Genomic DNA, 119,771 nt, shown 5'->3' with positions numbered 1-119,771 from the left:
TTTGATAAGGTCATTGCATTAATTTGTAAATATAAAATAGATTATGGCATTAAAATGTTATTTGATTTTGACTATAAATAATTATTTAATTACATAAATTCATGTAACTTGCCAAAATGATGGCATCCCAAAGTAATATAAGAAAACTAGGGGTGAAGACAGGGGCCTAGGTTTGTTTACATTTGACAGAAGGAAACTTGCAGTTGTACACATACTATGGAATCAAATTAAAACAATACTATTAAAAACAAATATTTCTACATAATGGTTTGTGCAATGTTTTTGTGACGAGTCCCTGTAAATGCACTAGTGAAGGGGAATGTACATGTACTGTATTCTTTGTTTCTGGACATATTAAAATCCTAATGACACTTGGAAACTTTTAATGGCATTTTTCAATGCTAATTACTCACCAACTATGGTTTTCCAAGGTGACTTTTGTGTGTTATTCTAGAAGTACTTAATGATATTAAATAAATAACTAAATTTTATCTCTTTATTTGCCTCTTCTTTTCTTACAGCTTATCTTGCATTTTCTGGCTACTGTGTATGATGATGCTATACAAAACAAGTGCTAACCTGCTGATACAATAAGTAACACGAAACAAATGAGATGTGACTGGCCATTTTGGTTCTCATGTAACACTCAGGTAATACTCATTTTACTTGTTGACAAAAGAGAAATTGACTGATATTTGAGATGAACTTGGAGAGATTCCTGTAGACCAGTCGCACTATTAATGCTATTGCAAACTTTTGGGTGATTTATTACAAAGCACAAGCTGGTGGTGATTATTTTACCAACTAAATGAAAGACAACAAAATTAAGATTTAAAGGTTGTGTGGAAGTGTGCACTGTCCAACACGATTTTGTCTATAACAATGTGCCCTTATAACCTATATCAATATCCTGCATACATTTATCTGAAAAATAACAATGTATATAACATATAATTATAATTATATTATCAAGCCTAGCTCTATGAGAAGACATCTGATGAAACTAGTTTTATATCATAAAAAGGCAAACTATTGATGCATCAGAACACTTCACCCGTTATTTGAAAAGGGTATAGGAGAAATAATTGCTGTCCTGTGTCTAAACTCTATATTTTTTTTTGAATGCCAGGCATGGATGGACAGTAAAAATTTTTACATAAAAGAATGTTTTACACTTACACTCCATAAACAGTAGAGCAACTGATAATTCTGGTAAAATATTACATGTTATATCTGTTAACTGGTACAGTAGTATGCTCAAACTTAAAACTCCCAGAATGTAGATCGAGTCTAAAAGTTCAACCTTGGGTACTATGGTGGCTGTGGAAAAGATTGGATACAGAGGTGAAGATACATAACTTACATTGTCAAGAATTGTGCATCTTACATAATGAATTCAATGGGTAAAATACTATATTAAGCAGGCACTGAGTAATTAGTACAGTAATTGGTGATATTTTGTATTCAAAAGTTCCATTGGGTTTAAGTGTCTAAAGTTGGCAATACAGTATGTATTCATGTAAAAAATGAAGGCAGACTTGGCAGGTTTATTAGGATGTAGTTGCAAACAACATTCCAAGATGTTCGACCATGTTAAACCTATATATTCAAGGCTGGAAAGCCTAAGAGACTGACGACACATTTGTTTATCTGGTTACAGTATGGTGTGAGGGCCTTAATATTTTAAGGTTTCTCACAAACTAATTATGTTTTTTGATAATACTGTATTCTATCTTAATATTTGTATTTTAATTACTGAGCAGCTCCTCAAAAAATTTGCAGTGAAACATATTTCAATAATACAACAATTACAGTAAAGGATATTCATTTCTATGATCTTTTTCCAACTAAGAAATGGAAGAATCTGGCATCCAAGATTAATATTATTTTTTTTTACTTCATATTGATTAAGGTTTAATCATTACCAATGTTAAAATTTTTCTTCACATACATTGAAAGTATTACCTGCACAATTAATTTTGTTTTATTTTGAAGAAATCTTCAACAAAGCCATGTAGCTGTTACCATTCTCAACCCATGAATACAAAATTGATATTAAAAGTGATTTTTCTTTTGTCTGTAGCCACTTGGGGGTGTACAACAGCAGCGAAGCATAAGCACTCAGAATTTGTACACACACAAAAAAACTATTTACCCATGCTGGGTCCAAAGTGTTTATAAATAGACACAATGTACAGCAGTTTCGGTTCATTTGTCAAGGGTTCACAAATAATGATTAGAATTGTTCGTCCAGTGAGTCATATTGCATGAATGAGAAAAGGGGCAGAAAGTTTTTTTTTTTTTTGTGTGTACATAATGCACTGGATACATTACCTGACAGCTTTCTTCACAAGTGTATACTATATACTTTATGTGGAAAATTTTTGTCTTATTAATAATACTTTACTTACAAGGCATTTCTGAAATCCAAGCTTAGATGTTGCACTACCAATGCCTCAGTACCATACTATCAAGTTTGATTTCTTAGTCTTATGAAATTATAACTTTGATTGCCAATACTGTATTGTGTTTATGAGAGGAAGAGATTCTCAATAAAGTCTAACAATTAATAATTTGTAGTTCTCTCCAGAAACTAAAACTGATACAATTTGTTGAATACCTTATATACAGTGATGTGTATATGGTACTGCACAAGTTACTTAATATTTTTCATTTCTAGTTTAGGAGAATCATTCATGCTACTTTTTTCTGATTTCCATATTAGTTTAATAAATGTTACTACAGTAAATTTTATAACTCAAGTTTTCATAGCATGGATGGTAAAACATTTGCCAGCTTAAGAATATTCACTTGGCTATCTACTGATATACATACTGCTTCAGTAGCAGCCAGAAAAAATACTTCAAGATTCACAATCAAAACAACAATCGACTGTTTTGCATAAATAAACAACCTATTCAGCTGATGTAAAGTATATCTTGGCTATGATGTCTTACTCCTCCAGGTTGCCCCCCATCACTCCCCCCCCCAACCCAATGACAGGCCATGACAAAAGAGCCTCCATGCTAACCTATCACAACAAATCCATTTTTGTCCTCTCTTTTCCCCATGTAATCTCCTTTGTTCTTTTGTCAACCCTTTCAAATTATCGACTGCTGGACAACTCTCACCCGCTAGCTAGCCAATGACTCAAATCTCATCTGCTTGCTGGCAGGTTTGAAATATTTGGTTTAATAAAAAAATGAGTTATTTATGAACATTGTTGGATGTGTGCTACAAACTAACCCTATGCCTCAGTTGCAAAGTTCAAGTAAACAGACCATAGGAACTGTTGGGAAATGAGCGATGCAACTTGTGCTGTAGGCCAGTAAGAGGGTTTATGTCCTGCTCCCCAATTTCCTCCCATGGTGTAGGTAGCCTCCCACTACCCAAAATATCTGCTACACACTATTTACCCTACTTTCCTTCATCCTTCTCTCATGATCATACCATCTTGTAGAATCTCTCTTTCCCTATTCTACCACTTTTTAAAATTACAATCTCTGACTCTTCAAACCCTTGTATTTATTTCCCCTTTCCATTTTTTAGGTATTTATATATACCGTACTAAAAAAAATATTTGTCTTTAAGATCAAAGGAAATTAAGGTAATCTTTGTTGTTAGCTTAAAAGATAATTTACCAAGTTGAAGACAAGTTAAATTTAGATGACCAGTCTTAGTAAATGAGTGTCCAGCTGCATGTTCTAAACATAAGTCATAAGGCAATTTTATACAGGTGTTTACATCCCAGACATGATCTAGCAATAAAATCATGACATATATCCCCTCCCATCATCTATTACGTAATCTATAAGTGCTCTCATGAGTAGTAAAAAATTCAATAGTCGACATTAAATTCTTCAAACTTGCTTAAGCTCCCCATTTATATCTGAAAGGAGGCAGTATGAAGGGCAATATTACTTGTTTTTTCTGTTTACTGAATATACTGTACCTGTAGCTTGTAAGAATACATAATTGGTAAAGTCGTTATGCCTTTAGTTAACACCATGAATATAGCCATTACTTTTACTCATTATCTTTTAGAATTATTTTGAAAGATTTTACTCAATTCGTCAGATATATAGTGAAGTAAAAAACAATTGTGTGAATAATTCCCTTGATTGACTAGAATGATGTACCGTATATCTATAATGAGATGCTTTATCTACATATATTATCCAATAACCTATAGCCCACATTCAAAGCTGCAGTGATGAATGCAAAGCCTAAACCAAATACTCCAATTACTAACCTTTTTCACAAGGTCAAGTACTCAAGACACCTTAACAGTAATGCTCAATTGTTATTAAAAGAAAATAATATGTGCTGGTTTTGTAAACATACTAATGGAACAGTTAAGTTTTGCTTTCATTTATACTAATTGTGACCTACACAAGAGTGGCTGACCCCAGCAAGTGAAGTGATCCATATAGGCAATGGAAGATTAAGGAAAGATAGATCGATAAAAGCCCCTCGAATATGAACAACAAGAAACAATTTGTTCTTGCATAAACCCTGTCTGGCATGTGGTCTGGTCGTTCTATAAAGTCAAGAGGATAAATGTAGTATCTCCATATTACATTACTATCTTGGTGAAGTTCATAAAAGAATGAATGAGACTTTATTAAACTGGTTGCTTAGAATACTATTATCATTCAAGCATTAATACAGAATGAGATCTATTATTTCCCTCATTTAATTGACATTTTATAGCCTTTGCCAAAGGCAACATAAATTCACATCATTTGGATCTTAATATTTCCTTAATCAACCTGAAGCAAAATCAATTTTCATTTAAAAAAAACAAGAGGTTTGTGGTCTTGAAACTTTACTCCTAATGATAAAATATTGTGAAGGCTGAGAAAGATTTTGAGGCCACAAATAATATGCCACTGAACCACCATTGGGGAGGGGGAGGACAAAAGGTGTTAAGTCATAACAGTAACCCTACTCTTTCCATGCGAAGTGATTTATATGGGGGACTGAGGCCAGCCAACTCACTACCTATCTATTGATATTCTTGACGAGTTGTTTATTAAACTTTGTGCAGACAACAGTTATCATCCTCAAAAGCTAATGACCAGATGTGCTTTCCCATACCAAGTTTAATAATTAGTATTGTATTTTAAATAATATTACCGTAAGTACCAATCACAAGTTGAATTTGAATCTATATTAGTATGAATGTTGTAAGTTCCGCAAATTAGCTTTCAAGAATGTACATGTAAATGATACTGGTTCATCAAATTTATAAGAATCTTGTACTGTACTGTAAATTAACTGAGTCATCCTGGTGCATGGCTACTTAAATGCACACAGGATTATCATACTATGTTGGGTCACCAGTAAAAAGCAGTGAAAGTTATTACATCTCCTTAAAAGTTAAATTTATATGCCTAAACAACCTTGGTGTTGTCTATCTGCAAAAATTCTTCTAAGCGGGGAAAGGGTTACTTGTTATGGGAACAAAAATCAAAGTGAAAAGCTGTGTCTACCACACACAACACCCTACCTGGCCTTGGGCTCAAACTTATAAAAGACTGTTCGGTATGTGCAGTGTTACCTCAATTAAAAATATCAAAACATTCTTGGGCCTTTAAAAAACAAAAAAAATTCTTTGAGTCCTTTCTGCCAGCAGAAAATATCTAAAGGTTTGAATATTATGTTTCACACTGAGTATGTTCATAAATAATGTAAATGCCACAGAGAATATTAAATGCTTCAAGGAATACACTGAGTTCAGATCAAACACAACTTAGCAACTTACATGATGTTTTAAAGTGATATGACTTCAGTACAGGACAAGTCAGGCATTAATTAATTATGAGCAAAATCCTTCCCAGTGAGTCGTATTATTAAATTTACTACAATATATTAGGAAATCTTAAGCTGGATTCAGGCTTTGAAGTCATTTAAGTAAATGCTTTAATACCAAATTAAAACTTTTCAGTAAACCATTTTATCAGAAAAAAGTGGTCAATTAAGAAAAACTGAGATGACAGAGTTAAGAAATTTTTGTAACAGAATGAATCCTATAATGAGAAAAAATACCCAAAGCATTACTGCCTGAAGAAATCTGATATTCTAACAAATATCTATCATTATACTGACACTATAATGATAACCTATGGTACCCGAGATGACAAAATATCTGACAATCTCATTAGGTATCATAATTTAGGTACAGGTGGACCCCAATGCTGAAACTGTATTATGATCAATACACTATTTCTATGCATGTTCAAGTATTGCTTTTACCCTGTAGTTAAATCAGGTTTTAGCTGCATGCAGCAATTGATGAATAATTAGAATTTACTGAAAATAAATAATAATTTGATGTCCTGTTTCAGGATATGGGTCATTACAAGTATAAATATTACACTGGAATGCTCAAAGCTAAAAACATCATACAGCAGTTTAAATCCCTCAGGATAATTGAGTGAACAAAGTACAGTAACTGTAAAGACTTTGTTGAAATTTCAAGAGTATATTTCCATTGTCATTTGTAACACAAAATAATAAATAAATAAACAAAAGGCCTGATCATAGCAGTCATGAACAGGCTATTTTATCATTTATCTGAGAAAAAAGTTTATGAACATGCAACACGGGAGGTGAGCTTGGAGAGTTAACTTCAAAGATAAAAAGTTTACTTATACCTGTATACCAAAGGATGAAAAATAAAAAAAATAAATGGTCTAACTACATTAGGAATGTTGTCTTGTTGCACGCTCAATGATTAAAGTTCATTCCCAGTTTAATTCTCTGAAGTACCCTGTACTACAATAATATAACATTGTTATTTCTTATACATCAAAGGAGTTGCAGCATTATCAGATTTCCATGTTAATAGAGATTGAGCACCAAGTTGGTGATATGTGACTTGTGGATTTCTATGTAAAGTTGACTGGCAGAGCATACAGTTCCTTTACAGTGCATTGAATTTTTCACAGCTTAAGGCAAAAAGTAACTACAATCAACCAAAAATTTAAACAAATTTGAAAGATCCCTTATCTTTTGAACATTTTATCTATGAGTTTGTGAACTGAAGAGTTTAATGCTCACTGTTAAGAAAGTGACTAAAGTCCACACTGTTTCCCAGCGAGGCATTTTTTCAGCTTGGTTGACCTAACATCACACTCTGGTCTTTACATTCTCCTCCTCCTCCTTTTTTCATTATTGTTGGTAGTATATAATGATGCCTTGTAATACAGGGGTATTTTGTTCCTTGTCTCCTCTTAATTTGTTGTGACATCTCTTCACATTATAATATTTACCAGGATATATTTACAGTATCATCTTTGGCATAAGTGGTACGTGTCAACAACAGACCAGCCGGTGATAATGTTGCCACTGATAGCGACAGCAAATATCTAACAGGCTGACAGTAGAGAAGACAATTCTTAATTAATTTAAACTTATTAAATATCAAGTACCTGTAATCCATTAAACACTAATGACATAAATGAACTCTTGTTACTTAAAGTTCAGCAAATTCGTGCGAGTTCTACAGCCTGAAATCCACTTGCCAGTGTTGTGTATCATCATCACACACACACACACACACACATCACCAACATGGCCTTAAACTTATTTGATGACATTAACTGCATACCCTCTAGACATTCAAGTTGCAGGTTCTAATAATGATTTTTTTAACTTGGTATTAGACTCATAACAAATTCCAAAGTTTGTTAATATTCCTAGAAATTACAGCAGTTTTGCACATCCAGGAAGATTCACATTTCAAAAAAGCTGTCTCCAAAGAATAGTTGAAGCACAAGATAATATAACAAAACGAGTGCTGTTTTGTGCCTGATAATGTATACAGTTATACTACTAATATTTAATTGTGTGCCTTAAATAATAAGTAAAATATTCAGAGTGCATTTTGTTCAGCTTAAAGCATGCATCACAAAGTACATGTGACCACTGCTACCGTGAATTCTTGACTTAGTATTGAAAGCATGATAGATCCAGGAATACTCCCTAGAGTTACTTTAGTGAGGTACCTATACTGCAGCAGCAATACATCCAGAAAGCTGATTGTTTGGGCAGCCATGTTACCTTTAAACAGTACAGTACATAAACAGAATCTTGATATAATCTCATTAAGCCACCTGGATAAATTGCTATGCTATGTACATTTTTTGTTGATCTAAGGAATGATTCTTTAAGGACTAGTGACTATAGGTTTGTGGGTTCTTAATACTAAACAGCCTTGGACTAACATAGTTATGACAAGAATATGAAACCCCTTTTTTTTATATGAAAAGTAACGATACAGTAAGCCACCAACAGTACAAGTGTTTAATAAAAAACTTCACTTCTAAAAAGGTGCAAGTTTTCCTGATATTCTTAACAAAACAGTGGTATATAAGAAGTCAAATTTGGTAGACTGCCAACTAACAGTAGATGTATTTTTCAAAGCAAATGGCCACGTACCAAAGCTTTCACTGTACAGGTATTACCTAAAAATCCCAATTGACATAAATTTTTATATGCACACAACAAATTTATTTGTTATACAGTATATGTTTCAGGTATTGATTATTATTGTATAACAAAGAGGAAACTATACTGTACAAATACCAGAATCTAGTGTTAGGAATACTCACTGTTTCATTGAGGACATCACCTTGTCTAAAATTTTGGAGCTTGCTGTACTGTCATGATAACCACGTGTAACAAATCCAAGAAGGTGTTGGCATGAGGGCTTTATGGCAGATGAGTGCAGGTTGACTGACATTTTGATACAAGATCACACAATCTCTACAGAATACTTTGGGCGTCAGTCAGTTGACAAGTAGTGTTCCCCGACAACCAAACCAAATCGAGCACGGCTCCCTGGTGGAGATGGTACACAGCATAAACCACCACCACATGCATGATGTGGTGGGAGTTGGCCAGCAGGTCCAGGCGTCCTGGCACCCATTTCTCTGGTACACGTAGAGCTCCTACAAACCCACCCAACACTGCCAACATATCCTGAAGATAAATTTAATAATTTAGTAACCAGTAAGGGCAAAACAGTGCAACAGAGATATGAAAGCAACAAAGCCAATGAAATAGTTTAGTTTAATCACTATAAATAAATAGCACAGTGCAATATTTTAACCTTGATATTGTAAAGGCATTCTAAATTCATTAAACTATCTATGAATTTATCTTTTGTGTACAGTATATACATATTAATGTGTTTGTGCATTATTCCAGATCTGTGTATGGTACTTGGATGCAGTTGTGTGTAGGTGTACAATATATCAATACATGCTCATGTGTTACTACTTATTAGCACAGTATATTTCTGCATGGATGTGTACAGTTAACCAACATCAGGGACCATATTAATATTGTATTCAAAACCAAACACTAGATGCCATGTTAGTACACACCAAACTTAACATCAGGCCTCACTCTAAACTGACCTTACCTGGGGGTCACATGAGACTGTCAAGAGAACTACTATAACACTATGTTGCCTCTCACTGATTACATTCAACCCAATGGAAAATATGTTCAAAGTGCAACACAAATATACATAAAAAATCACACTAATCCAATATCCTTTCATTTCTTCATTAATCCAGTTGAGTATCTTGGAATCATATTCATCCATTATCCTAAGATGGGCTTTAATATAGTACAGTATCCTAATACAGTATATGTAACATCAATTATCTTAGTACAATGCCTCAATTCTCCTGTACAGTATTGTAATACCTCATTTGTCAATATCCAAGTGCAGTTCCTCATTAATTAGTATTCTATCACCTAAATTATCCATTATTTTAGTACATTATCTAATTCATTTGAGTGTATGATTTAATTCTAGTACTGTACATCATTTATCCAGTATTCTTACACCCATTTATTCATTATTCTACAGGGGCAAATTCAGGAATATCAAAAGGGGGGGGGGGTGTCCAGTCCAAGTTTTGGTAGGGGGAACGTGGCAAGCACAGTGAGCCCATGCAGCTGGAGGGTTTTGGGGGAGCTGTAAGCCCCTCCCCCCCCCAGATTTTTTTTTTTTGAAACCTGACCAACATCATGGGAATTTTGAGGCCATTTTGAAGCCATGTGCACTTGGTATACAAAAATGCCTGAGTATAATACTACAATAAAGAAAAAGCATTGACATTTCCTGATGAAAAGGGGGATCCGGACCTCCAAGACCTCCCCTGGATCTGCCCCTTTTCTAGCACTGTACATAATACCTCAATTACCCAATATTGTAAGTCTTATTCTCTATTTTATCATCTACCTTCCCCATGTTCACATTATCTGTATACTCCACTGTGACATACTGTCAAGGAGGTTCAAGTGGTGCCAAAATAATCATTCTGGCTTCTCACTGTGTACTGTATGTGCAGAAGATAATTGCCATGTGTGGCACTTTAGTGTCATATGTAAATAACCCTATGTAATAATGTTCAAGTAACTGAAACTCATTACCTACCTGGGTATTGGCTTGTATATCTGCAGTTTCTCCTGTATGAACTTAATAATAGTCTCAAACTATGAGTGATAAAAATTAATGGTCAGCACTACCTACTTAGAGCGCTTCTTTACTCGGTGGTGGTGGGTGTAGCTTTAATTACTCAGAACTGTACATATCTAGATTCTCAAGGTGCGGATGTAATGTTTTTCCTGCTAACTTTGAGTCACGAGAACATACCTAGTATTAGTGTGCTTTCATGAGTAAGATAAGTTCTCACATCTTCAGCTAGGAGAAAGAGTTATCATATGAATCCTTGAGAATCCACGACTAGGACTGCATCTGTGTCCTTGCATCTATACTTGGGCTGGAGTGCCTGGATAAATCAAGGATTATGCTCAACCAACTGCAGTGTTAAAACAAGAGGTACCTTGTAAATGGTGCTTTTCATAGCAGAAAAGCACACTGGTCTACCTGTGAGAATTAAAAAACAGCCAGAGATGCAATGCTAACTGCATGTAGTGCTGTAAGTGGTCAAGTGTAAATAACATGAGAATCGGTACCCTGTAGAGGAAGGGAGAGAATCTGGCTTCATATTACCTGAAGGATGATGTGCCTGAAGGCTTCTGGGTGGCCACCGCCCCAGGGGGTGACCCTCAGGGTGGCAGAGGCAGCACGCATGAGGAAGGGCAGCGTGAAGCAGAATCGCCGTTCCCAGGGGTTGCGTGCATGGGAAGCCTAGAGAGGGACACAACCCGTCCGGTAACCCACAAAGCACTGCAATGTTTAACACCTGCCACGTCTTAATGACAACCTCTGCACGTGCTTCCCAGAAAAACTTTGGAGTAGATAATGGGATATGAAAACTAAACTTTTTGTGAAGATATCCATGAAAGTTATATCTATACAGAACAGTATATATTAATGGAAGAAAAATCTTTTAAACCTTGTGAACTACAGTATAACCTTCAAGCTATACAGTATATGTAAAGGACTTCACTTCAAGGAAATTGTTGAGAACCAGGCAAATTTAATCTCCCATATGATATGCCTGTTGAAGTGATTCTGTTTTACATGCATTCAGATCCCAGTTACTTGATATTCATCCCCACATGTGCAGTGAAGAGGTGGTCTTTAAGGCTTGGCATGTGTGAGTTCTAGCGTGACAGTGGTGTGGATGGTCAGCCAGGGTGAGGTAAGGGCCACCACAACACATCAGTAACACGCCAGCACTGACTACAAAAATAGGCAGTTACTGTACCAGGAAATAATTACTGTACAGTCTACTCAGGAAGAACACTTAGAAAGGTCAACAAGATAATGACTGAGAGGATTTCCAGGGTATAGAAGCATTTGTTATAATTTCTGCACCACTAGAGTATGACCTGCCAGGGATATTTATACCTGGGTTAAGTGATTATATGGCATTTGTGTAACTGGTCATCTTAAACAAGCTGATCTACTAAGATTACCTGACAACTAAAACTGCCAAATTTACTTCAATTACTTGTTTCTAGGCACAGGATGGTAAGAATACAAATTGAAGATATTACTGGAAGTACAGTACACAATGGAACAAAAGGGTTGTACTGCAATGAAAAACACAGGCAAAAGTTAAACGAAAAAGTCCATGGAGTTTTGGGGTCAATTAATAAAACACAGGATTATCGGTAAGTATCAAATGAAAAACTATTCAAATTAAATCAAAAGTAATTTTAAAGTAATATCTTTATATATTTTCAGGGGTAAATGATCTGAGTAAACATACTTGATATAAAAATATAAATTGGAAAGTAATAGTCACAGAGTTTATCTTGAAGAGGAAATTTATACAGTATATTGTATAAAAAAAATTATGGATTACAAATAAGGAAATAATATTATAGATGGTGAAGAATTGCCCAAAAATATCAACAAATGAGAAGACAATGAAAGAGAATAAGTGAAAATGCCAACAGAATTAAGTTTGGATGTCAATAGCCGGTAATTTGTAGCTATTGTACTCTAATTTACGGGCTCCAACGGCCAAGGCTATTTGCACCATTCCACCTCTCTGTTAATTTTTACAACTGTATATTAATGTAAATTATACCATACGTATTGAAGTACGCAGCGCAATAAGAGACACCTCCATGGTCAGTTTCACAATTATTAGCTTTAAGGCATCATCAACCACAACAACACCACATGACTTACACTAGAGACAAGTATGTATAGCTGTTAAGACAAATACAGTTCCTGTTTTAGCAGTTTCGGTCAAACCTGCGAGTGCCGATATGTTGGTAAATGTCAGGGTATTACAGTTAAATCAGGTAGGGTGTTTGGGACATGGCCATTTAGGACAAAATTGCAAAGCATCAGGGTCATTAGGCCAGCACGTTTGAATCCTAGGGAGGCAAGGTTAGGGCAAAGTAGTTAAAGACCACAGTTCTCGTGAGTCCCTGTAATTGGGGTCACAGTTTGAGGTCACTAGTCATTGTCGCCATTGTTCGGGTGCCATAAGATTTGGCACTTGCTCAAAAGACTTCACGTAGTTCTTGGCACTGTCGTTAAAGTGTCCTGGGGTAGTTATTATCACCTATCGTTAAGAGTTACAGCAGTTATTGTCTAGGTCATTACAGAGCTAGTTAAGGCCAACATTGTTTATAAAGGCCACAGTTCAGTAGTTTAACACAAAATCACTTCGTCAAATCAGTAAAGAATAGGGTTGTTAAAATCCATATAGCTCAAGCCAAGGTCATTAGAATCCCAGTAGTTAGGAGGAAAGTCATTAGAGCCTTCGTACAGTTCAGAGACCAGAAGAGTCCCAGTAGTTAAGTGCCAGTAATTAGAGCCCCAGTAGTTAAGAGTGCCAGTAATTAGAGCCCCAGTAGCTAAGAGTGCCAGTAATTAGAGCCCAGAAGTTAAGAGTGCCAGTAATTAGAGCCCCAGTAGTTAAGAGTGCCAGTAATTAGAGCCCCAGTAGTTAAGAGTGCCAGTAATTAGAGCCCCAGTAGTTAAGAGTGCCAGTAATTAGAGCCCCAGTAGTTAAGAGTGCCAGTAATTAGAGCCCCAATAAATAGGTCAGGTGAAGGTCATTTTGGCTCCAGTAGTTTCGGTAATATCACGGTCATCAAAGTAGCCATAGTTAGGGATAGGGTCTTTAGAAAACTAGAAATTACAGCCAGGGTGATTAGTGTCATTAATTAGGGACGAGGGTCATTTAAAATGCCAGGAAATAGAGGAGGTAGTTAGCGTACCCGAGTAGTTTGCACTAGGGTACTGTAGTTAAATTGCCAGTTTATAGTCAGGGTCTTTTAAGAATGACAGTAGTTAAAAAGCCAATACTGTAGTTAGAATCAGGGTTGTTAATGCCAGTAGTTAGATTCAAGGTTGTTAGAAAAGAGAGTAATTTGAACCAGGGTCGTTAGACAAGCCATTAGTTAGAATCAAGGTACAGTAGTTAGAAAAGCCATTAATTAGAACCAGGATCGTTAGAAAAGCCAGTACGGTAGTTATATTTGAGATAGATAAGCCAGTAGTTAGAATCAAGGTCGTTAGACAAGCCACTAATTAGAATCAAGGTTGTTAGAAAAGCCAGTAGTTAGAATCAAGGTTGTTAGAAAAGCCAGTAGTTAGAATCAAGGTCGTTAGCGCCAGTAGTTACCTCGGGCTGTCACGGGGGAAGAGGGGGTACAGGATCACGCCGCCGTACAGTCTACCTCGGGAGTCGTTCCTCCTTAAGACTCACACTGAGGTTCGGATCAATCTCCCGCTCCCCCCAGCTACCTATCTATGTCTGTACCTTCATGGCTTTCTACCCATCTATCTATCAACCTATCTATCTATCTACCTCGCTACTCCACTCCTATTCCCAGCTCTTTCGTCGCTGGGTTCAGAATATTTAAAACACAGTTGGAAATGAAAGTTTTAATCCATTTTTAAATTATTAACGGTTGAAAAAATGAAAATATTTTTAAATTTGACCACGGAATAAAACATTGAAAAAAAACCCATTGAATAACCAACGGGCGAATTTTTTTTTTAATGAATGGACAACCGATGAATGACTTAAACAATATCCCAGTCGACATCATACCTGCACGGCACCTATCATACACATACACTGTGTACTGTATAAGGTTACATGTACATATTATACAACAGGGGTTCTCAACCAGGGTGGAATTTCCCCCCTCAGGTTTTCAGGGGGGGGGGGGAACTGATACTAATATGGAAAAAATAAAGGATTTTCAGTATTATATGCATATTATTTGGAATGCACTTTTTGAGGCAGACAATCTTGGAAAGGAGGGGGAATGACATTCTGACATATGGTGAAAGGGGTGCATGGGGCAAACAAGGTTGAGAACCACTGTTATATAAGATGTACATACGGACACAGCCACAGTTCACCTCACCAGTGGCTATGACGTATGTTTACCGACTCCATCCACCGCTCCGCCCCAGACCTCTACACCAGTCCGCTTGACGTTTCCCCTTAAATGTCAACAAGAGAAATTATGTGAGGATATTTTAGCTTCCTTTTTTTTTGGTGCTGCACCTCATCTAAACTCCCGGCGTCATATACACTCACATCTGTAATTACGGCGATTATTTAACGTTAATACTTTTGAAAATTCTATTTAAGTAACAGCCTGATTATAAGAGTTTTATTACAGCACACACCCTGTACATGATAGGTGGTGGGGATAATTAACACCGACTGATGGTTCAAGACAACACCAAGGAACATTGAGGTCCTCGTCAACACCTCCGTTGATCCAGTGGCAGAGCATCGGGTTATTCGTGGTGACAACAGTTGTGTCCACCTCATCATCAACGCATATGGGTCACGGGATAACAATGGTTAGCTAACTTGATGTCATCTCACGCCGCGCACCACAACAAAGGTGTAATCCCAAGCTTATCTCCACACCTTTATGTATAAAAACGTTCAGGGTTTCCTACGATGGGGGAGGGGTGGGGTGGCTGTCCGGGCACACAAACACAAGCCCATACAGAGCACAAAGTGTTCATAATATCAAGTTTTATACCCAACAACATCTAAGAACTTCGGTGCTCGCTTTTGACAAAACTCCTTAACATCCTTGATATCTCGACCAATACAAGGATTAAATCACCATTACCATACATCTTTGCCTGTTACAGAGGTCAATTCGCATTTCCTTTTTCGTTTCCTGTACTTGCCTTTATGGGATAATATTTTACCTCTACTTAATAAACCAGTAATCATCTACTTCTCAGTGTTTGTGTTGGTTACATTACTGTACATGGGTGATACAGTCTACCGCTACCAGGGGGCAGAGCAGGGTTGTGGCTCGTCTCTCATGATGGCTGTTGTTCTCCACCAATAGTTTACTTATCTTCAACTCAGAGGAGGAGGGCGTCCCAAATCGACGTCCTTTTCCATCCACATAACTCCCCCAGGGATGGTCATCTTCCTGTGGCGTCTGTCTCGTGTCTCACAGTAGCTCAAGTCAAAACTGCCACACAGTATTCAAAACTCCAAAATTTTTACTCTAAAATTATCACCACTCAACACTCGTCTACAAACAGCACTACATGCCAAAGTCACCACAAGCAAACTAAACATACTCAAAGCAGATCAAAGCCTTTGGCATATACGGTATTATACGCCATGACCAACAAGCCAAAATGAAGCCTCAGCCAACCCAGGAAAGCCAAAAAAGACTCGTAATTATAAAAAAAAAAAAAAAAATCAGGCAATGAATGAGTCCAAGACATAACTCTTCCTAAAGCATTTGGAGGAAGGGAGAAACACAAGCTTTAAACACACACCGACCGTTCTTATCCGCCAGTGACGCGTGATGGCGGGAGTTAGCTAACGTCTTGGACTCACTCATTCACGCGTTGGCAAGGACTTGGGGTGTTAACTCTCCAAACAACATCATCGTTACGTTTTTTCTCAAGGTCAAAACTGGTTACCGTGTTCACAAATATCAAAGCTGAGGATGATCGGAGGCGAGAAAAATATTGGCGACGATTATTTTACTCTTGGCATCGCTCGTCGGAAGAAAACAACAACACTGAAATGATAAAACATAACCCAAAACACATCGATGAAGTCAAGTTATCACCGCTTCCTTCAGCTCACAGATGAAGGATAATATTTTGAAGTCAATCACTCAAGAGGGATCCTACGGCGTATCAAGAACCAATGGAACCCTGGAAGATAATTAGGAAATTAATTGGGTCCCTGGATATCCAATACACCAATGGGCGCCTGAGGACCATGGTAGGAACTCCAGGGATACGCTGAGGTATTTCAAGAGATTCAGGCGACGTGTTTCTAGTTTTGTGCTCACACTCACTCGCTTTACTACCAAATGAACTATAAAAAAAGGACAATATATAACGCTAAAACTCATTATTAGTTCCAATGTCTTATGCGATTGTGGATCTTCCGGGATTTTAGACGCCAGTGAAAATAAAGAGAGTTCAAGACATCCATGAAATATCTAGTGTCGTGGAAACCATTTTGATATCTGTATACATTATCAATCTTAAGGCTGGGGTGTGGCAATGATGATGATGATGAGGAGGAGGCGGAGGATGATGATGATGAGAATGAGGAGGCGGAGGATGATGATGATGAGAATGAGGAGGCGGAGGAGGAGGATGATGATGAGAATGAGGAGGCGGAGGAGGAGGATGAAGAGGATGAAGATGATGAGAATGAGGAGGCGGAGGAGGAGGATGAGGATGATGAGGGGAGGAAGATAATCTGTCTCTGTACCTCTGTGGTTAGTAGAAGGGAGGGAAGGGAATGAATGTAGGGTAAAAAAAAAGAGGGGAGAAGTTAATTCTTATCGTTTCTGGACAAGACAGAGAGAGAGAGAGAGAGAGAGAGAGAGAGAGAGAGAGAGAGAGAGAGAGAGAGAGAGAGAGAGAGAGAGGAGAGAGATAAGGTGGGAAAAACCTGACTCACTCTCACCATCCCCTGTGGCTGATGGTGGTGGTGAGGGACGAAGGAAGAGTCGGTTCCTTATCACTCCCTCTGGCTAGAGGTGGGGAGGGAGTGACAGGGGAGGAAGTGGGAGTTCTCATCGCCCTTGTGGTTTGGGGTGAGAAGGAAGTGGTGATAGTGAAGGGTTGGTGAGAAGAGGGAGTGGTGATAGTGAAGGGTTGGTGAGAAGTGGGAGTGGTGATAGTGATGGGTGGGGGAGAGGGAGTAGTGATAGTGATGGGTGGAGGAGAGGATGGAGTAGTGATAGTGATGGGTGGAGGAGAGGAGGGAGTAGTGATAGTGATGGGCGGAGGAGAGGAGGGAGTAGTGATAGTGATGGGTGGAGGGGACACAGGGCTACCAACAATGATGGGTGTTCATATTATCGCGTTGTCTTAAGCCAGTACTGACCCCTGAAAACAACGGCTGATGATAGTTTTGGGTCTTGCTCTCGCTGACTACACGTCCCTGTTCCCTTGTCAGCCTTGAGTACCCAGGGCACGCGACAACGAGAGACCCACGGACCTTAAATACTTGGATGACGCGGACATCCTGGTGTAGGCGGTCTCAGAGTGACAAGACTGGCTGTATTATACTAAGCGGCCGTCGCGACTTTGAAAAGTATATTATCCGGGTAAATAAGACGCTGACTGATGACAGGGGCACGAACGCGTGTCTTGCAGTATTCTGGGTAAAACCGCACTAATCCGTATCTTAACCTCGTAATAAGACGATGGTTCAACAGGGGGGATGTGAACGCTGGTCTCGCGAGTACAGTACTTAAGGCACAGAGTAACGCCAACAAGTCTACAGACAGACTGACAGAAAGCACCACCATGCACAGTACCAAGCAGAAGCGTCATGCAGGAGCCATGCAGAGGGGGAAGGGGGGTGAGGTGTGCGGTGACTTGCCTGCATGACATAGTGAATGACAGCTTGAGGGTCTCCGCCCCCTAGAGGCGTCGACCTGAGGTAGAGGACAAATAGTTGCATGACCACCGCCAAGGAGAAGCACAGTCGCCTAGCCATGGCACAGCGCGCCGAGAGTGCCTGCAACACCACACTGTTCACTACCACCACACTGTTCACTACCACCACCCTAACACCACACTGTTCACTACCACCACCCTAACACCACACAGTTCACTACCACCACCCTAACACCACACAGTTCACTACCACCACCCTAACACCACACTGTTCACTACCACCACCCTAACACCACACAGTTCAACTACCACCACCCTAACACCACACTGTTCACTACCACCACCCTAACACCACACTGTTCACTACCACCACCCTAACACCACACTGTTCACTACCACCCTAACACCACACTGTTCACTACCACCACAACACCACACAGTTCACTACCACCACCCCTAACACCACACTGTTCACTACCACCACCCCAACACCACACACTACCACCACCCCAACACCACACTGTTCACTACCACCAACTACACTGTTCACCACCCCTAACACCACACAGTTCACTACCACCAACTAACCACCACCACAGTCACTACCACCACCCTAACACCACACTGTTCACTACCACCACCCTAACACCACACTGTTCACTACCACCACCAACACCACACTGTTCACTACCACCACCCAACACCACACTGTTCACACCACCCCCAACACCACACAGTTCACTACCACCACCCCAACACCACACTGTTCACTACCACCCCTAACACCACACAGTTCACTACCACCACCCCAACACCACACTGTTCACTACCACCACCCTAACACACACACATTCACTACCACCACCCCTAACACCACACTGTTCACCACCAACCCAACACCACACTGTTCACTACCACCACCCTAACACCACACTGTTCACTACCACCACCTAACACCACACTGTTCACTACCACCCCTAACACCACACTGTTCACTACCACCACCCTAACACCACACTACACTACCACCCCTAACACCACACTGTTCACTGCACCACCACCCCTAACACCACATTCACTACCACCTCCCTAACACCACGTTCACTACCACCCCAACACCACACTGTTAACCACCACCCTAACACCACAGTCACTACCACCACCCCTAACACCACACACTGTTCACCACCACCACCCTAACACCACACTGTTCACTACCACAACACCACACTGTTCACTACCACCACCTAACACACACACTACCACCACCTAACACCACCACACCACCCTAACACCACAGTCACCACCACCATGTTCACTACCACCCCTAAACACCACACTGTTCACTACCACCACCCTAACACCACACTGTTCACTGCCACCACCCTAACACCACACTGTTCACTACCTAACACCACACTGTTAACACCACACTGTTCACCCCCCCCAACACCACACAAGCTCTCTGTAACACCACAATCTGTCTCTTTATCCACTAACACTCTTTCTATCGCTATTCTCTGTCTCCTTATATTTATCATACTCCACCAGGTACTCCTTCAAACCTCCTCTTCCTTTCTCCTTCTGTCTCTCACCCACTCCGTCAACCCTTCCTTGTTCCTTCTGTCTCTCACCCACCTGTCAACCCCCTTCCTTGTCTCCCTTCTGTCTCTCACCCACTCCGTCAACCCTTCCTTGTCTCCTTCTGTCTCTCACCCACTCCGTCAACCCTTCCTTGTCTCCTTCTGTCTCTCACCCACTCCGTCAACCCTTCCTTGTCTCCTTCTGTCTCTCACCCACTCCGTCAACCCTTCCTTGTCTCCTTCTGTCTCTCACCCACTCCGTCAACCCTTCCTTGTCTCCTTCCCTATCATAACCCCCTCCCTCCCTCACCCTCTACCCATAACCTCACCCAGACAAGGCATAAGAACCTCATAACACGCTGATGAACAAGTAGACATTGCCAGCAGTACTATAGTTGGCACCACCCACCCACCAACCCTCCCACCCACCAACCCACCCACCCACCAACCCACCAACCATCTACATCATACACACAGCTAAAAATATGTAAACAATGTGACCCTGTTAACACCTACGATCATTTATACACAGTCATATACATGTATCTATCAGTGTGTGTTAAATTAATGCTGTTAGATAAAGGTTTTCTGTTATATCTGTGTTGAGTCTTCCTTTTGCCCATCCCTGGTGGCTCGACTCTGCCTGGGTGTTATCTTATCTCAGGTATATATCCCTACCTCACTACTTGGCTTTATGATGTGTACATACTTCTCCCATACATACATATACGCATATACAAAGACCTCATTATCACACATACACAAACCCACCCATATATCCCTCCCTCTCACTCAAACACCCCCCCCACACACACACACACACATAATACCTCCCCAACACAAACAAGATACAAAAACTAACACGTATTGCACTAAAAAAAAACAAAAAAGTCTCCCTAAACACTACAAACACCACAGCAACAACACAACAATTCTGCTACAGTATACAACACTCACAAAATACAATAGATACACAATCACATAATAAAACACACAGGTAAGAGACAGGATTAAGGTAAAGATTTGGGTTCCTTAAGAGTTTAAACCTAATATAAACACGTAACTGGAGTGTGAACCAGTTAGTGGAGTAGCCGGAGTTATGAAATATAGATATATACTCCAATATACACGTATAGGTAGACAGAAAGCTTAAAATGTACCTATATATAAAATTATAGGCAGACAGAAAGCTTATACCCACATATATAAACACAGGTAGAATGGTACTATAACACGGCATGGTATTGGACAACAGGTAGATAATTAGCCATGTTACCTGGGGAGGAGGAGGCGGTGTCTATGCTTATAATGGTCGAAGGGGAGGGGGAGGGGAGGGAGAGGGGTTGTCCTAGGCTTGGTGACACACACAGCTCACTGTACTGAGTGCTTGATTCATGCACCTGGAGAGAGGAGGGTGAGGGGAGGGAGGGGAGGAGGGAGAGAGGGGAAGGAGAGAGAGAGGGGAAGGAGAGAGAGAGAGAGAGGGGGAAGGAGAGAGAGGGGGGAAGGAGAGAGAGGGGAAGGAGAGAGAGGGGGAGGGAGAGGAGGAGGAGGAGGGATGGAGGAGGTGAGGGAGAGAGAGGAGGGAGGGAAAGTGGAGGGAGGGAGGAGGTGTGGTGGTGAGGGAGGAGGGGGGTGGGTACATGGTGTGTGAGGGAGGGAGGGGGATGTGGTACATGGTGTGGAGGAGGAGGGGAGGAAGTACGTGTGAGTGTCAAGAAAGGGAAGGGAAGGGGGGAGGGAGAGAGGAAGAATGGGAGGGAGGGAGGGAGTGGTAGTGTGAGTTTTAAGTGAGGGGAGTGTGTGGGAAGGCGAGGGGGGGGGTCAGCTAATTACCAGGAGGGGGTATTTAAAACTCTACACAAAACTTAATTTTTAGTAATAAAGGATAATACTATGTTTATCATGCTTCTTCTTTCCTTCCTTCTATCCCTCTGTTTACCATCATGCTCCTTTTTTCCTTCCTTCGTTTATCATTATGCTCCTTGCTTTCTACTTTCTACCATGCTACTTTCCTTACACCTACATACATAAAACTTTCCTTATAAAGTACTTTCTTACTTTCCTTGTTACATTCGCTCATCATCACCATCATCATCAATCACCATCACTACCATCATCACCATAACCATCATCACCATCCCACATCACCATAACCATCATCACCATCCCACTGTCAATCGGGTCACTGTCAATCGGGTCACTTTCCATCGGGTCACTGTCAATCGGGTCACTTTCCATCGGGTCACTGTCAATCGGGTCACTTTCGTCTGGATAAATAATCAAATTTACTGTTACTGTAAAAAATATACAGTATATCTAAATTCCGGGACAATAAAAGTTTATATGCACGACTTTCTGGGTAAATAATTCAAAGTACAGTATTATTGTAAGAAATTATTTAAACTTTCTGGGTAAATAGTTCCAATTTATATGACCGTAATAATTTATATATATATATATATATATATATATATATATATATATATATATATATATATATATATATATATATATATATATATATATATATATATATATATATATATTATATATATATATGTGTGTGTGTGTGGCTATATAAATTGTTTGTATTCTTATTGCCAAAATTTATATAAGTAACGCTGGCTTAAAAAACGCTTTCAAAATGCAAATTTCAGTATACATAAACTACCAAATTTCTGTATATTTTTATCTCCTGTGTATTATGTATTGAAGACAAAATATAAACACATACTTTTATATTTAATTTACGTTGAAACTTCCAAATTCTCATTTTCTCAAACTTTTTATTTATAGGATTCAGAAAAAGATTAAGAAAATAATTAAATGAATATACACACGAATTCTAGTGTAAATACTTAATCATTCACCAAATTATACATACGTTATGATTATGTATTAGTGAGTCTCTTAACGTAATCATCATTATTATCATCATCATCAATCATCATCATCATCAACCATCATCATCAACCATCGTCGTCATCATCATCAACCGTCGTCATCATCATCATCATCAACCGTCGTCATCATCATCAACCACCATCATCAACCATCGTCATCATCATCATCAACCGTCGTCATCATCATCATCAACCATCATCATCAACCATCATTATCATCATCAACCATCGTCATCATCAACCATCGTCATCATCAACCATCATCATCATCAACCATCATTATCATCATCAACCATCATTATCATCATCAACCATCATTATCATCATCAACCATCCTCACCATCGTCATCATCATCAACCATCATCAACCATCATCATTGGCCACGCTTGCGATACACTGCCTCCGTCTCCTTGACTACGTGAAAACTGGATTCATTTTACCAAGACTAGCGTGTAGCGTCGCCTAGGCTGGGCCAATGACAACACTGGACTGTTTAGATTTGAGTCACGAATGGACCAATCACAGGAGGAGTCGTGTACCTCTGTTAGAACACGACAGAAGGAAAGGGAGAGGGAGCGAGAGAGAGGGAGCGAGAGAGAGAGAGAATGTGTACAGTATGTGTGTGTGTGTGTGTGTGTGTGTAAGTATCGTCAAGTACATCTGGAATGGCAAATAGGTATGTCTGTATTGGTGACGCACGTGAATTTACATGTGTTGCGTGCAAGGCCACAGACGGCTGCACGTGCGTGGCCCCCACACAAACACGCCCACATCATCATAAATCGGTGGAGTTGACGTCAGTAAGTCTGTAGGAGGGGGGGGGAGTAGTGACAGGGCGGAGGAGGAGGGAAGCGATAGGGAGGAGGAGGAGGAAAGAGGAGGAAGGACAGGGAGGAGGAGGAGAGGAGGGAAGGGGAGGAGGAAGAGGAGGGAAGGACTGGGAGGAGGAGGAGGAAGAAGAGGAGGAAGGAAGGGAGGAGGAGGAAGGAAGACAGGGAGGAGGAGGAGGAGGAAGACAGGAGGAGGAGGAGGAGGGAGGAAGTGACAGGGAGGAGGAGGGAAGTGAGAGGGAGGAGGAGGGAAGGATAGGGGGTGGAGGAGGAGGGAAGGACAGGGAGGAGAGGAAGAGGAGGAAGAGACAAGGAGGAGGAGGAGGAGGAAGGAAGGAGGAGGAGGAAGGAAGTGACAGGGAGGAGGAGGAAGTGACAGGGAGGAGGAGGAAGGAAGTGACAGGGAGGAGGAGGGAAGCGACAGGGAGGAGGAGGAGGAAGAGGAGGAGGGAGGAAGGGACAGGGAGGTGGTGGAGGGAAGCGGCGGCAGGGCGGTGGTGTTGTTGGCGTTCTTCAAGGCGCGGTGCTATCGATTGCACTATTTCTGACCCCTCTCCAAACACTCCCTTATGCTAAATGGTCATAAATTACTCACTGCAGCATAGGTATTGGCTACTACGGTATTATTATTATTATTATTATTATTATTATTATTATTATTATTATTATTATTATTATTATAATTATTATTATTATTATTATTATTATTATTATCAAAACAAGTAAAGTAACGTAGCATTTATTAATAAATATTTTTGGCATTTTTCTAATAGTTTATTTTACAGAACAAACACAATTTACTTCCCTTGCATTAATTCTTATACCTTAGGTTGAGTTAAAGATTTCCCTCCTAGGACACACCTGGCCACGGTGAGTCATCTTAATTAAGGTAGAGTCATATGCACCAGTGTCCGCCATCTTTGTCTAGAAGGAAGGAAGGAAGGGAAGGAAGGGAGGAAGGGAGGAAGGGAAGGAGGGTGGGAAGGAAGGGAGGAAGGGAAGGATGGGAAGGAGGATGGGAAGGAAGGGAGGAAGGGAAGGAGGGTGGGAAGGAGGATGGGAAGGAAGGGAGGGAGGGAAGGAAGAGAAAAATACCGATAATATCATTCCCTTAAACTGACCCCCAGAAAAAAATACTCTCGCACCCTATTTAATTAACACTCCTGCCACACCTGTCTCACACACACACACACACACACACACCTTAGGTCATCTTTCTCTCCAAACGGGGCGACACGACGACAGAGAGAACACACAACTACTATAGTAAAAAAAACCTCCATATAACGGACTGATGGACAGGGCAGTCCGTTATATGGGAGAGAGAGAGAGAGAGAGAGAGAGAGAGAGAGAGAGAGAGAGAGAGAGAGAGAGAGAGAGAGAGAGAGAGAGAGAGAATCTTCCCAACGTCACCAGTTAAGCGAGGAAAAAAATGGTAAAATCAATGAATGGTTGAGAAAAACGACTTTGGGGAGGGATTTATTTATTTTTTCGCAGGAGGGTCGAGAAAGTGGAGGTTTATTCTTTTCGTTTTTTTTTCCAGGGGGATTAGTTTATTTCTTTTGGGGGGGAGGGTGGAGGAGGGGAGAGAGGAGAGGGGTGGGAAGGGGGATTATTATGACAGTTACGGATTTATCACTTTTATGGCATTTCTGTTGGCGTAAAAAAAATGGAAAAGAAAAATATAGAATTAATCAAAAAAAAAGAACAGGAAAAAAATACACAAGGAAAAAAATCTTGAGTAAATAGCATTTTGTCTCGAGGGGAAAAAATATCACATGAAAAATATTTATTATATATTAGAATTTTTTGGGGGATTATTATTACAGTATGATGCTAGAGAAGACAGGTAGAAGATATTAATTGTTATTTTATTTATTAGATTATATTACCTGGAATAGAGAGCCATGCGTTGTACATGGTTTTAGTTAAGGAGTTTGGTTAGTGTTTTAAAATGTGTGAATGTGTGTGAATGTGTGTGTGTGTGTGTGTGTGTGTGTGTGTGTGTGTGTGTGTGTGTGTGTACGTGTGTTCAAGGTCAATACCACAAAACAGCGCCAGCACGGGTACTCAGTATCGACAGACAGGCGTTCTCCTCTCTTCACCTCATCCTGAGAGACAAGCTATATACCAGACGAACGATCGCCAGTCTTCTGCCTGCCCTGGCGCTCTTTTATGGTACGGACCCGTAAATATAGTGTAGTCTGCCCTATATTAACCCCTTGAGTACGATGTCATCATACTCAAGGGGTTAAATCATCGTACTCAAGGGGTTAAATCATCATACTCAAGGGGTTAAATCATCGTACTCAAGGGGTTAAATCATCGTACTCAAGGGGTTAAATCATCGTACTCATGTAAGTTAAATCATCGTACCTATACAAGAAAATTCATCGTACCCAAAGGGTTAAATCATCGTACTCAAAGGTTAAATCATCGCACTAAGGTTAAATCATCGTACTAAGGTTAACCACTGTACCTGGCATAAGTTAAACCATCACCTAAGGGGTTATATCATCGTACCTGGCGTTAAAATCATCGTACCTGAAGGGGTTAACCATATCACACTCAAGGGGTTATATCCTCGCACTAAGGTTATATCATCGTAACGGCGTTAAACAGGCCAAAATCTCTGTAATATATCGGTGACATCTCACAGCATACTCCAACTATATACAAAAAAAGGTATACTGTATTCGCATATATTTAACAGCATGTGAGAGAGAGGGGAGTGAGAGGTGGGGGAGGAGGTGAGAGGTAAGGGGAGAGCAAAATGACAGGGTTAAGGGGAGAGGGAGAGGTGAGGGAGAGTGAGAGGCAAGGGGGAGAGGGGAAAGGGATAGGGTTAAGGGGAGAGTGAGAGGGGAGGGGAGAGGAGAGGAGGGGAGGAAGAGGAGAGGTGAGGGGGGAGAGGAGAGGAGGGGGAGAGTGAGAGGTGAGGGGGGAAAGGAGAGGTGAGGGGGAGAGTGAGAGGGGGGGGAGTGGAGAGGTGGGGGGCAGAGGAGAGGTGAGGCATGGGGGGGGCATTTTGCAGAGATACCCAGGGAGACGAAGCAGTAGACAGCCAGGACCCTCCACACCCAAGCACTGGTGAGACACGACACAGAGGCGTATACCGTCGTCAGCGCTCCTGTAGTAGGGAGGACAAGAGAGAATGGGTGAGTACTCTTGTTAGCTGGAAGGAGGGATGGATGAGAGAGTCGGTGAATGGGTGGATGGATGGGTGGATGGATGAGTGGATGGGTGAGTAAGTGGGGTACCTCTCTTTGTATCAACACCTGTACCTGTCCCTTGTACCAATATACCTGTCACTATATATTTAGAATTAACACCATCAACACAAGCACTCAACACTCCCACCCCACTAACTCGGGTCGATCGATGATGACCTAGAACTCGATAAGTTCACAGTCACAAGACACTGCTGGGGAGGGGGGAGGGGAGTGGGGGAGGAGGAAGGCGTGTGCCGATGGCCTGCTTGAAGATTCTCCTCTGTCTCAGCAGGAGGCCCGGGGGAAATAACCTTTTCTAGTACGTTAAAAGTCAACTCACACCGATAGGTCACGGAAAGAGAAGAAGAGAACAAGAGTGAGAGAATAAAAGAGAAATCATGACACTGACTTACCGTGAGAAACATCCATCAGGTCACTGGGTCATTTCTAGTCATCTAATTTAAGTATAAAACACAAGTGACCTATTCCCACAAGGTGACAATATCTTCTAACGACTGGTGGGAGCGAGCGAGCCTCTTGGTAAACTGTCTCCACTAACACCAAACATCTTCACTACGGGGACGCCGCCACTTCACAGATAATATCAGGACGGGAGTTATAATTTTCGTTAACAATAAAATAAATATTCGTCCCATGTGGTGGGGTTTTCATAATCCCAAGTGACGTCAACCGACTTAAGATCCGGATTTATTATAGGAGTCAGCGTAACACACAGACACACCACCTCGTTCTGACTGGCTGGCTGACGCGATAAGAACATAAAAAAAATCGATTCACCATTACTTATGCAACTAAAAATAACAAAACGAGATATCAACAAAAAAACAAAATCAAAAGCTCCTAAAAAATTCATATCAACGTAATTATTGTTTTAGTGCGAAGTGTCAACACTAGATTCAGGACCACATTACGAAATTCAGAATGAGGACAGCGTTATGTTATTCTCACAGCACAGTAGTTCCAAGTTAGTGTCAATGGCTTCTGTGTTTATTAGTTCATATATTAGGCTACCATTTGTGTCTATCATTGTCGCTGTGTTTACTTAGTGGTATAATGAGAATGTTTAGAGGTCTCTTTATGTCCTGATGGTGGTATTACTGTTTTTCTTCATCTCTCTCAGTTACTTTCTCTCACTGTCTCTTACTTCCTCTCATTCTCTCTAACTCTCTCTCACTCTTACTTTCCCTCATTCTCTCTAACTCTTCCCCATTCTCTCCAACCCTCCCTTCGTCTCTCAGTCCATCTCTCCCTCATTCTCTCTAACTCCTCATTCTCTAACTCTCCCTCATTCTTCCAACCCTCCTTCGTCTCTCTCAAATCATCTCTCCCTTATTCTTTCTCTAATCTCCACCCTCCTCAATTCTCCACTTGCTGTCTCGAAACCAACCTCCTCACCTTTTCAATCCCCTGTTTCCTCTCCTCCTCCTTCACCCTCACCTAACACTCTCTCTCTCACCTCCTCACCCTCCTCCCTCCCTCACCAGGTCAGGAGGCTTCACACACCTCGCAAGGGTTCACACATTAAGTACCTAATACCTCTCAGTTACTCGTGTCGTGTACCTCAGCCGGAAGAGATTATCTGCTCTGCCCTAGTGACACATGGTGAACGCCTGGATGAGTGATACATGACACGTGGATGAGAGTAATGACACGTGGATGACAGTAATGACACGTGGATGAGTGATACATGACACATATAGATAAATGACATGAAAGAATGAATGTTAAATTACACAAATACAAGAGTGAAAGAGTGTGTGTGTGTGTGTGTGTGTGTGTTTAAGAGACTCACCAAAGCTCTGAGTGATCCATATGCCGAACATATCTAGGTGTAGGAGCGACTTGTAACAGGACTCCCCGGCGCGGTGGTTCATGAAGAGGTGGTAGATGGTGGAGCCGACCCAGGGACTCACCGTGGACACCAGGTGCGTCCACGGCAGCAGCGGCACCGTGATGTCCGTCCACGGCAGTAGCGTCCTCCACCACACCAGGATGTAGAGCATCGGCACACCTATAGAAGGGCAAGCAGGTATTAATTAAGAACCAAGGTTAGGGTAAACTAGGTGACGGATTTGGTTAGGATTGATGCTTTTAACGGTAGTGTAGGACCTCTGATTGGGGCTGTAACGTCCTATGCCACACCTGGAGGAGGAGGGGGGAAGGGGAAGGGGGAGGAGGGGTAGAAGGGGTAGGAGGGGTAGAGGAGGAGATGTCAGGATTTCTCAGAAGTGTAGAATAAGCATATAAAAACTGGTAGAATTCTTATGGTGAACACTGATGTATAGGTGCGTAGGGGGGGATTGATGTGTCGGTGGGGGGGGGAGGGAGGCAGGAGGGTGAGGGAGGGAGGTGGAAGGAGTGCAGGAGGAAGGTGAGGGTGAGGACAGACGTGACGTTGAAACTTGGACTAAAAATATCAGATGATAACACTGTCACGTAACCTGCCCAAGGGGTAGTAGGGAGGAGGAGGAGGAGGAGAGGTGAGGAGGAGGGAGAGGTGAGAGGGGAGGAGGAGAGGTGAGGAGGAGGAGAGGAGGAGTAGGGGAGAGGGAGGAGGGGAGGAGGAGGGGTGAGGAGGAGAGGTGAGGAGGAGAGGAGAGGAGGAGGGAGAGGTGAGGAGGAGTAGGGGGAGGAGTAGGGAGAGGAGGGAGGGAGGAGAGGGAGGAGAGGGAGGGGAGGGGGGAGAGGGAAGGGAGGGAAGAGGAGAAATAGGAAAGGGAAGAGGGAGAGGGAAAGAAGATGGGTGTGAAGAGAGGGAGAGAAGAAAGATGTAGGTGGGGGGGGGGAGGTGGGTGGGGGTGAGAGGTAGGTGGGGGGTGGAGGTAGGTGGGGGGGGTGGAGAGAGGTAGGGTGGGGGGTGAGAGGGGTGGGGGGGTGAGGTAGGTGGGGGGTGGGGAGGGGTGGGGGGGAGAGGTAGGTGGGGGGGGTGGAGGAGGTGGGGGGGGTGAGGGGGTGGGGGTGGGTGAGGGGTGGTGGGTGGGGAGGCAGGTGGGGGTGGAGGTAGGTGTGAGAGGTAGGTGGGGGGTGAGGAGGTAGGGTGGAGAGCAGGTGGGGGGTGAGAGGCAGGTGGGGGAGAGGTGGGGGTGAGGGGGAGAGAGGTAGGTGAGAGAGGCAGGTGGAAGAGAGGCAGGTGGGAGGAGGTGGGGCAGGTGGGGTGAGAGGCAGGGTGTGGGGCAGGTGGGAGGTGAGATGAGTGGGGGTGAGGAGAGGCAGGTGATGAGAGGCAGGTGATGAGAGGGGGTGACAGAGGCAGGGTGGAAAGGAGGCAGGTGGGGAGAGAGGGGTAAAGAGGGGTGGAGGAGGTGAGACAGGGTGGGAGAGTGCAGGTGGGGGGTGAGAGGCAGGGTGGGGGTGAGAGGTAGGGTGGGGGTGAGAGGCAGGTTAGTGGGCAGGAAGATGGCAGAGGTGAGAGGTAGAGTTCGATAAGGGAAGAGAGGAGGGGAAAGGAGAGAGGAGAGGAGGGGAAAGGAGAGAGGAGAGGAGGGGAAAGGAGAGAGGAGGGAAAAGGAGAGAGGAGGGGAAAGGAGAGAGGAGAGGAAGGGGGAGAGGAGGGGAAGGGAGGGGGAAGAACCTATATCTGATGCTTCACCACCTGCATACACCTTGCCTTCCCCTCACCTCTCCCCTGGGTGTACGGAGGTGTTATTGATGTAGCCAGAGTGGTTCAACATTTTATCCTCACTTAAAAGTTTCAGGGACAAGTACAGGTACAGATAAAGATACAGACAATAGGTACATGTTATTATATCAAGGTGGGAGAGAGATAGAGAGGTTGAAGCATCCGGCCAGACAGACGGTCAGACTCTCTCTCTCTCTCTCTCTCTCCTGCTATTGTTAAGTGTTTAAGTGTGACTGTACCTCCACCACCACAGCTTGTATGGCTTCCCTACCACCAACAGCAAATACCACGACACACACACACACACACACACACACACAGCAAAAGGTTAGGGCAGGTCAGGTGTGTACTAATCCATACCAATGCCTGAACAACCACACAAGGCAACCAGCTGGAAGTAGACTACAAGTTACTGAAGTGAAATACAAGTACAGTACTCTACAGCCCATCACCTACAGGGACACTACTGAGGGTCTATTATCTTCACTATTACAGTGTGGCGGTGGGTCATGAGGTAACTAGAGGGGGGGGGGGGTGAGGAGGGTAGAGAAGGGGGCAGGGGAGGGGGGGGGAGGGGATGAGGAGGGGGCAAGACAAGCAATTATATCCACACATACTAGATTGGGTTTAACTGGTCCTATACCCGAGGGAAATCGGTCTCAGTCAACAAGAGACCCGCCACAACACAAGGTGGTGGTGGTGGTGGTGGAGGAGGGGGCCACGCAACACAGCAACATTGATCCCATTGCAGTTTGGGTCGAGTCTCACGTAAGCGGTGGTTGCACTCCCTTGGCGCCACACCGTAGATTAACATTGTTGGTATTTTGAGTACGCTGTTGGTATCTTGAGTACGTGTTTTGGCATCTAGAGTACGTGTTTTGGTATCTTGAGTATATTGTTGGTGTGTTGAGTACGGTGTTGGTATCTTGAGTACATTGACGACCCCTTGAGTACGACACTAACTGAGTACGATAAACCAATCCTTGAGTACGATAACTAAACGTCTAAAAATAATTAATTAACTAAAACATTAAAAAAACTATAAAAAAAGTATTTATTTAAACTAGCCCAACTAATTAACGTTTAAAAATAACAACCAAATTATCAAACACTATAATTATCTTACAGTATATCTAATTAAGGTAACAATAATCATCTCTAGGTGTAATTATGACTTCATGTTATTTTAATTAGTTTCTTCTTTTTCTTTACCTTTTAAATCAACAGGTTAGGTTAGGTTAGGTTATAGTAGGTTAGGTTACAGTAGGTTAGATTACAGTAGGTTAGATTACAGTAGGTTAGATTACAGTAGGTTAGGTCACAGTAGGTTAGGTTACAGTAGGTTAGGTTACAGTAGGTTAGATTACAGTAGGTTTGGTTACAGTAGGTTAGGTTACAGTAGGTTAGGTTACAGTAGGTTAGGTTACAGTAGGTTAGGTTACGTTAGAAATTTTTTACCATAAGAATCTTGACGAATTTAAGCCGCCTCCTCTCTCTCTCTCTCTCTCTCTCTCTCAAAGTCCAATACTAATTAACACAGGTGAGATAGAGGTAGAATTCTTCGTCTCTCTGTTTACCTTTCGACACGCAAACACCGAATTTGTTGGTGCGGATTAATGGTCCACACGAACACGCACTGTACAGCTATATAGTGTACACTCCGACGACAGCTTGTACCCGAAGCTTCTGGCTAAAACTGTAACTTTGTGGTAAATAAGGGAAGGTTAGGTGTAGGTAGGTTTAAGGGTAGGTTGGGGGTAAGGTAGGTTTAAGTGTAGGTTGGGGGTAAGGTAGGTTTAAGGGTAGGTTAAGGGTAAGGTAGGTTTAAGTGTAGGTTAGGTTAGGAGTAAGGTAGGTTTAAGGGTAGGTTAGGTTAGGGGTAAGGCAGGTTAAGGGTAGGTAAGGTTAGATTAGGGGTAAGGCAGGTTAAGGGTAGGTAAGGTTAAATTATGGGTAAGGTAGGTTAGGTTAGAGGTAAGGCAGGTTAAGGATAGATTAGGGGTAAGGTAAGCTAGGGGAAGGTTACGTTAGGGGTAAGTTAGGTCTATGGATACGTTAGGTTAGGGGGTAAAGTAGGTTAAGGAAAAGTTAGGTTGGACTGGTGGTAGACTAAGTTAAGTTAGGTCATGTTTAGAGCACAATTAGGTACAACTGGATTCCGGGAAAGTAAGATTACGCTAAACTCTAGAATCATGGCGTCTAAACAACTCCCTAATACACAGGACCTTCTCGCTGAAAATGGTGCCCATCACATAAGCATAGCCGCTGTTATTACCCTTATTATTACACATGACCATTACAAGACCACTGTAATTTTCTCGTTATGCGTAATTACTGCTCACAAACAGATCCATTACCGTTATCTGGGGGCCTGGGGATAGGATAAACTGTCATGCATTAAATGGAAAAAAATGCCTGCTTGTCATGATTACCGTACGCTACCAAACATAATACTTGTGTCGTTACTCCCAGGAAATAATTATCGTACTTAAGAGGGTAAAATTGACGTACTCGTAGGGATTATTACACAAGGATGATACAATATTTCCAAGTAAAGATCGTATACAAAAAGAGTGTTTGTGAATTATCGTACTAATACTTTTAGAATTATATACCGTCGTACAACACAATAATCGTACATCAACGAGCATCACACACACACACACACACCACCCCCTATGTGACCAATCATCGTACTTACAAAACACACTTCATTGCTTACCTTGTCATAAACACACACCACCAACACCCACAACAACACCACCACCACCCCTCCCACCCCCTAGCCACCCACACACTGCCCACCTAGTTATTATATCACCCACACCCCTAGTTATTATATCACCCACACTGCCCACCAGAGCCCCTCCGCCATGCCACCACCACCACCACCAATTTATCTCGTCGTGTCGTCAGGAAGGAAGGGGAGTCAAAGAGGAGAGAAGGGAGGAGGGGGGGATGGGGAAGAGGTGAGGGAAGGGGGAGGGGGAGAAGGCAGTAATAGTAGTTTAAAGCCTTTCATTGAGTCCAGACCGACATGATTGAAAAATTGCTCAGTCAAGTACGTGTAACATGAACCTGTTGGCCTCGATTCTCAGAGAAACTTAAGAATGTTTTGTTTTTTTGTTTTTTTGTTTTTTTTTTGGGGGGGAGGGGAGCTTTTGTTGTTATGTATTTGGATGTATTTTACTGACTCTCTGTTTAGGTTAGCTTAGGTTAGGTTAGGTCTGGTTAGGTTAGGTCTGGTTAGGTTAGGTCTGGTTAGGTTAGGTTAGGTTAGGACTACACCTCCACCAACTCTTCCCTTTCCTTCTCCTCCACCATCTCCTCTTCCTCCTTCACCACCACCTCCACCTTCTCTCCGTCACAGCTCCAGTCAGTCAGTTGGAGGATCTCTCACATTACAATTCAGAGGCGAAAATTTAAAGGCGTAAGGAAGTTTAAGAATCTATCCTCGCCTCGTAAACTTTTAAGACGGGTAAGTTTGATACATTCTCGCGGCCCCACTTAAGAGGATAAATTATGGACACAACTTAGAAAATTTATCACGAGTCGTAGCTTAAGAGTCAGTCAAGTCAGTCAAGTCAGGAAGATGATATTCAGTCAGTCAGGAAGATATTCAGTCAGTCAGTCAGTCAAGTCAGATAGCTTATATAAAAATCCTGGAAAGAAAGTCATGGGGACAAAATTTACTTGCAAATACCTTTAAAACACCAATTACTGTTGTATGCCTTCTCACCCTCACCCTCCCCCTCCTCTTCACCCTCCTCCTCCTCCCCCTCACCCTCCTCCTCTTCACCTCCTCTCTTCCCCTCACCCTCCTCCTCTTCCCCCTCCCCTCCTCCTCTTCCCCTCACCTCCTCCTCTTCCCCCTCACCTCTCCTCTTCCCCTCACCCCTCCTCCTCTTCCCCCCTCACCCTCCTCCTCTTCCACCTCACCCTCCTCCTCTTCCCCCCTCCCTCCTCTTCCTTCACCCTCCTCTTCCCTTGCACCTCTCTTCACCCCTCACCCTCCACTCCCTCTTCACCCTCACCCTCCTCTTCCTCCACCCCTCTCCTCTTCACCCTCACCCTCTTCCCCTCACCCTCCTCCTCTTCCCCTCACCCTCCTCCTCTTCCCCCTCACCCTCCTCCCTCTTCCCTCACCCCTCTTCTCTTCCCCCTCACCCTCACCCTCACCCTCCTCCTCTTCACCCCTCCCACCCTCCTCCCTCTTCACCCTCCCCCCCCTCCCTCTTCACCTCCTCCTCCTCCCCTCACCCTCCCTCCTCTTCCCACCCCTCACCTCCTCCTCTTCCCCCTCACCCCCTCCACCCCTCCCCTCCCCCCCCCACCCTCCCCTCCTTCCACCCCTCCCCCTCCTCCTCTTCCCCCTCCCTTTCCTCATCTTCCCCCTCCACCCCTCCTCCCCCTTACCCCTCCTCCTCTTCACCCTCACCCTCCCTCCTCCTCTTCACCCCTCCCCCTCCTCCTCCTCTTCTCCCTCCCCCTCCTCCTCCTCCTCACCCTCCCCCTCCCCCAAGCTCTACCACCACACAGGTCATCTCGCCCCCTCTCGTCAACTACAGTGAGTGATGCACGTGTGGATTAATATTCTCCAAGTAAACAAAATCATCAAAAATAAAATAAATTGGTCCTGACGACTCAATTAAGTACCACAGAACATTATGGCCACACCTACTGCACTGTAACCCGACACAGAGAGAGAGAGAGAGAGAGAGAGAGAGAGAGAGAGAGAGAGAGAGAATGAATGAATGAATGAATGAATGAATGAATGAATGAATGAATGTCTTTCCTGTACTCGTTCTCTATACACTTTTTTTTATACCCCGTTCTCCCCCTCTTTACCATTTCCTTCTCACTCTTGCGGTCTTGTCTCCTTAATCCCTCCCCCCCACAACATAAGAGGGATGGACAGATAACAGTATTAGTACAATGAATTTATTTTAATCCCTGGACTAGAGTCGTTCCCATTGGTGAGAAAATACAATATGTTTCTTCACCTTTCCTCCCACTCCTATTTTTTTTGTTTATCCCTCTACCTCCTACTGTCCTTCCCTTTGTCCACACACACACACACACACACACACACACACACACACACACACACACACACACACACACACACACATTATCATCACGCCTCACGTTACCGCAGTGCACGAGTGAAGCAGTAATATTAATCTCCGAGTCATTCTGATATTACAGTAGTCGTGAGGAAGCCATTATTATTATTCCTTACGTTCCTTTACAATCTTCTATAACATATCAGTGTATATCTTAGGTAAATATAATTAAAAAATTGTCTTACTATCATCTCGATCTATGTATAGTCAAGATTGGTATAATATCAATGTGCTTTTGAAAACTATTAGTAGTAGTAGTATTGTAAGTAGGAGCATTGTAAGTAGGAGCATTGTAAGTAGTAGTATTGTAAGTAGGAGCATTGTAAGTAGGAGCACTGATACAGTACAATACATTACTACTAAGCCTTAAAGTGAACAAGGAGGCACTGCACTCGACTGTCTTCCTTTCCCCCAACTGTACAATTAGGTACCGTACACAATCACGCCTGGAGGTGCCCTGGGAACGAACCAACAACCTTTAAGAACACGAAGCGAGCGTTGTATCCACTCAGCCACAGCATCCTCCATCACTGTCTCTTTAAACTACAGTGGTCGAGGAAATTGATTATACAACTGTCTGCTTTATACAGAAATTCACTCCATTAATACTACAATAATTGGATCACCTGAACATTAACCCTCCCTAGAGTTAACCAAACCTACCCACCCCCCCCCAAAAAAAAATAGTGTTATGGCCAGTTTATGGTTAATGTTGAGGTAAAATAAGCTACATTAACCATACCTAACGCTATTCAGGGGGAGGAGGGTTAGGTTAAGTTAACGCTAGTGTGGATATATATATTCAGGTGATCCCAATAGTATAGTAAAACAAGCTGCTGACGACCATTCTAACCTAACGCCATGTTAACTATCTGAATAATGCATCCTGTTTGCTACTTGACGGGGAGGGGGAGTAATTTCTACCCACCGGAAGACTGGAGTAATAATGAATGTGGCTCTGGGTCTGTCTGGTAGGTATCTCTGTCTGTCTGTTAGGTATCTCTGTCTGTGTCTGGTAGGTATTCTGTCTGTCTGTCTGGTTGGTTGGTATCTGTCTGCCTGGTAGGTATCTCTGTCTGTCTGTCAGGTAGGTATCTCTGTCTGTCTGTCTGGTTAGTATCTGTTTCTCTGTCTGTCTCTCTGTCTGTCTGGTAGGTATCTCTGTCTGTCTGTCTGTCTGTCCCTCTCTCTCCCTCCGTATCTCGCTATCTCTGGTAGTTCTCGTTTATCTCTCTCTCTCTCTCTCTCTCTCTCTCTCCCTGGTAGGTATCTCTCTCTGGAAGCTAGCTCTCTCTCTCTCTCTCTCTCTCTTCCTCTGGCACATAAAAAGTAATCACAGTGGCACTATCAAGCTTCATAATTGACCTTTATGTGAATCTAGTCTTATAATGACGATCCTCCTACTGCTGGTGTAACTCTTTTGTTCCCTCACTCTTGTTGTTGTTTTGAAGGGGGAGGGGTGGGGGGAGGGAGGGTGGGGGGAGGGGGGGTGGGGGGAGGGGGGTGGGGAGTGGGGAGGGGAGAGGGGGGAGGTAGGGAGGGAGGAGGGGGGAGAGGAGGAGCGATACGGTACAGTCACGGTGTCTCCTGTCAGTCCTCTCTCTCTCATCCATGAACCAACCCGTGTGATTCATGAACCCGTGTGATTCATGAACCCGTGTGATTCATGAGCAAGTGAATCCGAGACATGTCACAGTACACCACCACCATCTATGAACCCAAGAATACGTTATGTCACGGATTCACGGGTTCATGAGTCTCCAGGGTTGGTTCACTGGTTCATGAGTCACCAGGGTTGGTTCACTGGATGGTAGAGAGGACTGGCAGGGACTCTTCTTACCGTGACTGTACGTGTGTTTGTGGGTTACACCGTTGCCTTCATTACTTCTCCCCCAGTTAATAATACTCTCTCTCTCTCTCTCTCTCTCTCTCTCTCTCTCTCTCTCTCTCTTTGTCCATACACAGAAACAAACAAACAATAAAACAAACAAGCACATACACACAAACCCAGACAGGAAAGTGAACGAAAATACACACACACACACACACACACACACACACGGCCAAACACAGCCAAAAAAGAGTTTACAGACAGACAGACAGACAGACAAATAGATAGACAGAACCAAGCGGCAGGAAGAGAGATAATACAACACTATCCAAAGTTCAAGAGCAGTTATCTGGAGGAGGAGGAGGAAGGTGTTAATTAGACTAACGTTATCAGGTGTGACACAGATCAGGTGAGACAGGTAACACTCTTTGTACCGAACTGTGTAAAGGGTCACATCAGCCTCTCTCTCTCGTTAAGTGTCATGATTTAGACTCGCTAACCAAACCTAAACGTATGTGTGGTTTTATTTAGTGTTTTAGACGCCTCGACTACCGGGGGTTAAACAAAGCACTTCCCTATAGGTAAAAACAATGAACTTCAACATACTGGTTATCAACAGGGTGGTGGTGGTGGTGTACAATGTTACCCAGTGTGAAAGTCACCCGGAAAAACATTATAACCAGTTCCCATTGTCAGATATATAAACAATACTTAAAAAAAAAACCTACAAGAATGTTTTCACTAAGACTACCACCATACGAGAGAGTCAGGTAAGTTTACTATAATAACAAGGTATAACTTTATATATATAGACGACCAACCAAAACTCAAGTGTGGGCCGTGACGTAAACATGACGTCACGGCCCATACGACCACCTCCCATGAGTTGCCGGTTGGTTGGTTATCAAACCCCCTGTCCGTCACCCCGCCCAAGGTCACGAGGTAACTGAGACGAGTCACGTTCTTTCCTTGAATAACCCGGCGCACACACACACACACACACACACACACACACACACACACACACACACACACACACACACACACACACACACACACACACACACACACACACACACTATTAAATTGTATTCTAAACCCCATATAAATCTACGTATATTTTAGGTCCTAATTGGAAACAGAGGAGAGAGAGAGAGAGAGAGAGAGAGAGAGAGAGAGAGAGAGAGTCAATTGCTGACAGGATTTGAGATTATCGACGAGTGGTCAGTTAGCAAGCTTCGTCTACACCACTAACTGACTGACTCATAACGACTCATAAACACGCCACGACAAGACACCTACACGCCCAAATCAATAACGCCCGAAGACACTCAGTAAATTACATTCGCTTCCACACACACACACACACACACACACGGCTCCATCTGTCAAATAGTTTCGTGGGATTTAATATTTCTTTTGTGTACTTCAACTTAGTCTGTGGGAGTTAAGAGTAGCGGTATGCAACTATTTCTCTACTACTACTACTACTACTACTACTACTACTACTCCCACTAAACGCTATGTACCATACTATTACATACCCAATACCCAAGAGTACGACTATTATTGGATTGTATGTGTGTGATAGTATGTGTGGTAACAGTATGTGGTAACGTGTGAGGTAACGTGTGTGGTAACGTTGGCCAGACAAGACAACCTAATTCCTTGCTCCGTCCCCCATCCTCCACTCCCACCGTCTCGAGAAAGAGGACTTTGGAATGTGTCGAGAGAGAGAGAGAGAGAGAGAGAGAGAGAGTGTGTGTGTGTGAGTCGTGAATCCGATAATCTTCAAATTTGAACCCACGAATTTTCACTACAACACCCTAGACGGTTTTCCAATAATCAGTACTCCTTGTTGTTAGCAGCCGCAGCTATGGGGTTTATGGATGGGGGGAGAGTGAGGGGGGAGAGGAGGGGGGAGGGGGGGAGGGAGAGGAGGAAGGGGGAGGAGGAGGGGGGGAGTGAGGAGGGGTGGGTTGGGAGATTGAGGTATTTTTCGCCTACATTGTTAACCGCTGTACAAGGTTAGGTTAGGTTAAAGAAATTAAAAGAATAAAGGAAACTACAGTCTAGGCTTATTGGATCCATGTAAAGAGGTCCCCTGTTTACACATTATCACTCAAACATCTGTCCAACCAGCTCGAGTTAATGATGGTGTTTGGTTGAACTCGTTCCTACGCTTAGCCATAACTCTTATTTCTGAACTAGTATTTACTTATTTCCTTCCTAAATCTCTCTATATATATATTTCTCTACGTGTTCCCTCCTGATCTAATAGTTAAACACCTTACTGTAATCACCTTTATTTAACCTGATCGCCCCCTCTACTCTACGTCACCCAAGAAAATGTTTATTATATTTTCGTTGCCAGGGATTAAATTTTATCTTCTCTCTCTTGTGTTGTGTGGTGAAATATTAAGATGTGAGGCTGTGTGATGTGAGGCTGTACGGATGTGAGGCTGTACGGATGTGAGGCTGTACGGATGTGAGGCTGTACGGATGTGAGGCTGTACGGATGTGAGGCTGTACGGATGTGAGGCTGTGCGGATGTGAGGCTGTACGGATATGAGGCTGTACGGATGTGAGGCTGTACGGATGTGAGGCTGTACGGATGTGAGGCTGTGCGGATGTGAGGCTGTGCGGATATGAGGCTGTGCGGATATGAGGCTGTGCGGATATGAGGCTGTACGGATGTGAGTCTGTGAACATTGAGGTCCCCGCCAGCTCCACCTTCAACCCCCCTCTGTGTACACTCGCTGGCATTCAACACATTGTCAAGTTTACCGCGACTTTGGCAGAGGTTTACATTGACCAATTTAACCCCCTCAACATTCTCAGGTAACAAGCCACACTAAAAATAACTACGGGTCTAAAATACACACACACCTAGAGAATGGATGCGTCAACCAGGCGAAAATAAATTAGTTTTTATCGTCGCAACAATCTTGGTAGTGAATCTAAGTGACAGTTTTTGGCGGGAAATGATACAATAACAAACAGTGATGAGGAATGTTACCCGCCACACAACTTCTAATTAATATTTCAATATACAAAAAACACCTTGATTGTAAGGACATGTCATGTTATCATTAAAAATATTAGTGATGTGTACATGCATACATACAATAGACAGGAAAAATTGATTATTGCTCAATGTGGGGTGAGGTAGGGGAGGCAGACTACACCTGACACACTGGGCGCCTGATGACCAACGCGGGACCTGTACTGACGTATAGTAGACACAGGTTGAGAAGATAGGTACTGTGTCTCCCCCTGTAGTGTGGATAGTTACGAGTCAGTTGGGTTATTACAACAAGACGGCGGGGCTCGGAGTTACGGTTAAACCAACTAGTACAGCCCCATACCGGAAGTCACCCACACGTTGCCTCCACGGGGATTCGAACCAAGAATCAATATACTGCCAATCCAGTAAGATAACCACTCCGTCACCGCACCCATAAATACTTCAGAGTAAATATTTTGATCTAAAGGAATGAAAAGCTTCCTTATCTCCCGCCAGATGGCTCTGGTGGCAAAGTAAACATCAGTATCATCATGTAAATATTTATTTCCCCAGAGTGTTTATGGCTGGGGCGAGATATGTCACTGTTGACAGAATGAATTTATTATCAGTCTCATAAATCAGTGATTACTTGTGAGTTAAGCCAGCAGAGAGCACAAACTGGTCCCCTGTAGTTACCTACACATAACAACAGGTCCACGCTTCCTCAACAACGACTGACTGCCTGGTTGATAAGCTACGCCAACCATGAAGACACGTTTCTCTCTAAAGAATATTGAGTACGAGAGCGAAAACCTTTACCTTTTTTTTTCGCTCTAGATCCCCATTGTGTATCATGACACCAGAACCCCAGGAAACATTAGGTGTTGTGTTGAAAGACTTCCAATTATGGGAAAAACTTTAAGTAGGAGGAATTAATTATATAACATGATATATTCGACTCTTGACCAAAACACAACCAAACTAACTGAAAAATATGATACAACTTTGCTTAAAAAAGTTACATCGTAAAAACAACAACAAAGAGAACGACTCTACCATCCAATTAAAATCCTCCAACTAATTGATTTACCATCCACACTAACTAACAACAACAACAACAACAACAACAACACACACACACACACACACACACACACACACACCAACAGGAAGTCAGAATAACAACTTACATAATCCACTTTAATAATCCGCTATACAAATCCGGATTAAGTACACGAACGACTCTTTTATGTATACAGTACCAGTAATACTCTAGACCAGTGCTGGGTCACGCAGACATCGTCACCACCACCACTACAACATGGTTACATTGCCTATTCCTCCCTCTCTCCCTTTCCTACCTATGCAGTCCTGTCTCCCTGCCTGCCTACCTACCTACCTACTAGCCCTACTTCCTCTACCTACCTACCTCTACTAGCCTTGTCTGCCTGCCTACTAGCCCTTCCTCTCTACCAACTAGGAATGGCTTCTCCACTGGCTGAGAGAGAGAATAGTTATTAGCGTGGTTGCATGCGTCCTTGTATAGTTATTAGCGTGGTTAGTTGCGTGTTTGCGTGCGTGCTTGGGTATTTATGAGTGTGTGTGTGTGTGTGTGTGTGTGTGTGCTTCCTGGTGTGCGTGGAGGTGCTGCATATGAGTTAAGCTCAATACTTAATAACAGGTTCCCCAAAGGCTCACAGCTTGACCCTACCCCCCACCCCTCCCACCCCCTCCACCATCGATTCTCATAAGCTATACCCTGCCTCCCCAACCACGGCACCAGAGGGAACTATACAGCCACGGGGGAGGAACCACGGGGGAGGAACCAGGGAAGAACTATGGCCACGGGGAAGGAACCACGGGGGAACTACGGTCATAGGGGGGTAACCAAGGCCACGGAATGGAACCACGGCCATAACGGAAAGGCGAAGACAGGGGAATGGGATGGGTAGAAGGGTGGAAAGGAAGGCGGAATAGAGACAGACGAATAGGAAAAGCAGAAGGGAGGGAAGGCGGGAGGGAGAGGGGTAGGCGGAAGGGAGGGAGAGAAGGGGGAAAGGGAGGGAAAGAAGGGCAAGAGGGACGGAAGGGAGGGAAGAGAAAACGAAAGCACCAGGGGTATTATACCACATCTGTATGGAACAGGATGGCTGGAACAGAGGTGTGTGTGTGTGTGTGTTTGACAGGTCCTCTCCTTAGCCTCTGTAAGCGTGAAGGGGAGAAAGGGGGATAGTGTACGGGGAGTAAAGAAGGGGGAAGTAGAGAAGGGAAAAGTAGATAAAGATGGCGTGAAGAGGAGAAAATGGGAGGAAGAATGGAGGAAGGGAAGAAATGGGGGAAGAGTAGAAGTAAAGAAAGGGGAAACGGAGAAAGAGGAAGGGAAAATGAAGAAAGGGGGAGTGGAGGAGAAGTGATAGGAGGGGATGGGACAAGGGTGTTTTCTAGAGGGGGCGGGGCTGAGAGATCCCAAAGCCCCTTCAGTTTAAAGTCTGCGTGTGACAGGGGAGGGACTTTCACGAAATGGGGATAGAATAGGGGAGTGTATCGATGTGGGGGGCGGGTGGTGTTGTGGAGGGAAGAGGGTGTTGAGTGTGGAGGAAGAGAGGTGTGTTGAGGTGGAGGAAGAGGGGTGGAGTAGAGGGTGTGTTAAGGTGGGAGGTTTAACACACTTTAATCCTTTTGTCTGACCGTGATTAATTACCCCCGTCATTTACATCACAGCGGCTAATCCACGACACATTATATACCAGCAGTCTATTATTATAACACCTACCACTACCACCATCATCCACTACCACCATCACCACCACTACCACCACTACTACCACTATCATCCACCACCACCACTACCACCATCATCCACCACCAGCATCATCCACCACCACCATCATCCACTACCACCATCATCACCACCACCATCATCCACCACCACCATCACCACCCACTACCACCATCACCATCACCACCACTACCACCATCATCCACCACCACCACCATAATCCACTACCACCATCATCACCACCACTCCCACCATCATCCACTACCACCACCACCATAATCCACTACCACCATCACCACCACTACCACCATTATCAACTACCACCATCACCACCACCACTAACATCCTTCCTCCACCACCACCATCAACCACACACACAGACAGACAGACAGACAGACACAGACAGACAGACAGACACAGACAAACAAACAGACAGACAGACAGACAGACCTCGTTAATGATCTAACTCGCCTCTAAACACGTTTACCTCGGTTCAACGGGCCCTTTCAACTCCTGACAAAAATTAATTGCTCTCTTTCCCACCCTGTATGTATGTATGTATGTATGTATGTATGTATGTATGTATGTATCACCTCTATGTATGTGTGTGTATCATCTACTCTTATGCGTTTCTATGTATCACCTATGTATATATATCTATGTATGTGCATGTGCGTATCACCTGTGTGTGTATGTATCACCTATTCATATATGTATCACTATGTATGTTTATGTATACTTATGTATGTGCATATGCATGTATCATCTAATTACGGTATTTATCGCTTATTTTCTCACTATCACTATTTACTCTCTTCTACATCTAGCATTTGTATGTATGTATGTATGTATGTATGTGTGTATGTATGTATGTATGTATGTATGTATGTATGTATGTATGTCATCATTAACAGCCATATAGATCAAACAATTATACAACAGCTCCCCGATTACAATCCCCTCCCCTCTACCTGGAATTAATGACCACCACCTGTCCTGGCTTGTTACCAATCAATACATCAATGAACCTCCCCTTACCTTACCTTACCTTACCTTACCTAACCTAAACCTAACCTAACCTAACCTTACCTAAACCTAACCTAACCTAAACCTAAACCTAAACCTAACCTAAACCTAACCTAAACCTAACCTAACCTAAACCTAACCTAAACCTAACCTAAACCTAAACCTAAACCTAACCTAAACCTAAACCCTAACCTAAACCTAACCTAACTTCCATTACTTGGCAGACCTCAAGTGTTTATCCCAAAGTTCTTGAGCGTTTTCGTCAATACATTGTTGCTGCTGAAACTATTTATTCACCAGAGCATTTAAACAATATACAAAAACTATCGATAAACTTCCAAAAAATAAGGTTAGGTTAGGTTCGATTGAATTAGGTTAGGTTAGGTTAGGTTAGTGTGAATAGTGTCATGTTTTAAAATGTTAATACCGTGTTCAGTCATTCTATCATATGTAAACACACACACACACACACACTCGTTGCATCATAGCCGTCTGTGAAAGGATTCTCTATACTCATTTTACAAGTCTAACTCACAGCAAACACTCAAAAAAATATCTTCATATGTGGAAAATAATAGACTACATACCATGTTTTGAATGTGTAACCTCGTCAAGTCCTCTGGAACCACAAACATCAAGAAATTTGGTAAACACGACGGGCACTCTACCTCCCAGCCCAGACTAAATATTGTTAGCGTGTTGGTATGTCTGGAGGGGTAGCTTTGGGTGGGAGAGGCCAGTGACAAACAAGGTAACTACCGAACTACCCGTGTAAACAGCGTATTACTAAAGCTTCTCACTATAAACTGGCTAATGAAATTTATGAGTTGATATGTGGAAATCTTCGAATATGCCAAGATAGGTGTATTAACGTAAACAAACTACATATACAGGATAGTAATTGGTATAGTTTCAAGGCCTAGAATCTTATTAGTTTTGTAGTGTTACTGTAGGTATGTATATTACTTCATGATAGAATGGACCCCAGCCTGACTACACACACACACACACACACACACACACACACACACACACACACCTCTCTAACCTAATTCAAAACACACACTGGGTGAACATATCTCTGACCTGACTTCCAACAACTCATTTATTTATTCCATCCACACCTACGATCTCTACCCTTCGTCCCATCAACTGTGTGGGTTCTGCCTTGTCCTCTAGTGATTCATTTAACCTGAAGACTAGACCACGCTAGACAAGAACAAGGTTACACTAATTTTTTTTTCCCTTCACATCTTTAAACTACAGCATCAGCGTCCACTATAGCCGTAACCAACTATATTAAAGTGAATCCTGCCTTTCCTCCTCCTCCTCACCACCACTACTACCGATTTTGCTGTCACCTACATATTCACAGAAAGGTTCACCCCTCTCCTCCCTGTCAAGAGCTATAGACCATTAAACACCCTTCTAAATACCGGACCTACACACCTGAACTCGTGCCATATATATAAAGATCAAAACACCAGCGGCAATAATCATCATTAGTCACACACCATAACACTGCTGTAACAGGTCTTAATATTTGCCCACCATTCACACTTCAGATTTAGGAGCTGAACCATCCCGCTGATTACTCCACATGATGTGTCACCATCCCGCCATCCTGTTGATGTGTTTCATACTCAGCTGATGACTCCACAAGACCGACCCCCACTATCACGCATTCAGAATTAAAGTGTTGGATCATTAGCCGTTCCTTCCCAACAACACAGCAGATTATTCCTCCCCTCTCCTCTCCTCTCCTCCCCCTCCTCCTCCCCCCTCTCCTCCCCCCTCTCCCCTCTCCCTCCCCATTCAATTGACAGAATGATTACCTGTTCCCTTCAAAACAACAATATCATTAGTTATTTTTGTAGTTCCCATAAGGTTGTTGGATGATCATCAACGGTATACCTTAGTCATTCTCCACACATAACAATGGTGTGGTGTAATCAGCCGAGTGTTTCACCACAAGCAACTATCATCTCCCCGCCAATCACAGTTACTTAATGGCAGGAAACAGCGAGGGTAATCTATCTCTCCCGGACACTTCAACAGAGGAATGTTATCTCTCGTGTACACTTCAACAGAGGCAAGTTATAATCATCTCGTGTACACTCCAACTATAGAAGGCGAGAAAATAATCATATCAATACTACTAACAACTCACTTCCTTTCGATATGCGTAAGACACTTAACCTAACCTAACCTGACCTGACCTGACCAAAGAAAACCAAACCTAACCTAACCAAACACGACATAGGAGAGAAGAGCCGGTGGTAGAGTCAGCGACCAAGTGTCATAATCTCACTCAAGGTTGGGCTAGTTGGAGGGCATTTGTCTTAAGTATATACGACAAGTCCCTCAACCTCCAGGCATGTTATCCTTCCTCTTCCTTCATGATAACACCTTCCTTCCTTCCTTCCTTCCTTCCTCTACCAGTTCACTCCCTTACCACGCTGTCTCTCATGATCTCCTCTCACGTCTCCCTTTCCTCCCTCAGTTACCCCTCACGCCTCTCTTCCTCCTTCACGTCTTCCTCAGTCACCCCTCACGCCACCCTTCCCTCCCTCAGTCACCCCTTACGTCTTCCTCAGTCACCCCTCACGCCTCTCTTCCCTCCCTCAGTCACCCCTCACGCCACCCTTCCCTCCCTCAGTCACCCCTTACGTCTTCCTCAGTCACCCTCACGCCTCTCTTCCCTCCCCAGTCACCTCACGCCACCTTTCCTCCCTCAGTCACCCCTCCTCTCTTCCCTCCCTCAGTCACCCCTCACGCCTCTCTTCCCTCCCTCAGTCACCCCTCACGCCTCTCTTCCCTCCTTCAGTCACCCCTCACGCATCTCTTCCTCCCTCAGTCACCCCTCTCTTCCTCCCCTACCTCCTGTGATTCTCTATCTCTTCCTCTTCTAGTCATTCTCACACCTCCCTTCCCCTCCCTACGTCTTCCTCATTATCTCATTCTGCTTTAAAGAACGTCATCTTCCTTACATCGTCCCCCCTCTCTCTCTCTCTCTCTGCTTCTTCATCTCTTCTTCCTCCTCTTTCTTAATCTTCCCTGCCTTTACCTATCTCTCAGTCCCCCATCCCTTCCTCTCCCTCAGCCCTCCTTTCCTCTCTCTTACTCTCCTTTGCCTCCCTCTCCTCACATCTCTCACTCGTGATCGATGGTACACTGACAATCTCACAAACCCTCACCTATCCCCCCCTCCTAGGAGTCACAGGGCAGGATTCTCCCAACTTCCTATGATAAATTCACCCAGATTAACTACGACACAAAGATAGATTCTCAAAGGTTCACTGAAGATGCAAGTACGTAACTAATTCACTTAAGATATGACATACAGATTCTCAGAGGCTCACAAGGTATAAATATTCACCTTTAATTGAGGATGCAAGAACGTAACTAAACTAATTCACTTAAGATACGACCCTCTCAGGCTCCACTACCACCATTTAAGACCTTCTCTCAGGCTCCACCACCACCATTTAAGACCTTCTCTCAGGCTCCACTACCACCATTTAAGACCTTCTCTCAGGCTCCACCACCACCATTTAAGACCTTCTCTCAGGCTCCACAACCACCATTTAAGACCTTCTCTCAGGCTCCACTACCACCATTTAAGACCTTCTCTCAGGCTCCACTACCACCATTTAAGACCTTCTCTCAGGCTCCACCACCACCATTTAAGACCTTCTCTCAGGCTCCACTACCACCATTTAAGACCTTCTCTCAGGCTCCACTACCACCATTTAAGACCTTCTCTCAGGCTCCACCACCACCATTTAAGACCTTCTCTCAGGCTCCACCACCACCACGTAGGAGCTTTACAGGGTGTGGAGGTGTTTGAGCTGTTCCACCGTCCTCCCACACACTATTACCGCTCATTGTCCTCAGTAAGGCCAGAGTGCATCAGTGCCACGTGTGGGAGGAGGAAGAGGAGGAGGGGTTATGGGGGATAGGAGGAGGAAGGGGAGGTCGAGATGTGTAAGGAGGAAAAGGTCGTCGAGATGTGTAAGGGGGAAGAGATCGTCGAGATGTGTAAGGGGAAAGAGGAGGAGGAGGAGGAGGAGGATAAGCAAGGTGGAACAGGGAGAGTTTATTTGTGGTTTTGTCCAATGAGAATTTACTAAGGGGTTTTGTCCACGGAAAACAAAAAAATGCTAGGGGGGTTTGTCCAAGGAGAAAAAGAATTACTAAGAATTTTGTCCAGGGAAAATAAAAATTACAAGGAGTTTTGTCCAAGAAGAATAAAAACCACTAACAGTTTTTGTTCAAGGAGAAATATCAGGATGACCTACGAAAGAGACAGGAGGTATATATAATTCAGCGGTGTTGTCTGGGGGAAGGTAGGTGTGTGTGTGTGTGTGTGTGTGTGTGTGTGTGTGTGTGTGTGTGTGTGTGAGAGAGAGAGAGAGAGACAATTGGGTCGCGCCTCGTATAATCTAATCTAGAGCTCCCCGCGACAAGGCAGGAGGAACAAGGGGCCTTAATTTACTACACCTAGTGATGATAGCAGCAGCACCCTGGTTCATGATGACAAGGTGTGAACAAGTGATTTAGAATGTAATAACGGAAGTGAGAAGCAGGTAATTGTCAGTAATGATTAGAATGTTAAATTGATGTTATGAAAATGTAATTATTGGACAGTGTGATAGGGAGTCTTTAATTATAGGACAGTGTGATAAGGAGTCTTGAATTATAGGACAGTGTGATAGGGAGTCTTGAATTATAGGACAGTGTGATAAACTCTTTAATTATAGGACAGTGTGATAGAGAGTCTTTAAACTAAGTCTTTTTTTTTCAGTATCAAAAAATTCTATCACTTGAGGCACAGCACTCGACTGGCATCAATCTCCTCATCTGTAAAGTCAGGTACCCATCTACAGCTCGTTGGTTGGAGCGATCCCTCGAAACGAACCAACGACGCATAGGACACAAGTCGGGCGTTGTAACCACTCAGCCACCGCCTCAACCTCATTATAGCCATCACCAACTCTGAGTTACACCACTAATGGATATGCTTCCCTTAGGTCCCAGGTGATGAGAAAACACCTTGATAAACACCTGCTACTTGATTGGACGTATGAATTAAGAATACAGGTAACTAACACAGGTAAGGCTCATGATTACAGTATAGGTAACGTAGAAGGAGCTTATCATCCAGCAATATAGAATGTTAAATGTTACTTATACACGAAACATTAAAGAGCTACAGTACATAAGGCGCCTAGAATGGGAATGCCACATCCCTAAATGCCCCCCCCTCCCCCTGAAAAAAAATCAATATCACCAAATTTTCTTGACCTTGTGGCGACGTGAGCGACACAGTCAGGCTTGATGGTGTAGAACAAAGGCCAGTGAACACGCCTGTTGGCCCCTATCTCCAAGTCGTGGCCACTCCCATTCTAGGCGCCCCACATTATGAAACATGTTCTTTAGTATAATCTTCCTCCAGTTACGAATGGTTGGTAAATTTTGTTGTATTAATAAGTAGCGAGGAGTACTGAGAGCTATTGAACGTGAGCAATATTGAGAGCTATTAAACGTGAGCCATATCTAATATACTATAGGACTAGGCGTGTGTCTGTTTGTGTGTCTGTTCTGGGCAGCCAAGAGGGTGGCGTCTACCAAGATGATGAAGACGACCACCAAGAGGGTGGCGTCCACGAAGAGAGTGAGGAAGACCAAACCATAGTGACCCCTTAAGTATGAGGTGCGCCGACGTGGTGAGGATCTATTAGCTTTGCCCGGCCGAGGAATAAAAGATATGCTTGATAAGTATGGCGTCACAGTGACCTTTGCCAAAAATAAATAAAAATAAAAGGAAAAAAGTGGGCAGTCGAAGCTTGTCTGGACGAATATAAATTCGCCAGAAAATATGTTCTTGAGCGAAAGCGCATCTGATCTCCCATCATATTTTTTAACGTGTTCTTTGGGAGAATGTAAGCTTCCAATGTAAGCATTAAATCAATATAATTTTATATTTTAAATATTAGTATTTTATTGTATTTTTTCCTCTGTTTACCATCATAAATCACTAAGCAGTGGGCAGGGGATAAATGACGAGGGAAATTGCGGGGTAAAATACGGTGAAAAACTGATCATATGACACTAAAATGATGTCTCTACGCGTTTTGTCAGTGAAGAGAGAGAGAGAGAGAGTCCGTGGTTGCACATGGCAGGAGGGGGGATGCCACGAGCTCTGGCATCACTCATTTGTCTTTTTTCCTTTCTTTTTTTTTGAGAGAGAGGAGAGTGACAGAAGATTAGAGGTGGGGGAAGGAAGTTATAGTTCGGAAATTGAAGAAATTTAGGAGGAGGTAAGAGAGGGCGGGCTGACCGCCTTGTTGGGAGCTATTAAACGTGAGCAATATTTGGAGCTATTAAACGTGTGTACTGTACTAACCACGTACTGTACTGTACTGTACTCGACGTGTAGAAGCCTGTAATAACTCCATACTGAACGAGGTGTAACAAGGTAAACTAATGGAGTGAGCCTGACTTAGCACACACACACACACACACCAAGCGACCAATACGTTAGGTGCAGAGGTGTATACGAGGTGATCTCTCTGAAGCCAATACCTGATGTCAAGTACCTTAAAGTGGATGTCAGTTCACCTGCCACCCCTCCCACCCCCCCCTACCTTTCCCACCAAACACCCCATCCCTGTACCCCACCCACCTACTTACCTACCTACCCCCAGACCTCTCACCACCTACCCCCCCCCTCACACCACCTACCTACCCTACCCCCCTCCCACCACCAACCTCACCTACCTACCCACCTGTCTACCTCAAGCCTCTCACAGCTGCAGGTAGACTCTCTTCAGCTATTCGTGGTATTGTACAGGTAGTTATGACCTCGCTTGACACATGGATACGAGTCTTGTTTATGTTTACACTGGTTAAACACGACCCTGAGAGCCAAGGCGCCAATGTCACAGGAGTTTATAATTATATAACTTGATATCCTGTTTGGGTTGGGTTGGGTAAAGATCCCTGCAATATGTTTCCTAGAGTGACGTCAGTACTGGTGGATGATGATGATGATGATGACATGATGACATGATGATAGTGAAGCAATTGTCAATCTACAAACTAACAGGAGGGATAATAACAGACTAATTATTCATAACGACCCGTACTGAGGTGACGTGTGTGTAAGAGAGAGAGATATCCAGTGTTTATCAACACTTGGGATATACCTTTACCTGCCAACAGCTACTATGTATTTAAGGCTAACCAGGTCAAACGTCAAGGTAACCAGGTCAAACGTCAAGGTAACCAGGTCAAACGTCAAAGGTAACCAGGTCAAATGTCAAAGGTAACCAGGTCAAACGTCAAGGTCAAACATCAAGAATAACCAGGTCAAACGTCAAGGTAACCAGGTCAAACGTCAAGGTAACCAGGTCAAACGTCAAAGGTAGCCAGGTCAAATGTCAAAGGTAACCAGGTCAAACGTCAAGGTCAAACATCAAGAATAACCAGGTCAAACGTCAAGGTAACCAGGTCGAAAAGCACACCACCAGGAGTTGGCTCACACCTCCCTCTGATGCCGTCCATGTTATCATTATTAGTGTTATTATTACTAGATCACCGGCGCCGCCATCTTGTGTCACGTGATGATGTGTCAGCTATTTATCCTTGATTGTCATGCCGTGACTGAGTGATGACGCAATTTTCACCAAGTTTTCCAATTGTGAATGTAATTGTTTTGAGAGAGAGAGAGAGAGAGAGAGAGAGAGAGAGAGAGAGCAATATAAAAAAAAAGCCTACCTTGTTTCCGTGACCCCCCCCCTCTCCCCGCCACCCAGTCGACAAACACCCCAAATAAAGCTCTTGATCCGAGACCCCGAAACCCACTACTATAACCCCTGGTATTGAACCCGTGAAGCAGGATGTGTGAAACAGCTTTGAGCAAGGAGTCCATCATGAATCAATCTGGGGACAAGAATCACTGCATACGTAATACCATAGAGCCGCTTCTACTTCTGCTACTACTACTACGGTTGTTGGACTGTCCATACGAGACAGTCCTGACCATACAATGAGTGTTCGAACGTGGGGATTCGAACTTTGAGATAATAATGTTTAGATTCGAACTTGTGTACTTGAATATAGGAAACTAGGTAAGTGTATTTAAAACTGAGGACTTAAAATAACAATATTCGACTCATACACCATCACTATCGCCATTACTCAAACCCCTATCACCATCACCAATTTATCCCTACTGGCAGATGAACCTATATACCTACCCACGTCACTATCACCACACCAAACATCACCACTATCCCCACTCACCTCTACTAAATCCCCCACTCCACCTGTATCACCACCACTCGTCTACCACTATCCATCCAGTCCACCACCACCACTAGCACCACACCTGCCTCAGGAAAGACGCCAGGAAAAATATACTTGCCAGTAACTGATATGATCTGATGTTTGTTGACGCACCTGGTAAGCCCTGCCTGTTTACTCATTACCTCTGAATTTCCATGAACCGATCATCCTAAAGCAACGAAACGGGACAAAATGAGAGACACTGACATTGATATACCTCCAAATCCATAGGTTTCGTGAGGATTTTGCGTGCATATAATCGACTTTGCAATGATTCTGGTATAACTATCTACAATTCACTTCTGGCGACTAATTACATACCTATAATCCCAGGTAGATCAGGTAAAGTCTTTAAAAATTGATAAAAGCAAGAGTAATATCTAGTCCTTTCCAAAGAGAATCCTGATCGCCAGTGTTAGCAGAATACAGGAGGCAAACGTTCGCCTGACTCAGACCTTCACTCGCCCGGGGCCGTTAACCAGGATATACTGCACTGAGTATGTCCGCCACCTGTAGCTCTACACCTGGTATACCCGAAATAACTTACCTGTTAAAACTGTCCCCCCCCCCTCACCTACTACTGCGCCCTCACACTACACCTCCCTCATACACCCACTACCTCACACTACACCCTCATACACCCGTACCCTCACACCACACCCTCATACACGTACACCCTCGTAATACTAACTATAAGCAAAATTTAATCATCCACTCGCTATTATAAGCTTCTAGTTTTAAATACCGTATGTGTGTGTGTGTGTGCGTGTATATGTGTGTGCGTGTGTGTGTGTGTGTCATATTACCCTAAGGCCACAAGCAACAGACACCAATCCGCCACCACCACCTTTACCATGGCAAGAAATACGGGCCAATAGGATTACACTAACTACCACTGGACGGTACACAATGTTAACCACGGACCCACGCACAACACTCCTGAAGATGGACGATGTTACGTACGGACCCACGCACAACACTTGCGAAGATGGACAATGTTACCCACGGACCCACGCACAACACTCCTGAAGATGGGCAATGTTACCCGCGGACCCACGCACAACACTCCTGAAGATGAGCAATGTTACCCGCGGACCCACGCACAACACTCCTGAAGATGAGCAATGTTACCCACGGACCCACGCACAACACTCCTGAAGATGAGCAATGTTACCCGCGGACCCACGTACAACACTCCTGAAGATGAGCAATGTTACCCACGGACCCACGTACAACACTCCTGAAGATGAGCAATGTTACCCACGGACCCACGCACAACACTCCTGAAGATGGTCCACAATGTTACCCACGGACCCACGCACAGTTTTCTCTGATAGGTAAATAAACGTATAGGTATCTTATCACGCTTTGAGTCTCGGTGTAATTTTTTTTATCAGTTTATATTTTATTTTTTATATAATTTAACACAAAAACAAACAATAATTTAAGTATTTGTTTACATGTATCTTCAGTGGTGAGGAATATTCAGCGTTATTAACCTTTTGAAGAATCTGGAATCAAATAAAAGTTTTCCCCAAGTTGAATTTCCTCCTTGACTGAAGACTTGAGAGCGCATCGAACTGACCCACTGAAGAGGAGGTCTGGCCCCGAATAAGACAGCTGGTTCTTGAAGGAGATTCATGCGTCAAATTTTTCCCTGAAGTTTACATGTTTGATGGAATTGGGGTTTTTTTATTGGCTCTCGAGTATGACACAATGATGGGGGTAAGTATGGCGAGGAAGTTGCATTAAGACTGTACCCTAGCATCTCTCTCTCTAAATCCTGGCTCCTCAAAAGTTCGAATCGCTCACAAAAATGGACCTTAATGTGTACAGTATATCAATAAAGACATTAATGTCTCTAAATCTCAAAGAAACTCGGTCAGATACCCACTACTGTATGAAGTTGTAGTGGTGGGGACTGGTAGGTGGTGGTGGGGAGTGGTAGGTGGGGAGTGGTAGGTGGGGAGTGGTAGGGGGAGGGGGTGGGTGGTGGTGGGGAGTGGTGGGTGGGGTGGTAGTGGTAGGTGGGTGGTGGGGGAGGTAGTGGTAGGTGGGGTGGTGGTGGTGGGTGGTAGGTGGGTGGGTGGTGGTGGTGGGTAGGTGGGTGGTTGGTGGTAGGTGGTAGGGTGGGTGATAGGTGGGGAGGGTAGGGGTGGTGATAGGTGGGGAGGTGGGGGAGTAGGTGGGGGAGTGGTAGGTAGGTGGGTGGGTGGGTGTGGTGGTGGGTAGGTGGTAGGGTAGGTGGTGATGGTGGGGAGTGGTGGGTGGTGGGGAGGTTAGGTGGGTGGGGAGGTGGTGTGGGTGGTAGGTGGGTGGTAGTGGTAGGTGGTAGGTGGGTGGTAGTGGTAGGTGCTAGGTGGTTGGTAGTGGTGGTAGCAGAAGGCAGGTGACGTGTATGAGGTTTTATCAGCATCGTGCTTACGTCCTCAAATAACACCCCCGCCCCCCCTCCTCCCTCTTAGGCAAGACACTCCTACTCTTCCTCCCTCCTCCTTGGTAACAAACACAATCTTCCTTCCTTCCTCCCCCTCTCTCTCTCTTCACCACCTTAAACACTCCCTCTCTCCCGGTACTGATCAATATCCCTGGCATGTGGGCTTCATTAAGACGTAAGTAACCACCTGAGAACTACAGGTGGGCTCGTCCCTTGCTTCTTGTCCTCCCATCCTCCCTTGGTTTCCTGGCTGGTTGGCTGGTAGTACCATATGAATAACCAAGTTGACGATTGAGAATGATTGTGGAGGCAGTAATTGTAGTAGTAGTAGTAGTAGTAGTGGTGGTGGTGGTAGTAGTGGTGGTGGTAATGATGGTAGCAGTGGTGGTGGTGGTGGTAGTAGTAGTGGTGGTGGTGGTGGTGGTAATGATGGTAGCAGTAGTGGTGGTGGTGGTGGTGGTGATGGCAGCAGTAGTGGTGATGGTAGTGATAGTGGTGGCAGATGTCAAGAGTGTCACAATCAAAATAAATAGGAAGGAGAATGTGGTACAAAAGGTCTGTATCTTGCTGTAGTGTATTTGTATTATTTCTTGATATGAATCATCTCTTTTTTAGTTTTCATTGGTGGGTACACTAGTAAAAGAGTTGGGAGAGAACAAAGTGGAAGTGGAACAAATTAAAAAAAAAAAAAAAGAAGGAAAAAACTAATTTATATTCAGTCACACATTATCAAACGTTTCGTGGTAATTAAAGTGATGACTACAAACAAACAAAAAACAATTAACAACCAGATATGAACACGTTGAAAACAAGTCATGACGAGAAATATAAGTGACCTTCATCCTTGTAAATGTTTGATGGCCTTGTTCACATTCCATGGTCGACTACTGTACTGTATACCACCAGACTTGACTAAACTATAAACATTACTCAATAGGAAACATCTTCAAGTATCTGAGACTGGAGGTTATTTTTTTTCTAGTTAATAAAGGCAATCAGTCAGTCAGTCAGTACGTTTGTCTGAGAGGAGTAACGCAATATTTTCCTGTCATTTTCGTCGATGTGATCCTGAAGGCGTCACTGTAGATCGTCGTCGTGTCGGTCTTGAGTGTACCTTAGTGCTTCATCTCTAGATCCACAAGTTATTTCACAACACCAAACCATATTATTTTTCTTCTGGTAACTTGCCGCTTTCACCATTTAGGCGGCGAAGTAAAAGCGAGAATTTGGCTCTGATGAAGCTATAATCTGTTTCACACTGGGGGCACGACGCATGGCTTTGAGTTATGAACACATCTGGGCGGTCTCTTTTCTCGGCCAGTGTTATTTAGTCGATGAGATGCCAATGTTTCGATCGTTGGGTGTTGTCCTGCAGGGCCAAAAGAAACTTGTCGGGCTGCCTGAACAAAGTGAGGCTGTTTAGCATATTGATTGACGGGGAGTATAGCTAGGCCTTTTACACACACACACACACACACACACACACACTTACCATTATTACTATACAGCATCCAAACTCGCCTACAGCATCACTCTTCACCCTCCCTCACTCCATAAAGTAGATAAACACACCATGACCCTCATCATCATCACATCAATCTCACCACTAACACAAAAACATTACTTCCTGTCTCCGTGTGTGTGTGTGTGTGTGTGTGTGTGTGATATGTTAGTGTTAGTATCACTACGCCTTCCAGCCTCTTATCAACATTTGTGATAGTAATTTCTTATCTATGTAGCAATATTTATCGAGCAACGTTACCGATTTGTATACCTAGTCATGCCAACGCGTGACTAGCGTCCATTCCCATGACTAAATCTTTAACCAATTGTAATGCCACGATCCTCAACAGGTAAGCATCGTTAAGTAAAAAACATAAATACTAACTCACTTAAGCATCAACAAATTCATTGTAGAGTATGATGGCCTAAGAACTACAGTGAGATGGTAGCCTACAAACATCCTTTTATCAGATTAAGAGGAAGACGTTTAGATTAATTTTATATCTTATTTCAACACCAAATATACTGAAATACTGCCCCTATTATTCATTAACGAAGTATTTATTTATTTATTTATTTTAGCGGGAGGGAGGGAGAGACGAGACCCATTGTAAAAGTCTATTCACCAAGCGCCTGTTCCTCCTCCTGCTCTTCCTCCGCCTCCCCCTTACCGAAAATTTACGAGGCTATACCCGGATACCCTCAAGTATATATACCCCCCCCCCCCCTTAACTACTGATGTTTATTTTATAGGATTAGACTCATTCCACGGCCAATTTTAAAGGATGAGTGAGGATGCCTGACCACACATCCTCAACCATTTATTTTGTTTACATTTTAATATTTAATCCCCCCCCCCTAATTGTATACTAGAAAAAAAAACATGTTATTCCGGTGGAGCATTTCCTCACAATATGGCCACCGGTGTCTGTCCTAAAAATAAATAAATAAAATAAACACACTCTGTTTCCAAAAAGTCTAAAACACCTAATTGAGTTATAAGACTTTAGAAATTTAAAGAATCCTGGCAATGGTGAAGTTTAAATAATAGCGAGGTAACTTTTCCCCCCCCCTTAACTAAAGATACCAGAGCGTGTCTAGCCTAATCACCACATATTGTTCTTAAAACTTCAGTATCATTCTGTTCGTATATTTGTCTATCTCACATAAATAAACCAGTTTTATATGCTCTCCAAACACCATTAACTAAGGGCACTTGAACATATTAAACTTATCTGTATACTGTAGCTTAATCCAGTCACTTAATATTCATACAATTACATGACAAAACTATAAAAGATGTGTATTAACTTTGTGGCGAGGATGTATTGGAGAGGGATGTGTCAGGCAGCCTAGTCACATCCTGTTTGAGCCAACACACTCGACTTATTACCCTCCCTCTCTCCTTGTGTGTGTCGCAAGAGGAGCAGGAGGAGAGGAAGAGGAGAGGAGAAAGAGAAGAAGGGGAGAGGAGGAATGTTTATATAGAGCCAATCTTGTCAATGAAAGAGAGAGAAATGGGTAAAAAGACAACGATAAACATTGACAAACAACAAATACAACACAGCACGGCCAAGAAGGAGATAAATCAACAACATAAAAAAATATAACCAGAGAACAATTCAACACGAAATTAGTCAAACCCCATCAGCTGTACACGAACCACCCCCTCCCCCCCACCCCCCCAGACATACATACTGTTCAAGGTACGACGCTTCATAAGGTTTCTTTACACTCAAGGACAGAGGACAAGGCTTCCTAACTAGGCTCCAAAGTAAAGCAAGTTGTTCTTTCCTGTTTATTCTATCAGTCAAATAAAATAATAACGCAACAGTCAACAGTTAAACAAACCTAGAATGGATACCTGTAGCCTTGAACACAGGTATAATGATGACGTAATGTATATAGCCTATAAGGGAACTAGTAATGACGTCATTGTAGCCTTGAACACAGGTATAATGATGACGTAATGTATATAGCCTATAAGGGAACTAGTAATGACGTCATACATATTAGTGTGTATATATACGGTACTGATGATCGACCTATACTTATTTTATATCATCAAAAATATAATAGACAAAATACATAACAATGACATGAAAAATATAGTAATATTCGTGTTGCATATTACTAATACTACTAACAACAATAATAATAATAATAATAATAATAGTACCGTAGACACATAATAAAATAACCCGATATAGACATAGACTATAAACCCTAAAGAGAAACAACTCCTAATTTAAAAATCTACTAACGTCCTGTACCAGGTTTAACATGGGGGCCTCGCATACAGTCAAGGCTAATATAAACTCAACATGCCAAGTGCCTCAAACATACACAACACAGTACATTACTTTCCTGGTCAACATCTCTTCATAGAATGACAAAAAGGACATTCAAGATAACAATGGCGTAGAAATGTGAAGCCATAATAATCAGTTTGAGTTTAATCGATCTAAAACCAGTACCCTAATTGTAATATAGTTGCTAAGACAGTATATTATAGTACCACGAATGGAACTCTCAGTCAAGAATCGGAAATGTTATAATAAATTAACACGCAGTCGAAACCCGCAAACTATTAATTTCATATTAATTTAAGAGGGACACCTTGAACTTTATTCTCAGCAGGGAGGTAATCTGTTGAATTGTCATGAGTCAATGATTTGCTGTTGCTTGACCGTATGTGTCATGTGTTATGGAGGGAGTCACCGCTCAAACCTCTCAGGTGTGCCACGCCCACCTACACCTGTTCACTTCCTCAGGTAAATCATCTCGGACAGGAGAAGTCGCCCCGAGTTCTTACGCCCATTCACCTTGAAATCCAATAACACCTTTTAATAAGATAAGGTAATCAAGTTATTAAACCAAACACTGAAATAATTTCAAAGTCGTTAGCATTGTCTGAGGTAACTCCTGCAATAGATGCACAGTATGTCACTAGTTTAATAATTTCTTTGTTCGTTTCAACATTCCATCGACTAATTTCACCACGAAAACTTTTGACTACATTCGTGTTTTATAATCTAACACAACTATTCAAGATACAAATACATGTTGATATCCTTCTAAATAACTGAGCTTAATGTGAACACCGTTAATTAATCCTTACATAAGCTACAAACGCGTTGCTGTGGGACCTTGAAAATCTCGGCGCGGCAACTGTGGCAATGGGCTCAGCTGCTACACGCCGCCACCAACACACCGCTCTGTTGACATGACGGATGGCATTACCTCACTCACTCTAACACAAACAGGATCATAATGTCACCTTATCTGATTCTACTTCATAAGGCAACGTCCTCCTTGTGTTGAGAGGTGATTCAATTCTAATAAAAAAAAGTTGAGGTCTCCTATTTTGACCATGAGCTGCACCTCCTTCATGGCTGCAAGTTGACGGAAAATTAACCCTCACGCGCGACTTGTTTTGTACTTGGTGGTGTCCTTCAATACTTCTATTTTCTTATCTCATATAACACTACTACATGTCTACTCTTGTATTCTCAATTAATTATCATGAATTAATTTTTACATCATAATTACCCTATGATGAGCTGTATTTATGTTCCTATGCATAGTTTACGTGTCATCATTACTTCCCTATTTTTTTGTTTGTATTCACTTTCATAGAGGTTATTACCTTCTCGATCACCATCTTCATCTCAGGAGGAGCAGGGAGGCAACAGGACAAGGGAGGGTGTGGGAGGGAGGGTGGGGAAGTCTGGCGGCAGGATACGACGGGTTTGGCCCCACAGGAAGGTGGCGAGGACACTGTTAAGCTGAGCACGTGAACGGTGCACGAGAGGGAGGGAGGGAGAACAACCCCAACACTCTCTCCTTTCTCCACACCACGTGAGACTCACTTCTCCCTCCCTCTCCGTGCTTGATTGGGAGTGCGCTCACCACGACCCTCTTTCCCTCTCAGGTCGAGGAGGGTAAAGCAGGGCACCCCCCCCCTCCCCCCCCATCCATCAACACGGGGGAGGCGAGAAGCAGTCCCAACATCCCTCAGTATAAGTGAGGGATGGGGTAAGTCCCGCTCCTCCCCTCGGGAAGTGAGGGAGAGGGGAAGACTCCACCCTACGTTGGGAAGAATGAGAGAAGCAGAAAGCATCACCAATTACTTCACCCTCCCAAGGCATTAAAGGGAGGGGATACAAAATTATTAATGGTCGTGCCGAACCAAACATGCGGCGGTCGTTATCAAGTACTGTACTTTGTTTAATACACCAACAGTCCTTTTATTCTGTATTTATACTGTATTGGTCTGCTACAAGTTCTGTCTATGTAACTTTACGCTATACTTTTACAGTACAGTACTATGAAGTTTTCGCTGGTTAATGGTGTATTAAAGTCTCTAGAATCGTTATTAAATTCAATGCAAGTTCACAGCCAATTGTGTTTACTTCCAACTTTTATTCCAGCTAACAAAATAACCTACGAAACCTATATACCAAAATAAATATATTCCACAGGTAAAAAAGTCTAGGTTGATGTTTTTCGTGTTTTTATAATTGACTAAGCATCATTTATCATGTGTAAAATATCTTCCATCACTGTGAAAACGATCGAAGTTGACCTCATTACATATTATTATTGTGATTTTATGACGTAACGTGTAATCTGGAATTAGATCATTATAACATACTGAACACCACCAAAACAAAGCAAAGACGTTCAATGTGATCATTTTCCCATTCATCTTTCCCACAAAAACAAAAAAATATCATTGCGTGTTAGACTGCTTTTATTAACACTAAAGCCCCGTAATTTACATACCGACTGGAATATAATTTATGCTCAATAGGTGTCATGCTGAGGAATGAATATTAAACCACGCCAAACTCACGGCAACATGCTTATTTACATACACACATTAACGCTGATTATTCAACATATATAGGGTGACCCAGAAAAATATCCCTGCCTCCCTCCCTCCCTGCCTGCCTGCTACCGGAGACACTGAGTTGAAAGGAGGCAAGCAGGGAGGGAAGCAAGCAGGGAGGGAGGCAAGCAGGGGGGCAGGGAGCAGGCAGGCAGGGAAGGAAGGAGGCAGGGAGGGATCACGTTATGCAGGCTACAGGAATTTAACTTGCCCACGATTTGCCAAATGGGTTTCAGCCCTAATAGACCCCAAACTCCAACCTAATCTCCCCACAGCTACCTAACAGAACTGAGATCAAGTTCATGTGTTCTAATCAACCCCCCCCCCCCAGAACCTAAACAAACCAGATAAACAAGACTGAGGCTCACTTATTATGATTTAATCCTGATAGACCCCAGATCAAATAGGCTATATTAAGTTCCACCGAGCTCCACTATAATGGTCCCCTTTATCCTATAGTGGTGACGTTAGATTAACCTGTTTACAGTATACCTATATTAGTAATGTTTGACTATTGTATAATAAACTTCGTTTTTTTTAAGATTCTACCCATATAAAAAGTGATCCTATAGGGCATTTCCTCACCGGACAAATAGCCAAAGATTCAGTATCAGCCTCACCTAACCAAATCAAGGTATCATCACCTCCAAAATAAAAACATTATTTACTACATTCCATAACTATAACACGGTAGTCAATACACCCGGGACGAATCATCAGCCCACCATAAAAAAAAAGTGATAAAACGCCATTACCACGTCACGCCATTACCACGTCAACTTAATACGATGATCTTACACGAACCTGGGTATAATAGTCCGTCTCATATCACACCCTTCAACATATTCCAATGCCTATCAGGAGAGACCATTACATTAACAGTCGTATACAGAGGAACACGGGCTAACTTAACAGAACTGAGTCAGCAACTCAAGTCAGCATTATTCTGTCATGTATGCAAATCTTAACTACCTGATTAGATGATCGTTCAGTATTAGAAGTTAAGGAAGCTATTAGTGGAGAAAAGGTCGCCAACAGAACCCAGTTAGAGTAGTATGTATACGAGAGAACCCAGTTAGAGTAGTATGTATACGACAGAACCCAGTTAGAGGAGTATGTATACGACAGAACCCAGTTAGAGGAGTATGTATACGAGAGAACCCAGTTAGAGTAGTATGTATACGACAGAACCCAGTTAGAGTAGTATGTATACGACAGAACCCAGTTAGAGTAGTATGTATACGACAGAACCCAGTTAGAGTAGTATGTATACGACAGAACCCAGTTAGAGTAGTATGTATACGACAGAACCCAGTTAGAGTAGTATGTATACGACAGAACCCAGTTAGAGTAGTATGTATACGACAGAACCCAGTTAGAGTAGTATGTATACGACAGAACCCAGTTAGAGTAGTATGTATACGACAGAACCCAGTTAGAGCAGTATGTATACGACAGAACCCAGTTAGAGTAGTATGTATACGCGTGACAGAACCCAGTTAGAGTAGTATGTATACGAGAGAACCCAGTTAGAGTAGTATGTATACGACAGAACCCAGTTAGAGTAGTATGTATACGACAGAACCCAGTTAGAGCAGTATGTATACGACAGAACCCAGTTAGAGTAGTATGTATACGACAGAACTCAAGAGGATAAGTATGTAAGTAGCACTATGGAAATGACGCGGGTAGTTATAACTGGTTTAGTTTAGCCAGTATATATGTTTAATTAGGCATAATATAGCACACATTAAGCGAAACTAATCAGATAATGTACGTGTGCCGTCATTAAAGTATGCAAATGTACTTCCTGTATTGAAAAATTGATTCATATCGACATGGGGTGTAGCCTCGTCGACCAATATTCACATTACACTCTCTGGCATAACAAACACTTCAACAGATACCCCGTAATCATCAAACAGGTAAATACCACTCAGTATATTGTAGATAGATAAAGTCTCCATTTCAACACGTGGAGTTTGACGATAACGAGAAGACCTTGCTAAATACCTAACCCATTCTGCCTTGACATCTTGCACATGAATGATTACATAACAATTTAAGTCCCATTAAACTTGGATTTGTTATTATCGATTTTGCTTTCATTTACAGTTTGCTTTTAATCATTATTCGACATGAATGGTTCGTAAAATCATTGAAGAACGTTGAATTTCCTCGCTGGAGAACCATGTCATGGCTAATAGATATCGTTAACAGGGGACATCTTTGACGAAGGAAAAATTTGAATCCAGCACCTTTAGCAGACCACAACCACACCATCACGAACGCTGTGGCAGCACTGTGCATATGAGCTCTTTAAGAAATTTATTTTTTTATTTTTAACTGATTACGTCCTGTGAATGTTTATGCACAACACGTGAACCAAACCCACGCCTAGGTACTTTTTGGTAACACTGTAATGTTGACAAGCGTTACCAACCCCGGAGCATTGACCTCTCTCCTCCCCTCCCTCCTCGTACCCACCACACATATATTGGATAAAGTGTTATTACCATGAGTGATGATGTTGATGGTCTCATTGTGGAAGTAGAAGAGGCTCATGACGCAGCCCCACACAGACAGCAGCGGCCGGTATCCAGTCTCAATGTATGGGTTGAACTGCAGGTGTTTGGGGATGTCTTTTCTGTTGAGGAGAGCTTTCTTCGACCACACGTGTAAGGAACACTGGCTCGAGGCATTCTCCAGCGTTGAATTTTCGCCAGATACAATAACTCCATTGTGTATTTGTGAGCAATTCTGGTCACAACTTTCAGGTACTGTTCTTTGTCTGACCATACTGTCGGCCTTGGCGCCGGCATCGGCAACCCCGCTACCACTGGGGTTGCTTACACCAATTTCTGACATTTTGTTATCTTGGTAAGTTTACGTCTTAAGAAGAAAAAATATATCACAGTTTGCCCATTAATACAAAATAATGGGACCCGTATAGTCACTGCGGCACCTTTCCAGTGAGCAGTGAATGGAGCGTAAGTTCTACTAGCCGAGGAGCGCGATACTGCGGCGCTGTACGGACGGAGGCAGCAATAAGAAGGAAACAAATGAGCAGAGAGACGCGAGGCTTGGCACGTTCCTACTACACTTGCCCTCTCGCCTTTTTTACCATTGACCTTGATCGTATTTTTTGTGTAAATATTCCTCAAGTAGTAAAGCTTGTTAGATTTAATTTTCCATAATTTTTACCTATGAAAAAAAAAACATTATACAAAGATATTCGTCTATTGCAGCTTGGCAAGTGTCATTTGCCGGTATCTCGTTTAACACGCTGTAAAACTGATATTAAAGTTCTCATCTAAATACTATTTATTAAAAACTATTTCGTATACTCTAGCTATATCAACTGTTATATAATAATATCGAAAAATTGTGTACAACCGCAGAAAAAAATATCGATCTACTCGGGCGCTCAAGCGACACCTGGCAACGCGCGCCAGTCAGCTGTTGGATCGATGTTGGGGTCGACAGTGCCAGGGCGCGCATGACCCCCGACAGTGCCAGGGCGCGCATGACCCCGCCAAAATATTACGTCAGTCAGCCACACCGGTTCATTGTAAGGTACACCAAGTAAACAATTTTATCTAGCTAATGGAAGATCTCCCTCACAAATCTGAACAGCCATACGCTTACTTTACCGACTATTAATTTACGTTGCACGATCAATGTACGTTTACTGACGCGAACCGCAACTTCAACAAGGTACACGTTAGGCGAATTAAGTTTCACATTATTTATGGAAAGTTTGTTTCAAGACTCGTGACATTTATTTTGTAGCCTGTCGTTGTAATACCCTTTTTAAAATTGTAGGAGCATTATACTTTGGGTATATATATATATATATATATATATATATATATATATATATATATATATATATATATATATATATATATATATATATATATATGTGTGTGTTTTGTGTGTGTGTGAAAGGAGGGTAGTTATCAACAATTACAAATTAAAAGAGAAAGATCTCCACCGTGATTGCTCCTCGTGTCTCAAATCTGTCATGAAGGATCTTTACATAACAATAAAATTGGTGGCGGCGGACATAACTCTCAGGCTCCTGGATATATGACTGTTTAATGCGGGTTCATTGTAATTCTGGGCTGGCTGTCGCTGCTGGAATTGTCGTCAACATGGTAATTGCATCACCTGGGGACAGAAGTGGCTTGTGCCCACACTGCTCACGAATATCTTATATTTTAATTTATTTATATTTCTAAAACTTTGATCTACCGTTATCTACAATGTAATCTGAGATTCACTAGTATATCTAGCCAATTGTTTAGTTATTATTGTTTCACACACACACACGGCTGTCTAGCTTATTGGCTCTGGTATAACAGAAATGTAACATACTATGTTTTGAAGATTATTATTATTATTATTATTATTATTATTATTATTATTATTATTATTATTATTAAATCTTTAGTTAATTAAAGTTTGTCTACAGCTGATTATTTCACTTCTCAACACTTCACCCATTAAATACTAATGCAACATAATACAATAGCCTCATTCTTACATTACTTTTCCTTTACATAATCTTTAATTTCCTAAAAGGTCTGTTTCTTAATAGGCTTCAGTATCAGCGTTCGTCAATTTGGTAAGTGAATCACCCACGCTATCTTGGCTTAACCCGGAGTCTAATAACCGCCTTAATACGAATATTATTTCCTCCAGAATAGACGAAGGTAAATTTCCATCTTGATCAAGTGTAATTTGTCTCTTCTAAGAAACAGAAAATAACAAGAAACAGAAAATAACCCAGAGAGATTTAACGAGACCTTGAGTAATTTAATATAACTTTAAGACGTAATATGGATTAATGAGATTCCTTTAACCCTCTCCTCCTTTCGTTTTCTGCACTTCAGTTTTACATCATTCTATCTCCTTTCCTTTGTTACATCCGATACAAATATAAGAATATAGACACCTGAAGTCAGAGGTTACGAGAAATAAATGGTTTTGTATATCCTAGAATAAGAAGAATTGTTTTTCTATTCGTCCATCCTCACAGAATAAATAACATAAAGGAACCCACAGATAATATACCCGCGTCTCTTCCTAGCCTAGCCATTAACTGATCGATTCTGCTGGTTCATCTCCTCCTCAGCCTTACCGACGAACCTGGTATATTTCAGACTTAGGTAAAGGAGATGTTTTTGCCTCAATATACTGTAAAAGACGTTATGTGAAATATTTACGCCGTAATAATGAAGAAGTGTAATGTTGAACCCGGAAGTAAGACGTCTTCAGGGTAATCTTTAATGACTCAAGAGGGAACTCGGTCAAGCGTTCCAACACACATACACACACGTCACCAAACAAGCGTACACACCAATAGTTCCCACAGACACACGAATCTTGCTTATTCTTAAAATATTCTGGAAATCCCTGAGAATCCTGAAATTAAATGAATAATTAGGAAATATTTTAATATCCTGGGAATCTTTTAGTATCCTGGAAATCCTCGAATCCAAAACAACAAAATCCTTAAAAAAAAATACTAGCAGAAAATCCGTAAAAATCTGAGAAATCCTTGAAAATCCGGACCCAAAGTTGATATATGAATGAACTCAACTACCCCCCCTCCCGATCCCACCCCACCCCCTAAAAAACAAAAACAAGTGACAAACAAATCGCGTCAAGGTCCAACGTGGTTTTAGTGCCAACACGAGCACCTGCCATCAACGTAATCTACCTGCTGGCGTGGAGAGCCAAGATAGGTTGGGTTGACGGTGCCACTTCTGATAACGGTGTTGATGCCAAGGTATAATGCCGTCACATGACCAGGTATATGATGGTATTAAGGATTAATGATGGTGCTTATAATAATGACGATAAAAATAAAGATAAAAACGATAACAGTTGTATTGAGACACAAGGAGGTAAGGTGAGAGGAGTCACCACGTATTACTGGGTCTGGATAATACAATACCCAGGTAGACTTGGCCACTCGCCCACCTGAGTCTGCACACCTGCTGCTGTTATTGGTGGTGGTGGTGTTGTGGTGTTAATGCTGCTATTACGATTATCATTACTACTACTACTACTACTACCACTATTACCATTACTGCTACTATTATTATTATTATTATCACTACTACTACTACTACCACTATTACCATTACTGCTACTATTATTATTATCATTACAACTACTACTACTACCACTATTACCATTACTGCTACTATTATTATTATTATTATCATTACTACTACTACCACTATTACCATTACTGCTACTATTATTATTATTATTATCATTACTACTACTACCACTATTACCATTACTGCTACTATTATTAATATTATTATCATTACTACTACTACCACTATTACCATTGCTGCTGCTACTACTACTATTGTCATCATTACTACTACCACTACTTCTCTTCTAACAACTATAACGATATCACCATTGTTACGTCTTCCAACAAGAACTATTATCACCACCATAAAAAAATTACCTTTGCTACTTCTCCAACAACAACTACAACTAATAATACCACCACTACAACTATTTTCTCCTGTTTCTAACACGAATAAACTGGATTCACAAGACACGAAAAAACTAATCACTTAAAATTAGAATGCAAATACACGACTTACAAGTACTGTAGGTACCAGCCAAGACTACAGAAATAAACTCAGTTAGTTTGGCACGGGGCGAATTTGTACTCAGTGGATGTTGTGAAAAAATAAATAAACTAGATTAAAGAAATTGATTTGCTTAAGAACAGTGTGTCCGTATGGAAACTGAAAAAAATAACACAATGGAGCTGACGTTATAATGTTATTAATGCCCTTCAACAACTAAGGACATACCACTAATTACTGCCAGATTACGCTATTGTATACATCGCACAGTGGATATTCCCTTAAACTCAGAACATGTTTTATATCGCACCCGTCTACTTTTGTACATGCATGAAGATTTTACTCTCTAACTATGGATTCGGCTAATATAATGTGTAAATAATTATTTTATTCGTTCAATTTGAAATTTAAACTAATTAAATAGAAAACAATATGTTGCTTAATTAAGACGCTTGATGCTTGATTGAAGAATCCTTTCTAGAATTTCATCAAAATGTGAAATTGTTGCCGCAATCCCGTAGACTTGCGTGTGTCACTCACAGGAGAAACAGCTGATTCCAAGGTCCGGTGACTTGATCAATGTCCACGAAATTTAAGAGAACAGCAAACTACCGCTCCTGGTTACACTAGTTCATCCACCACACCATACCTCAGAATACTGAGACCATCTTTCATGACCGGAGATGTGTCATCACTAGGGGGGGGGGGGGCGGTGCTGGTAACTGGGGGTTACTCACGCCATACGAAAGAATTTTGTTAACAGGATGTTGATTGATGAGAAGTCACAACAACTGCAGTCACGTCCTGTCACACCCTGGGCAGTGAACGAATCATTTGCAGAAACTAATTAATGTTCACTTCAACTCACAGGATCGTTGCCATAATTCAGCAACTATCAATAACTCAGTATTGGTTATGGACATAAAAATCACTCAATGTGTAGCAGATGTAACAGTTCTTCCTTGTAGTAGTAAATGTAACACATATAACAATATCTTTGATTGCTATTTCATATTTACATTTACGGGTGTTATGCGTTGAAGAATTTTAAAACGGCCGCGCAATCTAGGAATTACAACAGGAGACAGAGAGTGATATCTACCTTAATAATAATATATATAAATAGAACATCTTATTGGCTTAGCTGATACTCTGTTATTGTTCCGATACCTTGTAACCTTCACTATCTCTGGACCCTTCTGTACCCAAACACTTAACCGAGTTTTATGACGTAGGGAAATCCACAATTTGTTTTTTCCTGAATCCATTCACCATACAGTCACTTATCAAAATCCATAATTGGCTTACACGTAGCTTCGTTCATAGTGCAGCAATGAGTGATTCGTAATAGTTTCTCTGTATTCATATTGTATATCTTCAATAATACTGTACTTCCATTTATCACTTTATACACAATTCATAGATCATCATGTGCCCCAGACGCTTCTCAACGTAGGTCTACACACAACTGGACAATCTCAGCAGTACCCAGAATCCTTGTTTCATCCTCAGTCGCACTCAATGTTCTCGGGGATCTCACACACAAATTCACGTGAACCCAGGAATTTCATGTACTACTTTATATGTGTTAGTTTCTCATAGACCAGTGGGAAACACGAGGAAGCATTGTCCTCAATATTGAAAGTATGTAAAGCTATATTTAGTTAGGTTAGGTTAGGTTTGATTTTGGTTAGGTTAGGTTATAATAATATCAACATTATATCGATTTTTTTCTAACCTAACCTCATCTTACTTAATCTAAACCCAACTGATCTAAATCTAACTAAACATAACTTAAACTAATCTAACATAACATAACATCATAACATTATTTAATTTATCCCAATCTAACGTAACATACCCAAACCTAATCTAATCTAACCTAATTTAACATCAAGTAGAAGTGATAGATAAATAGATAGATTGATAAAGTAAACAACATCTTGACACACAAGCAAATAAAGGTTACAGTTACTGTTATTAGCCGTAACTTACCTGTATACAGTGAGACGTCATGCAGAAGCTGACAAAAAAGACGTCAGCTCCACTCAATAGTCCTGACATGACCTCCTGACTCCTCATTGACTGATGTCAAATTCTTCCTGTCAACTGTTCCTGTCACTGGCAGATGTTTTTGTGAGCTGTTATTTTCTCCTGTCTACGTTAAGTTTCTCCTGTTACGTTCACCTGTCAATGCCAGCTCTTCCTGTTACGGCCAGCTGTTCATGTCACCTTCACTTGTCACCATCACCTTCACACAACACTGCCACTTCCTCTTGTCACTGTCAGCCGCTCCTATCACATTCACTTGTCACTGTCACCTTCACATAACACTGCCACTGTCAATTCCTCCTATCACTGTCAACATCTCCACACACGTCTACTGATTTCAAACGGTAGCAAAAACAACACACTGACAAAAACAAACTCCTCAGAGCCCGAGTCGATACGTGTGAACCCAATAACTGTGTACATTTATCCACTTGAGAGAGAGTGTACAATAATTCAGTTGGATATTGACAGATATAACTTGTAATTCTGAGAGGAATATCTACCAAGTCTAGGCCAATTGTTTAATATATTTTATAATAATAATTATAACTGACATAATTATAATTAATAATGACCACGATTAGGCTTTTATATCTTAATACTTCAGCTGTATTATCTTCGTTGGGGATTCAGTGGTTCGGTAATGAGGTTAAAGGGATGTCATTATGAAACATTTGACGTCATTGTAGTGGAAATTACAACTACAACTACCGTTTGTCGCTGACTAGCCGATCCCTTTTCGGGTTCCCCAGCCAATGCCTCGTGGTCTAAGGTCGGCTACTAGCGAGGTCAGCTATCAAGCCACGCCTACCTCCGTTATATAAGACCTGACCTCGTCGTGAACGCCCTATTTCTATCTACAGCCATGCAGCATTCAACACCTCCTCTCAGAAAGCTCCTCACCAACCAGCTCTGTCTACTCCAAGCTTCTAACCACGCAGCAGCTTCCCAGCACCAAGCTGCACTGTACATTCAATACAATATTTGTGCAGAGAACGCATTGTGAGTTTCCTTTCTCCAACCCATCCTGAGTGTGAGACAACATCACGAAACCCCACATCATCACCCAAGCTCTCCCTGCTATTAATTTGTAGATAAAATTCTGTTTCTCTTCATTAACATCACAAACTGAAAAATTTGCATGTATTATTTCTCCGATTGTATTGTGTGCTTGCGGTTAAATAATTAAAGATGCCTGCAGGGAAAGATAATAAACATTAACAGAGCGCCCTGAAAATATATAATGTTAGAAATATACTACGAACAGAGTTCCTAAATTATTATTTTTTACAGGTATTATGAACAACTAAACCAAACTCCTAAATATATTGGTTAATTTGAGTTATTTACTAACGAAGAGTTAATGTTTTCTGCATAAGAAAAATAGGTTGGCAGCCTACGTGGTAAATTCTTAACATTAACATCTATACTAACTTTTGATGTGGAAACATCCAAGACAAAACAGGTACTAGAAATTGTACTAGATACTAAACAATCAGTGCAAAGATCATGCTTATAGTTGGACAAGCGTCGAAAGAAATATTAATTTGCCTCGAAAATAATATCAATATTATTATTTCATGGATAAAATAACGATATTTACAGTATATAGGACACCAGTTACAATTGTTAGTAATAATTTGTTACTAATACCCTGCATCAATTTTCTTATACCGAAAGATCTGATCCAAATGGTGCATAACTCCACGGGTTTAAATACTTTGCTTTATTTGCTTGAAGACTGATAAGCACGTGCACACAGCAACTGATAAAAGCATTTATTAAATTTATTATTCATTCAAATTACTTTTAATACCTCTTTATAATGATATAAAATACATTTTCTCTAACTATTAAATAAAAGTGAAACGGTACATAATTTCCGAAAAAAGCTTTAAAAATTTTCAACAGCATAACGAGCTCATGCGCACGAAACTGCTCCAAAATCGATATCCAATAAGAACGTTGGTCATTGGCGTTCTGCTGCTAATAGCCAATCAAAACTCAGCCTGAACTCTACATCCGTGTTAAACCAGAGTTCCCGAGCGGCGGAATTTATTGACGTATCGTCTGCTTGTGGTGAGAGGGAAGCTCAGCAACAATGACATTACTGTAGAGGTGATTGAGATTGAGTTTTAAGCTGCAGTTCTCGTCGAGAAAAACACAAGTGTAACAATGGCATCGAAGCCTCACCAGGTCCTACTGGGGTTTGTAGACGAACAGATCACCTCCAGGAATCAGCAAATGGCCAATTTCTCCATCAGCAAAATTGGAGGAATACCAGTAAGTTTTAAATGTTGTTGTGGCAGTCTTCAAAGCCAAGGTGTCTGTTGAACTAATTTTAGTATTTTTGTTGTATCCATCTTGGTAAAATGTGTGATTATTTCAGAGCAGTGTGAACCTGACGAGGAAAGATTTATATACAACACTGTTAATGGTTTGTTTTGTGGTGGACAACAGATTTTTGTGAATAAACTTTCTTGTAATAGAGACTAACAACCAGACGTGTTGTCATAGTCATAATTGATGTTATAATGTGACATCTACAGAGAACATATTATGGTGTCTGGTAATTGTATGATTGTTAATTTTATTGCATTTCTTTGTCACTTTTGTTAATAAGTTTAGGTAAACTTTGGTTATGTTACTTATAGTTTTATGATGGATTTTTTTCGATGGTCATTTTCATTATCAGGTTGATGAAATGTTGAAAATAATGTATTAGTGTTGCCATGATGACTCCCTCGTGTATTATCTGTGTTTAGGGCAGTGAAATAATATAAAATTCTCCAAACACTAAAATACAGAAAGGTCCCACATAACGAGTGACATTTTGTCCTGAAAAAAGGTGTTCATTTGGGTGAATTCTTGCCAAACTACCCATTTTCCCCATTAGCATCCCATGTTCAAAGTCTGAGGTGCATTCCAGAAACCCATTTTATAAACTTAAATGTGATGCCCAGTGAATTTCCACCCCAAAACCTAACTTAACAATATATTATTAAACTTGAATACAGACGTGATATTGAAAACTGTATACAGTCTGTATTTGTCAGAGCTGAAAATTTATGTTGGTTGTGGGTGGTATAGTATTATAGGTACTGTATGGGATAAGAGTATACAGTACAAGTGCATTAGCCAGGTTCCCCTACCATCACTGAGAAAGTGTGACCATCGTTAGCTGCCAACACCATCACATTCTACTTCATGCATTTAAAATATTTTTATAGGAAACATAATTTCATATTTTTGTGTATACAATATACCGTAGTCTCGGTTTATGCGGATTTCTTATACAGGAACGCGGTTGGTCATTTACGCGGCACCTGTCCAGGCGCGCCAATTATTAGTTACATGGTACATTATTGAATTTACGCGGGAAGCGGCTCCAACAAGCTGCGAACTAGGTCGCTCTTACGTCACCGCTGACGTCAGATGACGTTTCGGACTGTGATTGGGCCACGTACCCTTACCACCCACACACCCCCTCCGCCGAGCGCTGTGATTGGTCTGTTTAACCTTACTTGTCCAGTCAACAAAACATTACCGAGTTCTTCACCCACCACCCACCACAGCCAGCCCAAGTCAGTGATAGTGAGGATATGGGCTTTGAGGGGTTTGACAAAGAGGCCCTGCAAGCCTCTGTGGTGGATAGTGATACAGGTGAGGGCCAATATCTGTCCTCTGCCTTGGAACCAACCCCCCATCCCCGTGTGCCCAGCCATCTCTTCTACTAACGTAAGTGTTAAAAAACCTAATATTATTGATATTTCTCTTAGATATTAATTGTGTGTGCATGTAACATGGTTAAAAAAAGAAAATTACATATATGTACTTGAAATTACAAGTTGATAAATAACCATAACATAGCTTACAACTAGGCCTGGAGTGGTAAGGAGAGGGTTAGGGGGGTTTGACTATAGTGGATGAAAGTTTAACACAACTGCCATTTGCATAGACACTGGCTGCTTGGCCTTAATTCTTGCCATAGCAAAGCAGACCAGCTGTGGTGCTACCTCTGCTGACTCCCTAGCAATACCCCCCCCCTCACCCTGCACGCACGGTACGGTACGGTACTTTTTCTAAGAATGTTACGTCAAATAATATTTTTTTTAAGTATTATTGGTATGTTTAGTATAGTGTATAGCACAGTCCCGTACCTTATAATTCTTTACATTATCTTCTTCACTTCAGGATTGGTGCATAAGTGGCTGCGAGATTCCAATATGTAAGCGCTGTGGTCGAAGACAGTCACTGGTAGTTCAAGTGTATTCACCTTTGGAAGGAGCTGTGCATCACCGAACACTTTATGTATTTGCATGTGTAACTCAGGAGTGCTGGAATCGCCAACACAGGTATGAAAATGTTCCAGAAATGGTTTATACTGTAAAGTACAGTACAGTACTATCTCCATTTCCTTGTTTCAGTTGAGAGAATATTAATTGGTTGTTCATTATGTCTTGTAACTTATTCATAAAATTTACCTAATGTACATACATACAGTACAGTACAGTTAAGAACTTGAGTACAGTACAGTAATACTAATTTGGGGGAAAATACCATATGACCTGTAGAAATAATAGTAAAGAAAAACTCATTGAAAATGATGAACAGTGCACAGGTACAGTAGAACATAAATACACATCTGCACAATCTGGGTGACCATCTTGACCGTGTGAAAGTTGAAAGTTTGTATTCCTTAAGGAAAAAATGGTGTCAAAATGTGATTGTTATTAGCTATAACAACTGTTTAAATTAATTTAAAGAAAAAGAGCTAACTCATGTAATATACAAATTAAATCAACAATCGGCAAACAACTACGGTAATCACCTGTATATAACCACGAACAATAACATCCTTATTGGACGAGACACTAATACAGGTAGATTATAATGGAAAAAATTTATTGATAGGCATTCAATTTTTTTTTTTTTTTAATAATTTGTATGCATTTTCCGTCAGTTGGACTTGTTTACGAAGTCAAGTCCTAGACCTTGCTGCTGTGAGAACCTCTGTCCCTCCTTCCAAGTGTCCACCCTCCGTGTCCTCGTACGGCGGAGAAAGTTGGTTCCAGGACGAGCACGACTGGGGAGGCAATGATAATGACGGTAATGGCAACGCTGATAACTACAACTTGGCCTCATCATCACAGCTGTACCTGGACAACATGGCAAAGACTGGAGGGGGGAGGAGTAACCTAAATAACATGAACTCCAACACAACCTCTATTACCGAAGTTGCACAAAAGATGGAGAGCAAACTGAATATTATTGAGGTTGGTTTTATACAGGGTCTTATTTTCTTCTTCTTTTTTGAGAACTCTAATTGATTACTATATTTTAGGACATGAAATAAATAGGATTCTAAAAATCAGTAGAAATAAAGTCTGATTTTTAGGTCCCCATTTATTGCACATCCTAAAATATAGCACTTACACAAAACATGCTTTTTGATGTAGGCGTGTTCCGGTAAATGTTAAAATCCTGGATCAATTTAGTTATTCCTCTAACCTTACCAGATATATTCCAAATATTCTGAGGTTGCAGTACAGTACTTTCAATAAAGGCTGACGAGACTTATAAATTTATGCCAAGTGTAATGATTTATAACTCATAGAATAATAAAGAAACACATTTGCTCTTTTCAGGATGATGCCAATGCCAATGAGGCAGTTTGTGGTGCTGTGGGTATAGTGGGGTGTGAGGGTGAGGGTGTAGAGGCAACTGCAGTGATTGAGGGTCCTGAAGGTGACATGATAGCAGTGGATACTCCTGAGCAACCAACAACAGATATTCCTGCATTATTCCAGGTATATGTATGCTCGGTTACTGTTGTTTGTTCTTTCTAGCTGTTATACCTCATATTTTCTAGTGTGAGCTTCTGCAACACTTTTCCAAGACATTCTTCATCTTTTTTTAATATGATTGGCATTTGTGGCTTGTGTGTGTCAGTTTATTAATTCTTGTTCTGTGTTGTACTGTAAATGAATGACTTCAACAGGAGATGTCCAGTAAATATGATTATATCTGATCTGTTTTATTTACAGGAAGCGGCCCAAATTGATGCTAATGCAGATGTGACCTTCAGCCCGTTCTTCATGGTCAGCGATGTTGAACCCCCGGAGGATGTTGCTTTCTCAGAACATGAAAGGGAGTTATTGTTGCGTTATACACACACAACTGGACATGACTTCAGAGAGGAGGTATGGACTGATTTAATGCATTAAGTATTCTGGTGGATGCTATTACTTCTCTCTCTTATCCTTACAGTATAGCACAAATACAGTATAAACTTGGTTGTATTGTTTTTTTTTACTTAACCTGAAATCAAAGGACATGACACAACATATTTTTGGTTGACATTTTACCCAAACTTAAATAAATCATTAATTTTTGTATTTATGTAAGAAAATATTTTGCTTCTAATGCTAGATGTGCTTTTTAATATATTTTTAACAGGATTTGATGTAGAATTGTTACATGAAATGAGGAATCCATAAATATTTCACCCTCAGATGTTGTGTTTAGAAAATAATAATGAGGGATACGAAAACTTTATGATTTTGCCCGGAAAAAAAAAAATGACCAGATACCCGTTTCATATTTAACTGGAGAATTGACACCCCTTGGGAATACAGCTGATAATTAATGATATCACACGACCAAGGGGTTAATGAACTGGTGTTGATCTTGCAGGAAATTGCTGCAGGAGCTGACGGGAAGGGGGACGGAGTGTATGAAAAGGACATCGCCATCCATGGAGACGTTCTTCTTCACAAGTTCAAAAAGCGAATTTCTCGTAGTCCACAGCAGATCCTCAGGTATGCATAGAAAAAAAAGCCCCTGGATTCCTTTATTTTCAAATCTTAATATGGTTTGATGCATTTTGATTAGGGAATCCATATTTGTTGTCTATTAAGCCATTACTTTAAAATTCTTCTTATATACAATACCTCACACCTGCAGGGACCTCCCATCTGAGGGGTAGGCCACTAGAAGATCCATCAAGCTGCCCTGCCATTGAATACCTCCATAGCCCTCTCCATCCCCCTTATCCCCCCATCTACTCTGTCTTTATTATATTGTTCTGTTATTTCTCTCTGTGATGCTGGTGGTCTTCCTCCTCTCTCTGTACCCCACTCCCATATTTACATTGTTACTATGTGTAATTATCAGTAGCTTTCGGGTTCCAAAACAACTGCTGCACAAACATGTTCTTGGGGCCCTAAGGTCGTTCATTAACTGGGGTGTTCCTGTATGTTAAACTATCGTGAGGACATTATATATCATTGCCTCACCTTTATCGTACTTTCACTTAATCTTTTGATTATTCACACACACTCACCTCATTCCTCATCTAGAATGTCTTCCTTACATGAATCAAATTTCCTCCTACACCTCCCACTACTACTACCTCCTACACCTCTGATACTACTGATTCTTGGCATTTGTCATTGATTTTTGTCTCTAAAATTTCCTCACTAAATTTTCCTGTACGGTAGATTATAAACAGTCAATAGGCATGAAAGGTAAAAAAAAAAAAAATCATTACAGGTACTGCCGGGAAGAAGGTGCATCGCCACTTTGGTTACGCCCACCAGGAGCAAGTGATGTGGCAACCAAGTGTCCGTGTTGTGGAGGGAGTATGGTCTTTGAGATGCAGATCACACCCCAGCTCGTCCTCCATCTCAGAGTGCCGGGTGTCCAGGGTACGCCACTTGAGTTTGGGAGCGTTGCTGTGTTTACGTGTTCTGCTTCATGTTGGAATGAAAAAGACATTGTAAAACAAGAAGCAATAGTTGTCCAGTGTGAAGTGATATAAAGAGATTTTGTTGTCAGTATCCCGAGATATGGCGTTTAGCCTCTGTACCGGGTATTTATTAATCACCAATATATTTTAGTGAGCCCAGTGAGGTTTGCTAGAATTTATCACTCCCTACTAAATCAACTTTATTTTTTTCATGATTGACTACAATTGTATTTGTTCACCGAAAGTTTAAATTTATATGAAAGAGAATAAGAAGCTTTAAACTGAAGGAGCCTGAGTTTGATGATCATTTTAAACATTAAAGATTACTTATCCAAGGGTGGATCAGTGATTTGGAATAAGACCAACACAAGTACAGTATATATATATATATATATATATATATATATATATATATATATATATATATATATATATATATATATATATATATATATATATATATATATATATATATATATATATATATATATATATATATATATATATATATATATATATATATATATATATATATATATATATATATATATATATATATATATATATATATATATATCAGATACTTCTCACCAGTAAAATCTGAGTGCATGGCCCCTCAAAAAATAATTAAATATGGGAGTTTCCAATATAACAGAAGACCTGCTCAAGCTCCATACTGCTTGAAGGGTACAGTACACTCTGGGAGCAACGTTGACAGTTATTTCTAGGGGATGTACACGCTAACAAGTTCCAGGTGGATCTGCCCTTGGCAACATTGAATTTGCACAGACTCCACGGAAAGTGTGTGTCTTGCAGGTACTGAGTAACAGTTTCACAATATTTTTATCAAAATAAATGTTTTTTTTTCTTTTACTGTGAATAAATTTAACACATCTTCTAACACATCTCTCACAAAGTACATTCAAAATACAAATTTTTTGTACTCACTCATTGTTACAAATGTGCAATACAGATACCTTCACCATATCATCAGAACCTCAGAGAATCCTTTACTAATGAGTTGTAATAAAATACTCCTGAAGCAGGTCTAATTTAGATCTGTCTAGAAGTGCAATAGAAATGTGATAATTGTTGATCTCATTGTGCAGTAACATTTGCAGCTATTATTTTATGTATACCTGAAACTTACTTTGGTTCTTTGCTCTCACTTACGTTTAATAGTCTGATGGGGTGAAGGATTAGAAATATTTTTATATATTTCTAAGAAATTTTAATGTATTTTCAAGAATTTTTAATTGGAAAAATGGACAGCAGACATAAAGGAGGAAATTAAGGAAATCTATCGGAGATTATTATAAGCAAGAAGATTCAGTACAGGTCATGATGATATAATAGTACTGTATATAGCCACACATGCTGAGCTTAATTTCAGAGGATTTAACAGTAGATTTTAGAATATTTATGACAAATTACCATGGTACTCTTGAGCTTCCAGCTTGAATATATGATACATACAGTATATAAAATGGACTTTGACAAGAGCACATCCAGTAATGACTATAAAAAAGAAAGCTCCAGTCTTCACTTACATTTTATTTTCACTCTTGCAAGTCATTTTCTACTGTGATGTACGGTGCGGTGACCAAAATCTAGAGCAATCTCTCTAATTGCCGTAATAGATGTTTTCTACTGGGGAATACTATAGCAAAACTTATTTGCTATAATAGCTAGACAAAAAGAATGACAGCAAATTAAAGAGATGTCTATTGGTTCTTGATCTCGTTACCTTCCGTCACGCTACTGGGAAAAGTCTTGTGAGAGTAAAATATAAAAGTTCCTTTTCTCTAGTCCTTTTAAGCATTAAATGTGAGATTATATTTGATGCTTATCAACAAGTTATTTATTTATTTAAATTATCTTAGAATGTAAAATATTAAGTTAAGAAGCAAGGCCCTTAACTGTGGCAGTGCAGTAAATGCTAATTTCTTGTTTTTTGTTGTACAGTACAGTAGTTAGAATCATAATATTAGATAACAAAGGCCTGATTCCCCTCTTGTCCATACTAAGTATATTACCATATCCCATTTCATTTTATAATCCCTGAACCTAATACAGTGAGCCACACCATAGGCATAAAGTAGCTAATATTATTTGTTAGGGAATCAGAGTCGTATTAATTAAGTACCATCCGTTACTTACTCTGCCATTTAAGCTGTCTTAGGAATAATGCAAATCTTGCATTATGGTATCGTATTTTAGTTAAAATGTAATCGAGTGAACACTTAGTAAGGATAGGTGCAAAGTAAGGATATGAACACGTGTGTGGGAGGAGGGGGGTATTCTTACTTTTTGTCTTAGCCCTTTCCTGTCACTTTCTACATTTGTCTTCCACCACTCTCCCATCATTTCCCCCCTTTCTATGAGGTTTCAGTACCCTTGATCTGTTCCACACAAAAGTGGGAGAGGAGTGAAGATGTAGGATAGATAGGTAGATAGTTAAGTGCTTCTTTTGCAGATAATGTCTTAAGCACATTGTTTTCATACACACTGGAAGAGTCTAATGTTAGTGGATTCCATATACATATATATATATATATTTCATGTAGATCCACAATGAAAACGTGGATAAGATAAATCTTGATGAAATCACACGGGAAAAAGGAAACAGCGGAGCACCTTAGCTTTCGTCTTTATACAGTATACTGTATATGTATTAGGATGGATCTGAAAGTTGGGCACAAACTTGTGAACTGAGTGGTAATTAAGAGAAGCATGGGATAATGATTACCTTCTTTATTTGGCAAATGACCAAAATTAGATGCCATAAAAGCAATATTTGTTGCTGTTTAAATTTGTAACTTTGCAGGAACAACAGGTATTAATAGGCATACAGTATTAAAAAAGATATGTGGACAGGTAATATGGTCTAATGGAGTTATATTTTCCATAACTTGATAACATTTGATATTTTTGAAACTGATGAGTTGTTTTGAGGATTTGGTAAAATTAATAAAGGATTATACAGTACTGTACTCTAAATATCTCAACAATATTTAACATAGAAAAAAGAGCAGTAAACATATCAGTTTATAACCTATTATTTTGTTTATCACTGTCAATACACTATCTGAAACACAACGAGAAGTTTTGAGTCAATTTGGCATTTGTACGAAAACCCCTCTTTGGCAAATACCCCTATACAGTATATTAAAAGTTTACTACAGGGTATAATATTTACCAATCAGTTCTGCAGGGTATAATATTTACCAATCAGTTCTACAGGGTATAATATTTACCAATCAGTTCTACAGGGTATAATATTTACCAATCAGTTCTACAGGGTATAATATTTACCAATCAGCTCTACAGGGTATAATATTTACCAATCAGTTCTACAGGGTATAATATTTACCAATCAGTTCTACAGGGTATAATATTTACCAATCAGTTCTACAGGTTTCTATCTTATGTGAAGCAGTTATGAGTTGCTTGTATAGGAATAAACAAATGTGAAAAATATACCACAATTGAAATACTGTACCCTGTATATGAAAGACAGTTGAGCAATTAAACTGAGATTTAGAATAGACATAACTACAGTACATCAAACTTATAAATAAAGGAGGAATAACAGAATTAAGAAAGAGAGAGAGAGAGAAAACAAAAACTTTAGATGATAAGTGAGTGATTGAGAAAGTGTGGGGAAAACAGTACAATAATTAGAAGAGAGTAAATAAGAGACAATTTAGGGAAGGTTATTGTGAGTTTTAGTACTGTAATGAATGTGTGGGCTGGTACTGTACTGTAGTAACTAGGGCTATTGTATTATTATTATTATTGTTTTAGATAGATGTACTGTAGATTGCTGTATGAATATATGGACAAAGATAGAAACACTTAATTGGATAGTGACATAAAGAAAAATACCCTCTTAACCCCTCTTTTTTTTTTTTTGGCTTCTTCCGCAGTTGTTAATTTTCAGAAATGTAACATAGGTATTACCAATCATAGTCTTGTACCACTAGGAACCTTGGTTGATGTTAAGCTCATTTAAAAGTTTGCAAAGAAGAAAAAAAAGTTTTGGAAGTTTTAGCAGACGTTTGCTCTGAACTATAAGGTGTACCGTTAACGTTTTATTAATCATATTTTTTTAATGTTATACTCTCCAGAATAGTATGTTACCTGATTTCTAATTAGTGCGATGCTGAAATATACATACCTGATAGATATAGATACAGAATTTTTTTTTAATAATATAAGTAAAATCTTCTGAAATAAAATACGTACATACCTAATCTCTTTAATATCCAGTACTCAAGAAATCTAAAAAAAAAAAATAATAATAACTATAGAGACACCCAATATAAGTTCATTTTTAAGTACTACCTGTAACCATAATCCAAACTAGCTACAGTTTGTACCTGACCTGCTGTGGAATACTCTTATCACAATCGTTAACTCCTGTGAGAAACTGAGCCCGCAGTCTCTCCCTTTAGCCTTTGTGAAATCTTGTATGAAAAAATTTGCACAAGATTCTGATACTGTGTACGTACGTAATCTAAAACCTATGGCGATGTTTAAATACTGTAGTGGGGAAGAACATGAGACATTCCTTCTACCAAGCAAAGGAATTAAGTGAGAGAATTTACTTAACACTGGACATTTGTAAGAGAATGGAAAGTGCTGGGGAAATACTCTAAACTTTTTACATCTCTCATTCGGGATCATGATTTATCACTAGAATAAATACAGTTTATAAAGCTGACAGGGCAGCTTGATATTGCTTGCCCAAACACTGGTGCTTTTTTTGAGAACCCTCGACATCTTTGGATTCTGGATATTAAAGAGCTTGCCGTTGAGTTAAAAAAATATAGTTTCACAATATATAAACATTTTAGTAATATAAAAATCTGAATTTTGTAATAGTTTTATAACAGTCCAAATACTACACATAGGAAAAAGTTGGTCAATAATGTAGAAGAAATACAGTAAGGTATACAGCATATTGGGGAGAGAATAGTTAGCTGCAGTGTGAAGATATGCACTTGGCAGAAGTCTTGAAACAATGTACAGTACAGTGAATCACGCAGTACAGTACAGTAAACAAAATATTTTCTCACACTTGCCAGCACTGAACCACTATGATTCAGGAAGGCAGAGATTAACACTGAACAGCCTCCACCTTCTTTCATTGTCATTCATTCTCTCTAAACTACTATAACAGATGTGTACTGCTATGATGTTCCCTCTCCTCAGTAAGGCCCAATAATATCCATCTGGTTTATCCCTATCTCTTAAATGATGGCAAAATTACCAAAACATTATAATCACATTGTGGATTATGAATAAGCTGATGGATATTAATGATACAGTACTGTATGGTAAATAATCGTAATGCGTAATATTCACTTTAGGCAATTACAGTACTTCACTTTTGTGGCTTTACTTTATATATTTATATGCTTCCAGCTGTGCAGTTTAGTTTATATTCACGTAGGCATTTTAGTCCCACACACATACAAGTAAGGAATCTGCCCTGAGTTTAATAATGTTGTAACTTATTATTAATTGTGTAAAATTTTTCAACACATCAATTACTGGATATTGCATGTATGGTTTCCCGTTTATTTGTGTCTCCATTACTTTATGGTGGTTAATCACGTCTTTGCCTTCAATGTCCCAAAGAGTTTGTTGGGGAATTCTGCATGTTTTTTAATCTTGTTAAAGAACCAGGGCTCACTTGTGCTAGATGAAGAAGTCAATGTTAGAAAGAAGATGGTTTCTGCACTACACATATACTTCTTTGATTACCTGTGACCATTATAACACATGTTGCTGGAGAGGCTTACATGAAGCAGAAAGTAGAAGTAAGTTCAGTATGGTAATATGAACAAATTATGTGTCATGTGAAGGAGGTTACTGTAATACACATAGATTTCCTTATTACTATTCTTTGGTATCACAGAAGCTAGGACATTGACACAGTATGTGAAGCAGAAAGTAGAAGCAGGTACAATAATACAAAAAGATGCTGGGATAAGTAGAGTACAGTACAGTATTGTGAAATAGTAGAAATATAGAGAAATGGACACAATGAACAAAGCATTAAGGTGTGTATCAGACCACTAATAATGTTTACTGAAACTACTGTACAATATCAGGGCTTCACTTTGAACCAACGGTCTGTCAAACTGATCGTACGTGACATATTGGCTGGTTCAGGTTGTTCCAAGAATAAAAGCTACCTTAATCTTAAAAGAGAAAAATTACCAACTTTATAGCAAAATATAGGTACTGTATGTCTATGTTCATTTGGTTATACCTGTACTGGAGTAAAATAAAGGTACAGTATACTGTACCTGTATTCATTTGGTCACAAGAAACTGTAGTTTGTATAACGAGTTACAATACAGAATAGTATGTATGCAGTCCCCTTGATCCTCAACCTCTTCATAGCCAATCTGGACTTTCTACCTAAACTTTTAGCAAAAACCCTGTTGTGTACTGAGGCCAAAGAAAGAGACCTACAGTAGGGAAATGGTAGTTTGTTAATTTTATCTTCAGTAGTGCTTCCATGGATGACTGAGGTCAATCAGTCAGTATACAGTAGAAAGCTTTATGAACGAGGAAATACAGGAAGGATTTGCATTAGTGCATAGTACAGTAATTTTTTTTTAACAAGGTGTCAAAGTTAATTTGCTATCTGATGTGACATCCCCTGTTATATGTATGAGTGGTAGCTATAACTGGGAACTGTAGGGTTACATCGTACTGTAGTGAGGAATCCAATTGATTTTACAGAAGCTCGTGTATGTGTAGAGTGAGTAGACAAAATAACTGTTGAAAGATTCACTCATTGTACTCTTATGTCCATTTGCTGTTTGATAAATAATATCACAGCCAATTGAGGCATTAAACAATTTGTTTTGTCAGTACTATGCTATATACTTGTTGTAAATCTCTCGTCGCTCTAAATTTTATTAGTTATAACAAAGCTGTAGTGATGAACTCTTAATTAATATTACATCAGCCTTTGGTTACAACAAGCTCTAAGAATTCCATTGAATAGATATTATTGTTGTTACACATGCATATGCTGGCTCAGCCTTTCAGTAACCAAGAGGCAATTTAATGACTTATATTGAGGAACCTCCAACTGTTACATGAATAGAGATTTCTACAGAATGCACACAAATGTGCTCATCAGTCTCACCATTATTGCAGGCAGTAATTTAAAAATCATGTCTATTACCACTCAATGAATACACTCAAATAAATGATAAATTGTGCTCAAGTTAAGAAAAAGTTTTGTCATCTGTGCCTGGTATGCTCAGTGTATTCCACAATGCAAACTTCCTAATTTTGAATGAGGATTTTAAGGTAAATATCAACAAAAGCTTGTGATAAGTTTCCATTTAAGACCAACTACTGTGAAAAGCTTGATGCATGCCATTAAATGACTTGTGCCAACAGGAGTCTGTGAAATGACTGTACAGTGACTGTACAGTACTACATGTTATTATCATGTCATTCCTCATTATATTGTAAGGTTGTTACCATTATGTATCTCATTAATCCCATATTTTCCCAAATTAATGTAGCTACAGGTTAGGTGTTTATGTCTTAGTTTTAATAAACATAATATCATTAACTGAAAGGAAGGAAACAAGGGGATTAAGGATTAGTCATTGGTTGAGGTGCACTTGAAGACTCATCCCTCATGCATAAAAAAACATCCACAGTCAAGTCGAGAGAGGTGAGCATTGGGCTGAATAATTGCAGCCAAAAATATGAGTGCCCAGTTCACAAGATAAACAGTACTGTACTCTATATATTTGATATACTGTGCCGGTAATTATACTGTACTTATCAAAATGGATCTCAAATGTGAAAAACTTTGTGCTTAATGACAATTATCAAAACAAGAGTTTGATCATTCTAGGAATTGCCGTTTTTTTTTATTTTTACTCCAATGTTTTGTCAGAATTTACTCTCAACAGATTTGATATCTGTAACCATCTTTCTGTATCTGATCAGCCATTTCTCAGCTGGATGGTGCTTGCAAATATTTCCTAATTCACCTTCTCCACCATCACCTCGGCAGGTGACTTGCCTCAGCAGCAGCACTCACATAAACATTTATCAGACAATATTGCATGTTTGAATATAATGCATTGATGCTGCACATGAAAAGTATACAGTATGACTTTCAAATACCTTTAATAGTTTAGATTACTTTATATCAATAGTCAAATAATGTTGTTATTATGATAAAAGTGTGGCACTGGCTTTTCAATTTACAAAAAAAGAAACTTAGAATTTTTCAGTTGAGGAAAAAAAAATGTGAAATAGAATGAAGAAATGGCAAGGACAGGGAAAAATTGTATTGTGAGAAACAAAGGTATATAAGGAGGATGTTAGTAATTACTGTATAGAATTCCAAAGTAAATATAAGCTCGCAACAGTGTGTGAATACAGTATACTGTATATAGAAGTTGATTATATTCTCAGTTTAGAGTGAGAATGTGCATTATACTCTTTGACACTTGAATGGATCCAAGCATTTGGTATAGGAGAAAACACCATTTACATGTGGGTAATGGATAGCAGGCTTGATAAATAGTATACTGAAGAATCCCTGATAATAAAGTGGCAATTTTACCTATTTTTGTAATCTATGGAACAGATCATTTAGTTCATCTTCAACAATCTCGTGTAAATGGCTCCTCTTAAAATTAAAATGTTCAAGCAATGTAACACAGGAGACTATACAGTACTAGTCATAAACTGCAGCTCTTGTCAGAATAGCTTCCCTTCTATCTTACTCTCTGCTTAAATATCCTCCTCACACTTATTGAACTGTGGTGATCCTGAGGCAAATCTTTTATACTATACTTTCAGATCTTCCTCTTCAATCTGGTATTTACGGTACCTGTACCTGAAAATACTTTAAACTAGATCAACTTGCTCTAGAAATTTATATCTATTTTATCTTCTTCCCAATGTATTCATATGTTAGGATTTCTAATAATGTACTCCCAAACATTTCAGACAGTGATTATTTATAACTTTCATATATTACAGTGCAGTATACATGCTACAATATTGTATGTATGTGCAGTCATTATCATCATCGTTGTTTTCTGGCCATTTTCCGAGCAAAAATTGTTCTTTATTTTCGATTCAGGGATTTTTAAACCTCTCAATTCTAGAGGTTGTCACAAAAATAGAATACTTGCCCTTTCTTATCAGGCTTTTATTATAGTGTTCTTCAAACAGCATGGTACTGTACTTTCAACTGTATTATTTATCTAAGTTTGAGAGCTCATGATGACCGTAGGGAGAAATAAAGCTGTGAAACTTCTTAGTACTGAGATGAGCTCAATAAATGACTGTGATAAAACAATACTACTGGCTGTCCTTCCTACCCACCCTCCATCCAGTAACCTTAAGCTTAAAAGTTAGTTAAGACGAGAAACATTTTAGCTTTCGTTTGGTACGTAATTAAACATGTAGATGATGTGCTTAGCTGTCATATTTGGTGTTTTCTCAAATATCAAAACTTTTGTACTTGTTGCTGAGATTACATGACTACTGTATTGGATAAAGAGATTGGTTGTTAATAGATTTTATAACAAAGAACTAAAAGGCTAATTGCTGCTAGATTATATTATTCAAGTCGGATGATAAAATGAATAATAAATAATTGATATAGAAGATTCATTATGGCAATAAATATAGAATGATTTCCCATTATTGGTAACAGTATTGTATTATATTTAGCACAATATTTTGGCATAAACGTTATGTAAGTAAATTTTTTTTTTTTTTTGGAACCTGATTCCATTTTGATTCATTCATTCTGACAGCAAACCATCCTTGGAGATAACATAATGCCATCTCCTCATACACATTAGCTAACCTTTATTGTTGGAACAGAATGATGCATCATTTAATCATCAGGGCTTCAATGTATGGCTTTGCTTGTCAGCTTTCAGAATGTCTTCATCCTTAGCATAGAATATTTATCAAGGCAGTACATAAGATCCATGAATTTACCCAAAAACTTTCTTGTTATTATCTTTTGTTTTTATGGGTAAAGGATTGTAAAGATATTATGTTAGCTTCCAGTTTAAGTATTGTAATTTTTTTTTTCAATAATCACATTCTACATCCCATAGTGTTTTTCATTTCCCAAGTACAAGATGTAACAAATGCTATAAAAAAGGGGTATTGGTGATACTTATTGTGAATATGGATTCAAAGAAACAACGCCTCAGGAAACAGAAAAGGGCAGGAACCTTTGTTTACTTGATTGTGAAATTTATAACTTAACAGGTAAACAGGAACCTAGCTGATCTCCATGTCATGCCCAATATAATAATAAAGTTACGTTTGAAGGAAAATGCTTCAGAAACTAGACATGAGTATGTTGACATGTATGACCACATACCAGTTTTATTTGTCAAAGGAGCGTTGAACTTGTTTGAATTAGGTTGTCTTCTAGTTTCAAAATTAGCCTAGTTGAAAGTGGAAAACTACCGTAGTTATATTAAAATAATTTTGGATGCATGTACAGTACTGTACTCTATGGGCAGATGGAGAGGATAAATTTACAAGTGGACGTATAACATAGAAAATAAAGATACTATACAGTACTACTGTTAGTTGGCATCAAGGAAAAATAACAGTTACGATTCGGAAAAGGTCAATCATGGAACTACTGTACAGTATATTGATTTCGTTATAGAGATATACTGTAGAACAATAAAAATAATAATTATAAAAGGAGAAAACTTTGCAGCGTTTTTGACGGAAATACAGTACAAGCATATATATTTTTCGATTTTTTCTGACTTTTCGATTTTAGGTTTGGTTCGTTAGGTTCCCCTTTTCTTTTGTCTTGTCGAGTTGGATAGGTTACATTTTGTGCTTCATATTCTTCACTTGTGTTAGGGGGCGTGGCGGTAGATATAAACATGGCTCCAAAAGCTGGCCAACGTTGTGTTGTTTGTGGGAAAAACAAAGGAAATGCGTAATAGACAGCTGTTTCATTTCTTCCCAAAATACAGGAAGAGGTAAGTTCATACTTCACGTGGTTGGTTTATAAACAGTGGTGGCCGGTCCGACTAATTACCCAAATGTAGCCGCAATTAAGTCAAATAATGGTCCTACATGAATAAATCGGACTGCCAATCACTTCTCGATTATTATTTGGTGTCATAAAGTCACAAAAAATTGGTAAACTTAATTTAATCTGAGTTGTGTTAGGTTGGTTAGGTTAGGTACATGCACTCGATCTATTAACTCAGATTAAATTAAGTTTACCAATTTTTTGTGAACTTTATGACACCAAATACCAGTCGAGAAGTGATTGGCAGTCCGATTTATTCTTGTAGGACCATCATTTGACTTCATTGCGGCTACATTTGGGTAATTAGTCGGACCGGCAGTGGCGGCTCAATTACAGTTTAATATATCACTTCACCGCTTCGCTTACTAGCCTTTCGGGCGGCAGGTCTCTTATCTGGTCTTCATTGTTCAGTAGCACTCCCCCTTTTATATAGTTGTTTTAGTGTAGTTTTATGCACCCCTTTCAATTGTGAACTAAAAATATCGGAAACCAATATCCACATATTTACGTGGTCCGTGTCGCCGACCACCGGTCAGTGAGGCGAAATGCAAAATTAAAATGGCTGTAAATATTTTTCCTATTCATTTTCGATTTTTTTTATTGCATATTGGGAAAGAGGGGATAAAAGTACCCCAGGTAAGGTGGGTGAGGACAGATAAGGTAAGGTTCCCTCAATGTTTTCTTAGGATTTATAAAAAAAAAGCTAAGTAAATTTGACGTGTAACTTCATTAACTGTCAAGCACGCTTTTCATTTCAAATATGAAGAACTACGGCAAAAACTATAAATTTGTAAATAATAATAGCCCTTAACCTCTTACCACTCCATATTTCTGTCTTAAACCAATAGTTGATATCAGAACAGGTGGCGTAACTCATGTGTACATAATATTGAAAAGGGAAAACAAAAAGAAAGACAGAACACCTGTCCTTGGTATGTCGCCAGGTATTTATATGTAAGACTACGCAGAAATTGTCTTAAGTTTCTTTCCGCTAGTGTTAATTATTGTTGTAGGCTTAATTGCAAAACGCTAAAGAAAAAGGGAAATAATGCCAGTGGCGTCATAACAGCGGTAATCCTTACTTCAATCTCCTCAAAAAACTCAAACGGGATCACCTGAAGATTGGCTAACCAACTTATTTCAAATTTAGATTAACCATGCTAATATTAACCTAATCTAACGTTAACCTATCTTAACATAACCTACCCAAACCTAACCTTATCTAACCTAAGAAACTATCCTAATCTAACGTAACTAACCTAACCCCCCCTCCCTCGATAGCGTAAGGTTGTTAAATAATCAGGTGAAATAAACTGGCCCCAATTTAAGTATTGTTCTCACATTAAACATATTCCTATGAATCTACTATAGGCTGATGTTGACATAGAAAGGATGTAATAAATAAGATTAAGTATTTGTAAAGAATTCCTTATTTGTGTTACATCACATAAATAACATTAGTGTTAAAAAATATCAAGATTACAGAATGTAACATTGATCACATTAATTTTGGCTGGTGTCATTGGCGATTAATCATGTAAAGCATATTTTATGTTGAATAATGTTAGCGGCTGAAAAACTTAAGTTAATGATTACAAAAAAACAACCACTTTAATTAAAGATACACACACACACACACACACACACACATCAGTTAATGATTCACAAAAACTTAAGTTGATGCCAAAAAATTATAAATGAATCACACAATTTATTTTAATGGTTCACAGATGTCAGTTAAAGACTCAAAAACACATCGGTCAACTCTTCAAAAACTTAAAAAAGGCTCCTGATGGCTTCATGGAGTAGGCTGTGCTGTTCAACAATTCCTCTGCAAATTAAATCAGGATTCATATTAATTTGGGAAACTTACATTTATTGTGTTTCATCCCTTCCCCGACTAAAAACTTATATATCAGAGAACATGATATTGCTTCTGTTGTATAATCACTGTTTTTGGTTCAAGTAGGTGAGGAAAAATTTCGTAATGGGAAGGAAGTTTGGCTCAAATACCGGTACTTTGGCGTGGTATGTCTTACGTAATGACCCCCCCCCCCCACACACACACACAAATCTTACCTGGAAACTACACACTCTTAAAGATTTGTCGAAGAATAAAAGTGGAGGACATGCCAACACAATGCCCCTGCCTTGGCCGGTACATTTACAGTACGTAGAGCAATCACTGGCGACGGGCTCCAATTGAAAGATATTATTTAATACGCCATCTGCGCAAGCGCTGGCGTCCTCTGTAGTACAGGGTTCTGTAAGCTGTGCTTCAACATAAAACGAGGAAGCTGCCATCAGCGTCACCACCAAGAAGAACCACAACCTCCCCATCACCTGTCGGTACAAAAGGCCCGTAAGCAGAATTAAATTAGGTCACATTTGACGAAGGTAGCAGGAAGGGAGGCAGCAGGCACCCAACATCTCTTGCACCACCCAACAGGCCTTTCCTTCTTACTGGGGATGGTAATAAATGTTTGCAGAGAGTGAAGGTTATAAGCAGGTAAAGGAGAGGAAAGGGGAAGAAAAACAAAGGGTAGGGCAGGAAAACCGGAAACAAGGAGGGACAGAAGAGATGGAGAGTAACAAATGTATCTAAAGATAGGTTCAAGAAAAGAGACAGAGTGAGAGAGATAAAGGGTGAAATAGTTTTATATAACAGAGAAAGAGGAAGGGGTTAAGTGTAGAGAGATGAAGAATTTTAGATAATTAGCTTAAATACCAGTGCAACACAATAACACTTATTTTATGTTGGATATACCAATCTCTCTCACACTTACCTTGTTGTGGTGTAGGAGCATAGTAGGATAAGTGACGTAAACAACAAAGTTCCTCTGGCTAACTGTTACCCTGGGAACCACTTTTAAAATATTATAAGTTTATCCTCTCAGTCACCAGGGTCGAAAAGCTTACTCAGAAACATCAGTGGATAAACAGACGATTTAGGTCCTGATTCTTGATAATCCTATGATAATATTTCCTCTAAATGCAGACAGCACGGATATCTGGGGGTACGATAGTTAAATGAAAATTGGACCACCTATTTGGGCTGCCATCTTAGTGTTGTAGTGTACGTACATAAACCTGCCAGTTACTTGCTCTTATATCCATATTCGGGTGAAAACTACCGAACGTAATACCTCTTTAAGTATCCGGGATCCTGATTGACTGGTTTCTGGAGTTTGGTTTGTAGGTCAGGGTGACGTGGCGCGGGGTTGATGCGAGTCCCGTTAAAGGCAGCGGAAAAAAAAAACCGGTTCTTACAGGTGAACTTGGCCTGGGTGTGGGAGGCGAGGAGCCAAGCTGAGCGCGACTCGTTGCCATTGTTGACACGCGCTTAGCACACTGTTGCCCCAATATCTTAGGTACCAAATGAGAGTACGGGAAAAATCTATGTAGTACTGTTAGGTGGTTTACATAAGATGACCCACCATCAGTGTTGTTCTTGTCTATTTATCAGTGTTTGTGTCTATTTACTGTTACCTAATTTTCTTTGTTTTATAATATGGGGTAAAAGGAAGCTTCAGAATAGAGAGATAACGGCGAGGGAAAATGGTGTTAAAAAGTTAAAAAAAAATGGCAAGAAAACGTCAACTAAAATAAGTAGCGCACGTGCACACACTCAATAAGTATATAAATTTTCATTGGAGGGCACCGAGCGATGACGGGAGCTCTTCTATTTGTTGGTTACACACACAATAGGGACAAGGACCCATTAGAACTAGGGCCTTACTTGAATAGGGTCCATTTGATCTTTCACCGTCACTAGTGGTTGTAGTACAGATGTATGGTAATGCAAAACAGTCATAGAAAAATAAAACAAATAATTCACTTCGGTTTCTTGACCAAGCTTTTTATCTCCTCTACTTTTTATTCGGGAAGTAGATAAACAAATACGTAGATTAATAGACCTAATTTGCATGCTATAATTTAACAATATACAGTAATTATTAATATTTATCATTATCACATGTGAGCTACTAGCTGAGGTGTTGTATTACGAACATTATATATACACTTCATACTTACACTTACATTGGCAGCACTACAGGGCAGGTCGGTTCAAACTAACAATTAACTAGGTGTAAAACAACTATAAACGCCAATTAGTATTTATGGTTGCCGTGTTAAGGCACAATTTAAAAACCATCCCTCCCGCGAAAATCATCTATCGGCAGGTCGGTAAAAGTTGATAAAGGTTATCAAACAATTATAAGTCTGTACAGTATATACAAATGCCGGTTTTTCACCGCTGATACCGCAAGGAACTTTCACCAAAACATAAATAATAAAAATAATCTCAGTTTGATTGTGGTAGTACTATATCATCTTCCTGCTGGATATTGCCTTCCTTCCTGTTATAACCTGTATATACTGTATACCCGGAAGAAGTAACCGAGGTAATTGTGGGTCAGGTGGGCTGGCTACTCACCAACTTGTCTGGTACCTTGATGTTACAAAAATGCTGTGGCTGCGCCGCGTTGTGGTGATCCACTGCTATGAGGCTTGTACGTTGAGATGGTGTTGAGTTTGAACAGGACTCCATCCTATATAGCCCAGCGGCCACAGCCTATGACGCTCTCCACTGCCAGGCGCAGTTAGCAGATGTTACACACATTTCATCTACAATCACACACTAACGGAATGACGCTACAATTTTGACTTCCACGGAGAGTACAGTAGTGAGGGAATACAGAAGACTAAGTGTAATCACGGTACACACACACACACACACACACACACACACATGTAGTCAACAATAAGGCAGCTGGAAACTTTGAGGACATCAACCTGGACGGGAGGGCACTCCACCCCGCCACGCTGCATTCCTCGACTGTACAGTACATGCACCATTATTATTCCTCTCGTTACTCAGGGTTACGTAAACAGACGCACATGACAAGAATAATACCTGTGATAATTTAATGTTAAAACCACACCAACGGAGCTCAGGCCACAACTTTCCCGGGTTTCTCTTGCATCTTGCAGGAGGGAACTAACAATTTCATGGATGTTAAGGGGGGTTCGATGCCCTAAATTTATAATATATGCAGTTTCTTTGTAGGGAGGAACTCCATAGCAGAATCTTTCATATTTGTATAAAACATTTTTCTTATGTTTGATTATTTATATTATATTATATAACAGCAATAAACATTCCATGTGAAATCAGATTGCTTCTTACATATATTTATTTATATAGAAACATATTTATCATAGAAAGTCTTAACACTGCAGTAAAAGAAGGTAAATTTCTCGCTAAACACGAACAATGAAAGAAAGTTTAAAGGAGTTTGAAGGCGTTATGTGGTGTATGTTGAGTTAGTTAAGGGGATTCTGTGGAGATTTAAATTGGTCATATAAAGTCTGAAGGAGCTTTGAGGAGCTTTGAACAGTTTCTATGGTATTTGTGGGGTCCTATGGCGTTTGAAGGCGCGTCAACGTCCGCCTTAAGGACGGGGTCGGTCGCCACAGTCCACCTGAAACACGTCAACATTAGATTCACATTAATTTGGTGACATTCAGGACTTTGTAAGGTGAAGAGACTTTAAGGCTCATACAAGGACTACCACCTCGTAATTCAAGATGTGAAACTCTTTTGTACACAGGTGTTTAACTTAAGATAAATCTCAAAAAAGTTATTAACATTATACTCAAACTCACTTACGTTCGCTAAACACCAATTAAGGAAAAAATTAACAAAGAAAATCTTGTGTTAGTTTTGTCCCCTAACTGGTGCTATGTGAGCGTTTCTCTTGATCGCGTATATTTCGTTTAATTTTGTAATTTTTCTCTACACAAAAAAAGTTACATTAAAAAGCTGAAGATTTTCACATGTACGTATTTTAAATGACTTGTTGTTATATATTATAGCCAAGAACTGAGTTACAAGAAGAAGAAATAATATTTTGAAATATTTAGAGATGTTGAGTAATATTGTAAATCCCGTACTGAACCTTTCTTTGTTTTTAGCACCCAGTCCGTCACCCCCCTCTCTCTCTCTCTCTCATTAACCCCCATCTCTCTCTATCTTTAACCCCCTTCTCTGTCTCATTCATTCAGTTTCCTCACCATATTTGGCCAGTTGCAGCTCTTGATTGTGTCATCCCACACCTGACCAGGGTAACACATCATCCTCCAGGCTACACCACCCTGGTCATACCCGCAGAAATTAGAGCAGTCTTAAGTATCAGCGAAGTACATCTGGGACCCGTCTGGCGGGTTAGAACAGAGGGCGAAGACTTCAGGAGAACAAGGGATCAAGGACTGGACATAAGGCGAGTAGACTATCAGCAGCATCACCGTCAGCAGCACCCAAAAGGCCCTCATCTGTTGTGTGTTAATAATAATAATAATAACTGGTGTTTTGTGTCTCAGAAGTGGCAGTTCTTCTAAAAAAAATCACTGGCGCTCAAAACACTACAAAGTCAAAGGCTTGAGATTTACAAGAAACACTTTGCTACAATAAAAGTAAAACAAAAAAAGTGACAGTTCGACTTCTCTCATTCATTCATGTTCCCTTAACATTTAATACTTTATAACCCGGTAACTCATCCAAAAAACACACGAACAACACCTAGAAAAAAGAAGAAATAAGACTCAGAGTCGTTAGACCATCTGAGTAATACAGTGCAAGAATGGAGAAACACCCCAAGAATGATCCAGAAAAAGAATGAAGACAGCAGCTCTGGCCGAAATAACCGAAAGGCGAAGTGACCAGAAATCACCAAACAAGCCAACCCGGTAATTCTCCATCACCGTGTTGCATATTACAATCAGATCTTTCATCTCTACGGAGCCTATTAGTGGAGATAGTCTACTAACGCCATGTGTAAGGGTTCCCCTCGGAGCTGAGTAAAATCGCCTGGCGTTAGCCAAATAAAATATAGCCAGGCCACAATAGGAAAATAATTAAGACATTAAAGCATTCTATGCCTGATTTTGGACTACAGTACACCCAGCACATGCTGCTGTGGGTTACCTAATAAAACATTAACAAACATACTTTTAACTTGTCAATTCAATTTCAATTTCAATTGTTTATTCCTTGATAGAGGAAGCGGGATCCTAGTGCTGTCACTAGGTACCCCTGTACAATGACACCAGAAGCATCTGGCAAGTGTGACAAGTATATACAGTATAAATATTATAAAGGGGCTTACTAAAGCCTAAGGAAGGAAGGATATTCCTTTAACACATAATCAATGTTATTTACATAATATCTGGCCAGTATGGGGAGGATCATCGTGTCTCCGTCAGGGGGTCGTGGAGTGGTGGTCCAGCAGGCGTCACGGAAGCGTTGTGTGTGGGGACATCTTAGGAGGGCGTTTAACTTGTCTCAAAACATTCAGGTTCCATAAAGTTCATTTATCTAATCCTGTAAATGACTGGTGTTCTTTTACCGTTTCTGATAAATTTGAAAGCCGATGATAGATACATATAACGTTGTTAGAAACACTTATATCAGTATTATTATGTAAGAATAATACTGTTGGTTATATTTTTATTTGAGGTGGTTGTTTGGTTATTATTGCATAGGTGAAACAATATGATTTTATGATCTATAATGTCAACGGGATTTACTTAGCCTAACCCTATTAGTCCAAGGGCTTGCCTTCAGTTCGATAAAATCGTCAGGCGTTAGCCAGAAAAAATCCCGCTACTGTGAACCGTAGAATTTCAATTAGACATGAGGGTTGTGGCCGCACGAGCAAGTTCGCTTCGGAGCCTTTTAAGCGATCTGGTTATGGAATATAAAACTGATGTGTGTGTGTGTGTGTGTGTGCAATACTACTACTACTACTACTAATAATAATAATAATAATAATTAACGGTTCATTGAAAGAGCATAACAGCCGGAAGGCTGAAAATATATAGTTGCATAATTGGGGAATGGGTCTCTTAATTGACAAATGATATACTAGTAACATATGTGATACAAATATGATATATAATAACTAGGTGTGTGTGTGTGTGTGTGTGTGTGTGTGGAAACCCTGCCAAGAATTATCTGAAAAGGACTAGGAAACAGCTGTAGACTGACACTTGATGTAATGATAATAACTACAGTATTCAGACGTTGGTTCACAGCGTCCTCTGAAGGGTTGTTGTCTTTATCAGTTTTCTAAAACGCACAATTCAGTGAGAAAGAAAATTAGACAAAGGATTAATTATTTGTGTTACTCGTTGATACTTGTTGTTGAATACATTTAACCTCCTTAGTGTACAGGAATAAATAAAAACAAGAAAAGGAGTGAAACAGATTACATACAAAGTTATGGAATGTGTAAAAAAATTTAAAGTTAGAATTTTCCTCCTGACTGATTCCTCTAGTTGTTGTGGCAAACTTCCCTATTTCCTATACCATTTGTCATGGGAAATCCTGTATTCCATAATGTACTGCAAGTGATATACAACTATTTCTATTTTACGCTCCAAGACAGAGACTTTCGTAGACTATTTCCACTAACCTTTTCACTTACGGGGACGCCACTTTTAATATTTTATCTAACTAACCCCAGACGAATTTATTCAGCACATAGCACACATAAGGAAGTAAGGTATCTAGTGATGTGAACGAGGATACGGACACATTATCAAACCCCGACCATCGTATGAGTTACATAAATTGCTGCCAGTCATTATCCGTTTCTGTTACGTTAACAACCGAGCAGCGTCACAATGTCAGGCCAGCTGATTGATGACGTCAGGGATATGGTGAGGAGAATGTCGACATAATCCAAAGTTGATTGTTCCTCCGTCTTCCCTTCCTTAACAAACAGACGTCGTTGGCGATAATTTCGATAATTTTAACCTGTGTACACAATTGCACACACAGACATTCTCACACACACGCTTTCACTAAAACACACACACACACACACACACACTATAAACTTAACAGGGGTAGAAAAAATAATGCTACTGACAACGAGAATCTTACTTTACGAGATAAATCGATAACACCACATGACTCTGTGACTCAGTGTCCCCTTTACTAAGATAACACTACAATAGACGTGTTTAACAGCTGGCAGTTGATGAGAAGATGTAGCAAGAAGGAGGATATGGTCGAGTGTTCCAGGTGTGAGTTCCCAGGCGAGCAGGAATATATACGAGTAGGTTGGCCAGAGTAACCTTGTGCGCTCTTGTGTATAGGTAGAGACTAAGCAACGTCACCTCCCCGCCACGCTCGTACACCACAACAGGGTATGTGTGTGAGTGAGTGTGTATATTAGTGTCTCTGTGTGTGTATTTTAGTATCTGTGTATATTTCAGTGTGTGTGTGTGTGTGTGTATATTTGGTAATAATCATATTGCTTTGTTTGGGTATTCTTGGTAAAATTGATTTACTGTTTGCCATTTGTACTGTTTTGTGTACATTTGTGTATACTTTCATTATCTACGTATAGTGTTTATATACCTGCAATATACACTATATGTATATCGTTTGTATATGTGCATAATATAATGTACATTGTATGGTTGCAGTGTATATGTAAAATTGTAAATTGTTCGTATACTTGCACTGTCTATGCACAAGTACATTGAATACCTACACTAAATGCCGTTATAAGGTGACAAAATCTAAACTTGCATCACTTTTACGATATATATCTATAACAATCTACACCCCAACAGATGACGATGATCTGCTGGGGAATTCTGACGGCGACGCTGCTGATGGTCTCCTTGCCTTGTATCCAGTCGAAGAACCACACCTCCCTCTACCGTTGTCCTGATGAGGTCTCCGCTCTATGTCCACCCACGCCGGGAGAGCAGCCAGAGTACTTTGCCCATCCGAACAACTGCGCCATGTTCTGCGAGTGTGGGTTAAGGGGTGTGGCCTGGGAGCTGGTGTGTCAATCTTCGCTGCTCTGGGATGACACTATCAAGAGTTGCAACTGGCCCCAAATGGTGAGGGAGCTGAGAGATAGATAGAATTAAAGAGAAATCATGTTAGGGAGGGAGAGGAAAAGAGAGAGGAAAAGAGAGAGGGTGAGTTGAGTTAGGGAGTGAAAGCAGTCAGAGAGAGAGGAATCGAGGGTGGGGAGGGAAAGGAAGATTAAAAAGAGAGAGAAAATGATGAGGGAGAGAAGGAAAATATAACAGACAACAGAGAGAGAGAGACAATATTGACATGAACTATTATTTTTTCTTTTCAGGTGGACTGTGGATCACGGCCTATTCTTTAAACGTCCGGGACTCAGTTAAGGCGCCTCAAGCACCATTCTCCCCCCTCCCCCCAGACAAACAGGTTGTTGTCGATCGTTCTTTAAAATGATTATTATGGCGGTTCATAATAATAAGTATGTTTGTGTAATCTTATCCGAGTTTAAACGAGGGAAAACATTAATTCCTAGATTACCATAGTCCTCCCTAGGAATTTGGGGAACCTAGTCCGTTTTCTCTATTGCCACCTGCCAAATCTTAAGGTTATTGAGGATATCCTAAAAAAAATAAAAATAAACAACATTCATTAATTATCATTCCTGTCTTCTTTGTCGCTTCCCACAGACTTAATTCATTATGTTACCAAATCAGGTAGTTGTACTCATCTTAATTTCTTATTGTTGATGACTAGTGTATTAACTAATCGAAAATACGCTTTTCAAGACCTTCGATGTTGAAGTGCAGTAGCCTGAAATATTTAAAAAAAAATATCCTATCTGCCATACCACCTAAATGCTGAATCATACGATCTCGAGGCCTCTGTAGCCCATGATGTCATAGTTCATCGACCAATAGAAACGAAGTGACTATACATTATCTTGTAGTTTCTGTTAAAGCTGCTGACGTGAAGAATAATATTATCCCTCAAATCCTGGAATAGTTTCGTTCTTAGTTAAATTTGTGGGTGAATAATTTTGTTGTTTACCAAGATAAAATACATACGTTGAAAGCAGAAGCCAAACAACAACAGCAATGAAAGAATAAAAACATATACTGTAAAAAAAAAAATATCTCCCGAATTCCTTTAGAAATGGACACTCAAAGTAGAGAAAAAACTCTATTGATCTCCCAAGCCTCCGAGATGTAGTTATCTTCACCACTTTCCTTGTCACACTCTTTTCACTTCACACAAAAGCAAAACGTGAAAAAATTTATAACTTTTAACTTAGCCTCCAGACCAGAAAAAAGTAAGGCAACATAGTGCTTAACCCCCCTGTCCCGGAGAGCGGCATAGCTTACTGGTAATACATTAAATTCTCGTCCATGTTCACTTTGTGTGTTGCGGCAGAGTTCAGTTTACATTAATGGCCAGAGCCTTTTTGTTAGGGAAGTTGGTAACTGGCCACATTTTTTTTTTCAATTTGTTATACTGTAAAGAATTATACAAACCTCCTCCCCATACTGGCCAGATATTTTGTAAATAATATTGATTATGTGTTAAAGGAATATCCTTCCTTCCTTAGGCTTTAGTAAGCCCCTTATAATATTTATACTGTATATACTTGTCACACTTGCCAGATGCTTCTGGTGTCATTGTACAGGGGTACCTAGTGACAGCACTAGGATCCCGCTTCCTCTATCAAGGAATAAACAATTGAAATTGAAATTGAAAGAATTATATACTGCATTATTCCACTAAAGGAATTTGGGGTTAAGCAATTTTTTTTACCATAACGACCACCACCACCACCACCACCACCACTACTACTACTACTACTACAGCTGCTGCTGCTACTACTATTACTACTACTGTTACTACTACTCACTACTACTACTACTAATGATAATAATAATCTAATACTGCTAACATTAATACTATTATTTTATAGAAGAAAAGGGAGTGAAAATGTGATATTAGCTTTCGCGTTCAAGTTAACGCCATCAGCGGCTACAGAACCGCCGCAAAAATATTCAAATCAATGTCTGCTAATAATAATTGAAACCATTCACCACGATCGCATGAACTGAAATGGATAATACTGTATCTTGATATGTCAGTTTAGATTTAATGCAATACTAGATAACACATTTTCACTGCGGTTGCATTTAATAAAGAAGGAAAAATATAAATAAACAATTCAATTGATGTCATAAATACTGAATAAAATGTCTTGATATAAAAAAACTAATATTTGAATATAATAATTATAATATAGTAATTCAATTAATATTTAAATAATAATAATTGTTTTTTCAATCGGATGTTTTGATCATTAATGAATTCACCAATACTTAACTGTTTCAATATGGTGGAGTGTTCTAGGCGTTCCTTGGGTCTTTTCTAGTGAATTGTAGCAGTAATGCGCTCTTCTGAATAAGTCGAGGTGAGTTACTATTAGCTTTGGGTCAGGCGAAAAAGTATTAGCACTGAAAAATGCTGCTGGTGCATCGACACCACAGAAACTAGTTGACTTTATGACAGCCCGCTTGGTGGAGTGTGAATACTGTATTCAGAGCTCTAGTAAAACCTCCCCAGATACCTCCACCTGATCCCTGCCTGCTCGTGGATTATCCTTTGAATCTTTGATCAAAAGCTCGTAATAGTTGAACATTCGGAAATACCTCCATCTGACCGCTACTCTGGCTAAGCCAACACTCGCTGGCCGCCACTGTCCACACTGCTCACTAATCACAGCTGCTCACGCTACAGTGGCTCTGTCAGTTCGGGATAAACGATGGATGCGCCCCTGAACCAGCAATTGGAAAATTATTGAAGATAAAGGTTTTCTTACCACAAGTAAAGTCCACAAAAGGGAAGGAATAAGCATTTCGTAATATTATTTTCCCACTTTCTCCGTCCCAACATTTGCATGGCCGCGCGCTACGACTTGCTAACTACTACTTCATAATATGATTTATCAGACAAAATGTACACTCACCTCTACCCCTACTCCTGACTCGATGGAAGTCGTAGCCTTGGCTTCATACCGAACGCTCCCCCCCCTCTCACTAACCCCCCCACCCATCATTCAGTGGTGCTATGTGGTAGCTCGAAGCTTCGCTGGATTGTACGAATAGCAGTTCATGATATAATATTTGAGAGAATATTGCACGATACAGATTTTTTAGCGACTTCACGACACTTTATTTACCATCACTATACTTAACATCATTATACAAGAAGGATCGTTCGGTTTGCAGCCCTGACTACAACTTCCCTCGAGGCAGGCGTAGGGGTAGAGGGTGCGTCGAAACTATGGTGTGTGTGTACAAACCAAAACTACCTTTAACTTAAACTAATATAATCCATTATTTGGGGCCTTTCTTGAGATTAGAAAACATTAATCTTCCAGAGAAGAATTCCCTCAAGTTACTCGTTAATAGGGCGCAACAGTCGTAAAGTATTACCCCCGTGGAAGTAGTATAATATACAAAGGTGCCTATTAGTAGAGGTACTTGCCTGATAAGTGGGTGACGCGTTTATATAAAAGTTCAGTGTCCCAGAGAGATTTATCTTTTTAAATGTTGACAGCTAGAGTAAGTACAGAGACTACATGTTTAAAGATCTTAAAGACTACACGCTTAAAGATCTTAAAGACTACACGCTTAAAGGTCTTAAAGCGCAATAATATAGAAATCAACAAGTTTAAGAATAGGTCAGGCTAGATGGTGATAAGATAGGCTAAGTAAGATTAGTTAGCATAAATGATATCAGACTAAAGATAAATTTGACTAGAACAGCTGATACTACGGTTGGGCTAGAATAGATTACGTTAGATTAAAATTGATTATATTGGCTAAATGTTATAATAGGTTAGGGATAGGCTAAGCTAGTTTAAGGTTAGCTTAGACTTACGTTGCTAGGTTAGACTGTGTTAGACTAGGCTTAGTGTGGCTAGACTATAGTAGACTAAGCTAAGTTAGTTTTTATATTGCATTAGGCTAGGCTGTTAGGTTAGCCTATATGCTGTTAGGTTAAGTTAGGTTTGATTATATTAGGTTAGGGTAAGTTAGGTTGGTTTATAGGGATAGGTAAGTTAGACTTTATTAAGTTAGGCTGAGTTATGTTGAAGTATATTAAGCTAGGTTAAGATAGTCAAGTTAGGTTCTGGGGACTTGCATCTTATAGCCTTGTGATGGACTCCAGCATCCACAGACGGCTTCGCAGGGACCACACGTCAACGCTCGTAAAAAAAGAGAGTATTTTAGCTGTTATCTTCCTCTTAACATGCAGGAAAAGGTTATTACTGAATTAAGATGAGCGAGAGAGACGGAAGAGGAGGAGAGGTGAATCGTGAAGGAAGGGGAGAACCACGGATAAAACAAGGCGATTCACGTAACTATGAGCCGTTCTGTGTCTATGTATTCTAGGTAACTTTCTTCTCCAACACAGTTCGTCTTTTGTAAATCATCATTATGAAAAACATTTTGTGCGCCAGGAAAACACGGTAAGACCCGTTCCACTCAGCCCGGGGCCAAACCACGCACTTAACAGTCATACGCCGTGACCTCCTAATACAGTATTGGGTTCTGGATGGGTGGTGGGGGATGTCGATAGAAGGGATTTTACGGTTAACAAATTTATTGACAAAGCTTGGAGTACAATTTGCCTATTCTGAGTAATTCAGTCAGGTCTTGACACTGGGGGTACTATCACTTTTCACTGCCACGCAGGACAGAGGTTCATACACAAGGAAATACATCATATTCATTTACAGTATATATAGGTCACAGTCAGAAAGGGAATTCGTTTGGAAGGGAAAGCAAGAGTGACGAGGGAGGGTTTGGGATAGAGGAGGGGGCTGGAAAAGTGAGGGAGTGAGAAGAATTGAGAGTGGAGGGAGAGTGAGAGGAAGGGGGAATCTGATGTTCGTGTCAACAGTAATTTGCATAAATAATTATTCGTAAATGACGTGTTAGGCACAACCCTCCCTACTCTCACCCCTTCATCCTCTGTTTCTCCTTCCTCTCTACTGCTTCCTGTTTTTATATCCCTCAGTTTCATACTATTTTATTTTATTCCTGCTCTCTTTCATTACTTGTTTTTGTATACCGCTCTCAATATCTGTCTCCCTTTGTACCGAAAATAACACAAGTAGCCAGGCTAGTTGTGTGCCAAATTCGAAGCAATTTGGTTCAGCCATTGTCGAGATTTCGTCCGGATAAGAAAACAAGAAAAGAATCATCTAAACACGCAAGAGAACATTAGTTCCTTAAATGGCTGCCAGGGGGCTACGTGAACCAAAACAAACCAGTGCCAGATACCGTCAGAGAAAAGTGCGCCACATAATTAATTATACTTTAATCAGGTATATATTTATCTGGTACAGTAGGACCAAGGTCAAGATTCACAGAGACTCCGCCTGTTAAATTTTGTCCCTTAACTGGTGTTAAGAGATCTGATCTAGTTAGGGAAATGTCTCACTGTAAATTTCATTTAATTAAAAAAAAAAAAAAAAAATTCTTATCTTAAGTCGACCTGGAAGATGCAAATATACGTCTTACTTTATCCGGAAAAAAAAATAAAAAAATTATATAAGTGAATTTCTGAGAATCCGAAACAAGATTTGCACTTGAAAAAAAAAGTTATAAGAGCGAATCGTGGGGCTTGTACGAGGGAACACAGGGAGTTTTGAGGATAGCTCTCTCTCTCTCTCTCTCGTTAGATTTAGAGTTTTGATCTTACTTTCTTTCTTAACGTTCTTCCTTCATTCATTCTCACTATTTATAGCCCTATCGACCTTTCTCTTCCATTTCATCCATTCTCTCTACGTGTCACCTTCCCTCTCCCAGTTATCCTCAGCTCCTCCTACCTTCCTCCTCTTATACTTCCTTCTTTCATTACCCTCTCCCTTTCCTGCTATCCTTACCCCCAACTCCCTCCATCCACCTTATCCCATCCCTCCTTCCCTCCCTCCCTCCATCTACCCTTTCCCAATATTTTCCCTTAACATTCCCTTTTCTCCCTCCCTCCTTCTCCCCTCCTCTCCTTTCCCCTCCCCCCCTCTACCCTTCCTTCCCTCACCCTATCCATGGAGAAGATTGGCCTCTAAAAAACTGTCTGTGTACCCAGACTGTCTCCAGGAGGAACCCAGGGACCAGCAACTCTTAACCCTGGCTACTATAACTGTAAATCCCAAGCCACAGGCAAATTCTACATGGGGTGCGTTTGGTGGCCGTGAGGGGCAGCGTGCGCGAGTGACCCTTCCCAAAACGCTGACACCACCACCCAACCACCACCCAACCACCATTGTTCGACACAGGTGAGGGTGGAGGGAAAGAATAGGTGTTTCGTGCGAGGTATAGGGTGATTGGTGGTTAATAAGGTCAGATACTGTGTGTGTGTGTGTCTGTGTGTGTGTGTGTGTGTGTGTGTATGTGTAGGTAATGTGGAGTGTTGTGTGTTGTTTCCGTAGTCAAGAGGACTGACTGGCTGGCTGGCTGGCTGGCTGGCTGACTGCTGGGCTGGCTGGCTGTGGCTGGCTGGCTGGCTTGCTGGCTGGCTGGCTGGCTGGCTGGCTGGCTGTGTCCGTGGGGAGTAATGAGAGAAAGATGGTAGTGTGCTTGGTGGTGGTCATGGTGGCGGCGGCGGTGGTGATAGTGGTGGTGGTGGTGGTGATGTGGTGGTGGTGGTGGTGATAGTGGTGGTGGTGATAGTGTGGTGGTGGTGATAGTGGTGGTTGTGATAGTGGTGGTGGTGGTGATAGTGGTGGTGGTGATAGTGGTGGTGTCGGTGGTGACAGTGGTGGTGATGGTGGTGGTGGGTGGGGAGGTTGGCAAGGTTTGATCGTTGTGGTGGCATTTATAGTAGTACTTGACAATACATGGCCACAGGTGCAGGCACGTGTACACTGAAACAACCGAACAAACACACATACACAATTAAACAACCAAACAATGACATAAGAAAAAACACACACACAAACACTGAACCAATCAACCATCCAAACAAACAAACACACTATGCTTTATATATTTAGACGTGGTTGTCCTTGCTTTTTTCCCTGGCTTTATTTTTCCCAGGATGGCCTCCGGTTCCTAATGATCACGGTAAGGTTTTCCCCCAATATTGGATTCTACATTAAGTTTCCTCGGCTTGTCACTATTGGTGGTGTGTGTGTGTGTGTGGGTGGGGGGTATGTGTGTCTGTGTGCGTAAGGTGAGAGAAAGCATGTGTGTGTGTGGTGGGGGGGGTATGTGTCTGTGTGTGCGTAAGGTGGAGAAAGTGTTACGTGTGTGTGGGTGGGGGTATGTGTGTCTGTGTGTGCGTAAGGTGGAGAGAAAGTGTTACGTGTGTGTGTGGGTGGGGGGGTATGTGTGTCTGTGTGTGCGTAAGGTGGAGAGAAAGTGTTACGTGTGTGTGTGTGTGTGGGGGGGGGGGTATGTGTGTCTGTGTGTGCGTAAGGTGGGAGAAAGTGTTACGTGTGTGTGTGTGTGGGTGGGGGGTATGTGTGTCTGTGTATGCGTAAGGTGGAGAGAAGTTACGTGTGTGTGTGTGTGTGGGTGGGGGGTATGTGTGTCTGTGTGTGCGTAGGTGGAGAGAAAGTGTTACGTGTGTGTGTGTGTGGGTGGGGGTATGTGTGTCTGTGTGTGCGTAAGGTGGAGAGAAAGTGTTACGTGTTGTGTTGTTGTGGGTGATACCTCCTGAAGCCGAGTGGTGGTGGGAGGTGTTGCAAGTATCAGAGTATATTTAGTGCTGTGTTACTTTGTTGATGTTAGTTTATATATTTTTGTTTTGGTCTCTGTGTTGTGTTCTTTGTGAGGTTTTGAATGTATATACACACACACACACACACACATACACACACACATACACACACACACACACACACACACACACACACACACACACACACACACACACACAACAAAGGAACATATATAATCAACTTCCATCTAACCTCCAGCAGACTACGTGACCACCCCCCAAAATAATATGGCCAGAAATAGACTCTCTGCTCGGACCCGGACGCTTAACACTACACAATACGTATTTACGACACTTTAACAAGCACACAAAATATCAACAAACCCAACCTAAATCCCTCCTTTTCTTAGAACGTTTTTAGAATCTACATCTTTAAATAAAAAAAAATATGACGGAAGAGAAAAAAAATATTAAGTGGTGGGAAATGAGAAGAATTGAGGGTGTTTACGTCCCTTTATTCTGAAAATTTACAACTTAAAATATCGACTTGGCGCGTCACGTAAATCGCGGTACGTACTTTATCGTCCGAAACACCTCCTCCTTCTCAATGCCTCGAATCTCCTCCGCATGCAGTCGTTCCAAAGACGGTCTCTCATGATCCTGTCTTCGTTCACCCAACACGTTCGTAATGCCGAGAAGAACTTGTAAATGGAAGTGAAAATCACCTGGGGTATATAAAAAAAAAGATGGAGGAGGAGGGGAAGGACAAGGAGAGGGTCGGGATGTGTAGTGATAAAGGGAGGGAGGGGAAAGGAAGGAAGGGGGCTGATGAGAAGGAATGGGGATGGAGGAGGTCGGGATGTGTAGTGTTAAAGGAAGGGGAGGGAGATAAGGAGCACGGGATAGGACACCGGGTCGTCTAAATCATGCAAGGAATACGTGTCAATTATCGTGTCTGGATGAAGCTTGATGAGGGCCTGGCTAGGTATGTCAGGGGAGGAGAACGAGGAGGAGGAGTAACAGAGGAAAGGAAGCGAGAGAAGGGAGATAAAGAGAGGATGGAGAGAGAAGGAGGGAGGGAGGCAGATGGAAGAAAGTATAAAGAATATCTAGTTGAAATTTCCTAGCCTCTGAAGAGGGGGTATGGGAGAGAAAGGGATGATAATGAATAGGGAGATGGGAGAATGGAAAATGAGGAGGAGAGGGAGAGAGAGAGAGTGATAAAAAAACCGGAAGGTAAAGGGAAGAGAAAATGAATTGAAAAGGATAAAAGGGAGAGGAAGTAGGATAATGAGAATGATAGAAATGGCGAGAAGGAATAAAAAGAAGAAGAGGGAAAATAAGGAATTGAAGGAAAAAAAGACAAAAAAGGAGAATAAAGGTGAAAATATTATAAGGAAAGAAGGAATTGAACGAAAAGAAAAGGAGAGTAGAGAAATAGTCAAGTTAATAACATACGCACAGACCAATTCAGACCACCAAGAATTGAGGAGGAAGGAGAGGAGGGAGGATGGAGGAGGAGGAGGAGGGGGAGGGGAAGGGGGGGTAGGTAGGTAAATAAACAAACTATTCCAACACAAAATTCCCTTTCTGCAACATGGACACGGAATGACTTGGACAGCGCTTTGCCTAAAACACACACGTCAATTAACAACACAAAATCATTAAACATTTCCTCTAATTCACATAATATCGTTGTGGTATTGGATGACAGTCACCCTCTCGGCTCAGTTGAATATATCGGTATACGAGAATAGTGATCGAGGTCTGAGGTTGTTATGGTGTTTTTGGTCTCTAGTAGAACTGGTGTGATATTCATAGCTCTCTCTCTCTCTCTCTCTCTCTCCCATGTTCGTGTTTTATTACCTTCTGTGTTTATCTTTTGTTTATTGTGTTACCTGAACATTAGACACCTATAGTTTATTTTACCTGAAGATTAAACCACCTTAACGCTAAACTATTTTAACCTAACCTAAGAACAAGACTGAAGTAAGAAGAAATTAAGACTGAAGAAGAAGAAGAAGTTTGAAGTAAGAGGAGAAGAAGTAGAGGAACAAAGGGTTGAATTTGCGTAGAGAATTGGCCGTGGAAAGAGGCCATTGTTGTGTAGGCGTGACAAAGGAAGATCATAAGGAGAGGAAGAAAGGGTTCAGGCACGGATGAAAGTGGTGTTCGATCCCGCCACTTGAGTTTGGATGCCACTTTTGTGATGCTCTTACACACACACACACACACATACATACTACTACTACTACTATTACTACTACTATTACTATTACTACTACTATTACTACTACTACTACTACTACTACTACTACTACTACTACTACTATTACTCACATACATAACTACATATGTCTACACGGATGCAACTACACACACGGGAACAAAAGCAGTCACTCACATATAGAGATACAAGCCTAAATACACACCTATATACATACATACATATAGAGCTCAATTTTCACATACACTCACATACGCACACACACACACACACACACACACATAAACTTCCTATTCATGAAGTGAGAGATGTGAGCTTGGTGGAGAGGAGGGAGGAGGAGGGATGGAGAAGAAAGAGGGAGAGGAGGAGAACGAGAGAGCGAGGAAGGAGAGGAGGTGGAATTTGTCCTTCCACTTAATGTGTGAAGAATTAATCATTTAAATTATTGTTGTCACAAACACCAGCTTCCCTCCCTCACTCTCACCTCACCTCCCTCACTCTCACCTCACCTCCCCTCCTCTCCACCTCACCTCCCTCACTCTTACCTCACCTCCCTCACTCTTACCTCCTCCCTCACTCTCCTCTCACCTCCCCTCCCTCCCCACTCTCACCTCCCTCCCTCTTCCACCTCCCCTCACTCTTACCTCACCTCCCTCACTCTTACCTCACCTCCCTCACTCTTACTTTCTCATCATTCCCACCTTCCCTACCTCACGGTGTTCCCATAAACAAATACAAAGATCTGTCTTACCGTTAGAGTCATAAGTTAACTCAGGGGCTGGACGTAACACCACGTTTGACACTTGACGTCTGACCGCCTCTGCTTATGCTGGATGACTTTATGCCCAGTCATCAGTTGAAAGCCCAAATTATATATATCACACCTGAGCCACATGTCACATAATCAACATCCATCTTAATCCCTGTATCTACCAGTATATATTGCTAATTCCTTTCTAGATTAAACTAACAAGAACGTGATAAGATACATATACACAAGGTGATAATGATAATACACATTAATAAATGATAAATAGTGGTAGTAAACATGCAACACTGTAATCCAAATAGAACAATCGCTTAGACCTACTCGTTTCCATATATAGACATAGTGTACTCGTATAGCCTACCCCAGAAACACAGGGCTTCTACTCAGGTGTGTGTGTGTGTACGTAGTCAGGTGTTCTATTACCACATACACCTACGAGCGCACACACTCACCTTTCCCTCTCCTTCCCTCACTTCCTCTATTACCCTTCTCCCCCATTCCCACGCTCCTCCCCCTTCCCCTCCCCTCTCCTTCCCTCACTTCCTCTATTATCCTTCTCCCCCATTCCCACGCTCCTCCCCCTTCCCTCCTCTTTATTACTCCTTCTGTTCATTTCCGTCACTCCCTTTTCCTCCACCATGTAATATTAAATTCTGAGGGAGAGAAGGAGTGGAAGAGAGGACAGAGGAAAAGAGGTAAGAAAGAAGGAGAGAGGGAGGGAATAGGAGAGAGAGATGGGATGGAAGGAGAATGAGTGGGGGGAGGTAAGAGAAAGAGAGAGGGAGGAAGAGAATGCGAGAGATGGGGAGAAAAAGAATGCGAGAGGGGAGAAGGGTAGGAGGAGGAGGAGAATGAGAGGGGAGAGGGAAATTGCTCTGGCCTTACAAAGCAACTCTCAAGTGTTATATTTTAGGGTAGAGGAACAGCACGGTCTTGTCCCGAACGTAATGCTCGTCACTCAAGGCAACAGTCTCACAAAACACCTCTGTGAGTTTCGCCTGTAAATTCATCTCAATATTCAGATGAGAATGCGACATGGGTTAGGTTAATTTAATTCGCTTCGAGACAATGGGGATGTGTTCATGTCCCGTGAGAGAGAGAGAGAGAAGCAGAAATGAGAAAAATATTGAGAAAAATGAAAAAAAAGAGGGAAATATAATTAAACAGAAAAAAATAAGAAAAAAGGAGAAAAGAGATTAGCAATATCATTCAAAGTTCAACTCACTCCTCTGTCAGTGTAGCCAGATTATCCACCGTCTACTGTGTCTATATGTTGCCTCACTAGCGTCAGTTTCCCCTGAGGTTCTCGTCCACGCGGTTGTGGTATCGACAGCCAAGGGAGGAGGAGGGAGGAGGGAAAGAACCTCGTATTAATAATAATAATAATATTTACCTATGTTGAATCTCCAATGACAATGATATTTTCTCAGCTGGTTTAAGTTTTTGAAAGATTAATGTGTTATTTATGTGTCTTGAGTGAGTGTTTGTTTGTCTATGTAAGTATTTTTCTAAAGTAAACAATGGAAGTAAATACGATTAGCCTAGTCCAGTTTGTGTCGATTCTCATTATCCGTAGCAACACATACTAGTAACATCTGTCAATTGTGTATTTATATTTCTAATTCAGGTTTTCTTTCGTGTGTCATTCGTAGTTTTATTAATGTCCGCACCTGTACACAAGAACAAGAACGCACACCAATACCAACAAGAACAATAAAATTTCCTCTTGGCTATTTCGCTGTTTTTTCCTGCCAAATCCTCCCAGGTTGTCAGGCAGAGAGGCATTAACGACAAGGAACCAGTGAAAAAGTCAAAGGGCTTGTCTTACCGTGTTTCATTACTACTTTCTGTACACTAGACATACTGTACATACCTCACTTGAAGCTATTTTAATATTAGTTACGTCAGTTAGCTTTTGTTATGCGGCGTCACCCAGCTGGTTCAATAGGTATTTACCTTGTTTGCTCGTTAAGTACTCGTAGAGCTATATTCTCTATTTTTGTGTTGCAGTATGTAATCAATATTTAATGTATTGTATGTTAATGTATAATGTGTCTACACATATAAAATAAATAGCTTTAATAGTGTGTGGTAGAGATAAAATAGTATATAATTGGTGACTTGGTATCAGAATGTTGTGGCGGAAGTGAGAGTGAAAACGCGGGTCGGTCAGTAAACGGCGACGAGCCTGGCTGATGTGAGGTAGTGTGGTGCACGTGTGGTATAGTGGGTCTGGACCACCGATCTCGAAAAAAGACTGGATCGAGCTTCTATTGTTTAGAAAGCGCAGCCAGGTTGAAATCTTGGCGGCCATATTGGATGGACCCAAAACGTAAACAAAGCTGCGGAGATCACTGTAGTCCTTGTGTTGGAGAATATCTGAATAACTAATGACAGCTTATATATTTACTGCCAAGAACGGCACTGTGCGGTGGAACTAAACAAGAATCAGTCCTGGATGTAGTTTAGTTGTATTTATTTGCTTGTTTTACACAAATGAGAAGCACATTTCCTGTGTACAGACCCTTATCCACGACCACGCTTTACGCGGATTTGGCTGAATCAGTGAGGCTATCATGCCAAATTTTGCTCGCAAATCCAGGATAATATTTTTCTTGTCGGCGATGCAGTCATATAACTGCTCGAGGAGACACAAAAGGTGATTTGAGACTAGGATAGGCCTAGAGAACGGGATAATCGACGTTGGCGAGTTAAACGATGTGACTTCTGCTGTGAGTATTTTAAGTTCTTCAATTGACATATTTTCTCATTACTCTTGTTTAGCTTCTGTTTTAACTCTCTTGGTGAATCAACAAAGCAGTAACTATGTTTACTATGTTGTATCTTTGCTGGCTTAGCTTCCATGTCTTTGTCCTCTTCAATTTGGTGCTCACTTGATGAAACTTCCAGATGGTGCCTCTTTTTTGGGGTTCTTTCGTTTACTTGTAGCCTGAAAAAAATTGTAAACTAGAAATAAGTATTCTGCACAAATATTCTTCCACAAAAATAGTAACTTTTCCCCAATGTTTGTTCACAATAACAGTGCCCAGGATATCTTTCGACAGCCAAAAGTTTATGGAACAATATTTATCCCTGCTTGGGGATTAGAAAAACATGCGCCAAGATTTAGGAATATCAGGCATACAATTACATATTCATCATGTTTATTCGTCATACTTAGTATCCATAAAATAGAAATATACCTTTTGAAGATGTTTTGGAAACTTTTTAAATCTTGTTGGCACTGTATTAGCCTTTAATCTGACAATTTGCCCTGTCCTGTCAATATTTTCCTCTTCAAAATGATCCGAGCATATTTTGGAGTGTGATGTAGGTGACCAGTCCTCACGATGCATTTGAACAAGCCATTGCTTTCTCTTCTCAGGATTAGATGGAAATCTGTTGATGAGAAATTATGCTTGTCAGAAATTTATTCATTTAATTGATAATACAAAGCATTCGATAAGCTTTGTTAGCTTGAAACGAAATTAGCTATTACCTGATTATATCGATGCAAAAGTATGGAAGAAACGAAAGGCTAAATATCAACTTAGACTTAATTATGTTGAAGATAAATATTTTATCCTCATATAAATTCGTTATCGACGTTAAAGTGGCGTGAAGCTAACATCGAGTGCTGCCTCTTCATTAGGCATCAAGGGATCGGCCTGAGGCTAGTAGCAGCAATAAAAGTATAACTTACCCATGAAAAGTCCTTGGAAATTTACGTTTCGTCGTCGTTTCTTCGTCTTCAGTTCCCTTCACTATCACCTCGAACGTTTTCTCTTTCATTTCCTAATTTTCTTCACTTGCTGCACCCGAAAGCACAGCTCTGAGTTCCCAGCTTCGCCATATTTGTGTTACATTCAGCTGTAAGCTTTGGGTCCATCCAATATTGCGCTGCCCAAATTTTGTTGGCTGCAACTTTGCGCACTCGAGAACAATGGCTTGCTCGATCCAGTCTTTTTTGAGATCAGTGGACTGGACTCAGGATATACAGCATAGAGATAAGTGGTGTATAATTTTTGTACCCTCAAGTGTTTGGTAAGGCTGAGATTCGTGTTGGGGTTAATCTATGCTGTGGTTTCGTTTATTTCATTTGTTCATTTACTTGTCCTTGTAAATACGTCGTCTGATACCTATATTTTGAGTTAATTTGAGGCTTATGAATCAGATCCTAGTGGAGATAAATAATTTAATCGTTATAGTAATTTCTCTGTATTTCATGACACTACAAAGAACCATTGTTTACCCTTATTTAAATTTAAATACTAATAACAAACAACATCATCATCATCATCATTATTAAACGTCAAGTTGCCAATTGGATAACTATCGAGTAAGTGACGCTATTATTGTAAATTAACGTAGTCACCCATGGAGTCTCATAAGTTTTCTTTTAACCCCTCTCAAAATATTCACCACCTTGCCAACACCTCAATATTGGCGTGATGGGCACCGAAAGTTTATCATGTGGACCTTGTCACTTGTTGAGCAAATTTCCCAAGTTTGGTGTAATTTCGCTCTCCCATTCTCAAGTAAGTTTGGGGCCTCACACAAGTTCTTTATAGAGCTCGGTCGGTATCTGTTAGCATATGTTTATTTACTTTAGACATTTTAAGGCTTAGATACGGTCATGATACATTTTGTTTATACCTATTCGACCAATCAGAGCCGTCGTTCAATAATCTATACCTTTTGTCCAATACAATGACAACAGGGAACCAGATTAACTTGTTTTCCGAATCACCATCTGGATTTAATCAGTCATTCCTTCGACTTCATCACCAGGTAAATATTGATGATCAGTCCATCATCATCAGCAGCATCCGTCACTGGAAAGGGGATTCAAGAAGGTTTAGAAGCTTATTAGAAGAGCAAATGTTATTCTGTAACTTAATCCGGGTATTTATTACATTTAATCTGGTCTAAATTTTAATACAGTACTAAAAATATAAAATCCTAGGGAAATACATAATAAAAATATATGCCATTAATAACGAATAAGGTGATAATGTTAACATATATTCTTGTTGTAGGGATCGTCAGTGACGTCATGATAAAATAATGGGACTGTCATGGCGGACGTCGGAAGATTGAGGACAGACAAGACAGCATCTCCATAGCAAATTCCAGTCGTAGTGCTTTACCCCTTTGCTTGCCAACCACAATGGACGAAACATAGGAGGAACAGCAGCAGTTAACTGAAGAGGATTGTCAGCAAGTCTCAATACGTCTCTCACTGGTAAGCTCAAACCAGCTTCTCGTATCACAAAATAACGTAACTTGTACCTCATAGAATATATCAACATTCTGTATTTCAATAGGATATTCGTTTTGAGTTTAGATAAATAGTACCTATCGTATTTGTGAAATTATAATTAATTTTTTTTTGTGAAAGTCGTTTTGTAGATGGTTAAACGGGGAGTGTCGATAATATACTGTCACCTACCAGAATATTTAGCTGTGATGTGTAGTGGGCCGTGAAATAAAAAAAAAAATGATTTACGCCACTTTTATCTATGTACAGTAAATTTTAACCTTGTAATATTGAAGAAAAAAATGTTGCGTCATCGAATTAAAAACGAGAAGGAAGATGGAGGAGAGGGGAGAGGGACAGTAAAAGATAAAATATTGTTGAGGTTATGCTGGTGGGTGTGTCGATGTTTAACACGGCAGCACCAAGCAGCATGACGCCATCTGTCGAGTGTTTACTGTACTGTGTCATCCGAGACTCCACCACCAGAATATTACCAATGGTGGGATAGTTTGTTTCCTCCCTGCCAGATCTAGTCATAGGTCATTGAAAGTTTATCTTTATTCGTTGACATGAATCCTTTGTCTTGTTAGAGAAAATGGGTGCGGGATAAATTTGTAACACGTGGCAGTCATTAATGAAGAAAGTGCGCCTCGATTCTCATTTACTTTTATCGCCTTCGCTCCAATTTCTCTATTTTATCTTATTTCCTATTTTATTTGTACTTTTTCATCCGTTTCTATTGATTAGGGGAAGCGGTTGTGAAAAAAAGTTGATTAGTACAGTAACTAGACGTATTGTAATATTATACTAGTCTGTTTGTAGGAATATTAAACGAGAAAAAAGTACCAAATATCTTAACGTGAAAATATCCTAAACTTAACATGAGTTACTTTGTTAAATATCAATGTTAATATCTCAATAGTAGAGTAAATAATATCAACATAGCTCAGGAATTACAAAACAAGTACTATCATTTTATTTACCCCAGTCAGCGAGATCCATTTCACAGTGACAGAGGCTGACAAGGTGCCACTCATGTGTTGAGAGAGAAAATGTATAAACATCTACAGATTTACGATATTTTTAAAAATAAGAATTAAAAATCATTCTCGGATTTTATTTTATTTTTTTTTGTCATGCTAACAACTGAAAAACAACATGAACACTTTTTAATGTTTTGAATGTTTATCCTGTAAATGTTTGAGTAGTATTATACAGTAAATAATTGAATGAGTTCAATTTCACCAGATAATTATTGTACTGCACTGTGCAATAGTTCCCAGGAAATACTGTTTCTTTTTCCTACACCCTCCTGCTCCCCCAGTCCAGTTTAACTTAATTTTGCCTCCCTTCACACCACCCCTGCCTCCCTCACCACCTCCCTGCCTCCCTCCTACCTCCTGCCTCCCTCCTTCACCACCTCCTGCCTCCCTCACTCACTCCTTGCCTCCCTCACCACCCTCCAGCCTCCCTCCCTCACCCACCTCCCCACCTCCCTCACCACCTCCCTTCCCCTCCCTCCCCTCCCTCCCCTCACCACCTCCTGCCTCCCTCACTCCTCCCTGCCTCCCTCACCTCCTGCCTCCCTCACCACCTCCCATCCTCCCTCCTCACCACCTCCCTGTCTCCCTCACCACCTCCCTGTCTCCTCACCCACCTCCCTGCCTCCCTCCCACTACCTCCTGCTCCCTCACCACCTCCCTGCCTCCCTCACCACCTCCCATCCTCCCTCCCTCACCACCCCCCTCCTCCGTTCCCCCCTCTCCCCTTCCTCATCAGAGAGGGAATATTTGCATCACAAAAACTCAAGCATCAGTCTTCAGTCTTCTTATGCGATTCAAATAGTATATCGCTTCCTCTTCTGCGTCGCGGGGAGGGAAAGTTTGCACATCTGCTTTCACAAGTTGGCTGAAAGTCTCTTCTCACTCTCGTCCAGGTGAAAGTATTTGCTTTTTCATGGAGATTTATGTTATTGCTTCGCTTTCTTTTTGAAGTATTTTTTTTTTTTGCTCTTTTGAAGTGAAAGATTCTTGTTTTCTTATTCGCTTTCTCTTGGATTAAACTCTTATATCGAGGTGGAAGAGATTTAGTTTTTCTCTTGAAGGTGATTACTTTCTGCTGGCGTTGAGTCTCCGCTTTGTAAGGTGAGAGTTCTGATTTTTCTTGAATATGAGAATTTTCGGATGAGGACCTCAATTTGCATCGGGTGGTGAAAGTCTTTATTTTCTCCTGGAGTTGAAAGTCTCGTCACTTTCTTGGGAAATTCTCTTCACTCTTGGAGGTGAAAGTTGTCGGCTTCTTTTAGAGGTGAATCCCTACGCTTTCTGTTAGAGGCCCAAGAGTATTTGCTTTCTCTTGAAGGTGAAAGTCTCTTTATATCCTATTGTGTAAGTTTTTTCTTTCCCTTGGAGGTGATAATGCCTTTGGAGGTGAGTTTTTACTGTCACTTGGAGGAGATTTAAGGCATTCTCTTGGAGGTGAAACTTGAGGCTTGGTCTTGGAGGTGGAACTTGAAGCCTGGTCTTGGAGGTGGAACTTGAGGCTTGGTCTTGGAGGTGGAATTTCTCTTTTGAGGCAGAAATTTTTATAATTTTTGAGGTGGAACTTTCCTCTTTTTGGAGATGAAACTTTAGGCGTGATCTTGGAGGCCGTGTTGTCGTCTGGAACATGATGCCATATGTATGATAATATAAACATTGGATTTTTTTAATGGAATCTTTGTCCTTTTGGCGAATTTGCATATCTTAATGTGTTTATTTTTGTGTTTTCCTTTCTGTTTTCTTGTTTACCTGTGTGTTGTTTATTTATTTGTTTGTGTTATTGTTTTTTGTTTACCTGTTTATGTGTGTTCTTGCTTGTGTTGTATTTACCCGTCTGTGTTTTGTTTACCTGTCTGTGTTCATGTTCGTTTACCTGTATGTGTTTTTGTTTATGTATTTCCCTGTCTGTTCTTGTTTGTTTTACCTGTGTGTGTGTTCTTGTTTGTTTGTTTACCTGACTGTTTTTTCTTTTATATTGTGTTCCTCTTCTCTTAATCTTTTTTTGTCGCTGTTGTTTTTTTTTATATAAATTTAAAGCTTGGTTTTGAGGGGAAATTCTGTCAGTCCTGTGAGAAGAATTTGGTCCAGTCGAGTTTCTGTTCACGTACCGGCTGAGGGTAATGTGCCATCAGGATAAAGGAGAGAAGATCTGGGTGATGAACGGTACTGGAGTGTGACCATGGAGTGTGAGTGGGTGATGAACTCTGAGGTGACCATGGAGGGTAGACGTACTGGGTGTCCATGGTGGTGGGTGAGTGGTGATGAACGTACTGGAGACAGTGGGTGTGAGTGGGTGATGAACGGTACTGGAGTGTGACCATGGAGGTGAGTGGGTGATGAACGGTACTGAGTGTGACCATGGGTGTGGGTGGGGATGAACTCTGGAGGTGACCATGGGGGGGGTGAGACGTGGCATGGTGGTGGTGATAGGGACCATGGGTGGGGTGGGTGATGAACGACTGATGACCATGGAGGGGTGAGTGGGTGATGAACGGTACTGGAGTGTGACCATGGAGTGTGAGGGTGATGAACGGTACTGGAGTGTGACCATGGAGTGGGTGGGTGAGTGTATTGTGGGGAGGGATGTGTGATTGGTGTGTGTGTGTGTGTGTGTGTGTGTGTGTGTGTGTGTGTGTGTGTGTGTGTTAGGCACGATCCGATTGCAAGGAAACTCTTGTGGAATTTTAAATGAGGAAAAACTCGGGGTAAAAATTCAAAAGTTTTGGCTCTCAATCAGTTAAAATGGCTTGATTCTTTACGTACACAGACACACACACACACACATACACACACACACACGTAATTGGTAAAGACAAATTTTTATGAGTTCTGGGAAAATATTAATAAGGTTTAAAAGATCCCATTGGTTATTTGAGCGAGGAAATTTTATTTTTTGCCTAATGGGAACGTTGTGAAAATTTTAAATTGACTCACCTGAAGATTAGACACCTCGGCTTATTTCATCTGAAGATCAACCACCCTATCATAACCACCCTACTTTTACCTCACTTAAACTAACTTAATCTAACTAAACATGCACTAACTTAACACACCCAAACCTATCTTAACCTTACCTAACCTGGCCTAACTTACCATAGGTTAGCTTAATCCACCCAAACCTAACTTAACCACAATTAACCTAAATTAATCTAAGGTAAAAATAAACTGGTGTGTCTAATCTTCAAGTGATCTCTATATATCTTATTTTTCACTACTGTCACGTCACGCTCACGTCACACATGTAAACATCAACACTCGCTCGATCGTATCCTTTACCAGTCGTCGCGAAAGTCTCGTAGAAAAATGACTTAAACTTCCATCCACGACAAGTTCTGAATACCCACCACCACCACCCCTCCCTTCCTTATTGCTAGTGTGTATATCTCACTCTAGCTCCCAATAGCAGGTGTTCAGGGTGTTATTTCTCACTGTAAATAAACTTTCTACCTTTTTTTTTCTTCTTTATTGCCTAGTTCCCCTTTCATCCCTCCTCTGCTTCCCTCTCTCTCTTCTTCCCCCTCCCTTTCCTTCCTCCCCCTCCCTTCCCTTCCTCCCCTCCCTTCCCTTCCTCTCCCTCCCTTCCCTTCCTCTCCCTCCCTTCCCTTCCTCCCTTCTCTTCCTCCCCCCCTCTCTCCTTCCCTTCCATTCCCTCTTCCCTTCCTCCCTCCACTTCCCTTTCCTACACCCTCTCTCTCTCCCTCACGACCCTTCCTCTCCCCTCTCTCTCCTTCCCCTTCATTCCCTCTCCCTTCTCACCCCACCCTCCCCCCACCCCATGACCTATCTCACGCGTTAAACTGAAGGACAGGGATGAATGGGAGGGCATCAGAATCGTTTGGTGATACTGGGGCTCTGGTGATCCCGGCCATCCATCAGGTTGTGGTAGTCGTCAGGTTTTCAACTCGTGTTTTGAGTCCTCTCCTCACCCCCTCCTCACCCT

The 119,771-nt window shown here is 40.8% G+C and overlaps 4 protein-coding genes and 1 long non-coding RNA gene across 5 annotated transcripts; 2 read left to right on the top strand and 3 right to left on the bottom strand.

The window, feature by feature from the left end:
- Positions 1–482: 482 nt before the first annotated feature.
- Positions 483–64,506, bottom strand: LOC121877444 (progestin and adipoQ receptor family member 4-like). The gene is made up of 7 exons (XM_042383209.1): positions 63,981–64,506; positions 28,683–28,901; positions 26,683–26,787; positions 22,087–22,190; positions 18,321–18,458; positions 11,039–11,176; positions 483–8,988 (listed from the first exon to the last, which is right to left on the bottom strand). The coding sequence occupies exons 1-7, from the start codon at positions 64,330–64,332 to the stop codon at positions 8,773–8,775; spliced, it is 1,272 nt and encodes a 423-aa protein (XP_042239143.1). The 5' UTR covers positions 64,333–64,506; the 3' UTR covers positions 483–8,772.
- Positions 64,507–72,058: 7,552 nt separating this feature from the next.
- On the top strand, positions 72,059–78,287 carry LOC121877373 (programmed cell death protein 2-like). Its single transcript, XM_042383109.1, has 7 exons — positions 72,059–72,425; positions 74,337–74,497; positions 75,106–75,418; positions 75,791–75,952; positions 76,190–76,345; positions 76,839–76,963; positions 77,697–78,287. Exons 1-7 carry the CDS (start codon positions 72,318–72,320, stop codon positions 77,962–77,964), a joined length of 1,293 nt encoding a protein of 430 aa, XP_042239043.1. The 5' UTR covers positions 72,059–72,317; the 3' UTR covers positions 77,965–78,287.
- Positions 78,288–90,399: 12,112 nt separating this feature from the next.
- LOC121877266 lies at positions 90,400–93,554 on the bottom strand. Its single transcript, XM_042382927.1, has 3 exons — positions 93,426–93,554; positions 91,067–91,330; positions 90,400–90,818 (listed from the first exon to the last, which is right to left on the bottom strand). Exons 1-3 carry the CDS (start codon positions 93,537–93,539, stop codon positions 90,807–90,809), a joined length of 390 nt encoding a protein of 129 aa, XP_042238861.1. The 5' UTR covers positions 93,540–93,554; the 3' UTR covers positions 90,400–90,806.
- A 4,546-nt stretch (positions 93,555–98,100) lies between these two features.
- LOC121877267 lies at positions 98,101–99,473 on the top strand. Its single transcript, XR_006090960.1, has 3 exons — positions 98,101–98,203; positions 98,636–98,911; positions 99,160–99,473. It is a non-coding gene; the product is annotated as an uncharacterized LOC121877267 (long non-coding RNA).
- Positions 99,474–112,201: 12,728 nt separating this feature from the next.
- On the bottom strand, positions 112,202–113,323 carry LOC121877443 (THAP domain-containing protein 2-like). The gene is made up of 3 exons (XM_042383208.1): positions 113,235–113,323; positions 112,709–112,930; positions 112,202–112,481 (listed from the first exon to the last, which is right to left on the bottom strand). Exons 1-3 carry the CDS (start codon positions 113,321–113,323, stop codon positions 112,202–112,204), a joined length of 591 nt encoding a protein of 196 aa, XP_042239142.1.
- Between the last annotated feature and the right edge of the window lie 6,448 nt (positions 113,324–119,771).

This window comes from Homarus americanus, unplaced genomic scaffold (genome assembly GCF_018991925.1).
Source record: "Homarus americanus isolate GMGI-L3 unplaced genomic scaffold, GMGI_Hamer_2.0 scaffold367, whole genome shotgun sequence".
Lineage (NCBI taxonomy): Eukaryota > Metazoa > Arthropoda > Malacostraca > Decapoda > Nephropidae > Homarus > Homarus americanus.
Note: the sequence above shows the minus strand (reverse complement) of the source record. Positions and strands in the feature narration are given on the sequence as shown.

What these genes read in the sequence shown, in the direction of transcription:
- LOC121877373 (XM_042383109.1), top strand. Translation starts at nt 72,318, where the DNA reads ATGGCATCGAAGCCTCACCAGGTCCTACTGGGGTTTGTAGACGAACAG. An exon ending in GACATGACTTCAGAGAGGAG is followed by an intron (nt 76,346 to 76,838) that starts GTATGGACTGAT and finishes TTGATCTTGCAG; the next exon opens with GAAATTGCTGCAGGAGCTGA. An exon ending in AGTCCACAGCAGATCCTCAG is followed by an intron (nt 76,964 to 77,696) that starts GTATGCATAGAA and finishes AAATCATTACAG; the next exon opens with GTACTGCCGGGAAGAAGGTG.
- LOC121877266 (XM_042382927.1), bottom strand. Translation starts at nt 93,539, where the DNA reads ATGGAGTCCTGTTCAAACTCAACACCATCTCAACGTACAAGCCTCATA. An exon ending in TCAAGGTACCAGACAAGTTG is followed by an intron (nt 91,331 to 93,425) that starts GTGAGTAGCCAG and finishes TTGTACCGACAG; the next exon opens with GTGATGGGGAGGTTGTGGTT.
- LOC121877444 (XM_042383209.1), bottom strand. Translation starts at nt 64,332, where the DNA reads ATGTCAGAAATTGGTGTAAGCAACCCCAGTGGTAGCGGGGTTGCCGAT. An exon ending in ATGGATCACTCAGAGCTTTG is followed by an intron (nt 26,788 to 28,682) that starts GTGAGTCTCTTA and finishes TCCCTACTACAG; the next exon opens with GAGCGCTGACGACGGTATAC. An exon ending in CCTGGGTATCTCTGCAAAAT is followed by an intron (nt 22,191 to 26,682) that starts GCCCCCCCCATG and finishes TTATTTATCCAG; the next exon opens with ACGAAAGTGACCCGATTGAC.
- LOC121877443 (XM_042383208.1), bottom strand. Translation starts at nt 113,323, where the DNA reads ATGAAAGAGAAAACGTTCGAGGTGATAGTGAAGGGAACTGAAGACGAA. An exon ending in TTTCCAAGGACTTTTCATGG is followed by an intron (nt 112,931 to 113,234) that starts GTAAGTTATACT and finishes TCTCATCAACAG; the next exon opens with ATTTCCATCTAATCCTGAGA. An exon ending in TTCTATTTTATGGATACTAA is followed by an intron (nt 112,482 to 112,708) that starts GTATGACGAATA and finishes AATTTTTTTCAG; the next exon opens with GCTACAAGTAAACGAAAGAA.